At 40.3% G+C, this 104,642-nt stretch overlaps 1 protein-coding gene across 4 annotated transcripts; it reads right to left on the bottom strand.

The window, feature by feature from the left end:
• Positions 1-1,632: 1,632 nt before the first annotated feature.
• Positions 1,633-100,537, bottom strand: slc12a7b (solute carrier family 12 member 7b). Of its 4 annotated transcripts, XM_028569024.1 has the most exons (26): positions 100,165-100,537; positions 45,877-45,971; positions 44,378-44,509; positions 40,381-40,527; positions 34,410-34,464; positions 33,308-33,438; positions 32,492-32,733; positions 30,075-30,286; positions 28,163-28,330; positions 27,952-28,050; positions 26,751-26,808; positions 24,646-24,820; positions 24,428-24,546; positions 24,162-24,260; positions 23,343-23,462; positions 22,328-22,432; positions 20,930-21,098; positions 19,549-19,744; positions 19,140-19,309; positions 18,819-18,950; positions 17,235-17,342; positions 16,264-16,380; positions 10,921-11,096; positions 9,289-9,303; positions 7,047-7,180; positions 1,633-4,349 (listed from the first exon to the last, which is right to left on the bottom strand). In XM_028569024.1, exons 1-26 carry the CDS (start codon positions 100,400-100,402, stop codon positions 4,258-4,260), a joined length of 3,504 nt encoding a protein of 1,167 aa, XP_028424825.1. In that variant the 5' UTR covers positions 100,403-100,537; the 3' UTR covers positions 1,633-4,257. The 4 variants fall into 4 exon arrangements, with proteins under 4 accessions (XP_028424825.1, XP_028424822.1, XP_028424824.1 ...); XM_028569021.1 differs by lacking the exon at positions 16,264-16,380; XM_028569023.1 differs by lacking the exons at positions 16,264-16,380; positions 100,165-100,537 and adding an exon at positions 73,898-74,298.
• Positions 100,538-104,642: the final 4,105 nt, after the last annotated feature.

Here is a 104,642-nt window from a genome sequence, read left to right as displayed (position 1 = left end):
ACGCGTCCCTGCTAGAAATAGAACCGACGCCTATTTTTCACGCGAGACGCGAGCGTGTTGGAAGCGTTTCCAGGCAAAATAGAATAGGAAAGATGTTTATATGTCATTTAGACACAAATACATATTAACAAATGATATGTTGATGTTTGAAAGCCTCTAGGTTTTGATATAAATGCAGATAGGCCTATATGAATGCAATTTCTTTTTAATCGATTTTCTAATATTGCACCTGTCAATACAGAACGAAATATTCTGTAGCCTATTTTGCCGTCAATACTGCCGACGTTGTCTTTGCTGTAATCAGATCAGTATATATTTACGTTTAACATGTTATTTCATTTTATCAATGGGAAACATACATGTGTCCAGACAAGGCTAGCAGCAGCAGCGCCGAGTCAGACACGTTTCTGGTGTGTGAAGACAGAGAAAAATCCACGCAGCTGACAGAAACGCCAGGCTCACGCCACCCAGGCAGTGTGTAACCGGCCTAACTGACACACACACAGAGACACAGACAGGATGTAGCTCTGCATTCACACCAAATCCGGCAATGTGGCACCTTCCAAATGAGGTGTGTGTGTTAATTTGTGCTTTAGAACATAACGTCTGTGAAACAATCAGCAAATAACGTTCTATACCTTTAAATCACAGCTTTGTTCTCAATAACGCTGCTCGATCTCTTCATTCACTCGCTACCTCACTCGACCACTGCTGCTGCTCTCTCTCTCTCTCTCTGGCTGTTGAGCATAATATCAACTGAAATATTAAAGGTATTACACTTGGACTTTGACATAAACCAGGGCCTCAAGATCAGGTAAAAATGCGAGAGCCATCACTCATGGCCCTCGAAGGTCTGGAGTCCTGGGCAGATGCCCGGTTGCTAATCCAACCCTGGTCATAGTCTTTATGTACCTTCATGTGATAACCAGCATAAAAACAAGTGCTAGTGAGACACTTAATAAATGAATAAAGAAAACCTATCAAGAAAATACATTCACAAAAAAACATCCAATTTGTTAAGAAATTTTGTGAATACCAAAAACAGTTGGGCAACTTGGGGGCTTTTCCTATTTTATTAATAATAGAAGAAATATGTGTGGTGTCGTTCTATGGATTGCAATGTTGGTCGGTCCATCACTTTGGCTCGGACTGAAATAGTAGTAGTAGTAACAACGACTGGTTGGATAGCCATGAAATGATGCTGGTTATTAGAAGGAATCCTGATAACTTGGTAACTTTTCCTCTAGATTGAAATGTTTTCAGTAAGGTACTTATTTGCTTTATGACCTGCAAAACTAATAACATTCCCATCGGTCTCAGCTGTACTTTGTGTTAAGTGCTAAAAATTACGAAAAAGATGATTCTTTGAGTCATGATAAAATGATAAAACTAACATGCTCCTCAAAGAATGAGGTTTTCCCTCAACCAGTGTGACCAAAGTGTGAATCAGGACGCAGACACATTTTTGGTTGATTTCAGCACTTTTAATAATTACTCAGAGGCACAAATACAATTTACAGGGCTAACTTCCTCTATCTGTGTGCCCACAAGTGACTTCCTGTTCCAGCCTGAGGCCTGCCAGCTGAGGAAAAAACAGCAGAAACACAACAACAGCTTCACCTCACAACAGTGCTGCTGGTCCTCTCACATCACAGAGGCTTTTTCCCTTTTATGAATCCATATGTAACATTAGTTCTGAAAGGGAGATGTGATTGAACAAGTTTTTATTTCTTCAGCTGAGCCTCAGTGACACCTTGAGGTAGATAACATTCTCCAGTCACCTCCAACATTAGAGCTGAGAAGCACACACTGCTGACAATCCTATTTACCTCCAGAAACTTTATTTTCGGTTATTATTTAGCATCTTCTGTTTAGGGTTTCATGTATTTCATGTTCTCTTTAAGCACAGCTACTGCTATTCATCTCAGTCACCAAATTCAAGAACAAAGAAACTTTTTCAATAATTTATCTTTACATCTTTTAATGTTTCAAACTTATTAAAACTAGACAATGTCAAGTTTGTTTATACAGGACTATGTTTTATCTTTGGTGGCTACAAATTTAAAACTGAAATAGTTTGAACTTCCTATAGTGAGAGTTATTTAAACCATTCATTTGTACCCTTGTTTCTTAATACTTTGAGTCCAGGGTTCCAGTCCTGTGTGTTAGGTATGCTGTGTTGAACAAAACACAAAAACTTGACATTTCTTCACACATGCCGCCTCTCTCTGCCTCCTTCCATAAAAATCACACTGAAAATGAACAACACAAAATTACAGAGGATCAATTATAATGTAACAAACACTACATAGACCACAACTATATAGTTACACAGGCATACATGAAAAACTGAACAAAACAATAAAACACTGATGTTGCATAACTGACAATCAGAAGTCATCATTTCCCTGCAAAGAAGTGCAGGATAATACAACGTTCTGCTTTACAAAATACTGCACAGCTAATTTGAAGAAAAAAAAAGAAACTGTGGAGATACAAGAGGAAGAGTTGAATTTGCTTCTCCTCTTTACTCTTACACAACATCTTTCTGCAGCATTTAGCCCATGTTAGATGAGTTTAAATGCCCTGGGAATTGCACTTTGAGTTCCATTGACTCAATTATTACTTTGCTGAATTTTAAAAGAATGCAGGCAGGGATGAGCTCTATGAAAAGATTTAAAAAAAAAAAACTTGTGCTTTTCATTTTTTAAAGATTGTCAATGTAAAAAGCAGTGGCTACTGCATAATACTCACAGTTTCTTTTTTTGTCATTTTGGCACTTTTAATCCTACACATACTCATTACAATGAATCTACTCAGTCTGGGACTCAAAGCCTGAAGGGTGTTGTTCGGTAAAACATTCTAAAAACAACATTTAAACACAAGTATTAGATAGAATGGAATTACTTGCTGCCTGCGTCCTCTTTTCAGGAGCTCATTTATCGGTATCTCGCTCCACCTATGTAAGAAGAATGTAGCGGTGTTTGACCAGTGTCAAGTGTAGGTAATAGAACCAGGTGAGAGCACACAATGAATTAAATCCTAAACGATCGATAGTGCAAAGTCAACAGTGCTGTAACTACGCCGATAGGTGAAGAACTACACTAATTGACGTGTCAATTTGTGCTTTTACATTTAGCAATTTGTTAAATGCCAACAATAATTCTGAAGGCAAAATAAACATTTCATGTGCAAACCAATTAGCCAATTGACTATTTCATTAAGCTACTGCGTGCTGTCAAACAGCCCTTGGATTAAAAAAAAAATAAATCTATAGTTACTCCCAACTGAACACTACTTCACTCACCATAAATATGTATACATGTGCGTTTGATATGTCATTCTATAAAGCTTACAAAGTGTCCCAGAATATTAACTATGGCTGTTTTCCCTAATAAAACAATAGTGTCCTTTGAGGGTGGGAGATGTTCAAGATCACATATCGGTACCAGATATCTGAAAATGCTCCCATCCACTTAACAGAAGGTGATCCAACATGTGGTGCACGTTCAGCATCCTCCCGGACTCCCGGCCCTTCACTACATCATTTAAAAGGCGAACAACTACAGAACACTCCAACTACAAATGCTGCTTTAGGGAGGACAACGTTGGCGGCTCTGCAACCCCAACCAGGACGTTCTAGAAGCTTCTAAACAGACTGCCCGCCCTCTCTCTAGTTCAGACTGAAGCCAGTTTCCTAATTATTTAAAATGAAAACATTTAGCACAAATGGTGACGCAGAACATACAGACCACCAAACTGTAATATTTGAAAATCCAGTATGAGTTGTTATGTAACGTGTTCTCTCTGTGCATGTTTTTTTCTCAGGCCCAGTAAACATAAAGACTACGAGGTTCATATCATCAGCGCACACTTCTTTGCTTTAAACAGTGAGTGCCAGTAGCATGACAACATCGACACAAGAGGGAAAGAATATGAACATGTAACAGGACAAATAATGTTTTTCAGAGTTAAATGAACAATATAAAGTGTCTCTATGCTCTATCTTCCACATGCGGGGCTGCTGTGGCCCAGCGTGGACACACACTGGGGCCGCTCTCCCAGCCAGTCAACCGATTCATCCTTCATCGTGGGGTCCTTCAAACCATCTGTCAATCACAAGTGGTCCCGCCTTCCAACAACCCCGCCCTCCATAAAAACAAAACAAATTAGGCTTCTTCCCCGAAAATGCCTGGTGACCGCTATCCATGGCAGCAGCCCGTGTGCAGGGTGGGGCGTGAGAGGTTTGGTTTTTTGTTAAGAGTAGATGGTGATGACTTCACGGCCGCCGCCTCGCACCAGGAGGACCCGGTTCAGACCCTCGAGGAGAACCTCCAGGAACTCCATGTCTGAGAAGAGCAGTCAAGAAATAAAACGTACGGCCAAGTTACAGTGAGCAGCACTATTTCATCCTGTACCACATCGTATCCCTCCACTCCACCTTCATTCCTACTGTCCTGCCTGCCCATCACTGTGAGCATTCCCTACACCAGGGGGGTGTCAAACTCATTTTAGTTCATGGGCCGCATACAACCCAATCTGACCTCAAGTGGGCCAGACGAGTAAAACCAGTGCATAATAACCGATAAATAACAGCTCAAAATGTGTCCCTTTCTTTTGGGGAAAACAGGTACAAGTTCATAATTAACAATCTATTGACAGAACAGATGATGAACAGCCAAAAAGTGCAATTTCAAAAATATGTCTGTCAACTGTATTTTAATCAAGATGGAAAAGGAAGTCTGAACATGATATTCCTTGAGCACTGAAAGTGCTGGGAACACACCAAGAACACAGGCTTCCTATTTACCTCGGTAAAGAAATGGAACTGGCCCATTGTCTTTTTTGGAAACACAACACTGTGTCAACTCCTCTCCTTTTTGACAAAGACATTTTTTCACCAGCGGCTACTGTATGTAAGCACGTAGGATCAATGATAACGCATCCAGCATAGGGACTGCTACACTTATTAGGAAAGCGTGAGCCCCAATGGACAAACACATATTGGAAATCTAGAATGAATGACATCTCTGCAAACTTCACACTTTGAAAAGTCACCCAGTGGACCAGATTGGACTCTTTGGCGGGCCGGTTCTTTGACACCCCTGCACTACTAATCTGCAATAATTTATTTATTGGCCAATTAGGGGCAATGCAAATAACTTGAGAATAAAACAATGAATTATCATCACCTTCAAAGTGGATATATGTAACTTTCACTTTGTGTTGATTCTAGCGGCCACTTTGGACTAAAGTGATAGTGTTTCATAAAGCTCTTTTCTTTACGGTGCTGTATTACCCACTCTATGTTACTGAGTTAGTGTTACTGGGAGGTCATATAGTCGCAATGAATGTTTTGCTCAGACTGAAAATCATTCATTTACAATAAGAGAATATGTTACAGATGCATTGTTGCATTTCCAGTGTTGCATACAGTAACTTAGCCTATACTCTGGGTGGATCGTGAGCTAAACCAGGTATCACTGTCACTGGGTCACGAGCCAAAGCATTAAGAGATTGTTGCAACAACCGACCTAGTAATAACTTAAGATTAATATAGCGCATATCATGAAACCTAAAAGACACTGTACACAAGTACAGGGGGACAAGGGAAAAGAAAATAGTAGGGGAACACAAACACGGACTAAAAGGAATAAAACATCCGCGCTAAATATAAGGGGGAGGTCATTTAATGTCGGCTACTGATGTACAACCACATCATGCAGACTAAAGTTATTTTATGAATGAAATAGACATATTACATATCTGAGGGCCAGTTCCAGGTTGGTTTTGAATCATTTACAATCCCGTAATGTTCTCCATCTGTTGAAAGGCCGACTGAGATTGACTCAGTTTCACCCGTTGTCTTTCACTTTCCCTTTCAGCTTTTAGTTGTTCTTGGTTTCATTCCCTTCTTTCCTGTGATGGTCCTGCCCCAGTATCAGCCATAACTACAACAGATAACTTCTAAAATAACATTAGAATACAACTAGGCCTATATAAAGAACTCTCCTGCTACCTTTTACCTGGCTCCGCTAACCTGGCATACACTAACACAGGCTTTTCTGGTGTTCCAAAGAAATCTGTGACCCTTCAGAATGTGTTACTGTAGCTCTGTCTAGATGCCCTAAATCATTCTGTGACTTTGCTGGAAAAATCAGACCTGGGCAGAGACATTATTACAACTATATAAAACTAGTGTTCTTTTCACCGTTAGTCTCGTTTGTTGTTACAGGTCATTTGTGATCATTAGATGGAACTTTACACAGTTTCAGAAATACGTAAAAGTTACATATAGTCACTTTAAAGTTAATATAGCATACCTGATAGCAAACACTTATTTAAACATCAAGCAGTTGAGTTGTGTTTGTGTCCACCTGATGAACGTAATATTCACACTCACTTAGCTCGGTTTTTGGTCTCTACCAGCTTCTGGGGGAAATATCTGGTTCTTTAGCTGCTAAATGCTCCTCTATGCTCATTGGCTGGTCTCTAACTGTGTCCGTCTGCTGTTTAGTGCTGAGCTGGTAGTAGGCATGGGCCAGTTAGTGGTTTCAAGGTATACCGCCGTTTGAAAAAGTCAAGGTTTCAAAACCACTAAAATTAGTCATACCGTTCATAAGGTATGAGCTGTTTTTTTTGAGTGGTCAAGGACAGAAACTGCAGTTTAGTAATCCGTCTCTTGCCAGTGTGCAGTGTGTTTGAAAATAAAATACATTGTGTTGAATGAAAAAAAAAAAAAAAAAAAGAGTTCTTTTTTTACCCATACATTTAAAAAAAAACATGTTTTAAAGCTGTAATTGCAATACCGAAATAACGTCATGTGATATTTTTGCTGAAGGTTATCACACCGTCAGATATACCGGCCCACGCCTAGCTGGTAGTGTACAGTGGGCTTTAAGAACAGATTTTGGGCCCCGACAGAAACTATAAAGCTCTGTAAAGCCGAGGGGAGCTGCAGATTTAGTTGATAATTCACATTGCCACGTTGCCATTTGATACAGTTTTTATTATAAAAGCATGTATGTAGCTGCTCTAAAGGATACAGTTTTCGTCTCCTCCTCTGTTCCTTGGTGGTCCGGGCATGTTGAGCAGAACCAGGTGAGCCCCCTGCGACTTGTTGACCACCACCTCGTTCATCTTGACAGCTGTGTGCATCCGGCGAACATTGGACTGGTTCCTAGTTTTGACGAGAAGGTCACAGTCGGAAAGGAAAGCACTGAAGAACACTTCAATGACAAACTTAACCCTACACTTCCTTAGGGATACGTGTACTACTGTACTATAGCCTTCAGGGGTTCATCAAACTGTAAACTAGAGCTACATTGTGCTAGACATTTCTCTCTGTGCACTGAAGGTTTGTAAAGATTTTGATTCAGGTAATCACGGAAATCGTATAAAACTACAAAAGGCCTTTTTTATGGCATACCTAGTTGTCCCATAGCTTTCTCAGTTCCATACTACATACTGATTAGAAGGAGGGTTTGAGTATATAGTGTGTTCATAATAGAAAAGTAACAAAAGTCACTCTATCTGCAGTCTCTACTGGCTCCAAAAACATCTTGAAATACAAAACAAATGACTATTAAGACTTCATATGATGACATCCACTGTCACATACTGTATATTGTAACATTTACTGTTACAAAATATAAATAAAATGGTGTTATAAAGTTACGCTTATTAACTGCTTAAATAGAATACAAACAAAGCGAGTATATATGATGATTGGTATGTAATACACATCGTATAGAAGTAGTATGTAGTATGGATTTGGGACACAGCTTTTGACTTGTCATAGTAGGAAAAGCACAGGTGATACTAATAACATTAGCTATGGCTCGGTTTCATGTCCCAGTAAGTCATGAAAATGTGACAGTGCAGGAACCCAGGGCGTAACTTTGGGTTCAACATTGTGTGTCAAATGTCGAACAAAGTGACAAAAATGTAGAAAAATGCGCCAAAGACAAAAAGGCAACCAAAACGTCAAACAAAAGTGTCCAAAAAACTCTTGAAAAAAGCGAACTGTCAAAAACATTGAGCTTTATTTCCTAGCCCTCCTTCCCTTTCCCTAAGTGGCTTTGCCACTTGTCAGGCTGCCATTTTAAATAAGAACCTGTCCTTAATGACTTGCATGTAAAAAAAAGGTGAAATAAAAAAATAATAGGAACCTGAAACTGAAGCAGCTAAATGGAATTCAGCCATGATTCATGTTATCATTTACACTTGTGCCTTCCCTACCGCGGCATGTCAAAATGTCTTCTGTGACAATAGCCTATTGTGGCAATATGGCAGCTTTCCTTGGAAAAATAATATATAATATAATATAATATATATAATAATAATGAATAATACCTTTATTTACCAAGCAGCTGGAAAACTCAGCGAGTCTTTGTATAACGGAAAAACTAATCTAACAAAATGTTTTTCCGACTTGCTTATGAATTCAAACGTGTGTACACAGTGTGTACTTCTAGAGAAAACACCAGTATAACACATTACCACATTTTAGTTAAAGCATTCTGTATGTTAGCCAAAGACACAAATGAGAACACAAAGCATGGAGACTGAAGCGTATTGCATTCCAAATAAAGAGGCAGCAAGACAAAAGGGACACGCAGTATCACACCCTAAAGTCATTTGGTGTTTATTATTGCTGAGTGTGTCATAGTCAATTATACATGCTGTAGTCTTTCAAATGAATTCAATCCTGTTTATTAATAGTTACCACTGTCAAAAATAGCATCTCCCATCTCCTTTCTCTTTAAACGTTGCCTCTTTATCGTCACCTTCACATTGTTGGATCAAAAGCGATAAAAGCACAAGACGTTGACTGCCAGAAGCCAACTTACATTAAGCAGAAAAACTAATTCACAAAATTCTGCTTTCCATGCTACTGAATGAGAAAAAAACATTTTAGATTTTCATGTCAACACCAAATTAAAAATGTTTTTTTTTTTGTATTTGCTCATCACTTTTAAAAAAGGTAACTGGAAAGCACAAAGTTGCTCATGCATACAAGCAACAGTACATGCAAATTAAGTCAATGAAGGCTTTCCCGCCAACATACTGTTTGAACCGGAAGTCCATGCATATTAGGACACACAAACAAGGACGGGCGCACACACACACACACACACACACACACACACACACACACACACACACACAACAACAACAGAAGTGCGAGCACGAGCTGGAGGACACTGAACAAAGCTACAGTCACCACAGCAGCAGTACACACATACAGTACGGCCTAGAGCAAAAACAACAAAAACTGCGACTTACAGACTCTCCCACTCTCTAGAAGGAGGAAAATGGGACAGAACAACAGAAACAGGCTTAGATGCTTCCTAGATCAGCTCTCCAGCTCCTTCCACCACACCGCATGCTTCCACCTGTCCCAAGCGGCTCGTCATGACGCCAGAAGGTGAGCCATGAAACCCCCCAAAAGTGACATGGAACCATTTGATGTGTGTGGTGAGGCTTTATTAAAAAAAAAAAAAAAAGTAGCCTCCATTTCTTTCTGTCCTGTGTTAGGCCTGGAACAAGTATTACATAATTGTCCAATTGTCAATTTCTTTTTTACATAATCGCCATTTCTTTGTTTAGCTAAGGTCCTAAAGGGTAGGACTGTTGATGGTAATTGATTTTGTTTAGATGTGCCAAATTGTAATTCTATCAGTAATTATTGGTCAGAATTTTTTTTTTTTTATGATAATAAAGATTCTAAAGCTGGGTACTTGTGTTATTACATCATCTGGGTCACATAACAGTGATTTAACCAAAAGTATCTGGGATTCCTTCAAAACTTAATTACTTATTTAAGTAATAAATAAAAAAAGAGACAATTATATTGTTAATTGCAATAATTTCTGAGACAATTAATCATACAGCAACATATGGAATTGTTACAGCTCTAGTCTTGTGAGATTTTCTGATGTGTTTACGATGGCTAATTTAAATTACAAACTTTATGAGCCAATATAAGTGGACTGGGACACACCTGATGAAGTCCACAAATTGGTAGTATGGACAGTATGGGATGAGAAGGTGTTAGTCTAAACAGCAAAGAGGTGTGCATGTGGTCTGGCCATGCACTAAGACTGAAATGGCTGAACGTGTACACACAAGCACACCCACGCCAAATGCAGCCTGATTGCACATGGCATGCAGTGAGTCGTCCCATTTCAGCCAGTCAGGCTCAGAAGCTTTGGCACCATCCTGAAGCATTGTCAGTACTCGATGTGATGTGGTTTACTCTGCACATTAGGGCAGTACTCTGCACTGTGCATTTAATCGTATTTTATTCCCCGGGTACAATTTCCTAACGATCACAAAAAACACGAGTAGTCGAGAAAGACAATTATTTGCACATTTGCTCCATGGTTCAGTTTGATCTGGACCAAGACTACTTCTTTTGGTCGGACCAAATTTCGTCCGTTTGGTCGGGGGGAGGTTTCACACCTGGAATTTTGATTTGGATCAAACTGAAAAGTCCGAAAGTCTGGACCAAATGAAGTAGGTGTGAAAGCTCCCCAAGTTTAATAATTGCAACATCTTTCTAAAGGCAATTAGTAATCGTGTTAAATAATCGTGATTTCAATATTGACCAAAATGATTCGTGATTATGATTTGTTTTTTCCATAATCAAGCATCCCTACTTTAACATCCTTTTAATACTTAAACGAAACGGTATTCAAAATGGTGCAAATGTCTCTCACAAGGCACACGCAATAACACCAACTTTTCACCACCAGCTTTACATTAGTTTTCAAAAGCATATACAGTTGACTTGACACTCCTTAAAGTTACAGATCCTCAAGGCAAAACTTTCCCTTTTCCTTCTTTTTAGCCCCCTAAGCTATGAATGTACAGAGGGTGTCTTTTAAGTGGTGCTTAAACAAACAATATACTTACGGTTTCATGTTGAACATGTCGCGTACAGCCACATTGGCATTGTACTCGCGGTTACGATTACGCTCTGTGAAGAGCTTGTCTTTGGTCCAGGTCATGTGAACCCGATCGGGCCCAGCGCCGGCCTTGTCATTTATGGCAGCGTGAGACGCCGTGTTTCTGTCATGGATGAGCTGGGCCTAGAAGGATGAGGAAATCAAGTATTAACCCGGAGATATTTCAGGGGCGAGATGACAGAATGGAAGATATAAACAAGGAAAGGTGGATTAGGGCCACATGAAAACATTTATTGAGTTCTGAGTTTAAAGTCAGAAGAGACTTCTTTTTTTTTAAACTTAAAATATATATTTTTTAAGACTTTAAAAAAAGTCAGAATTCTGAGACTAAACTCAGAACTCAAATACATTTTTTCACATGTTGCCCTAACTGTCTTCCGTACAAAACAACAGCCAGGACTCTAAGGAATGAAATCATGAGGATAACAAGGAGGGAGTCCAAGATAATCTCAGAACCACAAAGGAAATGGTGCAAAAAAAGTTACAGATTGGCCAGTGAGAAAGAAAACCGGGACCTAGGAGGAAGGGAAACCAATAACATTTCTTCTACAAGTTGATGCACGTTGGGTGAAACATGCTAGAGAATAACGAGAATAATACAAACCTGTTCAGCTGTTACAACAATGACAACACACATGGACCATAAAAGAACAAATATACACTGGACATTACAAGATAAAGTTTCTCTGGGCAGACTGGAGGCCCCAGCTAAGGGTTGAAACACAGTACGTATGGGTGACTGACAGGAACAGAGCAGTGGAGGTGGGAATGATCCGGGCTGGGAAGGTACAGCAGTGGTGGGAAAAGAATTCAGATCCTTTACTTAAGAAGTAAAAGTACTAATACCACACTGAAAAAATACTCTGTTACAAGTAAAAGTCCTGCACTGAAAATGTTATTTAAGTAAAAGTATTTCATTTGCACTTGTAGGCCGTTATATTGTTTAATTTATAATATCGTATTTTATAAACTAAATGTGTTTTATGTGTAAAGTAACTAGTAACTAAAGCTGTAACAGATGAATGTAGTGGAGTAAAAATACAATATTTCTCTCTGAAATGTAGCGGAGTAGAAGTAGAAAGTGGCATGAAAAGACTCAAGTAAAGTACAAGTACCTCAACATTTGTACTTTTTGTACAGTACCAGAGTAAATGTACTTAGTTACATTCCACCACTAAGGTACAATATGATGTTATCCAAGTGTTTAAAATAGATACAGGGCTTCCAAAGATTACTACACATGCTTAAAATATGAAACTGAAACAAATATAAAGAAGCCTATAACGCAGGGATAGTGCAGCGGTAATACAGCACAGCAGTAGCATGGCAGATTAGGATTAACATACTGTACATCATTATTATATAACGTATAAATTAGTTTCATTACACTGGTTACAACGTTCTTCTCTTCTGTTACTGTGTCTGTGTTACAGAGTACAATGTCAACATGTATACAGCCACAGCCAATGACAAAGGATAACAATAAATGATGAGGTTATTATTATATCATAAAAGATAAGGATTATGGCCTCTGTGCCCCTTGGTACCAGTTCATATTTGATAAAGCCATAATAAATCTTCATAAAATGCAGACAGTGCTCAGAAAACAGCAGGCTGGCTATGTAAACATAGGGCTTACTGATTCAAATACTCAGTTTTCAATGTCTTCATTGTCCTTCAATACATGTAGAAGGGAGGCTATGTGGTAGTTTCTGGAACAGAAACCATTTCCTGTTATGCCAGCTGTGACTGTTACTGTACAGTACGGACATGGGTTACAGGTATGAGTGGCAGGAGGGTGGGAGATGACAGGGGGTTAAGCTAAAGTGCACAAAGAGAGTACAGTATTGTCAAGTCAGAATAGTGAGTATAAACAGCCTGGGTCGCAGCCCTGTCAGGCTGTTATGCTCAATCCACAGCAGTAACAATGCAAACATTTGACTAAATTTTCAGGTTTCTGAGGCTAGAGCTGTAACAATTCCAAAATTTGCTGTGAAATTAATTGTCTCAGAAATGGTTGTGATTACCAATATAATTGTCTCTTTCGGTCAAATTTAAAAATAGTTATTTATTTATTACAATTTAAAAAAGTTTTAAATGAATTCCAGGATCCATCGTTTGGTTATTTCACTGTTAGGCAACCCAGATAATGTCATAACACAAATACACAGCCTATGAAGTATACTACGGCTCTTTATACATAAAAAAAATTCTAACTGTACCCCCCTTGTCATTTATGTTGCTATGAATGTGCCAAAAATTAACAATTGAAGAAATAATAAAAATAGTCTGACTAATAATCACTTATATAATTACAATTTGGCATATCTAAAAAGAAATCCCCATTGACTGTAAATATAAATGGACAAAGCATCTGGTTCGGCAAAGTGCTGTAAATGCAATGTGGAAGTGCCTTAAACCTGCATTCTATCTGAATTCCAGTGGAGGAGACTCCTTAAACCTAGCCTGGATGCCAGCCGAACTTAGCCCCGCCCACAAAATTCGAGGTCGGGAAGTTCGGTCTGGAGTCGCTCCGTTGAGAAGCAATTATTGCCCGAACAGGATCTGTTCGGACCAATCAGATTGTCGGACAGATGATCAACAGTAACAGAATCAATCACGTCACCAAAGAACGCTTGGGTTGAATTTATTGAGATGTGTAGATTCCACCATCGCGTCTGTTACAGAAGATATCGACAGCGCATTCATTTTAAAATCCTCAGCGGAGGAGCCTCAACAACTGCCCGAAAGCACAGTAGCGTTATATGGTGGAGCGAGATAGAGAGAGACTGAAGAGAGAGAGCGTTATATGGTGGAGAGACATAGAGAGAGACTGAAGAGAGAGAGAGCGTTATATGGTGGAGAGACATAGAGAGAGACTGGAGAGAGAGAGCGTTATATGGTGGAGAGACATAGAGAGAGACTGGAGAGAGAGAGCGTTATATGGTGGAGAGACATAGAGAGAGACTGGAGAGAGAGCGTTATATGGTGGAGAGACATAGAGAGAGACTGGAGAGAGAGAGCGTTATATGGTGGAGAGACATAGAGAGAGACTGGAGAGAGAGAGCGTTATATGGTGGAGAGACATAGAGAGAGACTGAAGAGAGGGACCGCCAGCGCTAGAACAAAGCCGTGAATCAGAGATATAAAACGTGTTTTCGCTGATTCATCTCTAGAAATGCGACTGTAGCAAGCATGTCACTATCATTAACGTTATCCACATTTATATTTACACGCAACAAATGATATATCCAGCTTCAAAAAAGTCTAAAAGTCGGAAGTTAGAACCAATGGTTAGAACGAATGCATTGTGCAAAGAGTGGTTGCTATGGAGACGATACACAGTGTTGAGTTCCGTTGATCTGATTGGTTGGAGGTCTATCCAATGAATGCAGAGGCATTTTTTTTCCTGGTTCGGTTGGAACACGCCCCATAATCACAGCCCAATGGAGCGGTTTCAGACTCACATTCTGACTAGAATCTGAGTAGGACCACGTCAGGCTACCTTAAACCTGCATTCTATCTGAATTCCTGCAGCGGGAGACTCCTTAAACCTGCATTCTATCTGAATTCCAGTGGGGGGAGACTCCTTAAACCTGCATTCTATCTGAATTCCAGTGGGGGGAGACTCCTTAAACCTGCATTCTATCTGAATTCCAGTGGGGGGAGACTCCTTAAACCTGCATTCTATCTGAATTCCAGTGGGGGGAGACTCCTTAAACCTGCATTCTATCTGAATTCCAGGAAGTGGAGACTCTTTAAACCTGCATTCTATCTGAATTACAGCAGGGGGAGACTCCTTAAACCTGCATTCTATCTGAATTCCAGGAAGTGGAGACTCTTTAAACCTGCATTCTATCTGAATTACAGCAGGGGGAGACTCCTTAAACCTGCATTCTAACTGAATTCCAGTGGGGGGAGACTCCTTAAACCTGCATTCTATCTGAGATCAGCAGAAGGCAACACGTGCGGTTGCAAAAGGAGTTTGGTTTCTGTAGTCTATGAAGTCTATGAGAAAAGTGAGAAAGTGACCCACTTCTCACTTGATTTATTACCTCAGTAAACATTTTCATAATGAGTTTATGGTCTCAATCGCTAGTTTTAAGTCTTCTGCAACACAGAATGATGTTCATTTTTTTAATCATGGTCTCATTGATTTTAAAATCAACGATAAAACAGGGGGTGTTTTAGTGCGTAGCTATGATGTGATTGCCAGTTCGTGGCATGTCAATCATGACAGAGGTTTAGCAAAGCTTATCCATGGCACGTGAACTTTAAACCTAGCGAAGCTAATCTTACCTCAAATTATGTAGGCTAGCTTTCAGCAGCAGTTGCATCCAGATTGCCGGTGAAAGTGTGTAACGTAACGTAGAGTGTAAGAAGCGTTGCCAACCCTCAGCTAACGTCACAGTCAGATAGCACCCAACAGTCTATGGATCCTCCCTCACTCCTCCCTCTCGTCTAAAATCGTCACATCGGCAACCAGGATGGCTGCGCCCGTAACGGCAAACTCAATGACTCATAGCAGATCTCCACAAACCAATGGGTGCTATGTCCATTAATATCTATGGTCATACCTTAGCACTATCGCTAATGTTAGCAATTCATTGCTTTTAAACAAAGAAACAGTGATTATGTAAATAAAAACATGACAATTATGTAATCATTGTTACAGGCCTACTTGAGACAATTCTGTCCACTCCTTCCTCTCACGTGGGGATGAGGTGGGATTATGGAGGTGATGGGAGGTCAGGCTGCAGTTTCAAGGTGCAATGGGCTGGTATTCACAAAGCAGCTCTTAGTGACTACACAGTAGGTAGGACTGCTGTCGGGCCAGTCTGAACTTGTGGTTTTATAATTGTCAGATGTACAAGATGGATGCTATCTGTACTCATGGAATAGTTTGGAGGACGAAATCAAATTGAGTAAAAATGTCATACAGTGTAAAATAAAATACAAACACATTTTTAACTATAGCAGGACTCCTACTCCTCCATCCTTCCTTTATCCTCTGTGGGTTAATTATACTGTATACATCATAGTCTGATGCCCACACCAGAGTGTGTGATCTACTTTATGTATGACTGACCACTTGCACATCTATTTTTGACATGTGCTAAATATGGGCGTACAAGTTTATATGCTTAGTCCAGATTTTAAACCACGATGATGATAAAAGTCATTAAAACTGTCAAAGGCTAAGCAAAAACTGTAGCCAGAGATCCAGCTTTGTGAAGACAGCTTTGGGTGTCTAACAGGGAGGGACAGTGGGGTTGACAACATTGGCTACCTCGTCCTCGTGAATGTCCTCCACCGTTGAGGACTGCGTGCTGAGGTTTGTGCTCGGGACAGCGCCCTGGTTCTTCCTCCGGATTGAGCTACGCGATTCGTCAGTGATACTCTGAATCTGAGTGGTGTGGCGTGGCCCGGACAGGCAATGGCAGATGAACAAGGAGAGGAGCCAATTGTCATGTAACGTAGCGGTAGGCCAGATTTACTAAAATACTGTTTGGATTTAACTGTGTTATTTATAGAAAGAAAGAGCTTGTTTTACACACTGTATAATCGGACCTGTATGATATTAAAGCTACTTACAGTAGATGTTTATGCTGTTAACACTAACACACTGAAGCCTAATTTATGGTTCTGCGTTAAACCTACATCGGACGGCGTTGTAGCAGTTGTAGAAGAACGCAACAACTGTGATCGGATCCGCTCGGCCGTGGCTCGGTAGCGTTGCATTTCCTTTTACTCATATGCAGGTTGTCCTTCTCAGTAGACAACATAAAATCAAGGAGAGGGTTAACTTTTCCTGCTACAAATTTCCGACCGTGGTACCGACTTTGCCTCCAAAGTTGGTATGCGTTTCGAAGCTAATCCCTGTCACTCTTTCACTCGCTCTACCACACATTCCCCACGCATACACACATGCCAGCTCTGCTATTCCCTTAAAGATATACGCTATAACGACGCAGACACCAGCGCGTAAGTATAAACCTCAGGCCACTTATGTAGGCTACGGTGTAAACTCTGCATAGAGCGAACCCGCAGAACCATAAAAATCAAGCTTAACAGGGAGCAAATTGCAAACAGCATTCAGTAACAATCAATGCCATCTTCTTGAAGATGTTCATGAGCTAATTGTATTAGTATCTAAGACACACAATAAAAATCTTGCATTCGCTTGTGTTGAATTAGAATGAAACTATGGAGACAAAGTGACTGTGAGTGCCGGGTTGTGTTCAGGTAGAGCAACATTACCTCTCTCTCCCTCTCAGTCCTGGAAAGTTGCATTTGTTTCAGCATCTGAGACCTCTGCTCCATCACCAGTGTCTTCTCATAGGTGAAGGCTGAGATGTCGTTATCATGCTGCACAGGAGAGGACAGAAAGTTGTCAATACAATTTGGAGCAACAGGAAACTTCCTGGTGCAAAACCTCTGCTGATGCTGAACAGTTCTCCAATGTCAACGCCAACTCCTCACAACAGTTTGTTACTGTTGTTTCTCTTTCAGGTTTCTCTTACGGTTTGGTATCCAAACTAAAGAATAAAGTCACAGGTCTGGAATTAATACCATCTATTTACTGATCCTTGGTACAGGGTTGTCTTACAGTACTTCCATATTGTATCCAAATCATAGATTTCTTGCAAACAAAGAGATGACAACATAAATAATAACTGTAAAAGAAATATTGTTCATTTATACAACAATCATGGATGGAACTTCCCGGCCCTTTAAGAGTACAAAATAGGTGAGGTTTAACTGGTTCTGGCAGTGTTCAGCCACCCTCAGGTGCTCTCGTACTGAAACTGATAAATGACCTACTTCATGTAGTTCATGTAGTCTGGATCAACGAAAGTACATTTCCAGGATAACTGACTAAAATTGGGGCGTGTGAGCCACGCATCCGCAAATTTGGATGGTGCAACAAGGCAGGCCTGCTTGGTTCTTCTGGTGAATGATTTAACTATGTATCCAGCTAATGTAAATAGCTCACGGTAGGGGTGGGAATCATCAGAGGTCTCACGATACGATATCATCCCGATACATATGTCACGATACGATATTATTGCGATTTTAACATATTGCAATGTATTACCTTTTTTCCCCAATTTCAAATGATGTCCCCAAAAGGAAACTTTGTCAACATCTGTTTTATCTCAAAAGATACATTTCTCTGTTTGTTCATCTCACTTCAATTGTATTGCTGCAAAATGGGGATTGTCTTCAAGCAGACAAACTGACCAACGCATATATAATAATAGATTGATACTTGCCGTCTGTGTATCGATACAGTATTGCCACGGAAAATATCACGATACTATGCTGTAACATTTTTTCCCCCACCCCTAGCTCACGGTACTGTATTGTGTCAACAGTTAACTTCATTTAATATTGTATGTGGCAATTTTGCAGGGTGCAAATGTTCCACCAAAACAAGTTCCTTCCTGAGACTATTTTGCAGAGCCGCCGTCCCTGTGTCCGGAGCTTAGCGCCAACCAAGACCATTCTGAGTGATTTAAAGAAATGCAAACAACCCAGAGCTTTTTTTTCTCCTATCCCAGAAAGTATGTGTGGTGTAGCCAGACCTTACTCCACAGTGCTGTGTAGATAGGTCTGGCAATGCAAGATTACAGTTCACGCTACAGTTCTGTAGCATGAAGTCAGAGTAGCGTATTGGCAAACTGAATGCAGCTAATAGAGAAACACCTTCTTGATATAGATTTGTGTCATAACATATGAAGCCACTGAATTAGAGGACTGTGAGCCTGATTCCAATGTAGGGATGCATCATTACCATTACAGGATCTAATGCAGAGCTAATTTTATCAAACAAAGTCTCACCATCTCTACCACTTCCACTTCTGCATCCAGTCGCAGGTGGTAAAGGAACACCTGGAGATCTTTCTTCATTTGGATGCTGTTGTCATCCATCTGGGCCACGGTGAAGATACGCATCTTACACTTCCTCCACACCTGGAGGACGGAAAGACAGAAAACAAGACCGTCAGTCAGTCAGTTGTAGATGGAGAATTCTAGGATAGACAGATAGATAGGTGAGTATGAAAGGAGAATTCTGGGCATGGACATGAAAACAGGAATGAATGTAAAAAGTATTTGTAGGGGTTAAATCTCAGAGATAAACACAACCTAAGACACACCAACCTTGTGCTGTCGCAGCAGGAAGGGCAGCAGCATCAGCATGCCTCCATCGTGAACCACCCACCACACGTCGATGGTGCCCTCCGCTAAGCGCTCTTGGTTGGTGGGGAAACTGTCCACATTCTTGGCCACAAGCAAGGCATGATGGGTTGCTGTGGTCTCTCGCACCGTCTCTGGATGAATAGAAGGCGAGAGAGGGAGAGAGAGAGACAGAGAGAGAGAGATAGACAGAGAAAATTGAAAAGCTGTGAAAATATGCAATGTAAGCTGTATTATCATTACTTTCTATGCATATTTTAAAAAAAAAAACAATTCAGGTGTCATTTTCTGTAATTAAAATATTTGTCTGATTATGCATTTCTATACCTACATATGTACATCAATTTATTTTCAAGTGTCTACCGCTCTGTACCTATGAAGTTCTTCCATGACTGGTGGTCATTGGACTGCCTCCAGTTGCCAGGCCAGGCCATTAGGACTGTGTTGTGCTTCATGCCTCCCAGCCCTGCAGACTGGATGAGGTGGGAGACACCATCTCTGAGGTTCGAAGACACCACAACATGGCAGAAACCCTTTGTTCGCTCTGCTGACATGGCAGACTTGATGTTCTGGACAGAGAAAGACAAAATGACAAGCAAACATGAAGTATGAAGGACATAGAAATTGATAATTGATTGACGGATAGAATAAACTTTATTGTCCCTGAGGGGAAATTTATCTTGGGCACAGTGCTAAAATGTGTTGTGAAGCAACATATTTTAGCACTGTGCCCAAGATAAATTTCCCCTGGAAAAAACATTCTTAAGTCAACATAAAAACCTAAACATAAGATCAACAAAGCGTCTTAGGACATAAAGGAAGGATGCATATGACTGTACAAACAATACGACATCTTAATAAGTGACTGTAATAATTAAAGTACAAAGTGCAAAAAGTGCTGGTGTATTTATTGCACTTTGCTTCTGTTGTGCTAAGATTTATTGTTGGAGTTCAGCAGCTACAGCATACATTATTGATACAGCACTGACTATTGAGAAAAACATATATATATATATATATATATATATATATATATATATATATATATATATATATATGCCAAGGCATATATAAAAAAGATGCCAGGGCTACTCAATGCCAAAATATTCCCTGTTTAATTACGACCACTAACTCCAAATTAACCTTCCGCACTCTCATTTGTATGCTTCCATGACAATTCACAATGGTGGGTCTCAACAATGCCCATATTACAGCTGTTTGTGTAATGTGGAATTCAGTTTCTGCACGATTGCTTTTGCAGAAAGAGTAATACACTGATTAAAAATGCCTCTGAGGACACAGTCAAATCAGGTTGCAAAAAAAGAAAAGAATCACACAACCTACTATATTTGGCCAGTAGATGGCAGAGTTCATCTGCTGTTCGGGTGTAAAAATGTTTCCTAATTCTGTAAATCCTGACTGACACAACAGATTTGCTTGTGCGGCTCATTTGCAACAATGTCGAAAAAGAAATTTACCATTCTGTTGATTTGACTGTAATGCTTAGCAAAGGATGGACAGATAATAAATGAAGTAGGATAAAACACAATTAGTGTTTTATCAGCAACTGTGAAACCTGAAATCCCATTTTTGGTAGAACAGAGTTGAATGTGGAGTACACAGTTGTGGGCAAAGGCAACATCAACATAAATGATAATATCCTTGTGCCTGCATATGTGTTTCGCATGTGTGCTTGTGCACTAAAATATGTTGCACGCATACGCTGCATGCTGGTGTATGCTTTTCCAATATACCTGCTCAGCCCTCTTGGCCTCGGCATCTCTGGTGAGATAGGTTCCCTCTAAAACATTCCCCGCTATCGTGAGGCCTTTCCCCGCCTTCAGCTGAGTGGTGAGGGACAGCAGGCGGGGGTGTTTGACTCCTTGATCTGAGTCAACATTCAGGAGCACCAGCAACTGAGGCCTGGATAAAAGAAGAGAAAAAGGAGGGTGGGTCAGGTGGTGAGGGACAGGAGAGATTGCTCGATCTTTACAGGTTCATGAACAGCAACACATTTTTTTTTTTATGTTTGTCGTCACACATTTTCAATGCCTGTCATAATTTAATACAACTACCTTTTAAAGTAACACCACTGTAAAAAATAAAAGCCCATTATTTCTTTAGAGAAGGTGTGGCAACATTATTACAGTAGTAATGGTTCTCACCCAGCTATGCAGGGAGACCTTAATTGGAGTAGAATAGCAGTGGTGGCATAAAGTACATTTAACATTTAACTAAGTACATTTACTCCAGTACTGTACTTAAGTACAAATGTTGAGGTACTTGTACTTTTCTTGAGTATTTTCTTTTAATGCCACTTTCTACTTCTACTCCGCTACATTCCAGAGAGAAATATTGTACTTTTTACTCCACTACATTCATCTGTTACAGCTTTAGTTACTAGTTACTTTACACATTAAGATTTCTGCACACAAAACCCATGTAGTTTATAAAATCTGATGTTTGATTCTAAAGTAAACTAGCTAACAATATAATGGCTACAAGTCCAGCTGAGATGATGAGACCATTAAACACACAACTGGTTGGATCCTTTACACACACTACAATGGGAGGAGAGTTCTGCATTGAGTACTTTTACTTTTTTCTTGAGGATACTCACATACTTTTACTTAAGTAACATTTTCAATGCAGGACTTTTAATTGTAACACCATATTTTTTCAGTGTGGTATTAGTACTTTTACTTTAGTAAAAGGATCAGAATACTTCCACCGTTGTTGAACAGAAGCGGGGCAGAAAACAGTTGCCTTCAATGAGAACCATCTGTACAACATCCAGTATCCACACTGAACATGCCAAGAGAGTAAATTACAGTTTGGTTTTTGGACAGGCAGTCTACAAGGTCAGCCGGTGCAGGCCTCCGTACAGTATAAAGGTTCATCAACCTCTTATGTAAGATTAGGTAGAGGACCAAGAGATTAATCAAAGTCACCCTCCGGGTCTATTCCTGTCTCTCTTTTGTCCACCGCAACAGTGACAGGTGGCACTATGTCAACACACACACACACACACACACACACACACACACACACACACACACACACACACACACACACACACACACACACACACACACACACACACACACACACACACAGACAGACAGACAGACAGACAGACAGACAGACAGTACCTCCAGTTCTTAGTGTGTGGTGGAGCCTCCTCAAGGCGAATAAGGGCATAACGTGCAGCATTGAGAGACAGGCCCCGGATGCCATCTCCCCACTCCTTCTCTGCCCTAAAGCCAACAAATGATTGACCAGGAATTATCCACATCTCCAATAAGCAAAAAAGATGAGAACACACAGTATGATTAAAAAACTAAAGCCAGTGTGCGATGTCTTACACACCTGTTGGGTGCGGTTAAAATGTGTTTTTTGCTGGTTAAGTCTAGTTCCTTTAGATCTGTGAGAACAGTTTGTGTTTCAACATATATCAGGACAAAAAGCATCTTCCTACAAGTACCTTTCTAGCCGGCCTTAATCTCACTGCTACATTTTCAGATTTCAACGTCTTATTCTGAAGGAACACACTGTCCTCACTGGCTGAGAAAAACTGTACAACACATAGCTCATTTTAGAATCAGGTGAACGATCCTAAAATGTATGCTCGCTTATGAAGGGAATTTACCCGCGACAGTAGCCATAAATGTCAAGATGTCTGATCACATAGTACCTTAAAGCATTTTATATTCTATATATAATGTATCAGTTAGGTACATTTACCTTTATTCCACTTTGATTCTGTTTATTTTCTGTAAGCACAGTCTCACACTAACCTCTGGTGGATTTGTGAGGACTATGGTTAACTGCTCCTCAGATCTCTGCAGGGTAAATCCAGACAGCTAGCTAGACTATCTGTCCAATCGGAGTTTTCTGTTCCACGACTAAAACTGCTTTTGAATGTACACATGTTCCACCAAAACAAGTTCCTCCCTGAGGCTATTTTGCAAAGGCACCGTTATTGCGCTGCTTAGCGCCGCCCAAGACTCTCGTGATTGCCAATAAACCAGAGCATGTTTTTCTCCCATCCCGGAATGCTGTGTGGACTAGCCAGACCTTCCTCCACAGTGCTGTGGAGGAAGGTCTGGCAATGCGAGACTAGTGAACTGACTAGAAATAAATGACTGCAAACAAAGTAAATCTTACCCTCTGTATTCAATGTATTTGTAGATGCAGGTAGCAATCGCCATGGCCACAATAGCATAATACCAGGAACAGATGAACATGAGAGCAAGACACAAGCTCATTCCCAGGAAGGACAGAGCCCTGTAGGAGAAAACACACACTTTACAATTCCAGTCTATTAACTATATACCCAGCCATTTACAGAACTGTTTCAGTTTTTTTTGCATATTCACGGGAATTTCCTAATTATTGAAACCAGTTCAGATTGGACAGCTAGTGCTGGTCTGTATTGTGCTCAACCTTTGTCGTGGAACTGATCTCGGTAAAGGCTTTCATCACACAAACCACACTAAACATGTGGGTCAGTGGTTTTGTTTATGTGTGATTATTGGCATGTGTCTTAAAATCGTCATAAGGAAAGCCGCAGTCATCTCGACAGTAGGTCCCTGACAGGTTAAATAAGCCTGACAAATTGGTAAAACTGCAGTGTTTTAAGACCCTCAGATGAACGCTTAGAGACTTTCAATATCCCCTTCTTTCACTGTAAGTAAGTAAGGAGTGAACTGTAGATAATTCTTTTGATGAGATCTTAATGCCTGATTTGTTTGTTTGCTGCTGCACTAATACCTTAATCTGAGCAAATCTCTGGCACTGATACTCTGGCAGCCATCCACCTCTGTGTTGTTTATTTTCTTTTTTTTTCTTCTTTCTTTTCTTTTTTCAGTTTCTGATTTATCTGTCTAGGTAATTGTGTTACTGTTATGAGAAAATGTAACTAATAAAGTATATATATATATATATATATATATATATATATAGACTGAATAATTCATCACCCACCAGTGGTAGTATTTAAAGCGTGGTCTCCAGTTTGGTGTCCGTAGCAGGGTCTGAACTGCACAGGCCAGGTTGACAAACAAGTAGCACATGAGGAAAAACCTGTGGAAGAAAGAAAAATACTACTCACTTTTCATCTAAATCTCCACTTTATGACTGACCTTAAGTGGCTTTAAGGAGTCAAATACTTGAGGGATCATGGACTTTATCTGGTGATCCGATTTTATGGAAAGAGAGCACGTAATATTACTACGCAAACAGATACTGACATGGAGAGAATGGGAGCCACGGCGTCCAGGGAGGCGATGAGGATACCGATCTCACAGATCCCAGCAGTCAACAGCAGAGCCCAGGTAGGTTCTCCATTAGCTTTCCCATGACCAAACACCTAACACATACAGTCAAGTATGAAAGTTAGAAGCTAAGCAGGTGAGGATGAAGACTGCTTTGACTGTATTTGTGTTGACTGTGTGTGTGTGTATCTAACCTGCAGGAAAGGCACAATGCCATCTCGTGCGATGGCCTGCAGCAGGCGCGGGGCGCCAGTCAAACTCTGTAGCCCCGCCCCACAGCAGGAGAAGAACGAGCCAATCACAATAACCCAGGGTGAGGGCCATGATAGTGTGCCTATAACAAGGTTCCCTTTCACTGCGTCACCAAATCTGCAATGTAAAAACAATCATATACATTTATTTCACCATATGCTTTTAATAATATCGCATAGATAGAAGACAGACAGACAGACAGGCAGGCAGGCAGGCAGACAGACAGATTTTTTCACAGTCGGTTTCATGCACATGGCAATATACACGGGCATCATGTAGGTATGTTAACAGCATTTCAAATAGTTCATTTTAATTAACTTAAGAGTTCTAGAGATATTCTTCTTTTTTGTTGTTGTCAACAGATCCTATGAAAAGACCCAAACCAACAGTGTAGTATTGTGTCTGCATCCATGTTTTACATCACCTGTGTACCAACTAAAAAGTGTGCATATTTTCTGTCTTCAACGGGTGAAGCTGGTGTTATTCTTTATGTTTGTTATTGTCAACAAATGACCAGAACCAACCAGGCTTTAGTACATCTCTCAATACAATACGGTCTACCCAGGATATCTGGGGGTTCTCAGCCCTGAGCCTGTTCGCTCCTATTGACGTAAATCTTAGAAAACGGGTTCATGAAAATACACTTTCATTTTTTATAAGAGGCTGAATCATTTCGGCACGGTTGTCTTGAGCAAACAATCCTGCAAGAGTTTGTTGGGGACAAATTTTCAGCCACAGTTTTTTTGTTGAAATCGTGAGCAGCAGAACGGTGTATGTGGGATTAAGTTCAAATAAACCACAGTGTGTGTGTGTGTTCATGGTAATGAAGGAACCTGTCACCCAGTGCAACAGTGTGGCTCATTGATGATTTTATGGACAACAATGGCTCTTTTTCAAAATTTCATTTCATTAAATTACAAAGAATTATCTACTTTTCATGTCTCTGAATGTGTTTGGGAGGGTACAGTGGTCTATTCACATCACATGTGAATCATGTGTGTGTGTGTGTGTGTGTGTGTGTGTGTGTCATTGGGCATTTGGATTTATTTACTAACTTCAAAGATTTGCGGCGGGACAAAACCGATTTGGAACAATGCAGGGATAAGTTGCAGCGGCCAGAACCGGCTTGGAGGTATATAGGTATATGGTCCAGCGACATAGAGAATGACGGAAGAGAGCGAGCGTTGTTAAAACAAGGCAGTGAATCAGAGAAATAAAATTCCTCTACTAGTAATGCAACTGTAGCAAGCATCTCACTATCACTAACGCTATCAACATTCATATTTAGACGCAACAGATGGTATCCAGCTACAAAAAAGCCTGAAAGAAGATTTGACTGTGAAGCTGGCAGAATGAAGCATCGTATATTTGACTATTCGGGGTCACACCTAACAAACACCAAATCTGAGCCTCTTGTGATGAGCCTCAGAGGGTAATACTAAAAGAGAAGAGGGGGAACAAAACCTGGTTACACTTTACTTGGAGGTATCTACATAAGAGTGACATGACACTGTCATGAACATGTCATAAGCGTTATAAACAAGCCATAAACGTTGACGACATAACGCTTTTTTTAGTAAGTGTCATTCAGTTTTTGTCATGACAAGTTATGGTTAGGGATAGAGTTAGAGTTCATGTGTCATGACTGTGTCATGACAGTGTCATGTGTTTGTGACAGTGTCATGTCACTCTTATGTAGATACTTTCAAGTAAAGTGTTATCCAACACCCTTAATAATACAAAATGTGTACTCTCAAGGACTCTGATGAAGATGTAACCTTACATCGAAACGTTAGTCGCTGTTATGCACCTTAAGAAATAAAACTATTAAGTAAGAAGACATCTGGGTTGCACCGGCAATTTTTTGTTATTTTATACTGTTGTGTCCTGCCTTGGTTGCACCAGATTGTTGTGGTCTGCAGAACTCTCCTTTTTTTAACAAAATGTGTACTGTTTTTCCTTCAATTCCTTTTATAAAAACGTCTTTTATAAAAACATGTCCATGTGTACAGTATTTTACAATATGTGCTCTGTGTTGAAATCTTACTTGTCTCGTAGCAGAACTCCCTCAATGCAGCCACCGAATAGAATCACACAGGTGACGTCTGGACAGCACTGTTCAGGAGGGTAAAGTGAATCCTTGGACAAAGTCTTCTCCTTTCCATGTTGCTGTAAAGCACACACTACCCACAATCTAACTGGTGGTACCTGCCCTGTTGTATTGCGCCTTTGGCAGGCTTGGATTATTGCTCCATTCCTGTCAACAACATTGCTGTACAATACACTCTTGAAAAAGAGATTTTTAATCTCAACGAGTTTCTTCCTGGTTAAATAAAGGTTAAATAAAAAAACAACAAAAAAAAAACAACCTATACACCTAGCAACTGTGGCAACTGAAAGATCATCTTCCATTCATATTTGGCAACGTTAGTTGTGATTTAGAAGCTATATACTAGGCCAGAGATATTCAACAGGGGGTCCGGGACACCTAGTTGGTCCTCAGAGTTACTGCAGGGGGGCCACTAAATTATTATTTTTTTAAAGTCTTTTCTAAATTTAAAAGGTCTTAACATGTCTTAACATGATGATAAGTCTTATTGGCCCATAGGTAAGGTAGTCACTAAGGTAGAACCTACAGTTCTAGCCATGTGACAAGATGTTCTGGTATCAGTGGCACAAAAAGGTTTAACCCTTGTGTTGTCTTCCTCACCATGTCCTCACAGCTCAAAATAGACAAGTCAATACTTTGTTGACACTTTTTTCAATGTTTTTGTCGCTTTTTTCAACATTAGACACTTTTTTTCACTACCACCAGTATATAAGCCACTAACACCAACCTATTATCACTAGTTTTACACTTATTTTTTTGGAATTCATGGTCAATAAACCTCATTTAAATGAAATTATACCTGATTTTTGAGTTAAAAAAGCAGATATGAATTTTGACTCATATTAGAGTGTATGTTGATGGATAATCAGAGACTTGTGTATGTCAAAGTTTAGTTTCAGGATAATGTTTTGAAACCATTTCAATTTTTTTTGCTTTAAACATTAAACATGCTATGAAATTGAATAAAACTCTCAAAATTCAATGAAAATAGGATCATGAATTGTACTTGTACTGAAGGGGACGTTGTAGAGAACTATCCATGTTATTTTTTGGGTAATTTGGTTAAAAAGAAACCCATATTTCTGTTTCATATTTCTGAAATCTGAAACCCCGAGGACAACATGAGGGTTAAGGATACAGATGAAGGAGGTGGTAGCGATAGCCAGGATGGTCCCAATGGGGATAGACTTCTGGGCATCCCGCAAGTCACCTGACCGGTTTGAACCAGCCATGATACCTGGAAGGGGGGTGGGGTCACAACAGAAGATCAAACATGGAATCTTAACAAAACACAGCTCTATTCTGTGGTTTTCTACCATACGGTGTGTGTGTGTGTGTCATAGTCTCACCAGTGACCGACGGGAAGTAGATGCCGACTAGCAGTGTGAAGAAGGTGGTGATGTCATTGACCACATAGGGCATGTAGATGTCCTGGGCAGAGTCACCTTCCCCAAGAGATGGCAACTTCTTGTTTTCTACCAACATACCCAGAGGGCCATACTCTGACCACAAATTTTCTACAATAGAGACAGAAACAGAGTAATTAGTAGCTGTGGAACAGCCAGTGACTCAAACATGTTTTCAAGAGGTTCATTCAGTTTTGGCCCGACTAGTTGTGCACCACACCAAAAAAATCAGGAAACTGTTTTTCATACTGTAATTATGCGACACTGCTGTGCAGAATTTGACAAATTTGCCGACTTTGAGACTCAGACTTCCCCGCAGAAGCAGAGAGTTTTTTTCATATTCAGGCTGTGAAACAGGTTGTGGTGAGTTGGCTGGGTGGTCGCTGCTTTTAAACATTTTAAACGTTTTTCATGACTTGTTAAATTCTACGATGGCTAAGAAACTTTTTTGCTGACTTTTTTAGGGTTTTATGTCGACCAAACTGTATGGTAGAAAGCTATATGAGACATGCAATAATACAAAGGTAATTTACTTTTTTTCATGTCAATAAACTCAACATATCTGGCCCTTATTGTGATCGTCATTTCCAGTGTGGCCCTTAGTGAAATTGAGTTTGACATCCCTGCACTAAAATGCAGTGAAACAGTGTGGTAAAAAAAAGCCCAATTCCAATCTTTGGCTGGAATCCAACATGTCACTTATATTGCAGCAAAAGTTACACATAATGTAATACTTCTTAACAACTGTTGGACAGCTGATCCAGCATTAGTGTCCATAGAATTAGAAGTTCCTCTAGTCCAGTCTTCTAAAGAGTCAAAAAGTTAAACTATTTTAAATCAGAAGACGGGGGAATACTATTTCAGAGAAAGAAGATCATGACACAGTATGGTCAAGGAGATATTTGAGAGGGACTGTTGAGGAACAAAACTATAATTAATATAGTACAATGAAAGTGAATGGAGATGGGAGAAAGCAGAGAGAGCACAGTAATCGCATATGAAATCAGTCAGCACCTGCACACGCTTGCTGCAGATTCTTCACAAGAAATATGACAGGAATTTGCACTGAAGGTTTGGAGTAAACCTAGTTTGTCATGGCCAACAGTTACATAACATGAGGAATGTTCTGAGTTTGCACTGTACTTAATAAAAAAGCATTGCGGTCCATGACGGGTACATTCCTACTGAGATGTTAGTATTTATCAAACATTGTCTGAGCCTCTCCATTTATCGCTTTTGTAATAATTTCAAAAGTTCAATTTGGCTGTCAGTATGATAGGTGAAAAACAAATTCTGGATAATTTTGACAAAATATATACAAGTGAATTGGGTGTGATGCATTGGAAAAGGGGGGGGGGTGTGTGTGTTTTATGATAATAAAGAGGTGTGGTTTACTTCATAGGCTGTGTATTTGTGTTATTACTTTATCTATTCAATTCAATTTGAATTTGATACTGTAATTAAAATTTTATCTGGATCACATAATAGTGATATAACCAAAATATGTACTCTGGGGCACCAGCTCAGCTGGTAGAGCGCACACCCATTTCTAGAGGTTTATTCCTTTACATAAAGCCCCAGGGTTTGAATCTGACCCGCGGCAATTTCTGGCACGTCTTCCCCTCTCTCAAAAAAAAAAAAAAAAAAAAAAAAAGTATCCTGGAACTCATTCAAAACTTTCAATATGTTTAAAAAAAGTAATAAATAAATACATATTTTTAAATTTGACTGAAAGAGATAATTATATTGTTAATTTCATTTATTTCTGAGACAATTGCTTGTACAGCAACATTTGGAATTGTTACAGCTCTACCCACTGCTAGTCAAACCTCCAGAGGAAACACTGTGTTCCAACCTGAAATGACTCCGCTGGCCAGTCCTGGGATGCCCTGCACCTCGGTCACATTGTTTTGGACAAAATAGTCGTTGCAGGTGGCATTGAGCTCAGGTCCGTCACAGAACAGCTTCCACAGCTTGGTAGTGACGGTCACGTTGTCTATAACCACCGTCTTCAGACAACTGTCAAAGTTGTGGTTCTGCAGAGTGCGATTCCCCAACATGCAAACACTGTGTGGAGGAAGAGAAGATAAGAGAAATACACAGAATCTGAAGAAGACCGTTTGTGTCGCTATGCATGGGTTTCTGCCCAGTTCTATTTTGAATTTGCTAAGATTTCAATTTGAAATAGCCATTTAAATAAATTTTTTTTTTTTTTAAGAAGAGTGCCTTGGACCTTTTTTCAAACTTTTGTGTTTCCCTTCCAAAGAGCACCTTCATGATTTGCTTGAACTTCTGAGCACTCCTGAATTTTTCTTTTCTTCATAAAGCCGCATAACACATGATAGGCGGCAAAACAGCACACCAGTTGCTGCTGACCTCTCGAAAGTGCAACCAATGAGATAACAGCTGCTGTTACCTAGCAACAGGAAGCTTCCTTGCCACCCTTGATGAGGAATAACTGAGCTTTGCTCTGCGCCCTACCTAGCGGTGCACAGAGAGCAAATCGCTTATCATGTGTAGGCGGTTTAAGAGTGATACATTTTCCCATGGAGAGAAATAGAGCAAAACCTCACTGGAAGTCTAAGACTGCAAGACCTCGCCTTTGTAGGTGTGTTTCCAAAAAAGTGTATGGTAACCTATGGCCCTATTATCACCAACACATTGACCAACTTTAAACAGGTGGAGGAGCAACTTCGCTACACCAATAAGTGGCATTTGAGCACCCCAATTTGGCACAACATGCACTTAATGTCTGGTAACAAACCTTTTGTTTGTAACCAGTGGAGTGACAGAGGTATTTATACTCTAGACCAGTTATTCAGTGGGGAAGGTATGTTGAGCTTTGAGGACCTGAGAACTAGCTTTGAGATCCCTAGGACATCCTTTTTCCTTTATCTTCGCTTAAGGTCAGCCCTAAAATGTTAGGGAGTACCATGGGGAAACAGTCTCGAGACCCCCCCAATCATTGAATGGCTTGTTGATTCCCCGGTGAGAGGATTGGTGTCCAGGATTTATGCTAAAGTGATTCAAGTATCTGTAGGAGAACTCCCAATATAAAGAAATGGGAGCGAGAGCTGAGCCCGGAGGGGAACGTAATTAATTGGGAGACAGTTTGGGACAACATTTCCCACTGTTCCAAGAACCCAAATCACCAGCAGATCCACTTCAACATATGCCATAGGACATATTGGACACCTCAGAAGAGATACGTCTCTAAAGTCATTTCCACTCCCTATTGCATGTTCTGCCAACCTGAACAAACGGGAACTTTCCAACATATGGCCTGGGAGTGTGAACAGGTGCATGAGTTCTGGAATAAAACAACATCAATAATATCTGATGTGATAGGATATCGAATTCCTACTGACCCGATTGTTTTGTTACTTAATGACGACTCTAGATTACATCTACTTGGGAGACAGAAGAAGATATAGCTAGCTGGCTCAACCGCGACCAAGAAAATGATAGCTCAGCGCTGGCTCCCCCCCCCCTCACTTTGTATAAAACAGTGGTCAGCGTACTTCCTGGACATAGTCATGCTTGAGCTCTCTACAGCAAGGATTAACAAAGCCAAGTCATCCACTATAGACCTATGGAGAAATGCAGCAGCACATGTATCGGTCCTAATGACCTCAACACCACAAGTTCTGTTTTTGTTTTTTCTTTATTTGTTTGTTTTGTTTTTTCTTTCTTTTCCTCGGGACCGCAGAGGGTGGGGGTGGGAGAGGGGGGTTATTCTTGTTCAAGTGTGTTTGTCTGTTCGGTTTTTGTTGTTAAATATAAAAAACAACAACATTTTAACCCTCCTGTTGTCCTCGGGTCAAATTTGACCCATTTTCAGAAGGTTTCTATATCAGAAATTTGGTTTTTCTTTCAAACAAATTATCAAAAATAAATAACGTGGATGCTTCCATACAAAGCTCTTCACAAGTAAAATAAATGATCAGTTCACTACTTCCATTGATTTGGGGTGTTTTAGTCAATTTTATAGCATTTAAAGAACATTATTGATGAAATAACGTTAAAAAAGGCCTTCAAAAACGTTGAAAAAGCGACAAAAAATGGAAAATCTTCAAGAATGTTGGGTGTAGTGATAAAAGTGTCAAAAAGATGACCAAAACCCAGAAAACCCAGACCCAGAAAAACTGCATGGTCGATGGGAAGACAACACAAGTCTTCATTAGCCACTATGGCAGGCTGACAAATGTAGTCTGATGCTATTTTTGCATCGTATGGTTCAACACAACATTGGAGGTTATTGTATGGACTCACGGAAAGTCTGGCGGCTCAAAGATGCTCTTGATGACTCCAGCATAGATGGCGAAGATGGAGAGAATGACACAGGCCAGGAAGACAAGCGCCAGCTTGTTGACATATTTCACCCCTACGAAGACGACCACGGACATCAGTGCTAGACAGCAGGTGCCGTAAACACGCATGTTATTCAGCAGGGCATTCACCTCGTCCTCCTTTCTCTCGGCCACAAAGATGGCTGCTTTAGGCACAATGTAGGTCTGAATGGGAAAGGGCGAGGGGAAGGACAAGACCAAAAATAAATAAATAAAGAATTATTTTAGGTTTTTCTTCTTATAACTAGAGATGGTCCGATTAAATATTTTGCTTCTCGATACCGATCCCTGAACTTGTGTATCGAACAATACCAAGTACTGATCCTATACCAGTGTGTCATATATTTGATTATGTTTTAACAGTTGTATACTACTATCCCTGTATGGATGTGATATGATTTTTAACTTTGTTGTACGGTCTGGCTCACGTTTGACTTTTTGTGAATCATAAACAAACAGAAACGATGAACGCCGTAGAATTTTATTTTATTTTATTATCGACAGTCAGTCATAACAGAAAAAGAACATCAATAAACTCATGAAGTCGATTTTCTTTGGGTCCTAATTACGTGGTATCCGATCAGTGCATAAACTCTACCAGTATCGGAACATTTCTACGTAGAACGTGGCAAGTTTTACCCCTGAGCCTGAACATTCATAAGTGTTGGACACACAGTGAGTTGGAGCAAACGGTAGAGGATAGCCATGTTATAGAAGTCTGCTCACGATGTTTACTTACCAGCAGAATCTCTATAGTACCAAGAATATACATGGAGCCGGCGAAGGTTGTGCCCAGATAGAAACAGAGACCTACAGCTCCACCAAACTCTGGGCCCAGAGATCTGGAAATCATATAGTAGGAGCCTCCAGCTGGCAGAGAAAGGAGGGAGCATAGAGGAAAAGGGTTTTATGAGAAAAAGAAAACAATCTTCTCTTAAATCAGCTTCTCAGGAACTTGTGGTAAGAAATTGTGAATTTTATAAAACATCCGTAGATACATTAAACGCAGGGTTTCTGCAGGTTTCACTAAGCCAAATTTAAGACTTTTTTTAAAGACCTTTTTAAGACCATTATGAATGAAATTTAAGACCTTTATCACAACATCAACTAAGCCTTAAATTCAGTTTTTTCAAGCCAAACATTTTTTCTAAACTTGCACTTCCCCCTAGCTGATTGTTTTGTGGTACAATCTAAAAGAGACTCGCACCAATAACACGAAAGCTGATTGGCTGCACTATAAGTAGCATGTTGGTCTCATTTGTAGTCTTAATACAGCAAGATTATATTCAGACTAGTGAAAGAAAGAACCACAACACCACGAAATTTTAAAAAAATGAGCATAATGAGGTAGCGTTGCATGGGTGTAGGGAAATTAAGACTTTCTAATGATTTAAGACATAGAACACAATACTTCAGTGCATTTAAGACTTTTTAAGGCCTAACATTTTGATTTAGAATTTTTTAAGACTTCTTAAGACCCCGCGGAAACCCTGAAACAAGGTAAATTGTTGTCAAGGTTTTGGACAAGCTCGGGAACTTTAAACATTTCCATGTGCCTGAAATTCTCCGCGAGCAACACCTGTTATCAATCACCATAAAATAAAGGTGGGAGGAGAAGGTGGATTCTATTGGATACAAATATCTTATCTATAATTCTATTTAGAAACCAATCAAATAGCAACTTTCCAACTGCACCTTTTGCACATCAGCCTATTCCTTTTACTCCCTTTTATCCCCATAACAAACTACAATAAAAATTAAAAAAGGAAAGTGATAAGACATGTATATTCTTCTCTGGACATCTCTTGTTTAAGTTTTGTGAATATACCAAAGCGACTTACCTGGCACAACACCATTAGTAGCGATTGCACTCATGGATATGGCTGTCAGCATGGTCTGTGAAGAGAAGACCCGAATAAACGACATCAGACCAAAACTCCGATCTAAAGACCTAACACCTGATATTCCTTTGAAGAAATATACAATAACATAATAAAATGCAGAGGTGGGATAGAAAAAAACCCTGAGGGCTTGGAAAAGGAACCCGTCTAACATTGATGTTAAAGACAGCTGTACATGCTTGCCACAAACATACAAATAAAGAAATATTTTAAAAATATTTAAAGGAAAGAAAAGAATACAAATTCCAGACAAGGGGTACTGCAGATAAAAAAACAAGGAAGAAAAAGAAAAAATATTACAGTAACACATATCGGCACTGCGTTCATACACTGTATCATAACTCAATTTACACCATCAACAGAAGTTGTTTAAGATATATATATATATATATATATATATATTTTGTATAAATCACAAATGAGGGGTGACTGCGAAGGGAAGTGGAAAAACTGTTCCGTATAAGTGGACCTCTGTACCTGATCGAAAACTGGCCAAGGTTAGCTCTGTGGAACTGACTATATAGAAGATCAACACATCTGGTGTGATGACAATGGATCTGAGACCTAGTTACAAAGAAATTGTGAAAGGAAACGGAGAGTGAATTGTTACAAATTTGAAACACAAAGGTACCTATCTGAAGTTTGTTTAATAACTCCAGGGTTTGAAATAAAGGGGCAGGGTGAGCGTTCCAGCTAGAGTACATGACCGTTCTAACACATTTATTTTTGTAACAAAAAGATGGGGTCTAGGCTGGATACTTGGAAGGATTAATGTGGCATTTTAGCCTGTTCAAATACTTCTTAGGGGCTTATGCTTTAAATCGTTAAGATTGGTAATGGATAGCAGCTTTTCCATGAAATCAATTGGTGAAGTCCAGGATATTTACATCAGCCTATTACCTAATAGTGCTTAGTCTCTGGATGAGAGAAAAGGACAGGGCAGCGAGAAAGGCAGCGAGACAAGATAAGAGGTACAAAGAAAAGAAAAGAGAGAAAGACATGCTAAAAGAAGAAAGAGGGAGAGGAGAATGTGTGAAGGTGAGAGAATAGAAGACAAAGGCAAGAGGACGAAAGAGGAAGAGGAAGGACAAGACCAAGATAAACCTTGTGCTGGGCGCCCGGTTTAAAGTGGCAGACGAGCTGGAGTAAAGCCAATTAAGTGAAAAAGTGACCTCCCGGTTTCGCTGAAACCGGAAGCAGCCAAACACTAGCTTGTCTTGACCACAAATAACTTAAAGATGTTACAGCAAACAAAAGAACTGGGAGGCATGTCCTCACTATTGAAAAATGACCATACATTTTCTATAAGTCATGTGGACACAATTCTAACAGTACTGATTTTCTTTTCTTTTTATCTCAAGGTTAAAGCTTTAGTGCGTAGTTTCTGTCTCCCCCATGAGGAATTCTAAGTAATGACAACAACACTGTCGGCACATCCACATGATACAAGCCTTCCATGACCGCGCCCAGTACACCCCCCCCCTCCTCCACGCAGTTACTAGTAGCCAAGGAGGACAAGGTGGATTAAAAAACATGATGGACTCTTCAGAAGAGGTCATTATCTTCACTTGAGGTTCTGCATGCGAAAGTTGCCAGACGCCACAATCTTCTGAACATAGTCCTACAGAGAGATCCAGAGAGAGTTGTGTGGAGCTGATAGTCTTCATTAGCTTTGTAGCAACTCATTTGGCAATGGCTTGAATGTAACGGACGTTCATTAATATCAAAAAGTTACGCACTAAAGATTAAACAGTTATGTGTAAATATTTGTTTCTGTATTTACTTTTTGGGTATTTAATGTTTATTTATAGTGACTATATGTAACTTTTTCTGTTTCTAAAGCTCTGTCATTTTTCATACAATGATCATAAATGACCTGTAACAGCAAACGAGACTAACAGTGAAAAGAACACTAGTTTTATATAGTTTTTAGTAAGGCCTCTGACCTACCCTGTCTGATTTTTCCTTCAAAGTCACAGAATGATTTAGGGCATCTAGACGGAGCTACAGTAACACATTCTGAAGGCTCACAGATTTCTTTGGAACACCAGAAAAGCCTGTGTTAGTGTATGCCAGGTTAGCGGAGCCAGGTAAAAGGTAGCAGGAGAGTTCTTTATATAGGCCTAGTTGTATTCTAATGTTATTTTAGAAGTTATCTGTTGTAGTTATGGCTGATACTGGGGCAGGACCATCACAGGAAAGAAGTGAATTAAACAAAGAACAACTAAAAGCTGTTGAACGGGTGAAACCGAGGTAATCTCGGTCGGGCTTTCAACAGATGGAGAACATTACGGGATTGTAAATGATTCAAAACCGACCTGGAACTGGCCCTCAGATATGTAATATGTCTATTTCATTCATGAAATAACTTTAGATTGCGTGATGTGGTTGTACGTCAGTAGCCAACAATAAATGACCTCCCCCTTATATTTAGAGCAAACGTTTTCCTTTTAGTCCGTGTTTGTGTTCCCCTACTATTTTCTTTTCTCTTGTCCCCCTGTAACGTTACTTGTGTAAAGCGTCCGTGGGTTTCATGAAATGCGCTATATGAATCTAAGTTATTACTAGGTCGGTTGTTGCAACGATCTCTTAATGCTTTGGCTCGTGACCCAGTGACAGTGATACCTGGTTTAGCTCACGATCCATCCAGAGTATAGGCTAAGTTACTGTATGCAACACTGGAAATGCAACAATGCTTCTGTCACGTATTCTCTTATTGTAAATGAATGATTTTCTGTCTGAGCAAAACATTCATCGCGACTATGTGACCTCCCAGTAACACTAACTCAGTAACATGGTACAGCAGGCATGGTAAAAACACTATCACTTTAGTCCAAAGTGGCCGCTAGAATCAACACAAAGTGAAAGTTACATATATCCACTTTAATATGTTTGTTTAATATGTTTATGTATGCACCAACAACCAAGGGAAATTCCTTGTTGTAAGTGTTTCTTACGTGGCAATAAATCCCTTTTGGATTCAGATGTTCTGATATTACAGGACTTAGTGGAATGTAGAGGCCAGTCAGACCCAAACAAGGTCCAACAACAGCCAAAAATCTAACCAAAAATCATTGTGATCTATGGACGTCAAACACTCACAGTACAAGTCATCACCAAAAAAAAGCTAAATGAATTGGCTTTTGGTGTCTTTAATGGTCCAAATAAAGAAATGGGCACAACTGACAAAATCAAATTGCTTGAAATGTCTAACTAAATATCTCAATATCAACTATGTGAAGATCTAGGTATTGTCTTTGGTGCTTTCTTACAATAATTATTATTAATTAATCATGAGTAGTGTTGTTAAATTGAAGATGTTCTGACAACTGTATTGCTCAAAAATCATGCCGCCATTAAGAAAAAAAAATCCCACATAATATCTAGCAGTATTGTAGTACTCAAGACCGGGTTTGGTCTCAAGACCATTTTTGAAGGTTTCGGTTACGTCTCGGAATCAACCACATTTTACTCGGTCTTGTCTCGGTCTCTGATGAAGAGGACTCAGGATTTCATTTCAAGACCGTCAAGACCACAACTGCAGGGATATCACTAAATTGCCTGTGTATCGTCTGATTTATGTGTTAACATCATTACTGTGATTGGACGTAAAACTTCCTACGTCAAATGCAACCAATAACTTCACGCATTTCTTGATTGAAATCAACACACACTCCCAAAGTGAATGTAGGTGACAGGAGAAGAAGCTCTGGCTGTCTGGGAGATCAAAGACAGACAAATTGTCGGTAATAACATTTTATTTATTACATTTTAAGTATTATATTTTTTAAAGAGTTTATTTGCAAAACAACATATACAAGAAAACACACAGCAGTGTGTAAATTCTGCAATGTAGTGCCGCTGCCTCAAAAAGGCCAAAAACCATCCTACAGGACTCATCCCACCCCGGTCACACACAGTTCAAACTACTGGCATCAGGCAGGAGATACAGGTCCATGAAATCGAGAACAAACAGACTACAAAACAGCTTTTATCCAACAGCTGTAAGTGCATTGAATAATGCTGCTAAAGTATAGTTCCCACCACTGGTCTATGTGTTTTTAGCATTAATGTTTGAAGTAGTAGCATTTTTTATTTATGTATTTATTTAGGTATATATTATATCTATTCTATCCGACACAGCTGGGACCACCTCTATTTTGTATCTGCACTAAGTAAGGGCCTTTTTACAGTCGCCGCAGCTGACCTGGCGCGCGCCAATGTGACTTCAAAATGACATAGATCTCGCTGGCGCGCCAGAATTTTAAGTTGAATTAAATCATGACCTCATGAATCAAAAACAAAATCACACAGTTCCTACCCCTATTCATTTAAAGCGTTTCTTTTGTTTGTGTTTTGCACTGGATATCATGCTGATGTGGCTACACTTTAGAAAACCAGGTGCTGCCAGTGACCTTTAAAACACAAAGCACCGACTGTACACATGTTGTTGAGCAATACACAGCTCAAAGAATAGACTAATCATTACATGATGGAAAATATTTAGCATGCTGTGCTGGAGTAATGAAAACGGGTGTTTGTACTCTCAATATGTCAGCGTTATCCCTGGTCTCATCAGAGCCTTTCTGACTCACCCAGCCTCTTTGGTTTCATATTAAAAACCAAATTAATGTGTTGCTCCATTTGTAGTTCTTTAAGTTGCAATAAAACGGAAAACGGTTTGCAATGGCTTCCATGTCAATAGTAAAAGAAAGAAAAATAAGAAAGATGATTTAACCATGAGTGATGACTAATAACAGATTATGAGAAAATTTAAAATACCGTAAAGTGCACAGAGTAAATACTAACTGCTCATCTGGATTTTTCTTTTAAAGTTATTTTTAGACATTTCTAGTGTTGGGTCTAGAGCACACAAAACATGACCTATAAACAGGTAGTTGATGTGGAACCATCAGTGCAAAGTCAGATGTGGTCTAAGCAGAGAAAACATTAATCTGTTTGACTAAGCTTCTCTTATTATGTAACAGATGTGATGCAGTGGAGGGTAAACCCTCCAAACGCACTTTAGCTAGATTGTAATATATGAAATGGAGTCCGCATCTCTCTTGGCAACAGTTTGTACAGTTACAAAATCAAATTTTTTAATTCATAGCTTTACAGATGCAGTGTACTGGGTTACATTTTTTCATTCATTCGTTTCATTAACTAAACAGACAATGAACAGAGTTCTGGGTTTGATTGCTTCTTTCAGTTTACGGGAATGAACTTAAATTTCAGGTTTAATTCTTAACTGCATTTGTCTGGAATGTGGTCGCTTTGCTATCCTTGGCCATATTGAAAGGGAAATTGATCATGTTATACCATCAGAGCATTCCATTATAAAGCAAAAAGCATTCAACTGAGATAGTACTCAAGGTTTTTGTTTGTACTTTCCCTGATTAAGCCAAAGTAATCCATTGTCTGCCCTGGGATTGGCAAATATAGCCACTGTGTGGGTGTGCATGTCGCTATGTTTCTGACACTTTGGAAATGGAGGAATTACACGGCAAGCTGCCTGCCAGGTACCCATTAGAAGCTAGGAGTGTATGGGAAATGGAGAGTCACAGTGACTAAATATAGGAGGGATCAGTGACCACTAAGTCAACTTGCCTGTCAGTCATTACTGCTATCAATCCAACATTTGCACACAGGGGACAGTGTCACCTCAACACTCAAGCACAAGGCCACATATTCACTCTTGTGTTCTAATGTATTCCTAATGCATTAAAGCGCTGGATGTGTACATTAAGTACACTTACATAATCGTGAATGCTCTAATGGCTTACACTTTAAAACCTTGATATAGGACAAATCATCCTTTCAGTTTGTACAGTTCATTTTCATTTTAAAGCTAAGATGGATAAGAGTAAAAATGACATGTACATGTAGGTCATAAGGGTTGAGTACTCACACAAGAGCAGCACAAGCAGACAATAGCCAGGGACTCCAAGATGCCGGCAGTGCCGACAATCCAGGTAAGACGCAGAAACAGGATGACCCCCAGTATATTCTGGAGGCAGGGGAGGTAGACACCCATGAAGGTCCCCATCTGAGGGCTCTGTAGAGGGGTTGGGATGTACAGCAGGGCAGGGGGTGAGAGGGGAAAAGACAGTAGAGAAATGAGATTAATGAATGTGCACGAGTGTGTTTGGTGATTAGGGCTAGAAAGGGGAGAGGAACATGAGGCGAGAATGACAGCAACAATAGGCAGCAAAACATAAGACAGGAAAAATAAGACCAGAGAAGAAGACAGTCTAATGGGGAACTAAAGGCATATCTAAAGGAGAAGTGAAACGGGAAGAAAATATTATGCAGACATGGTAATACATAGTATCAGTCAACTCAGTTATTAGTAAAAAAATTAAATAAAATCATGAAATCAAAATGTCTTTTCAAAGTTGCAAAAAAATGGACAATTGTTAGTATTGTAATTAAAGATTAAATAAAATCACTAAATACAATGCAGTCCATAACTTGAATCAACACTGCATCTGTTCTACATACATACATAGTATTCTAATCTGAGATTAATAATTTATAAACTGTGGTTTTACTCAGGCAAAATCTTGTTTTAACATTTCTTTAATAGGGCAGTATCATCGTGTACAGGGAAATCCTCAGTTTGCAATGCATAAGCTCCTACTCTTAGCAATATGAAGATTGCGCGATGTTCAGCAAAACATGAATGTTCGATGAAAATCAGCTGACGTTTGATATGGATTTAAGACTTACATCTCAGTGACACAGGCATCATTTATATAAACCACTATACTATCCACTAACCAGTGACAGAACGTGTGGAAAATCCTTCAATGCTTCCACCCCAAAAGAAAGCATTCCTTTCCCAACAGCATGTAAAAAGGCGCAGGCAACAGGAATATATTAAAATGTTTCTGACAAAAACACATTTTCAATCAATCCCCTTGTATTGACAAGCAGCTACCTTTTGAGCCATCTATCTCCAAATGTACAGCACTAGTCCCACTGGTCCAGAGAAAGAGGGGCGACTATTCTTTACCAAGATGTTCCTGCAAGCCAATGGGAGGTGCCCCAGGCCTATTTCCATGTAGGGGACAAGATGGAGCAACTGGCATGGGACTCAAGCTGCGGTTACACAGGCATCTATGTGCCGCATGGCAGCACTGTGGCTACTTTTAATATTTATTTTCAAAGAAACCACAACTTGAGCATCGAAGGATCCTGTAGAGCAAGCGCAACACAAAGGCTGTGCTGACTGGACAGCCAGCGGTATATTTCTTCTTATTTACTTTTACCATTGTTCCATGAGTCAACCAACAGGGTAAAAAAGTAAAAAAATATATATATTGTGCTCTATTTGAAATATAGTCTTTAAGATAAAACTGATGCCTCGAAGGCAGCTTGTTATTTTATAACTACAGATTGTACCTGTCCACTGGTAATACAGTAAAAAAAAGCATTGTTTCTAAATAAAATTCTCTCTTAAGGGTCCAATTTCTCAGGTCTTACTTTCAAGCACAAAAAACTTACTGCCTGGATTTCGTAATAACTTCTTTGTAGTATTTAACTTGCAGATAGTAACTGGATAACTATTATACACTTATAATGGTAAAATTCTAATATTTCTATTTCTACAATGGTTTGACCTTTAGCTTTTTTGCCCAACACTGATAAAGTTTCACGGTAAGCGTAAAGGGTGGTTTGGGTTTGCATAACCTCAGAAAGATTTGAGCAGCAGGGCTTCATTGGTCAAAGACCTGGTTATGTAATAATAGTTCAGAGGATTTAAAAGAGCAATCGTTAATATTAAACTTTTCTTATGTTCTGGAGGCTTAGCTAACCGCCTGAGGTTCTCAAATTAAAGAGAAGTTGACAACTGTTGCAGATTTGGAAGTATTATTGTCCATCCCAAACCATGACTTCTGCAGTGCAAACAAAACATAATCCAACTTTAATTAAAGCTGCAAGCAGCGATGAACGGCGGTCGGCGTGGCTGTGCATTTCTGCGACCATTGGACACTGGGCAGAGTGCCAGGCGCTAAAGATGATGTATTGGTATGATCAACATTTTAATTATGTTGCTCCATATCAAGTGAAGACCACTCAATGCAAATTTTATGTAAATCGGATGTTTGTCACGTAAAGTAATTTACTTTGTCACATCATTTTACATGATTTACTATTGCCATTAAGTGGCGCTATGACTATGACTCAATGCCGGCATGTCTTCAGGCCGGGACTCTTATCAAGCATGAGACATTTGGAGACAATGTACATTCAAGTTACGACTTCCTGTTTCAATGGCCTCACCTGTTAAGTGGGCAAGGGGCAGGCAGCAGCAGCCGGTGGCAGAGACAAAAACCCGTGGTCAAGTCGGACAGTTTATACCCTTTTCCAGCAGCCTTCAGGCTGAACAGGAAGTCATAGAAACACTCACATCCTGTTAGGTCCAATCCAATCAATTAAAATGTTATCCGACCCATATATCAGCTTGTACACAGTCTCCAGTTGTTTTTATTATGACAGAGTAGCTGTTAAAATGCTCTACATGAGATCTGTTGCTGATGTTAATCAACAACAGACTGTAGATGATCTGTAATCTGAACAGATTTAGTCAGCCACACTACATGTGTTCTGTTAACAGAATAAACATTCAAATCAGACAAATATATATATATATAAAAAAAATGAAACGTTTATATGAAATGTCATCGTGTTGAGTCGATTCTGAACCAATCAGCTGTTAGATCAGCTGAGAACTGTGCTGACAGCGTCTCAAACCTGCGGCCGCCTTGATCTCGTGAGGTTATCGTTGCTCACGTGTGAATGACGCCAGAGCAACTCGGACACAGATCTATATAAGTATAGAGATGGTCAAAAACATCAAAAAATTGCACAGTAAATTCAAAATAGCTTACTGCCTGTTGGGTTTAAGATATAGCTCCAAGTGGCCTTTTTTATTATTATTCTGGACATGATACATATGCCTACAAATGTTTATACATCTAGGTAAAACATACTGTGAGTGCTACTTCTTTGAAATTTTGTAGGGGGCGCTATTGAGGCATTTTCTTACACCCAAGCACAAGACCCATAAAATATTTTTTAAAATGTATCGGTTCTGATGCAAGTTTTCAGGCATTATAATGCACCTTTAGCCTCTCAAAAATGTGATTAGTTTGTAGAATAAAAAGAATCCTATCAAATTCAATAGGGCCTTCTCCAACCAACGTTGTCGGTGCTCAGTACCTAATAAGAGAAACTTAATACTAATCAATCAAACAATCACCAGCTGGACTAAATTGCATCAATAATCATCTTAAAATATTACAACAGATTAAGAAAGGGAAATGTGAATAAATACAGATAAACTTAACATGCTTGCATTCTCATAACACATGGAATGGAGGTTTGTTGGAGAGCAGAGATATCTGCAGTTCTGAGAGAAGACCTTACAGAGTTACTTGAAATACACCTGTCTGCAATTGGCCATCAAGCAGAAGAATGACTGACTTCACTTGTAACGCTTGTTCTGTCCACGAGGTTTACCATTTAGACAGCATGAGATAATTCCTCCATATCTATACAGAGGAGGGTCTGGCTAGTCCACACAAAAATCTGGGATAGCAATAGCCTCGGGAAGGAACTTGTTTCAATGGAACATGTGCACGTAGGGAGTCGAGCCCTGGAATTAAAATGGCTGTCGAGTGTGGGAAGAGAATTTTACTCCAAAAAAAAAAGATAAATATAATTTAATTGTCGGTTCTACTTCAGAGGATTGTTTTCCGAACCAACCGGAGTTTAGCATGCCAATACAAAGAAAGTGGAATCTTTCACAACAGTTTATATGCAATTCTACAATACCTTATTGTACTCCACCCTAGATCTCTGGTACAAACATTGCATTTAACAAAGGCTCTCTGCTGTACCTTAACAGCTTTCTTCTTGGGCCCTTCATCATCATCAGCCTCCTCGTGCTCCTGGGCCCCCTGGGTGAGGTTGGTGTAGTTTGCCAGTTTATTGAGGAGAGATGACACCATGGGGTTGCTGTCCATCTCCTCCTGCAATAGAGAACATGTTTTGTTTTTTTATATGTACAACAAGAGCAGGATTACACACTTCATTTTTTCAACTTATCATTTTTTTTAAAACTTTATGTTCCTCACTCAAAAATCATATTTAAACTTTAAAGTGCTCATATTATGCTCATTTTCAGGTTCATAATTGTATTTAGAGGTTGTACCAGAATAGGTTTATTTGGCTTAATTTTCAGAAAACATATATTTGTTGTACTGCACACTGCTGCAGCTCCTCTTTTCACCCTGTGTGTTGAGCTCTCTGTTTTAGCTACAGATTGAGACATCTCACTTCTGTACTATCTTTGTTGGGAGTCACACATGCGCAGTAAGCACTGCTAGCCAGTCAGAAGCAGAGTATGAGGGCGTGCCATGACAGTACCTAGGTAAGGACTACTAGCCAGTCAGAAGCCGAGTATGAGGGCGTGCCCTGACAGTACCTAGGTAAGGATTACTAGCCAGTCAGAAGCAGAGTATGAGGGCGTGCTACGCTAACAGCTAGGTGAGCATTATAACGTGTGTTCCAAAGTGACCACGTTTGTCTCTGAAGTAAAGGCTGGACTACAATAGAGCTGTTTGGAGCAGTTGGTGAACAGTGTTTTCTGTTGGAGATGGTAAGTCCCTTTGGGGGGGACTTTGGGCTTTTTCACTTTGTAAACCTATAATGTGCACAAAAAAGATATATAACACAATAAAGGAAAAGGGAAAAGCCAAAAAGCACAATATGAGCACTTTAATTTGGCCTTTGAGTGGTCAGTTACCATATGCTTAAAAAGGTACAAACTCTTCCAGGACCAAATTGAACAGTGCAATATTTAATTAACTGTTCAAAGCATTCTTAGAATAACATGGCTGGGTCAGCTTTATGCAGAGTGGGGAACACAGAAGCCGCAGTGCCTAATTGATTCTTTACAAGGGCCAGTGACCACAGAGTGGCAAGGTCTGCCAAATGGCAGAGCAAAGCACCTGGAAAGAGTTCAGCTGAAGGAACGCACCAGCTTTTTATGGCAAATAAACTCTTTGACGCATTGTTGAGCTAAGAAAAGATTGTTAATTTTACCTCCTAGTGTATTTATTTAGTTCACCCACAGCTTACCCCGATGATTTAGCATATTGTGCATTCATGAATGCTTTGGGTCAGTTCTAATTTCAAATGCAGAAATAGTTCTGGCGCTGAATGTTTACTTGAAAAGGATATTGACGTATTTGCAGTTTCTACCCCACAGTTTAAGGGTTTCTCTTTCGATCATCTCGCCAAAACAAATCACACTGTCAGGTCCCCTTGTGCAATAAAACATCTCCCTGCCCTGTGTATAAGGGCTATATCAAGCTGATGATGATGAAATTGTTACCTCAAAAAGGGCCATGTTGGTGCCATCATAGCTGTTGCCTTTGTCATTGTCTGTGTTGTTGATAAAGGGACTGTTTTCCTTTGGGACGCCATCACCTGTGGAAACACAACACAGTTGAGACTACATATGTAGTGTAGGTTTAACATGTTGCAGGGCCAAAGCAAAATATGAGTGGTGGCTGGCAAAGAAATACACTCCCCTGTTTCCACTGTCAGACATATTTGCAATAACCTGCTTCCTCAAAGGAGAGGCCTTTTCATGGTCTCAAGTCTGCAGGTCCTTTCATTGTTTCACACTACTTATGAATCAAAGCCCTGTTCTGACCTGGGGGCGGGGGGGTGACCATGAAGCGTGATTAGTGGGTTAGCGAGGTATGTTGAGTCTAAAGCCAGGGTTATCCGTGTCTCAAAGGTGGCTCTCTTTTGACCTGGCTAGATGTAGTGCGCGGGCCTCCGTAGATGGCTTACAAGCATGCACGGAGACGTTAATGCTCAACGCATTGTTTGTTGCGGTATTCTCCGAAACACCAGAATAATCAAAATGAAAAATAAGTATTAGAGAAGAAGAGAGCGGAAGTAAAGGAAAGCAGGCTGCCTGGCAACAGTAAGCACATCCATGTTAAACACAGACGTACCGCCAAACATTTATCTTCTCTAATCATTAACGGGACTGTTGTTTATGTCCAAATTTAAATGACTGTCTGCCTGTAGCACTGTTAAAGACCACTCTTTCCATGAAGCCGTTTTTTTTTTAGCTTTGACAAAACAATCTCTCATGTTTTTCCGCACTCTCCGGCAAAATGTTTCTTCTTTTCCCAGTGTGTTGTCTCTCTCTGACCACATTTGTTTGACTCTCTGTGGTCTGTACATGAAGAATCACACAGAGGCGAGCCTGCTCTTCCCAGGGCAAATCAAATGCCGATACAGATCATCTGCAAACTGCCAAAAAACGGCCGATAATCGGTCTATCCCTACTGGTCAACCAATAGCAAGCGATGTGTACACAATCACACAGCACATTGACAAAAATAATGGAAATGAGGAGGCAACTTTTCAGCATGACAGAGCAACAATAGAACAAGGTGGATTTGACAAATTACAGATCATTTCCATAACCTGCGTGCCAACCACGCGCCGTCTAAAAGACGGTTAACAGAGCCATGCAAATAATCATCACTGTTGTGGTGCTGGGCTGTCATATTTCTGTGATGTGAAAGATGTGCTTTACTTTTTTAATTTATTTTCTCTTCCTAAAGAACTGAAAACTCCATATGACACGTAGAGCTGTAACAATTCCAAATTTTGTTGTACAATTAAATTCTGAGAAAAAAATGTGATTAACAATATAATTGTCTCTTTCGGTCAAATTTAACAATATGTATTCATGTATTTCTTTTTTAAACAAATTAAAGTTTTGAATGAATTGAATATTTTTTATTTCCTTGTCATGTGACCCAGATAATTGTCATAACACAAATACAATGAAGTAAACTATGCCTCTTTATTATTATAAAACATATTCTCTAACGGTATCCCCCCCCTTGTCATTTATGTTGCTATGAATGTGTTTAGGGTCAAGTGCCAACAACTAATAATTAAAATAATAATAAATTATAATAATACAGTCCGACTAATAATCACTTACATAATTACAATTTGGCATATCTAAACAAAATCAACAATTACCAGTCATGTGCCTTAAGACTTTAGCTAATGTTAGCAACTCATTGCAGTTGAACAAAGACACCGCAATAATAAATTAATAAATTGACAATTAGAAAAGTATGTAATAATTGTTATAGGCCTAATGACACAATAAAGATCATTTAATGTAATTACACGGATGTTGCAGCTTTGTCTTTAACCACTCAGCCGACCGTCACACACAGCAACCGAGCCATCTTCAGAGACAACATTCCAGCACCAAACTGTGAACCGCATTTTGTCTTTGCTGCTGGGGCCGGTAACCTACACAGCAACCGACTGAGCAAATGTTTTGAATGAACAGACAGCTTAGAGTGTAGGGGCTAAGTTACCCAACATGCTGCAGTCAAGTCTAAGTGTAAACAGGGAGGGATCTTCATTCCAGACGAACGTGTGAGCTAAACATTATCCGTGGGCTTCCTTTTCCTCCATCATATGAAAGATGGAAAAGCTTCTCTTGGTTTTTAATTCACATGTGATCACGTCATATTACTTAGATTGAAAGCACAACTACAATTGTTTAAAACATTTTTATTTAATTACAAAAAATATTAGAATCGTTTGTTGTCTGGTTTCGAATCTGATCATCGGTTCCAAATTTAACACGCACACGTTTTGGTTACCGTAACAGTCGCCGTACATGCACTTGCGGTGTTGCAGCCATGGAGCACAGTAACAAGCACTCTAAAGTTTTGCTTTATTTAACATTGAAAAAGCTGTAAATCACCACTGAATCAAAATAAGATTTTCCTCTTATCTGTGAAATAAGCATGGGACCCGTTTCAACTCCACCCCTCAAGAATCGATAAGAATTGGAATCAAAAGGAAGAATTGGAATTGGAATAAGAATTGTTAAAAATTCAAACGATGCCCGACCCTACATGTGAATAACCATAATGCAGTGTTTTCTATACAATAAAAAAAAGTAGTTTTTTTTAGAGAAGAAAAAACTATTCAAATTAAGCAGGAGGAAGATCCACTCAACTCCCATAATCATCTTCACCAGATTTTGCCAGTTCCATCTGAGGGTTCAAAATTCTGAGTAAGAAGGAGTGAGAAAAAGTGTCAGCAGTTGAAGAAGATCCCATTTCTTTAATAATAAAACTCTGTTGGAGCGAACCTTAGCAAAACAGACAGACAACAGCAGGGTGGTCGGAGAGCACAGACCTTCGCCAAATGTTGCATTCTTATTTGCATTGTTGATTCGGATCCACTCCAAAAGGTTATGGGTTCTTCCTTGGCCCATGCTACAACCGTTTGACCGAGTTTCATGACATGTTTTCTGTAATCTTGCTGACAGGCAAACAGAAAAACAAAACCAAACAAAGACCTAATCTCTTTTATGCGGAGCAAAACTTGTCCATTGTGCTTCATAGACAAGACAACACTACAAATTAAAGCCAATAAGACAAACAATAAAATAATGAAAATTATGTTCAAAAGGAATAAAAGAGTAAAACTACAACAGGAAACAAAACAGAGATAAACTATAAATCTCTTAAACTGAATAGCAAAGCAGTCCATTGCCGGAGCACCAACAAAGAACTAACACCATTTAACTATTGTTGCGTTCCATTTGCACTCGGAAGTCGGATTTTCCAAGCTCAAAGTCGGAAACGCGCCCAGACCTCGGATTTCCGAGCTCGGGAGTCTGACAGCCAAAGATAAAAATCCAACATGGCTGCCTCGTACATAAAGAGTAGTAAAAACTTTAGTAACATTCAGTTATTAGCATGTCTGTCTTATTTGTGTGTCACTAAATCATAAGTCGTACAGACAGTCCTGTCTAACTTCAGTCTGCGGACATGTGTTAACATACGTTTGTATGCACAAAAAAACTACGTAATGCGTTGTTATCAACTGGTATTGCTAACAATCTGGGCCAATCTCGATCTGGGTTCCAATCCCTCTGCGATACATCAACCAATGTGTCCCTGAGCAAGACACTTAACCCCTAGTTGCTCCAGAGGCGTGCAACCTCTGACATATGTAGCAATTGTAAGTCGCTTTGGACAAAAGTGTCAGCTAAATGTAATGTAATGTAACAATGGCTAACCTGGCTAGAGCTAACCCCACAATGAAAAATTGGACTTGTTAATTCTGACTTGTAAATTCAATTTGGGTGTGATGTCATTCCCAGCTCCGGCTTCCGAGTTCTGAGGTACAGGCTCCAGACACAACCGATTCCTGCAGACGTTTCTTGTAGAAATAGTCAGTCATCATTAAATTTGGCAACAACATCCACCACTTTAAATGACTGAAAGCCATACAAACATTCAGGTGGAAAGCCACTTTGCAAGCCCGAACTGGATACTAGCAGCACAATACAGTAGTTGACTACCCTCTTCTGTATGGCAGCAGGCTACTTTTGTATCTGAATGTAACTATGGCTCAGTATGTAGAGGCAACAAAGATAATGACTCAAGTGAATGTAATGAATCGTGTGTTTATCGATGGGAGCCGCCCTGCTCTTTGATTTTGACGTTAACCACTCAAAGAGCATGTCTTCTTACTCTTGACACAAATCTCGCTCTATGCACTAAGGCTGCTAACAATTTGTTCCATTACTGCTTAATCTGTTGATTATTTTAAAGAATAATCCATCTGTAAAATAAAAGAAAGTCAGATCAGACAAGAAAATCATCTTGTTCCCTACAACTAAACACTGCAGTGCCTCAAGTAAGAAACATTGATAACCATATACCAATATTTTTCTTAGCTTCCCACTATCTCACATTCTTGAGAGTCCATTGATGACCATGGCTCTCTGCCGGGTCTTCTTCATTCATCAGTGGAGCTGCCTACTGTGAACTCTGTCCGTAGTGGAGATTTCATGGGTAACTTTTACTGCTTGATCCAGCTGCAGAGGGAATAAGAGGCTTGCAGCGTGGCTTAGCCCGGTGGTAATCACAGGGAAAGTCGCCATGTCCTTGTAATCACAGGGAAAGTCGCCATGTCCTTGTACTGTGTAGCTATTTAAAACACAGTCTGATAGCAGAACACATTAGGTGATGGCACAATGTTTCAATAAGCTGGGAGAACGGGGAATGAATTAAAGATAATGGCCATTGTGCTGCGAGGATGCAGCCAAGGGTAAAATCATCCCATCAGTCATTGCTTAGCTTGGTAGGATGCACCACACCACAGGTAATCATTGTCTTAAATGATACTAGCTAAATCCTCTTTGAGGTCCGGTGGCAGGATAAAACTGGCAGTACTTTTTCCAAATCAGGTGAGGTTTCTGCTTTTAGAATGTGCTGACGTGTAAGGTGGTTTAGACGTCAATCAGGGAGTGAACAGAATCACTGAAATGTAACAGACTTGGTCGGCATTACTGGGAACGCCCACTACGTTTCCGTTTATGCCATTGGGGAAAACAAACCATTAGAATTATTGAGTTTAGACTTTGTTAGCGGTTCATCTTTACTCTTTGTCATATTTACGATTGTTTTTTTTGCTTCGTACAATGCCAAAAAGTTGCTGTGTGGCCTTCGGGGCCTCTAATAAATAAAAAAAAATCCTGATCTTAAGTTTTATATACTGTCGAATAGACAGAGGAAGCCGGTGTTAATTCTACTAACGTTGCTGAACAGTCGAAACTGTAATAGTTAGATGGAATTTATTCATTTAACATGCCGAGACACACTAGATAGTTTTAATATAGCTTTAATGAATGTGGGATAGCAATAGACTTGAGAGAATGTTTGATGACCCTGGGATAACATTACTGATAATACAATCAGATTGACTAATTGACAGATTAGCTAATGGTTAACGTTAGCGGTATCAAATCAATTCAATTTTTTTATAGTATCAAATCCTAACTAGAGTTATCTCGAGACACTTTACAGATAGAGTAGGTCTAGACCACACTCTATAATTTACAAAGTCCCAAAAATTCCAGTAATTCCCCCAAGAGCAAGCATTAGCAGTGGCTATTGCGACAGTGGCGAGGAAAAACTTCCTTTTAGGAAGAAACCTCGGACAGACCCAGACTCTCGGTAGGAGGTGTCTGACGGTGCCGGTTGGGGGTGTGATGAACAGTGGCAATAATAGTCATAATAAAGATAATGGAACAGTGACTATAAATGGTAGTTGTAGTATTTCATGTCATAGCAGGGCACTGCAGGGCGTTACAGGATGTAGCGTGGCCCAGCAGTCTCCTACCTGCCTTGAGTCTCCTACTTGGAGACTCAATCAGGTAGCTAACGTTTAACAAAAAATGTGGGGAAACGACAACTCTGGCCATTATGTTAGGTTGTTTGTCCAGTCACTTATAATGTATGGACAATCCAACCCCATATGGCTCAGTATCTTGCTCTGGCAAAAGTGCTTTTGAGTAGTTTATACTGGGTTAACGCTATGTTATCCTGTCAAGGGGAAAGGGTTGTTTCCCCCAACGGCGACTCTGCCACAGCCCCAGCTATGACGAATCACCGACCAAGTGTATGGGTTAGATTACAATACTTACTGTACTCTTGAACACACAACGCCACAGTAGTACAAGTTGTACTAGAGGTCTGCCTCTGGAACTCAAAGGCTCCCATTGTTTGACAAAAAAAGTGATAAAAAAAGACAATTCTGCATTGCCAAACATGATCTATAGCAAATAGGAAACTTCAACTGGGAAAATCAACTTCTACCTAGGGACCCACAGTTATTACTTAACAACAATTATTTACTACAAGGCATAGGAAATTTAGAAAAGATAACAGTTTCTGACTGTTGCAAATACATTAGCAAACTGAAACGCTTCATGGTCATTTATGACAACTAAAAAAACATCAAATGGGTATTATGCTTTTATGTTTTTCTCTGCTTCATTTTATGCATCACTGTGTCTTGTTTTTGTTTGCCTAATTTGGAATTAAAATGTCATGGGATCTCATGCCCCTTTAAGCTAGAAAAGCCTAAAATCAAATGGTGATGTGTGGCAACAGATTGTGTCCCACCTCCATGTCATTAAATCCTCCAGTGACCTCAAGTTGCACATCACCATTCTTAACAAAGGTGCCAGCTGCTACAAATCCTCCCAATTGATGCCAAATACTGCAATTCCTGCAGTAATTTTTGTAGATTGTGTACAAAACTAAAAGCAAAAATGGAAAAAGAACATAGGGGGATGCTACGGAAGATTAAGAAGGTGTCTGTACATGTCTGTCAGTCTGTCTACATATTATCCAAACTGTTGGTGTGTAAATGTCAACGTGTGTGTGTGTGTGTGTGTGTGTGTGTGTGTGTGTGTTTGTAAGTGTGACGTCAAACAGTCCTGGGGGACATGGTCCAGATACATATACAGTAGCAATGACAAGACTCTGGCCTAGTTAACAGATGTTAGCCTCTGTGCATATAACACATTTATCTTGGACTAATTCACTCTGCTACCTGGAAATTCATGTTTTTTTCCTCTTACCAAAAATGACACACACATATCTGGGCATTATCTTATGGGACAACACAAAGGTACAGGAGGACTGACCTTTAATTGGACAACCTGGAATAATTGCTACAGCATCACAAAATAATAACGTAGTATGCTTTAGGTTGCAATTTGGGAGAAAAAAAGAGGGTACTCCAAAGATGTCAGCCTGCTGTTTGACATTATTAGCCATCCTGCATTGCATAAAAAAGTCCTAACATCAGCTGTTCTCATGTCAGTTCAGGAATGCTGAAAGTGCACTGCACAAGCAAAGTCGTTCATATAAGTAGCGAATGATGTAAATGTTGGCAAATATGAACCTGGTCTAGGAAAGAAAGAGCACCACTGAAGATGAAAGCTGCAAGGAGTGTGTGTATGTGTGTGTTCAAGTGAAACCGAATGAATGCAAAGGATGTCCTATCTCTAAAGTCCAGCAATGACTCCAGCTAAAGGGATCTTAGGGCAAACCTGTCTGGTTTAGTTTGGTTGAATCGAACCCTGGAGCATTTACCTCCATTGGTGCGGTTCATTTGGGCAGGTGTGAACACAGCAATCACGCGCGGGTGCGGACCAAAACAACCAGTTACAAACAAACTCTGATATGCTTCGGTACGGGTCCTTTGTGATGAGAACATAATCTGACCTCGTTCCAACCCAACCACCAGGTGTACTCAGGTGTGCTTTGCAATCTGTCCTGCATCACAACATGCAAACTGTAGCAGCTTGTAATGTTTCTGTCACAGAAATACACTGCTGAGCCAAGTCCTGGCGAGCAGAGCAGACGTAGTGACGTCCCTCGCGAGGCATGTAGACGCTTATATATCAATAAGTGGAACTGCATCAAAGAGAATATTCAATTACAACTCAAACAACTGCAAAGGTTGAATCACATCACACCTTAAACTACCCATACCCATTATTCACCAGTCTGTATTTGCCTAAAGTTGACTAGACCTGAACTTTATGCAAACTTATGAGTCTGTCCAGCAGCTGGCTCACGAAACTTGGATTAAGCTGTCAAACTAGGCGATGCAGTTCTACAATAAAACTGTAGGTGCATATACGTCAATTCAAAGACAAGTTTTCAAAAAGTAGACTAGTCTACAACAACAGAACAAGACTACAGAAGAGAGGAGGCCCTGTCTTGGAGCAGCTTTGACCGCAATCAGCGTGAATGGCCAGATGTTCCTGGGGAACGTGCACTTCAGATTTAAACCCAATGCTAATAGGGAACCTGATAACGTTAATGAGGCAAACTGTAAACTGTAAACTCCGGCGGCCACCTTACAGCCGAAATGCTGGGCAGCTGCGGGTTTAATAAAGGACAAATCCGGCGCAAAATGAACCTAGGGGTTTTAATGCTAATCGAATCTGACCAGTTTTAGCACAAACCGCTAATTAGCTTATAACGCTAGTCGTCAGGGCATGGGTAAAGTAAAAATAAATCGCTATTTCTATACTACTAACAAGGCTCAAATTGGACACCATCTAGGGAAAACAGTCATGACCAGTTGAACAACAAACGCCGTGTAACCTGTAACCAGTAACATAGCTCAAGCACGGCGTTCGTCGTTTGACTGGTCGTGATTGTTTTCTCAAGATGGGTATGCGAACGGTACAGTCTTTATAATCTATCTTTTTAATAAACTGTCGGTACACTTACAAAGTTCTCAATGCTTGAGTTTACATGTAGGGGCCCTCATTATGCTACCGTGGAAGTGTGGTGCTATTTTGAGCCTTGTTAGTGGTATAGAAATAGCGATTTCTTTTTACTTTACCCGTGCCCCGACGACTAGCTTTATAAGCTAATTAGAAAAACCGGTCACATTCGATGAGCATGCAAACAGATCCCAGAGAATGGTCGACTCGGTACACATGTGTTATTAACCCCTTGGTTCATTTTGCGCCGGATTTGTCCTTTAACCGGTGGGGAAATGTCCTCACTGTGGCATCTCTAATGTAAGGTTACACTGCATCTCTTTTATTGTGTTTGCCCTCTTCTTCACACTTCCCCTTCTTATTCTGCATGTATATAAACATATTGGTGTCTCAACACAAAACTCCTCTACCCACCTTGTCATCACTGTGGTCAGTAAAGCCAACAATCCAGGCCTGCTCCAAACATGGCCAACATTTGTGTTTTGCATCTAATTTACTGTCAGACAGGTTACTCTCATCTCTTAACAACCTCTGACAAACCAAATGTACACTACCTACACCTATGTAAGAGGTGATTCACTAACTCTATAACAGTCAGCTTTGCATGATCTTGATTAGTGTCTCATTATATTGACTATGTTACCTTGCTGTAATGATTTGTGCAATTTAGCAATTAATTCATGGCAACAGTAAACTTAAACGGTTCAAGCCAGAATGAATACAGAACCCAAGAAACCCACTGGTGTGTCATTAATAAAGAGGGAGAAAGGGACAAGGGTGAAATCTCTTGTGTAACTGTTGATGAATGAAAGCAGGTGTATTTTACGGTCAGAGCTCTGTGTGTGTGTGTGTGTGTGTGTGTTTGTACACATGTACCACTTCTGCAGCTGGCGGGCAGAGTCTCCTGCTGTGCTATAGCGCATTAAGTGACCCCTTAAAAATGTGACATTGGTAGAGGAGATACAGTATGTACGTGGCAATGACAGACCATGCCAGACCTTCCTCCACACGCTGTGGAGGAGGATCTGGCTACACCATACAGCATTTCAGGATGGGAGAAAAACGTGGTATGGTTTATTGGCATTTCTTTAAACCAATCACAATCGTCATGGGCGGCGCTAAGCTCTGCACGGTGCCTCTGCAAAATAGCCTCTGGAAGGAACTTGTTTTGGTGGAACGCATGTACGTTCAAAAGTAGTTTTAGTCGTGCAACAGAAAACTCAGATTGGACAGATAGTCTAGCTAGCTGTCTGGATTTACCCTGCAGAGATCTGAGGAGCAGTTAACCATAGTCCTCACAAATCCACCAGAGTTTAAAATGCCAACACAAAGAAAGAGGAAGGTGACGGACATCGGCAAAAAGACATGCATCTGGTTGAATTTCCTGCGGCACCGGAGCAATCCCGGAAGTGGAACGTTGTGGATATAAACATAAACATCCTCTTCTCCCATAAAACCAAAGGCTAGTGTGATAGAATACCTTGATACGACAAAAAATATGTCAACTATACAAACTGTCAAACAAAGTTTGTGTCAGTTCACTTGGAGACAATTCAGTTCAATCTTTTGTAGATTACGTTATTTGAATTACTTTTGTAAGTTTTATATTAAAAAATAAGATCCATTTAGGGCAGACATTTCAAAGGAGTTATTCACAAACACCAAAGCATAATTCTGCAGAGAAACAACAATGGACGAGCCATTTGACAATAACTAATTATGATGAGACTCATGTATTCTATTTGAGCTAATTGATTGCACACTTAATAAATTATAGTTAATGAAAGAGCTTGCTGCCAAAGACAGCACAAGCTTTTGGCCAAGACTGTGTTATGCTCTGAGCATAGTCAGGAAATGAGTAAGGATCATACTGTTGTTTTAGTCAAATTACTACAAATTGCCTATATTTTACAATACTGTTAGTCATTTTACAAAACATTTTTAGACTGATTTCCAGCCTTTCAGGGGAACAACTGTTTTCAATTCATTCCAGCACAAATCAACTTGCCTCAACTACTTTAAATAGGTACACACAAGTAAATATATAAGTACCAGAGTGAACCATTACAATGTGTTTGGTCAAAGTCATGGTTTCATTGCAAGAGAAAGCAATTATGGGTGCAGAGGGTTTTAAAACTCCTCACTTCTGATGCATGCTAGACTGCCCCAACATCTGATATTTAAAGTGCTGTCAGTGATGTTGCATAATGGAGTGGGATTTCCTGACCTTGCAGAGTTGAAAGAAGTCATTAGTCAGGACAGTTGTCAAGCTGTCATTTGTTGTTAATGAAAGACTTAACGTTGCATGTCATGTCTGCCATGTCCGTTTTTCTCGGAGCTTTTTGTTTGTGATCACATCCCTGGCTAAAGAAGCTGTGCAGATGCGTGGGCTGAATCACACTTCATCAGCGCTCTGCTTGCTGATTGGTAAACAATTCACCAGCGGGTACAGAGGATGTGCTAACGGTTAGGCTCAGCCTCTCTGGTCACTGTGGTAATAAATGACCATGCATCCTATTTATAACCACTAAGCTGCACACTGTGACGACACTGTAATCTGCCTAACACAGCCGGAGTTAGCCCATGGCTCATTGTACCAAAAAAAAAAAAAAAAGGGTGGGAGGAAAAAAAAGAGGGTTAGCTTTAGGAGACACTGGGAGTCTAGACAGTGCAAGTCAAAAAGTTTCTTTAGCTCACGGTTAACATAAAAAGGATACACTTTTCAGCTTCACGATAAAGAAGCAGCACAGAGCGGCAAACTAAATTCATTCAGATGCACTTTAGTGACAGCACAGCGCATACATGTTTAGGATGAATTTCTCAACTCTTATTGGCAGAGTTAGTGCAATGCCTTGCCCGGTGATCCATACAGCACTACAGTTCATTCAAATATGATGGCTTTTGACTTAGTGTGCCCCTAACAACAGAAGCACTGCAAACCTACGGGCTGATCATACTTTTTATCAATTGAACAATTCACACCTAATCTAGTATGGGGACACAAAACTCACACACCAACAACTCATTTAAACCCATATTTGTCTTTGGGGGAACAATTGATCTTGAGGAGAATCATAACACAAGACAAAAAAAATATGTGCGCTATGAGAGCCCAATAATAAAACAACAGTCCTTCCAAATCAATCCTATAAAAAGAGTGAGAAAAAACCTGACAGAGAACAAAATCATTACACCAGTAAGCAAATATCCCCAACAAAGTCTAAATATAGTGGTGCTAGTAAAGGGCAACTGAAGGAGTAACTTAAAAACTTACCCTTCCGTCGAGAGCCTCGCCTCTGCTCCATTCTGAGGAGCGGGGCTGAAAAGGGGGGCAGAAGGAAGGGGGGTTCTAGTAGTGGTCCTTGGGGAACTCTAGTTAAGGGGGTCCAAAGTATCCAAAGATACTGCTAGTAAGGGGCAGAAGTCAGGAATACTGCCTGTGCTGTGTGGATAATGTGAGGATCAGCTATTTCTGTGACAGCGTGTGTATGTGTGTGTGTGTGTGTGTGTGTGTGTGTGTGTGTGTGTGTGTGTGAGTGTGTGTGTGTGTGAAAAGTGGCCTGTGACGACAATGTCAGCGACATCAGCCATGCATCACAAAGTACCCTCACACGCACGCACGCACGCACGCACGCACGCACGCACGCACACACACACACACACACACACACACACACACACACACACACACACACACACACACACACACACACACACACACACACACACACACACACACACACACCTCCCTTTCCTCAATCTCCCTGAGCTTCTGATTCCTGCTGCACATACAAGCACACATGCACGTGCATGTTGGGACACACACACACACAAAGAGGGAGGAGCAAAGTAAACGAGGGAAGCAGAAAGCAGTAGTATTACAGACAGACATCCTTAAGGGAGTGTGGCAGGAGAGAGAAGGATGGATGGATGTGCACACACAATGCAATAATGTATTTTCTTTTCTACGGAAATCATTTGTGAGATTGTGGCGCTGAGAAAGCAGAGAAGACGCTTGTCATCCAAAGTAAAAGCTGTGCAGTATATCTTTTGAATCAATAATCCTTTGCTGCCTCAGCGAGCGGTGTAATTTACAATCAGACCTCCTGACTGACCTCCAGGGTGCCATGTGTGGAGATGGCCAATCGATCAGCAAAGCACAGGGAGCGCACAGGACAATACAGCTGGAGGCTACGACTACATACTGTACTACTGGCAGGGCAGTCACAGGAGTTTCTCTCTCTCTCTCTCTCTCTCTCTCTCTCTCTCTCTCTCTCTAGGAAAGGAATTAGAAACATAATTAATTAAATAAAGAGAAAAGGGGCTCTGTTTGGACTTTTTCTAAAAAAAGACACTTTTTATTTATTTATTCAGAAAATTCTGTCTTCCTTTCTTTTACTTGAAATGTAGGGCTTACGTTAATTGTGCTCGGAATATGATTTGGGTTCTTGGAACAGTGGGAAATGTTGTCCCAAACTGTCTCCCAATTAATTACGTTAACCTCAGGCTTCAGCTACAAATAGCTATTTTGAACATAAATACAACATATATTTATATTCAAAATAGCTATTTGTAGCTGAAGCCTGAGGTTAACGTAATTAATTGGGAGACAGTTTGGGACAACATTTCCCACTGTTCCAAGAACCCAAACCAGCAGATCCACTTCAACATATGCCATAGGACATATTGGACTCCTCAGAAGAGATACGTCTCTAAAGTCCTTCCCACTCCCTATTGCATGTTCTGCCAACCTGAACAAACTGGAACTTTCCAACATATGGCCTGGGAGTGTGAACAGGTGCATGAGTTCTGGAATAAAACAACATCAATAATATCTGATGTGATAGGATATCGAATTCCTACTGACCCGATTGTTTTGTTACTTAATGACGACTCTAAATTACACCTGCTTGGGAGACAGAAGAAAATTTGGCTAGCCGGCTCAACCGCGACCAAGAAAATGATAGCTCAGCTGGCCCCCCCTTATTATTATTACTTTGTAAGTACGCCAACAGTGGTTGGCGTACTTCCTAGACATAGTTATGCTCAAGCTCTCTACAGCAAGGATTAACAAAGCGGAGTCATCCACTATAGACCTATGGAGAAACGCAGCAGCACAGGTATCAGTCCTGGTGAGCTCAACACCACAAGAATTAGAGAGGGACTAGATAAGGTGGGAGTTCTGTTTCGTTATCTTGTATTTTGGTTTGTTTTGTTTTCCTCGAGACCGCAGAGGGTGGGGGGTGGGCGAGGGTTTTTAGTTCCTGTTCCATTGTATTTGTTTGTTCTGTATGTTGTTTGTTCAAAAAATATAAAACAAATAAAAAATGTATCATAAAAGAAATAGCTATTTGTTTGCCATACAAATCCCATACGAGTTCAATGTGCCTGTCTGACACACATTTGATAATTGACAACAAATATTGTTGAAATAATATAGAAATGTACATTGTTGATTTTGTTTAATAGACGTAGGAGTAGGCTTTAGAACGGAATTTAGACATTACAAGGTACGGACCTTTGCTGGGAAGACATTTTAATTGAATACCCCTGTTGTATACTGGATTTTATAGGATACTGGTATGGAGCCATGCAATCACAGGCATCTTCACAACCGTTTTAATGTCAACAGACGATAATTATATAGGCTATAATATAATTATAGTAAACTTAACTAGGTTAAGACTGGGTAACCCCATAAACATAGGTAGGGTTGGAACTAAGGATTGTTTTCATTATCCATAAGTCTGTGGACTATTTTTCAGATTAATCCTTTGGTCCATCCTTTGGTCTAGGGCTGCAACTAACACTTATTTTCACCGTCAATATATCTGTCCATTATTTTCTCGATTAATCAATTAGTTGTTTGGTCTATAAAATATCAGAAAATGGGGAAAACTGTCGTCAGTTTTTGTAAAGCCCATGATGATGCCCTCAAATATCTTGTTTTGTCTACAACTCAAATATATTCGAAGTGAATATAAATGAATTTCTACTTTTTTCATACAAAAATGAGTCAAACCGATTTCTCCATTAACAAAATAGTTGGTGATTGATTTAATAGTTGACAACTAATAGATTAATCTTTGCAGCTCTGCTTTGGTCTGTATCATGTATCCCTAATTTGAACGTATGTGAGACAGACAGAGCTAGAGGTTAGCTAAAAGGAGCCAAGGATGTGCCACAGCCCCACAAACTAGGCTAGACGATGGCTGATTAACCTCTGCCCATAGACAGTAGAATGAATGGACAAAGCGACGCCGTAGATTTCCACGGAGACCAGTGAAGTCTATTAGAAGCACTGTTCCAGTGATGGCTGAGCGTTACTGAGCAGCCTCAAACTGAGAGAGACGACGTACTGTAGATGTGACGTGAGCAACCTGTCTGAAAGTTGGAAGTCTTCTGGTAGCTGTGACAAGAGAAATCTCAATCATTCCCAATCTTACAGAGATGGAGAGCGTAGGTATATGTAAGGAGATAACATAGGCACAGGCTAATTATTGATCACTAACATGCTAGTTAACATTAGTAATTAAACTTAAACAGCTAATGTAAGTCCAAACTGCCTGTGAGCTTCTCCTGTACTATACGGTAATTCTTCTACTATGCGACAGTAAGTCTCGTGGTTATGACACAACCATTAGCCTATTTTTATAAAAACGTCTGCTACGGAGCCATAACGTGAGGTACAAGGTAATGGAGCCTTTTATACATTGTCGTGTTTCTTTAGAAATAAACAATGGACAAACAGAGTCTTTAAACGCTTCAGATGTAAAGTTATTTGCTGTCAAAGTGACGCCAAAATGAATGGGAGTCAATGGAATGCGCCATGGGAGCTACGCTTTGTGGAGGCTCGCTTACCCCCTTGAACCTAGCACTCTGATCTCTACCTTTGTCTTGGCTACCCATTGATCTTCCGGTCTAAAAGCGTGTGAAGGGGGCAGTAATCACTTAACCAGATTAGGCTAATCCTGAACTTTTTATAAAACTCAGAAGCCATGCCGAGGCTCCAGGGTTAAGGAAGTCACGGCTTTAAAGCCACGGAGAGTTTCTGCTGCCGTCCTCTGGCCGACCGACAGTCAGGTGCAGGGGCATAGACTGTAAAAGTGAAACCAAAACATCCCCATCGTCCCCTGGTGGCTGGCTCCAGTATAGGTTATAAGATCTTTACTTTTTTTTTTTTTTTGGTAGTTTCTTATCATGCTGATGTATGTTCAAGTGTTAATTTTTGTGATAGGTTTGGTTTCAATTTGTTATTTGATGCTATATAAAACGGAGTGAAAGGTTATGATTGACAGCTGTGATTGACTCACGATTGGTCAGGCAGGGGTGTATGGGCGGGACATTGATACCGCAGCTCCACCGCCTGATCACTATACTGTGCAGGCTCTGGCTCCAAAATTACAAGATGGCAGCGCCCGTATCCGGTATATTTTGACCTCACTTTTGGTACAGTGGGAGAAACTGGAGACGCGTTGTCCATTTTTATATACAGTCTATGGTCAGGTGTCCTTCACCAGGCTGAGACATAATAGCTGTTGGTCATTCAGCAGAGACAGGCAAATAATAGCCCTGGAGCAGCCTAGGTGGGGAGTAGGGAGCTGAAAAATAGAAAAGGGTGGCTTAAATTTGTAATTTATAAAATTGGTATTGAAAAAAGTATCGGTGTCAGAGTCCCAGTATTGGTATCGGTATCAAATATTTTTGAACAATACCCAGCCCTACTGGGGATTAAAACAGTTTTGACAAAAGGTATGACTCAGGAGAACACTGTATACATAATTATTCAATAAATTGATATTTACTAAAGAAAATATTTGCTGACAAGTTGAATTCAAAAAATGTCCACCCAGCTTCCACTCGTCTGAACATCCGCAGTCTGCATCATTAATTTGACAAATGTGTAGAAAGCAGAGCTTAAAGAGGGACTATCAAATCACACAGTAAGAAGGATTTAGCAGTATCAAGTTCCACTTGGTCTGATGTCAGGCTGCTGTCTGTTACTTTGTGTGTGTGTGTGTGTGTGTGTGTGTGTGTGTGTGTGTGTGTGTGTGTGTGTGTGTGTGTGGGTGTGTGGGTGTGTGGGTGTGTGTGTGGGTGTGTGTGTGGGGGCGGGGGGTGCGCGCACATGCGCACAAGTGTCTGTGTTGCACTTAATGACGTTCTAAGCCTTTAAACCCTTCAGGTAAACAACACTGTCTGTTATCTGTTATGCAATACACAGTATGGACAGGAGTGAAGGGACAGAGAGACAAGGGTTACTGCCAGTGTGTACTAGTGTCTAGGGTTATGGGTTTATTGCATACTTTAAAATATCAATACTGGGGAAATCATTGAAAATTGATCTGTTCTACCCACTCAACTGTTGAGTAAGAGAATCAGAATGGGCTTTATTATTAACTTTTCACATACAAGGAATTTGCTTTGCTGTTTGGTGCATACAATACACATATTAAAATAAATAATAAAGCAAATACTATTACAGATACTATAACCTAAGCCATTATACGGAAGCTGTACAGTTTTTGTGCAGGATGGGCAAAAATATAGCAGGGGATGTGCAAAACTTTACAGAATCAGGACTATGTTCAAGTCAACTTTTCATCCTGGAGAGACATTAAATTTAACTTATTGAACTTGTGTGGGTATATAAGAAGAGGAAACATATGTGGACGCGGCTGAGGCAGTGTGGGAGCATGTCAGAAAGAAAAAAAGAGAGAAAGAGGGAGAGAATAAGGGTCTGCCAGGGCTTGTAAGATCAATGTTACTTAGCGCTGCTTACACCTGAATCCTCGCTCCCTTGTGTAAACACTGCAGGAGATAGGTAGGACAAGGTTTTCGAGTGATTGCTGGCATAGATAAGGTGCTTTTAAAAATGTCTCTCTACTGTCACTGTTAAATACTTACAAACACAATAGTAATGTAATTCTAGACAGTTGACATTCATCTGTACTTCTAAATTGCAAAGTCATCAAGTGAGTGAAACAGCATCTGGTTGTATCACCGAGAGAGAAGAGGTTAGCATTTGGCTCCAACATGGCTTTTTTGGCCTCTTAACTATGATGCAAATCATGGGGAGACATCTAACCTGTATCTCTGCTCTTCTAAAAGTCTTGGCTCCTCGCCAGCTTTGTGGCTGGTAAACCATTAGTACAAAAACAATCATGTCCTAGTAATATGCTGAAGATTTACTCTGCACTGATTTAAAACTGCACCATAAAAGCAAAGAACACTCAGCGTCACATTAAACAACTGTCCAAAATCACCACAATAAATGTATTGTTGTGTTGTAATGTAATGCCTTAACTAGTTTCCCCTCACATTTGATAATGGAAATGTAGGCACATCAATAGCATTGACCCAGCACTTAGCTGTGGAGAGTAAGACTGCTAATAGCAGTTAGTGACCACATTCAAGGGTGGGGACATTTAGTTCTAACCAGACTTTAACCAAAGAGCTACTTTAAAGGGTAACTACTGTTTTTTCATCCTGGACCCGATTTTCCTATGTTTTTGTGTGTAAGTGACTGAAAGGAAGAACAATCAGACAGACTCAGATTAATATTCTAAGTGTCTGACAACATTATGGAAAGGATCCCTACAGAGATAGACCTTTAAAACCTCTTAAAGACCTTTGTGTTTAACCAGAAACAGCTCTGAAGTCGCTAGCGCTAAACCCACCAGACTCCATTTAAAAAAACAATACTTTTAGCGTGTATAGAGCCAACATATTTTCACATGTAAATCAGTAAGCTGTGTTTATTTCAACCAAAACCAGAGTTGGGATGGTTTGAAAAGTGGAAAGACAACCCAGAATGGCTTTTCATAGTTTTATTTTGTTTCTGTGAACTTTAAATGAAGTGTATTTTACAATGTTGAAATACTGTTTTTTTACATAGCGTTTGGTGGGTTTAGAGAACACAGTTTTGTGGATGTTTTTATGTTTAAAAAAAGGATCTTACTCTTTAACAGAAAGGTCGACCTCCTTAGAAATCCTTTCCATAATGTTGTCAGACACTTAAAATATTAATCTGAGTCTGTCAGTGGCAAAACGAGCACTTTTGTGAAGGTAAATACAAGCTGGACAGTTGTCCTTTTAACCTACAATGGAGCTTGTTTCACTGCTGCCGACTGCAGCGATCTCTCTTAATATTGGACCAATGTCAAGGATTGTTGTTCCCATCAGTCACTTAGACACAAAACAATTGGGAAATATGGTCCAGGTTGAAAAAAACGGTAGTTACCCTTTAATCCTGTTTATTGGTTTGCTTCTGACACCAGGTATAAATGTAACAGACATGTGAATTGTTTGGCTTGTTAACATAGCCTAGTCAAGAGAAAGGAACTGGAGTTTACCATGTTTGTACAGCCAATATGTGAACAAAAGCCATATCAGCCCTGAGGGCCTCACACAAACTACAGCCAGTAGTGAAAGAGTACATCTAGAGAAAAGATACAGCCACAAAAATGTGTGTGCTTATTGGTTGAGGGCTTATCAGAGACACCATATTGAGAGCAGGGAACTGGTGGGGAGGAGATCACTGAAGAGGAAGCAGGAAGCAGCTGTCAGGTAGGACTGTCATTCAATTCAATTAGTTATTTATAGTGTCAAATCTGAACTTATTTCAAGACACTTTTCATATAGAGCACACTATATCTTACAGAAACCCAACATTCCCCAATGAGCAAACACTTGGTGTGACGGTGGAGAGGAAAACATACTTTTAAAGGCAGAAACCTCGAAATGAACCTGGCTCTAAACCATCCAATTAGCAGGAATTAAAATGTTCTTTTAGCTGAAGGGTTCAAGATTGTGAACTACTTTTTAGCATTAGCTTGAATGTATCCAGGTGAGGGCCTGAAAGAGATAATGGCTTTATAATGGCTTTATAATGGGTTTCTCCAATACAAATTTTGACATCTGGACACAATTTGATGCATGTACAGTACAGGCCAAAAGTTTGGACACACCTTCTCATTCAATGCGTTTCCTTTTTATTTTCATGACTATTTACATTGTAGATTCTCACTAAAGGCATCAAAACTATGAATGAACACATATGGAATTATGTACTTAACAAAAAAGTGTGAAATAACTGAAAACATGTCTTATATTTTAGATTATTCAAAGTAGCCACCCTTTGCTTTTTTATTAATAAGGGAAAGAATTCCACTAATTAACCCTGACAAAGCACACCTGTGAAGGTAAAACCATTTCAGGTGACTACCTCATGAAGCTCATTGAGAGAACACCAAGGGTTTGCAGAGTTATCAAAAAAAGCAAAGGGTGGCTACTTTGAAGAATCTAAAATATAAGATGTTTTCAGTTATTTCACACTTTTTGTGAAGTACATAATTCCATATGTGTTCATTCATAGTTTTGATGCCTTCAGTGAGAATCTACAATGTAAATAGTCATGAAAATAAAGAAACATATTGAATGAGAAGGTGTGTCCAAACTTTTGGCCTGTACTGTACATTGTTTCCTAGGTACAGGCCAAGTGATGAGTCTCAACCTGAATATTTTGCCCTGTCCTTATCTTTGCAAGCCTTAAAACCAAACCTCAAACCACATGTTCATACTGGTTATGTAGCTTTGAGAACCTCCCATGGTTGACCAAATCTCAGTGAAGCTTACATTTTAGTTTGATATAGTGTTAAGCAAATGCTTGAAGTTTAACAGAGGTGGCGGTTAACTGCTGTATTTCTATTTAAATTTCTAACACACACACACACACACACACACACACACACACACACACACACACACTAAGTTTCAAGGCTGGCCTTGCTAAATCAAATATTCTGTGGGCTTATATGTCACGGCACATTGTGTCATGTCCCAGTCCTTGTCTCACACCCTACATTCCTAACGTAACTATATTTCTCTCTCTCTCTCTCTCTCTCTCTCTCTCTCTCTCTCTCTCTCTCTCTCTCTCCCCTGCATTCATTCTTCACTCACATACAACACACACCAATCAGCATACTACACCACAAAGACAAGGGGCAGCCTTGACTAATATTCTTATTCAACTATTTACAGTACATAGCAACGAAATGTAGTTAGCGTCTAAACAGAAGTGCTTAAGCAGTGAATAAATAACAAATACAGATTATTAATTAGCTATACATTATAGCTAATAAGCCACTCCTCACCCATCATCACCCTTACCTGTCATCATCAACCTCAACTTAATCTCAAAGCTTCTTTCCCAACTTTACAGTTCAAACAGTCATACCAATCATAGTATAGTATAGAGTATAGTATATCTACAACATTCCACTTCCGGGACTGCCCCGGTGCCGACGGAAATTCCGCCGGATTTCCCTCTTTTTAGGCCGGATGTCCGTCCCCTTCCTCTTCCTTTGTGTTGGCGTTCTAAACTCTGGTGGTTTTGTGAGGACTATGGTTAACTGCTCCTCAGATCTCTGCAGGGTAAATCCAAACAGTCCAATCTGATTTTTCTGTTTTGCACAACTAAAACTACTTTTGAACGTACACACGTTCCACCAAAACAAGTTCCTTCCAGAGGCTATTTTGCAGAGGCACCGTGCCTCTGTCTGCCACTAAGCGGCGCCGCAGACAATTGTGATTGGTTTAAAGAAATGCCAATAAACCAGGCATTCCCATCCCGGAATGCCTCGTGGACTAGCCAGTCCCCCCTCCGCAGCACTGTGGAGGAAGGTCTGGCAATGCAAGACTATACCAGTTGTAATCCAAAACAGAATGTAGAGGCATGAACACAGGTCATTATGTTCCCACACTGTAGGAGCCTTCCCTGAATCGTTGGGGATTTTGAGAAGCTCCCCTTTGGCAACCTGTTGCTTTATTTCAACCACACTGATGGTAGCTTGGCAGGCTAATGCAACGCAAAGGAAAATTTTTTTAAGGAGTTTTGATACAAAAAGGGACAACAACTGTCTAGGAGGAAAAATATACACAGGGAAAATGATTAGGTTAGAGATTAAAGTATTAGTTATGGATAATCCAACGTGTGAGGTTTGATACAATGGTACAAGGATGAGAAAGTTAATGCTAATGAGTGAAATATTATTGGGTAAACTATTTGACTGAAAAAGGATAAGTCACCCAAACAAATTATCTAGGTTCTCACAACACAGTTGAACATGTATTACTCACATAGATTGAAAGAAACTAGTTTAAGACATGTAATTCAAACCCCAACATCAGACTGCCATCACGATTGCATGGTAGCTTGCTGAAAACATAATACAGTTAGTGATATGGGCAGTATGCAAAAGCATAGAGACTAAATAACATAATAGGGAGAGAAGGAGAAACAGAAAATACAAACAGCCACATACAGATGGCAGCTTTGAACACAACCAGACCTGCCTGGGAAAAAAAACAGGAAACACACATCTGGGACAGATGGGCAGACGGACCAACGGACAGAGGCAGCACCACCGCAGGCACTTGGTCCAATCACCTGCTTATTTTCAGCTTAAACACTAAAATAAGGTTGCATTTTACTAAAGCAGTTTTGCATTTAGCTTTGTAAACAAGGGATTTACTGGGTCACAACCAACCACTATAAACACACATACTGCTACTGAAGCCATAAGCTCCACATGTGTCATTTATTCAAAAGGCGTGGCTTTGTGCAGTGGTGTGCATATATACCCTTTGTAACACAATGAACAGACTAAAGCTTGACTCATGGTTCTGCGTTAAATCTACGTATGTAGGCACACGTAGATACGGACCCTCCGCCTACGCTGTAGCCTGACGTGCACCTCCCCAGAAATGTAACTACACATTGCGGTGACGCAGACAACGTGACAACTGTCAGGGTTTTCCTGCATAGAGAAAGTTTTGGCAAGCCAAAGGAAAATCCAGAGCACCAAAACGTCAATTTTTTTAGCAGACATAGCCACTATATACTCTTGCAGCTGGCGCTGATTTGACTGGATCTGAACGTTCTGCTGTGAAGCTAGCGCTAATGGGACCTCCGTTTGCAGAGTCAGGCTGTCCCGGACTCTCCCAGTGACCATGCTGGACGGGCGCGGCGCTCTCAGCCTTCCGCTGAAGCTCTGACGGCGGGCAGCCCTGCTATCTATAAGTATTTAATTTAAGACCATTTCATAACCGGTTATAAACATCTCGTAGGCGCATTAAATTGTAGTCCAATTACTTGTTTAGGTACAGTTAGTTTTAACAACTAATGCGAGCCGTACCATAGCATGCACGAAAACCACAGGTTCAAGCCTGTATCGGCATTAACATTAACGTCCTGCTCCCTCTCTCTGCTGAGCCCTGTTCACATTAACAACAGCAGTTAAACTGTATTTGACACCATGAAGGTTAAACTGTGCAATTAATCAACAGTTCATATGCATGCCAAACAGTAGGGGCGGTCCTTTACATTACTACTGTATATAAAACATCACTAATAATTTATTGATAAATAGAATGTATTTCAAAACAGAAAACATAACATTTCATCACATTTTGTATAACACGGTTGTATTATGGTAAACATTAGCTACAACAGTAATGGCTGTCACCTTATGAAAGTCCCTCTCAACTTTTTTTTAACTTAAAAGCAAAATGTTCTCCTTGGGGAAAAAAAGCCTGTTCATATTAATCAAATGAACTGGACTTTGTGGTCAAGTGTAGTCGGATGTGAAAGCTTCTTTACTGCATTATATTCTATTTGTTCCCTGCCACCATAAGTTTGTGTTTTCTCTTGACATAAATAAATAAGTTATAAAATTTGTACCTAAAAATTTATCAGAATACAGAAAAATACTCTTTTGAAAGTCAACAATTCTTGGGGAAGGACCCCCCACTTTAATATCTGTCCCCTCCCAAAGGCCCATTTTGAGCCAGGAAAAACCCTGGCTGCAATTGGTCAGCTTTGTTAAGCTTGGTAGCATCGCATTCCCCCCATGCTCATTTCCTGGTTCTCCTTCTCCATAAACAACATGAAATCAAGGAGAGGGTTAACTTCTCCTGCTCCAGATTTCCCACCAAGTATTTCCCACAAGTATAAATCCTACAGCGAAGGCTCTGCGTAGATACTAGAGGTTTACACAGGGCTGTTTTTTTAATCCCACGCCAGCCACCTCCCACAGAATTTCTGACGATTATGTACGCTCCTGCTCACACACAGTCCCACTGCCATGGAGATTCTGATCATGCACCTATGCAACAATGTGTTCTGTCGAAAATCTGTCTGCCCTATGCGCCAGAGAAAATAAGACACATGAAGACACATGGATTTTATTAATCCAAACAATTTCAAATACAGTTGCCTAATATGTCAGCTTTAGATAACTGAAGATAAACTGAAGATAAGCCTTTATAAAAGCAAAAAGAAACAACTTCAGCAAAAGGCAGTGTGAACTCATAGATTCAGACCCTCAAATTAACAATAAGCTTGAGTCCGGTGGAATGCCCAACGAGAAGAGGGGTAACAATAAGGTGATGAAGGGATTTTTGTAAGACAAAGAATTCTCAGGATAATAGAACCATCAACTCAGCAGTACACAGTCAAGCAGAGACTTTCAGTTCAGTTACACACAGTGAAACCTACAGTGCACAGGCACTGTTAGGCCTCACCAACAACAATGAACTGGTTTTTTATATGTTTTAAAAAGCGCAGTCAATAACACTGTTTATGTGTGCTGCATTGGCAAAACACAAGCCAAGCTTTTCTGTTGTGTTTCAAAGTGTTTTAGTATGGATACACATAGAAGAGAGGACCAAATAGCACTGAATTGGCCAAGATATCAAGTTTGCATATAGTCTTGTCCTTCCACCACAGCTACACACAGAACGTATCTTTTTAATTAACTTGTGTTGTGGACATTTCTTGTTAGAAGAATGGCTAACTGTGAGATAAGGTATTAGAGGGTGACACAAAAACACTCAAAAGGGATTGAAGTCTGACATTATTTGATCTATGCTTTCACTTTACCAGGATATTAAACAAATGTCTCAGAAGTCAAAACTGGACCTCCTAAATAGAGGGTTTCTGCAGGTTTTACCAAGTGTTATGTAACACTTTGAGACTCTTTTAAGACCTTTATGAATTAAATTTAAACCCTGTATCACAACATTAAAGTACAAAGAAATGCAGAGTCACAAAAGTACTTGCAAAGTAAATAAATGTATTCAAACTGAACTAACATTTAGATTTTGAAATTTTTTACTTTTCTAGACTTTTTAAGACACCGCAAAAACCCTGTAAATACTGGGTTCATGAGGTGCGGAGTTAGCTAGGACACAGACCTCATTTTCAGAAGGCAAAAGGCAACGGGAATAGAGACAGAACCGAAAGGGAGGGTAAGACAAACAATGAATTCAGAGTGAATGAAGAGAACTGGACATTACATTACAGCCCGGGGTGGGGTCTCACCTCCTCCCACTCAGCCAACAGGAAACAAGCCAGCGGGATAATCAATAACAGTGACTGCTATTTGACCCAGCCCTCCCTACACAACATGATCATGAGCAGCATTTACCCTATCAGGGACCCTCCCTAGTAACCCTTCAACCATTCTGAACCCTTCTCTTGAACTGCTGCTACTTACACTCACACTGTACTTTATGTTCGTACTGTATTTATGTTGAGACTGTACTGTATTTATGTTCACATTGCAATACAATAGCATTTGTACAATCCATTGTTTTAGCAATATAATTGTTTTAACCTACTCTTACTTTTTAACCTAATCTCATTTTACTTACCATCATAATAAAATGCCATTCTCTCTCCAACAGTCTGTAAAATCTTACCCAGCATGCAGCCATAATTGCAGCTCCACGGCAGAAATTAAATACTGGGAACTGATTCGCTCTAGTGTGTAAGTGCTGTAAAAGCAGAGACTTCACTAACAACAGTCTGGCAAAACATGGGAGTGTTAGAGAGGAGTTTGTTAAATATGCACTCCATGACCTCTCCCTGCTGAATATTCTGGGAAAAAAGAGAGGGCTTTAAAATGATGCCCTGGCTTTATGCCTTCAAACAGGTAAATATCAGGCTGATACTCTTGGCAGAAGCCAAAAGTATCAGCCAATTTTGTTCAAACACCAAATCTATAATGTTAAATTGATGTCCATGTAGAATGAATTACATGTCAAGAAAAAGGTATTCAGATTAGTGGGGCAAAGTTAAGCCAAGTGTTACCAAGTCCAGAAAGCTGGCCTTCTACCAACTGTTATTAAAAACTGGTAATATATCAGACTTCGCAAAGTTTTGAAAGGTTTTCAAATTGGGAACGGGGGCAGATTGTGCTATTCAAGTTAATGGATGTATTTTGTCTTGTCCAGCAGGGTTCACATGGGAATATGTATCATGCTTGAGACAATAGCACTTTGTTAAGGTTATCCTAGTCTTGCACTGCCAGACCTTCCTCCACAGCGCTGCAAAGGAGGGTCTGGCTAGTCCACACAGCATTCCGGGATGGGAGAAAAACGTGCCCTGGTTCATTGGCATTTCTTTAAAGTGGCCATATTATGCTCATTTTCAGGTTTATAATTGTATTTTGAGGTTGTACCAGAATAGGTTTACATGTTTTAATTTTCAAAAAACACCATATTTGTGTTGTACTGCACATTGCTGCAGCTCCTCTTTTCACCCTGTGTGTTCAGGTCTCTGTTTTAGCTACAGAGTGAGGCATCACACTTCTATCCCATCTTTGTTGGGAGTCGCACATGATCAGTAGCTAGGTAAGGATCACATCAGCTAGCTGTTTGTTTCTCCAACTTCAGTCAGTACAAGGCAGGATTAGCCGGGAGACTTCTTCTAAACGAGGGCACACTTCACACTTTGCGTGGAATCCCTGCAGAACAGGGACATGGAAGTAGTTCTTTTGGAGATTATGGTGAAATAGTGTGTGTTAAACTAGTGTGTGTTTTGCCATTCAGAACGAGCTAGCATGCTACGGTTAGCCACCTCATTTCGGCTAGTGACGTAGAAAGCCGTGCAGATCTTGACCAGCTCACCAGGAGACTGAAGGCAGGAAACATTCAGAAACCATATCTCACTCAAAACAGCATGGATGTTTTCTTTTTCAAAGTTTGTATGCGTGTGGAAACACCAGAGGCACATAACAAAATAACACCCCAAATCCCAGAAAAAAAGTGATATTTTTTCATAATATGGGCACTTTAAATAAATCACAATCCTCATGGGCGGTGGTAAGCGCCAGACTCAGCAACGGTGCCGCTGCAAAATAGCCTCGGGAAGGAACTTGTTTTGGTGGAACGTGTACCTTTTAAAGATAAAACTCAGATTGGACAGATAGTCTAGCTAGCTGTCTGGATTTACCCTGCAGAGATCTGAGGAGCAGTTAACCATAGTCCTCACAAATCCACCAGAGTTTAAAATGCCAACACAAAGAAAGCAGAAAGTGACGGACATCCAGCCAAAAAAGAGGGACATCCGGCGGAATTTCCGGCGGCACCTGAACAATCCTGGAATTGGAATGTCGTCAATATAGACTAAGGTTATCATGTTGTTTGTTGCGCTCTAAAGTTCAGAGAAAGGTCTTCAGAGGGTGAGTCATGTCAGAGGTTGCATGTCAATGGTAATCAACACAGAGAGATGTTAGTATATGCAAAAGTCATGGGTGTCCCAATTAGAGCATCTGTGCTGGTCCTGTGTTTGTAACTACAACACTTGGAAACCTGGCAGTTTGTTGAAACCATAAGAAATAAAAAAAATGTAATCAAAATAAATGGTTTGTTGAGAAACACACTGTATACAAAAGAAAGGCAAGCTACGGTATGGAATGGGGTAAATAAAAGGGAATTAGGAAAGAGATTCAGGCCAAAGGGGAAACACTGGCATGGAACAAAAATTCACGTGCAACTCCTTCGAGCAGCAGTGGCGTGTGAGGGAAACCGTCATCTCACGCAGTTGCTGGAAAGTGAACAAGCCTTCCCTGAAATCCACTGTCTTCCCTACACATTATCCACCCACACACAGCCCATAAACATAGGAAACAGTAACCCTTGCAATAAAGCCAAATTATCAGCGTGCACTGGATACTGTCGGCAAAGTCTGGAACTTGCTGGGACTACTTCTCTATCTACTGTCACACAAAAGTAAAGATGTGTTTCCAGTTTTAAAAAGGTGCCATGGCTAGTAAAGTAAGATCTGTGAATTAGTTGAGCTTACAAAGTTGTGAACTTTGAATTAGCGTTACATATCTCATTTGCGTTAATCACCCACCTGACGGAGCTAAAAAGAAACAACATCTGATCTCACCTGTGGCGTCCTCCTCTTCCTCTTTCAGCACATTGTTGTCATCCACATCATCCTCCTCGTTCCCCTTTTTTGCCTTTTTAGTGTTGTCCTTCACTGGGACAACAGTGAAGTTGGTAGGCATTTTTACACCATGTGCTTCCTCTCAATGTCTCCGGTTTGCCGCACTCTTATCTCTCTCTCCTCTCTCCTCCCTCTCCCTCCCTCTCGGTTCTGCTGCACCTCTCTCTCTCTTCCTCTGTCCAACAGCTGTCACTCCTCTCCTTTCTTGCTCTCCTCTCAGTTGTTTGCTTTATCATCGAGACTTACTGCCCTGGTTTACTTTACTCTCGTGCACAGACGTCAGGGCGTACTTCTGAGTTTTTGTCCCTATCGCTAGGATTCTGCTGTTCACCCATGTGACCCCGAGCCCCCGACGCACCAACTATCCAAATAAGGAAGAGCACGACTGTCCCGCCCAATGGGGGCAGTACTCACAAACACACAGACTAGAAAAAAAAACTTGACATGCATTTGTGCTTGTGAGTGTGTGAGAGCATACATATGGCTCTTTCTGTGGCTGAGAGCAGAGCCTCTGCCTTTGTTCAAAGAGTTGGAGGAACTCCAGAGTTGTTCACCGACAAACACATTTATATTTCCTCACTTCCTATGCAGTGTTATTTGAGCCCATGTGCATAGTCAGAAGTGGGCAGGGCTGATTTAAAGACGCATACCATTTAAACACACTCCTGAAGAGGGTTCGCAAACACTTGCATGCACATGCTAACACACACATTCAACCTCTGTATTGCATGTACATGTCATTAAAAGTGTAATGTATGTTACTGTGAAAACACACTTAAATACTCAGGGAGAGGGAGGGGGAACTGAGGGAGTCAAAGAATTCATGCTCTTATCTCTTCAGAGCAACCTCTGAAATATGAGGTGCAGTGTTGACAACACAGACAGACACAAGCCTGACAATTATGGGTCTGCTGTTTTTTTGGGACAGTGTCATGTCACTATTTCTTCAGTGTCAGATCTTTTTGACACTGTTTTGGTGTGGAGTTGAGGGGGCAAGGAGAGCGTGATTTACACGTTAATCTGGAGAAAAGGTCAGCCTTCTGGCCCACAGCCCGCTGCTTTGAAGCCCAGCATCACCACACAGCTAGCAAACGGTAATGTCCTCCATGAGTTCACCTGGAACTCCCAGCTCCAGGTGAAGTTGGGGAAGTCGTTGCTGTAGAGATGTACGGTAAAGCCAGAGGCTGACAGAGATGAGGCGCTATTCTCGGTTTTTCTGTGCTGGTCGGCATTCTTCAGCAATTAGCGTCAGACTAGAACACTTGTAATGTTACTGCCCCCGTCAAGTCCGGAAAAATCAATACTGTCACGTTTTCACAGTTTTGGTATCGACTTGGTACCAAAGTATCGGTTCTCGTGACATCCCTACAGTAGTGTGATGAGAAATGCTGAAAGGAACCCTGCTTAAGGAAAAAGCCGCAGCAGCAAATGCTGTTTCATTCTTTCATAATGCTACAGCCCTTGAGCCTCATTTGGCTATTTAATGTCTGGAGCTCCACCCAGAACACCCCTCTCCCCCTTTAGTTCCCCAACATGGGAAGGGTGGGGGCGGCAGGATATACAGTACCAGTCAAAGGTTTGGACACGCCTCCTCATTCATTTGAACTGGAAAGTGTGTCCAAACTTTGGACTGGTAGTAGGTACTGTAGGAAAGGGAGGAGGTAGAGCGGAAGAACACAAGAAAAGAGACCGAGATGGGCAGGCAAAGTGACCAAACCTAAAAGTCTATCACGGAGTGAGTGTGTAAATATGGTCGTGCTAATAAAGCCTCTTTGAATTTGAGTGAGGGAGTGATGAATTTGCACTATTGGTCAGTGTAAGTGGTGACATGATGTGGTGTTTCCCAATTGGCCGCTGCTCTTTTGAAATGAATAGGCCGTGAGTCCCAATATGTCCTCAGGGGGCGTTTACAGCCATTCTGTTGACTGCAGTTCATTCCCAACTCGCCATACACGGACAGACGGAATAATGTGCAAGTCTTAGATGAATCATCTCTAAGGGATGTCGGAAGTGTGAATTAGTGTAACGTCTTCTCGCACACACACAGTGTATACAACACAAATAAATGTAGCCTAGTGACAGGTATCTCAGTGTTTTTTACAAGCTATTCAACTAAGACTGAGTGGAGGTTAATTAGCATAGCTCCAGGCAGGGACACAAGGAGGTTAGCTGGACTGGACCATAGTTACTACAGACCCGGCCGCCAAAACCAACATGGCTACGCTGAGCTACCAGGCGGTACTACCTGCCTGCCACAGCTACGGCCGTGTTATGACCGTTGCCCCGTTAAGATGCGTTTCCCCTATGTCACGGCAGAATCTTTCCTATTGGCTTGCCAGGCTGAGGTGGGTGTGGCTTACCTGCGTCACAGCCGCTAGGAGTTTACAAAGAGGAAGTTATGGACAGACTAAAGTGCAGTCAGAGAGGAAGGACGTGTTTCTGAATGTCACAGGGACGGAATTCTCTTTTTCCCCATCAAATTGTGTTAATGGTATTTGTCCGCGTCTTAAATGTCTAAAAATAAACTCACCGCAGCATCGAGGCTGATCACCACCGGACCAAAACACAGGTAGGCCCATCCACTTAACCTGTAGCCTGACAGACCAGGTGTAGAGTCAAATGTACAAGCAGCCAAACTTTGGAAGCCCCCAAACACGCAACAATACTATCAAGTTGTGGTTATGCCGTGACACCTATCTTAACCTGAACTAAATCGTATGCCCTTACCTTAACAACGGAGGGGCGTTGGGGGCAGCTGTGGCTCAGGAGGTAGAGCGAAGGTTTGATGCCCAGCTCCTCCTGTCCGCATGTCGAACTGTCCTTAAGCAAGACACCTCACCCCAAGTTTCTCCCGATGGCAGGCCAGCGCCTTGCATGGCAGCTTCGCCACTATTGGTGTATGAATGTGTATTTGAATGGTTGAATTATAGGCAAATTGTAAAGTGCTTTCTCCAATAAGGAAGAGAGGCACTATATAAACACAGACCATTTTAATAGTAAGTTCTCTCCAACTTCACCCCAGCTACCGAAAATACCATCACTGAACTCATCCTCAATAGCCAAACCCACTACCTGTCTGCTGAATCCCCTCCCTACTACCTTCGTCAAAGCCTGTCTACCATCTAGTTCCCCCTTGATCACAAAAATAATGAACTCCTCCCTCACATCTGGAACTGTACCCCCCCCCACTCTAAAAATGTCTGCATTACACACCCACCCACCCCCCTAAAAACCTCTGTCGACCCAGCTGACCTGAACAATTACAGGCCCATCTCCAACCTTCCCTTCATCTCTAAAACCCTTGCGAGGGTAGTTGCCAGTCAGCTTCAGTCCCACCTTGACTCAAACAACCTCCATGAACCCTTCCAATCTGGTTTCCGCCCTAAACTCAGTACTGAAACTGCTCTGGTTAAAATCACTGACTCCTCCGCTCAGCTGAAATCATAACCGAGGTTATCTCAAGACACTTTACAGAGTAGGTCTAAACTATAATTTACACAGACCCAACAATTCCCACAAGAGCATGCATTTGGTGCGACAGACCGGCCGCGTAAGCAGAGTAGCTAAGCTCTTTTTATTTCGGCACCCATGTTATCCAATCTGTCCGTTCATACCGGGCGCGTAGCATGCGCGTCGGCCCACGCGCTGTAGCGATAGCTTCAGCGTCTCCTCTATTTCTTGTGCGCGATGCGAGAGTATCAGGTAATCACATACAGGAAGACCACAATAAAGCCGGAAACTTTACAAAAATAAAATGTTTAAAAATAAAACATCTAGGTTCATGGTGATTTTGGCTGTCTTGACTTCTCACAGCGAGACACAAGATCAGGCACAAGGAGGGAGAGACAGACGGATGGACAGAAAGAGTGACACACACACACAGCCACATATAGGCTACAATTACCACCACAGTTTCCCCACTCAACCTGTCTCTTTCTATCAAAGAGAGAGAGAGAGAGCCGAGAGGAGAAGGATCGCTTTGTGACCGGCGCGTAGAAATACGTGCCCGGTATGAATGGCCAGGTGCACAATCAGGTACCTATCTACGCAACGCGACACTTGTGCGCCCGGAGCGTTCCAGATGTAAGAAGCAGAAACCTCGGACAAAACTTGGCTCTTGATGGGCGGCCATCTGACGCGACCGGTTGGTGAGAGAGAGGGAGAGTAATAGAGAGACACTAAACTTCTTTCCTCTGTCTACAAACATTTGTCATTTCAAACTAAGAACAAAAAGGGAACATTTTAGGGGGGTTGAGGGATTCATCTGAAATCTGTACTTCACTATAGGAGGAAAAACGTGGAGGATTCAATTTACCAGAACACTTGTCACATATCAGTAAAGCACCAACCATCCAATCAGGTATTTCAGAAATACATTGTCCAAAGCTTCTGCTATGGAGACGGCAGGTCAGGTTTCAATGAAACATTTCCAGTAAGTTGGTGTGGTTGCAAATATGGGACTGGCTCCATGCTACAGGCAAATCAAGTGTTTAGTGTATAAGCCTGAGAGCTAATATACTGTCCAAAGCAGCTCCTAGAATCATAGGGAATGTTTCTGTGCATAGTGAAAGTAAGGCATTAATCAATACTGTGATCTGACAACTCAATGTTCACAAAGTATTACAGTGCTACTAAGGTAACAAAGAGAGCACTTATCTACTTCCTGCTCAGTGGATGAGCAGTGATGGAAATGGCATTCGTTGATTAAGTGGCCAGACAGTCAGACGGCTTCTCAGTCTCAGTCAGTGCATCCAGGCCAGGAGGACAATGTCCCTTTTATGAGAGAGTTTACAATGATCCACAGTGGAGACTGAAAACTAGGCTAAAATGTTGTGATATAAGCAGTTATATTGGTTTTTCACCATTCCATGCTTGATGCAATGTCTCCCAGCCAAAGCACAACATAAAAACACAGGAACACAGGAACACAAGGGTATTTATTACATAACTTTATTAAAGACTCGTCTGTTGCTCCAAAATATTCATAGGCGGAGGAAATAATCAATTTATAAAATCAAAACAAAAAGCAGCTGATTACTATGGCATGGAAAAACACAGGTTCATGGAAATTCTGCACAGGAAGGTAGGAGACATACATATTATGTGTGTCTATGGTTTGAACTAGTTCCAAAGTAGGGTTGGGCAAACATTTCTATTTTCATATTGTCCAATGGTGATTACTCGAGATTGACGATCAGATCGCCAGTGGGTGGCAGGAGTGTGAGGGGAGTTACATAGCACACCAGTGAAATACCAGCATGGACGACTTAGTCTTAGTGTCAAAGAAAAATGTAAGATCTTTTATCCATTCATTTTGATGTATGATTTGGATTTCTAAGAGTAAGTAATAAACGTTCTTTTTAGTAGTAGTAGTAGTAGTAGTAGTAGTTGTTGTAGTATGCTTATTTGTTTTTATTAAATCATTTGTTCTCTATTTAGAATTTTTTAATTATTGACGTTTTGAATATCATCTTGAGTGTTGCTCAGAGCTTTGAAATACTCAAAACTTTATACTATACACACATACTGTATATATACTGTATATATATATATATATATTTTTTGTATGCCCTTATAAACAATGACATTTGAGATGGGTGTAATACGATAACTACTGTTTAAGTTACAAAATATACTTTGTACAATCTCTTCTTAAAGTAAAAGTAGATACAAAATAAAACTTCTGATACTCACCATGACCATACACGACACACACGCTACTGCCTAAACAGAGACTCATTGGTCACATCTTTTGTGGACGAGGGTAGTGTACGTGAGAGCGAGAATGGCAGGTGCGTTGAGTGAGTACTGCAGGTAAAGCGAAGGGCGTTGCCCCCAAAAGAGCATTGGCCCTGGAGGGAATGTCTCCCCTGTGCTACCGACCACAATCAGGGAGCCTAATACCGGACTGCAGTCAAGGCAGCTGTTGCTTGGATCTCCGTGGACAAATCAGCCAACACTGTGCAGCCATGTACTGATACTTAATGCATAATGATAGGTAAATGCATTCAAACAGCATCTGAGCGACGGCTGCTTGACCACAGTGAAACAGGAAAGGTGTAACAATGTGGAGACTGCAGTGCAACCAGAGACTAGAGTGCACAGCACACCCTTTTGTTTTATATAATCACATTTTTTTTGCGGTTATGTAATCGCACAGAGCAACATCGGGATTGCAACTGTGATTACAGTAATGGGGCAGCCCTAGAAAAAACAATCAAGCCTTAAATCATCGCCAATCAGCCCATCCTACTTCACAGACAGTGACGGATTTATGTGCTCAGAAAATAACAGTTCAACTGAGCTGAACCTTTTCTCAGTAGGCTCAGATTTCTAATCCCAAAATACAGTATGTATTGATTGATTCTACAAGGGAAGATGGGAGGAGACTGGATTTGCAACCGATACACCAAGTACAGCTCAAGGACACAGCTCTTTCCTTTCTTTCTAACCAAAAGATAATTCCACTGTTTTTTTCTCAACTCCCTGATTTCTATCCACTTTAATGACCTTTCATCTAGAGCTACATTTCTTTCCATTGCTCCTTTTTTCTGAAGAGAATGTAAAGAGATGTTTGGGGCCCAAAATGGAAAAAAGGGGGTTTTGTTGCTGTTATTTGCACAGGACTAGTATTACCTGGGGACCTAGAGGTTTGTAATAATTGCGGAGGTTAACTTAATCCCGTGTGAATCTGCCAGGTCTGTAATTTGTCAAGTAAATATTCCACCGTAAATTACCTACCATATTTCACCAAACACAGAGGTTGTGTGATAATATCTGTCCCGTGCGAATCAACATCTCTGTGATTTAGAGTTGTATTGGCTGTGTTGGCAATTATACTGTATATGAAAGCTTTAACAGAGCCCTGACGTCATATGGGTGGGATAATGTCAGTAAATTCAGGTAAAATACAGACTATCCTTTAGTGATAGTGTACAGACGTGACAGGATCCTTGCTAATACTGTGCAAATAGCACTAAAGATTTGTTTGCTTTAGTAAATACAGGAGTAAAATGACCCATACTATCAGTTTCAAAAATGTGGTACACGTTGTTCTGTGAGACTAGGACAAAGCAAAAGTTAAAACTAACTGTTTGACAGCAGCAAGGTAACACAGTCAGAAAACACCACTCCATATGTCTGTGACATTACCATCTGCCCTACTCAAGAGCTGTTAAGTGATACACTAAATCCCCACCAGTAGGAGATAGAGCCCTCTGGAGTTGGCATGAGGAAGGTCAACCTTCCTTTGAGATCATTATACTGAATGACTCACTGTAAAACTGGAAATCATGGTGTTAAGCAAGCTAGAATATCATCTCTTTATCATGTCATGTGAGTTTGGGTCATGGCCTTCATCACATGACATCTACTCGTCTCTCTATTACTTCCTCCTGCTCTTAAAAAAAGTTTTCTAAGAGAGGAAAAAGAAAACCCTCAATATACTATACTGAATTACATTATAAGCCGTTATGGCTCAATTGTTAACAGAAAATGACCATCATTTATACATCCAACAGAACAACACTGTAGTAGTTTTTCTTGCCACTTGATGGATGCAAAACTAATATTCTGCAGTATTTTAGCTCAGGATTGGTCCACTAACTCCAACAACTTCTGAGAACATGTTCTGGGTCGTCTGACTCTCTGGTCACCAGAGGCCTGTTTCCTTCAGCTCTAAACTTTTTGGAGCAGGGCCGATGGTGTAAAACTGGTCTGTGTGAGATTGTGTGCTTATACGAGCCATTTGAATAGAACTTACAGCACGTGTAAATTAGATAATACAGGAGTTTGAAAGCTGGAACAGTCCCACACATGTCTGTTGCAGTAACTGTAGTAGAGTAAAACTAAAAACTCACACTTTTGCAAAGGCTCATCTTTGAATTTGACTAGACTCCCCTCATTATGCAACACATAGCTGAAGACTAATAATGACACTCTGTTGCCCCCATTTGATCACATCCGGAAATACACCCACCAGTTAGCACCATCATGACATAATATGGAAGGACAAACTATTTGTTCTATAATTTGTACACCTAGATCAACATTTCACAGCAGAGTTAACAGTAACCTGTGTAATCAGGTAAACTGGCAAATGGAAAGGTTATTTTCTTTTACAAGCACTGACTCAAGTGAAACTGAGGGGAAACAATGGCAGCCATCATATTCAGTCAGATTTTCCTAATGTTTGACTGTAAAATGGTGACTGAACCTTTTAGTTTCTTTTCTGAAACATTTCCATGACTTTTCTTTATTGGTCTGTAAAGGAGACCTCAGCTGAACTGCAGTCTCCAGTGAGACATACGTACATTCTACGATGATCCAATGATGGAAAAATCCCACTACTCACAATCAGCTATTCAAAGTCAAGGTAAACTACAGTAAATTAGCTGAGGAAAGGTAAACGCCACTCACTGCATATCAGGCAACATGAAGTCTGTAACGACTTTACTACACACATGGGCAGCCCCACCTCAACCATCTCAGGTAACAACACAATGTTAAACTGTATTAGACACAACAGGATCAGGTGACACTCCTTTGTAGACAAAGGCATGCACCCTGTATAATTTTTTTTAAACCTTTTTCCATGGATGCTGGGTCTTCTGTGATCATTGCTAATTCCAAACTATGATGATAGATAATACGCTTAGTGCTTACATTATGGATGAAACTTGAGTTTCATGTTTTGGCTCCAGGAATTGTCTTAAGGGCAAGTAAGGTGATCTTCTTCTGTAATTGTTCGCCATAAGCGGATGTAGAAAGGCCCCTAATCACCCTTTTGCATGTCGATGCTTCCGCCTGTCAATGGAAAGAGGACTAAAGAAGTGCATTTTACAGATTGTTTCGCATCAGTGCGGTTCCTACAGTAGGCATATTATGGCAATCTATCGCAAGTTCAGCTTAGTCTTTTATCTCTCTTGATATGGCAGGTAGCTGAACAGTAATGTCAGCCCGTGGGTACGTTTAGCAAAAGCAGAAGTTGGCACAGGTGTTTTGTGAGCTCAGTTCCCATTTTGGCGGACAGCTCTGAAGTCATGAGAGATGCTGGAAATGACTGAAGCTTCCACTCTATCGGTTTCATCTCTGGCTTTTAACTGAGTCATTTAGGCTGCTTGTAGTTATGTGCGTATAATCCGGCCATTGGCTGCCTATTTCAGATGGAATTCTCCTCTCCTTCCACTATCTGCACGTTACCGTTTTCAAAATCCATGTCGCTACGTGAAAAACCCCCAAGCTAGCAACCTACACATTAAGTCCGTAATTTATTACATTACTTTAGGTGCTACAGTTTTTTTTCCAGCAATATATTCTCAATTTTCAAAGCGTGGAAGTATACATTGTGTAAAATAAAAAAATAAAAAAGAAAAGGTAAGTGGTGCTTAACATACGCTGTACTCTGGTCCCAACCTGTATGTATTTTTGGTGTCTTGTAAGCCCATGCAGGCTGGGCTTACTTAAAAAAAAAAAAAAAAGTATACGCAGGCTTCACCTCTCTAGGGCACCAATGATCAAATTATGTTTATCTTTTTTATCAGTAAACGTTTAAACGTTTATAGTCAACATCGTCTTTTATGACTATGGTTTTATGTGGCTTTTTCTTCTGCAGGAATTGAGCCATTTTAATGCCAGGGCTCGCCTCCCCACGTGCAAATTTTCCACCAAAACAAGATATTTCTCGACACAATTTTACAAGGGTGCTGTCGCTGCACCCTGGGCTTAGTGCCCAGCCGCCAAAAACGACTGTCTTTACCTCTTGCATATACCTAGAGTGGACACAAAAACATGAACACCTACACAATCTAAGGCAGATATTAAACATTCAAACATTCAAAATGAATGCCTAATTTCTGTTGAGACAGTAACAGAGACATTGATTCAACTCTATTTAATAAAAGAATTCTTAGAGGTAGCGTTTATTGCAGGGCTATTGTACTGGAAGGCATAATATAATCTGTTCATGTTCATGTTCATTTGTCCAATCCCTGCATGTGCTTGTTGATTTGAACAATTCCTTGCCAGCTCCTGATGTAATTTCAAAGGCAGATTTTGCACTCCACATGCCTCATTTGGCATTATTTTTGTCCTACCGGAGTATTTATTGCAGTAGCAAAGGTAATAAGGCCAAAATGACTCACTGTAAATGCCTTACTTAGCCATACACATTCTGCTGACCAAGAGCTGGAAAACCCCAAGACTACCAACAGCAAATATAGAGAACATCCAGGGGAAAAACATGTTAAGTAGTTCCCACAACGTCTGTTCAATGTCTATTCAGTAGCAGTGGCTTTCAGCTGCTGGAAAATGTTTACTGTTATCAGTCTGACCACATGCATTGTGTGTCTGAAATAAACACCAGCTTCACTTTTATGTAAAGAGCACGAGAAGAGATAGCAACAGGATTTCAGGTTGACGACAGTAGTGTTTCCATATCCAGTAAGTCTGGCTCATTGATTAGCAGATATTGTGCATAATAATATTATTTAGGGATGGCCCAATCAAGTTAGTTTGGCCCTAATCTCCATTCGAGCCATTTAATATTAGGTATCGGCCGATACTGAGTCCAACAATCCGATACTTATATTCCTTACCTTTAAATTAAGTATCTGACACAGCTGTAGCTTCTAAATGTCACACACCTTATTTTTCACAAGCTATCTGATCCAAATACTGAGGGTCATTGTTCAAAACGATTCAATAAGCTATTCATAAAATTAAAAAACTGATGGGAATAAAAGATTTACTGGGGAATGTGACTGAAACGTGACACAATCAGCTAGAAAGAAGACAAATCACGTTGTTGGAACTACAGAAACACTGATCTTTAAAAATGAGAAGCTGCTTCCTGAATGCTTAAAAAAAGAAATGTAGTCAATAAATATTCAAGCTAGAGCTAGACCAAACAATTTGCCAGCCAATATTAGCTTATTATCATATATTTTATATTGTATTAGTGTATGTCAGCCAATAAGTAACAAGAAATTGCACTACAGAAATGCAATAGGTCATTTGTGTCACATTTATCAAAGAGCACTGAGAAGTTGATTTTTACACTGCCAAATGTCTCGCTATGTATGTAAAAAAATCTAAAAAATCCATTTCAAAACTGTTGTTTGTTCAAATATATATATTGGTCATTATATTAGAGCTGCAAAGATGAATCAATTAGTTGTCAACTCTTTAAAAATTAAAAAATTCTTTGATGTCAGCTTGTTAAATGGGAATATGTTCTAGTTCCTTCTCTCCTCTGGGACAGGAAACTGAATGTCTTTGAGTTGTGGACAAAACAAGACATTCTCTGAAGAGCCATGGCGGCAGTTGGCAATACAGATACTGTGCAGTTCTCTACTAGTTTAGCAATTGTAATTTATATGTGGTACTTGAATGTAATGTTTATCTGCTTAACGCAATAAATGTGGCAAACAAAATTAAATAAAGTTAATAATGGAGCCAGTAAGGGTTTATGACTTGCTGGCAAAATAAAGGTCTGCCAAAGGCTAGATGGGATGATGCAGGATAGTGTAGTGATTCAAGAACCGTAAGATAAGAAAGATGTGTCCCTGCATGCCTTCAGGTCAGGAATGAGTGAACGTGCATTTGCAGCTGTAACTGACACTGACAGACTCCCCTGCTCATGTGTTTCACATTTGAGAGGTTAAACTTGCATTATTAAGTAGAAGAAAAAAAAAAAAAAAATTGGCTTTCCAAATTAAATCGATTTTCATTTGAATAATCCGATCCAGAATCGATCTCTGTCTGTATCATAAGCGTATGGAAGACCAAAGGAATCCATTTGCACCAACTATGTCATGCTAGCTTGTCAGGAAGGGTGTTAAATAACCCTCCAAATATAGGCTACATTTTGGCGGGGGAAAAACTGGCATGGCCGTTTTAAAAGGGGTCCCTTGACCTCTCACCTCAAGATATCTGAATGAAATGTCACTCATTACTTACTGACTGGACTGTCTGTAGAGTTGCACTTTATTGTGTGTTTATGTTAAACTAGTACAGAGCCCGTTCAAAATGTGCCTGTTTGGAACGGGCCGATTGCTTGGCCTGTGGTATTGCTGCTTGTAGCTTTCTCCAGAACCAAATTGTACCCCAAAATTACTTACAGAAGGACCCCGAACCACTTCATATGCATATGTGTTCATGAAATGTTTCCAAACAGGCTAGTGGCTTGACGGTTAACGTTGAAATATGGATTTAATTGCGGGGGTATTTTGGCTACGGTAATGTTGCTACTGTAGTGTTATAAGTTAGAAGTAGACTTAATTAACCTGACCCAGGGTGAGTCTGATGAAAACTGCGGTCTTTGCCCAAGATAGTCTTGCATATTCAGACCTATCTGCACAGCGCTGCAGAGGAAACTCCCAGATAAAGTTATGTTCTGCCATCTGTTTAGAAGTGGTGAATTTACAGCTCACAGCAACTTAATACGATATAGTGTCTGGCTTTTGTTTGATATTAAGTGGCGGCAAAATGGCTTTTTATCGAGTTTCCTGTTAGCGAAATGTGTGTCAAACCCCTCGCTCATTCTGATCGGGCCCCCATATCAATCTAGGTTCACAATATATTTTGGCCCACCGAAATTCCCAAATTCCCACAGAACCAGAGAGTTTGCATATTCCGGCTACAGAGTTGCCAACTTTTCCCCAAACCTTGGAGTGAGATTTGATAGGGCGAACCCAAATTTTGCTGTGTACAAAGCAAATTTCTTTGGCTCATTCAGCATCATTACTGTCAGGGTTTAAATTGTGATTTGTTATGTGCGGGTGCTCTCCCTAGGGGGGGGCCTGGGGTATGCACCCCCAGGATTTTTTTTTTTAAATAAACCATTAAATGGCACTTTCTGGAGAGTTTTGTGCAAAGAAATGGAAAAATTGAGTCTTACGTGATATGTGCAAAACTGCAAACATTGTATTGTTGTAGTATCAACAGGTATTAGGGCATTTAGCTTTTACAAATACTGTTAATCAGTCATCACGTGATTACACATTGTATTACCTTGTTATGATATAAGAAGTGACCCATACAATGTGCCAAACATAATGAGCCACATGAAGAGACAGTGCAGCATATGACAATAGCAACAGCTGAGAAGATTTGGGTCTGTGGTGACCAGGTCCACCTCACACAAACTTCCTTCTCCTATTCTCTCTCTTTACTACTACTACTAAAACAACACACACACACACACACACACACACACACACACACACACACACACACACACACACACACACACACACACACACACACACACACACACACACACACACACACACACACACACACACACACACACACACACACACACACACACACCCCAGTGGTTCTCAGTGTAGGGACCAGGGACCCAAAGTTAAATTAACATTGGTCTACCAAAGAGATCTACTAGGACCACTGAAATTCTAAAGAATGAGAACCACTGATTTACATACATTCTAATCCTTTAAAACTAAATAAATAGAAATAACCATTTTTTTGGACACCAGGGGGACTGGTGGCCAAAGACTAAACCTCATTAGATTAGGCAAGGCAAGGCAAGGCAGCTTTATTTATATAGCACATTTCAGCAACAGGGCAATTCAAAGTGCTTTACATAAAACATTAAAGAGCAGTTAGAAAACAATTAAAAAACAATAATAAACAAATTAAAAACATTAAAAGACAAGAATAAAATTGATAGTGCAGTATAAGAATAAAAGTTACAGTGCAGTAATTAAAGTTAATAAAATAGATTATTTAAAGAAAAGCAACATCAAAAAGATAGGTCTTTAGCTTAGATTTAAAAGAACTGAGAGTTGCAGCGGACCTACAGGTTTCTGGGAGTTTGTTCCATATATGTGGAGCATAAAAACTGAACGCTGCTTCCCCGTTTAGTTCTGACTCTGGGGACAACAAGTAGACCTGTCCCAGACCACCTGAGAGGTCTGGGTGGGTCATAATGTAGTAACAGATCAGAAATGTATTTTGGCCCTAAACCGTTTAGTGATTTATAAACCAGTAGAAGTATTTTGAAATCAATTCTTTGAGCCACTGGAAGCCAGTGTAGAGACTTCAGTACTGGAGTGATGTGATCCACTTTCTTGGTTTTAGTGAGGACTCGAGCAGCAGCGTTCTGAATCAGCTGCAGCTGTCTGATTGATTTTTTAGGGAGACCTGTAAAGACACCGTTACAGTAGTCAAGTCTACTGAAGATAAAAGCATGGACAAGTTTTTCCAGATCCTGCTGAGACATAAGGCCTTTAACCCTTGATATATTTTTAAGGTGATAATAGGCTGATTTTTTAATTATGTTAATGTGGCTTTTAAAATTTAGGTCTGAGTCCATGACTACACCAAGATTTCTTGCTTTGTCTGTTGTTTTTAACATTGTCGTTTGAAGCTGAGCGCTGACTTTCAATCGTTCCTCTTTTGCTCCAAAAACAACCACCTCCGTTTTTTCTTCATTTAATTTAAGAAAGTTCTGGCACATCCAATCATTAATCTGTTCAATGCACATATTTAATTGTTGTATTGGGCAGTGAGGGAAATTCATTCCAATCAAGGCCTTTCCCCACCACAAGGTGCAGCACAAAATAGACTAAAAAATACCAACAGCAAGAGAAAAGACACAGCATGGCTCATTTTGTGCATGTGTTATAGCACAGCCTTTCTAAAACTTTTTTTGTGCCAAGACCCATGACGATGATGTTTGGCCCTCGTCCTCTGTGCCCCACTTACTGTATGTAATTTTTTTGGGAAAAGAAAGACTATTTGTTCATTTTATGAAACATTTAATGAATTATTTACAGTTACATTTAGAGCTGCACAGAGGTTAGAGAAGCACAATAGTGACCCAAAGTTTCCCAGTATCTTTAACGTTATCTCTGCTGAGTCAACACACAGGCCTAATTTACTCTTCCCTCCTCTTTAGCTTCTTTTGTTGGGGAAGTAACCTCTTTAAATGTGCATGTGACACTTATTCATCTGAATCATACATAATTTTAATTCATTTATAAACCCCTGGACTTCAATAGCTCAGATGTGTTTCATCAGATTTCTGCTCATGTTTACAACTTTGTGCACATTCAAAATATAACTCCTCCCATCTGTGTTCTCCGAAATTTGGAGAGTTGTAATAAGGGTTGGGCATCGAGAACCTTGGAGGATTTGGTTTCAAATCTGTTCACAGGTTCCAGATTTAACATGCGCAAGTTTTGGTTTCCGTAGCAACCAGGCGCTTGTTGTGTTGCAGCCTTGGAGCACAGTAAGCAGTGCTCTAGCGTGGCTTTATTTTACATTGAAAAAGCCCTGTCAAACTGCAACCCACCTTTGAATCAAAATAAAACTTTCCTCTTATTTGTGAAATAATGGTGCGTTCTATTATTTATCCGTGTCGGAGTTCCGACTAGGAAAACAGACGTTGCCTAGCAACAAGCACCAACACGCCACCTTTCCTCGGATTTCCGAGCTCGGAACTCTGACAACCGTGAGGACACCGAGCAAGAATTCCAATATGGATTCCAAGATGGCAGCGCCCTGTGTGACTTGTAGTATGAATTGTTGTCATTATTTTTGGACCGCTTTGGCTGTTTAAATGAAGATTTTAATCACTCGTATTACTGCAATACCTTACTGCGTCCGTTTCTCTCCCTGTTGGTATGGGACTCGGTCTTGTTGTGAGTGCAATATTGAATGAAGCCTTGTTTGTTAACGTGGCTAGCGTTACTACTCGGCCAGTGCTACCATAGCAACATCTTTCCGGGTGGTGTCCGTGTTTTTTCTCCGACTCGGACGCGCAAAACATACCAGAACGCTTGAAGTGTGGAAATTACGTCATATCCGAGGTCCGAGTCGGTTCATTGAGAATAATAGAACGCACCATAAGCATGTGACCCGTTTCAACTCCACCCCTCAAAGAATCGGAATCGAGAATCGATAAGAACCGGAATCAAAAGGAAGAATTGGAATTGGAATCAGAATCGTTAAAATCTAAACGATGCCCAACCCCTAGTTGTAATATAGTCTGCTGTGCATGTTATTGCTCCGCTGATATGGTAGTATCTCATTCAGACCGTCTGACAGACACAGAAGACCATTTGGGTCTCTGGTCTCTGACAAAGTTTAGAGAAGTGGCTGTACACCGCTCTTCATCGGAGGTAGAGCACGGATGCAACGCGTCACTGCCCACACCAGAGCAAGTCCATTAAAATTAACTGAAGTTGCTACACTTACCAGCCATGCTGCTCACCTCTATTTTTACAGAGAGAGTGGACACAAAGTGACGGACGGGTCTGTAGCCTAATACTCAAAGCATACCTGAAGCCGGGGAAATGCGCCTGGGAAATGTTCTCACATTTTTGACATTTTCGCTAATTCCTCCTGAACCCCCTCACCGTCTCTGAAGGCATAACTAGTCGATCACGAGTGGCTCAACTCGTAGATCAAGATAAACTCATCTTTCAGGTATTTGACCGACCGGGTTGACACTTCAGCGTGAGAAATCGGGGGTGTGGCGTGTGAAACCAATCAAATGCGTGTGTCTCACGGCCAATGCGTGAGAGTTGGCAGCCCTGCGGCTGTGAAAGAGCTTGTTGTGAGTCAGCTGTGTGGTAGCCTACTTAGAAAATTTATTATTTTTTGGTATTATTTTGACTTTGGAACTTTTTTGCTAATTTTTTCAGGGCTTTATGAGGCCCAAACTGTAAGTGAGAAGACTATATGAGACATGCAATGATTAAGTCAAAGATATTTGACTTTTTTGATGAAATAAAGGCATCTCAATAAACTCTACATGTCTGGCCCTTGATGTGATTCTCTTTTTCCAGTGTGGCCCTTAGTGAAATTGAGTTTGTCACCCCTGCTCTAAATGAAGTAAGAACCAGCGTTATGGTTGCGATGTTCCGTTCAGCTATCCGCTCGTGCTCCAGGAAAGTGAAGAAAAGTTAATTTGGTATATCCAGCAATCATGTAACGTTGGGAACAGGAAAAAGTGTACCGCAGTCAAAGCCGGTTGGTTGGTTGGTTGGTTTGGTTTTGCAACTGAAATCGACGATAGACTAATTGACATTGAATCGGAAATGTAGTCAATACAGTAATTGAATCAGGACCTTGTGAATCATAATCGAATCAGGAAATCTGTGGCGATACCCAGCACTTATTTATAAGTATACTGTAACTGGTATAATGCCCTTGATATAAAAAAAAAATATTCGAGGATTGGGCTAAACTGTGCCTGTTTGCATTTCTCAAAAGAAGAAAGAAAGTTCTCTGAAAACCCTTCTGTTTGACTGGAGAGGGACACACCCCTTCTCCTGAGTGTTGCGTGTAAATGAGGAGCAACTGGAACAAACATCCCATGCAGGATTGGCAGGGAAGCCAGCGCAGTGGACTGGGAGGCCAGGCCACACAGCAGCAGGAACACATATAGGAGAAGCCGGGGCCCAGTTGGTGTCCATGTGCTGACTGCCGGGCTCCAAATAAAGCAGAGGGCAGCACATGATAGCCCAAGGTGCATGCCTCTTTAAACATGAATGCATGCACACACACACACACACACACACACACACACACACACACACACACACACACACAAACATATTACTGTGTAGTTAGGGCATTCTGAAGACTCGCATTCATTTACCAAACCTAACCCATTTATGCTGCACCCTCCTCAAATCATTAACAATATCTATGCTTTAGGTTACCTGAGGCTCCACCTGAAAAATAGTCCCATTTTCTTTTCGCAATCCATCTGGACCCAAACGGTAGTAAAACAATCACAGACCTTCACTAACCCAAATCTGTATGTCTTAACCTCAAGGAGACCTTAAGACCTTAACATATCTGTCACTCTCACAGACAAAAATAAAATATTATATTTAGTAGTATTAGTCACACATGTGTGACTGCTAAATAATATTTGTGGTACAGCTTGTAAGTATTTCATCAGTGATCCCCAATGTTATAGGGATACTCTGGCAATTACACTTCGATAAAGGTGGGGGACTTGCAAGAGACACATTTTTAAAAGTTAAAATTAAAGCAGACATTCTTACTTGCACTCCCTAATATGATTAAAGCTCCAGAAACTCTGGCTCCTACATTTCCTATTATGCAGTTAATAACACCTATTCATAAGACCTTTCTTGCCTGTCAAACGGCAACATCTTTCAAATTCCACACCCCCAGTTTGTAACGCAGGCTTTCTATTTAAAATGTGCAGTCTCCAAGCCCAAGCCATAATAACCCTTATGACATTGTCAGGGTCATTTCCATATGACAAAGCTTCTCCATAGCAACAGAAGACAAAATTCAACTGTTGAGTTGTACTGCACATGAGAAGTAAACTAATTGCGATGAGTAAAATCTGTGATAGTCAGTTCAAGTCTTTCTGGGTCTGACATTGTAATTTAAAGGTCCCCCATGGCATGAAAATTTCACTTTATGAGGTTTTTTAACATTAACTGGCTAGAAATGGTGATAGGTGTGAACCGAGCCCTGGGTATCCTGCTCTGCCTTGGAGAAAATGAAAGCTCAGATGGGCCGATCTGGAATCTTCCCTTTATGAGGTCATAAGGGGAAAGGTTACCTCAACTTTCTCTGCTTTGCCCACCCAGAGAATTTGGCCCACCCATGAGAAAGAGAGAGACATCATGGCTTGAAAACAAGCAAAGCATGGCAGTTGGTCAAGGCCACATGCCCAACCTCCACCTTGACCCCATCTTTCCTCCTCAGTAGCATTTAAAGCTACAGATACAGAAATGGCCCATCCTAAGGAAAGCTCATTGTGGGACTGGCTCTAGTGGCTGTAATTCTGCACCAAGGCTGAATTTCGGGAAAGAGACTTCAGATACAGTATTAGGGGACCACTAAGGTCTATATAAAAGAGACTTCAGATACAGTATTAGGGGACCACTAAGGTCTATATAAAAGAGACTTCAGATACAGTATTAGGGGACCACTAAGGCCTATATAAAAGAGACTTCAGATACAGTATTAGGGGACCACTAAGGCCTATATAAAGAGACTTCAGATACAGTATTAGGGGACCACTAAGGCCTATATAAAAGAGACTTTAGATACAGTATTAGGGGACCACTAAGGCCTATATAAAAGAGACTTCAGATACAGTATTAGGTGACCACTAAGGCCTATATAAAAGAGACTTCAGATACAGTATTAGGGGACCACTAAGGCCTATATAAAAGAGACTTCAGATACAGTATTAGGGGACCACTAAGGCCTATATAAAAGAGACTTCAGATACAGTATTAGGGGACCACTAAGGCCTATATAAAAGAGACTTCAGATACAGTATTAGGGGACCACTAAGGTCTATATAAAAGAGACTTCAGATACAGTATTAGGGGACCACTAAGGTCTATATAAAAGCATAAAAAAGCAGCATGTCATAGGACCTTTAATGGTATCCAATAAACAAAATTGACAAAAAACAAAAAAATGTGCATCACTGTGTTCATTCACACAAATAATTCATATAAGCTTCTCTTTCCCTGAATTTCCCAGTCCAAGATAAGGAAAATCTGATGACAACGGCACTGAGCAGGGGAGGCGTGCATTAGTATGAAGCCTACTGTGCTACTGTTCTGCAACAAGCCTCAATAGTGTTTCCCAACCCCAAACATTTGTTGTGAACTGCCAGAGCGATAGATTGACAGTCTGTCTCTGTCCAAGCTTAAATCCAACACCTTTTGGAGACTCTTATCCCTGTAGAACCTCATTTATCTTTCACTGCCTGCTTAATCTCTCATAAATCCAAATGTAATCTTAGTCATCCTACGTATCTGAGGCAAGCAACACAGTGCATCATCTGTTGTACCCTGAAACCTCTTCATGTGAGTTCAACTATTAATATATATAAGCATTACGTTGTTTGTTAAGACTCTGTGTTTACAGAGTACACTTGTTTAAACATATAGAACACATTCTTAGAATATGTATAATAAACTTCATACATTTAGGCATGTTTGTATATTCACATCACTTACTTCACTCACAGCTTCGCCTCTGCTTCACACAGACTGAACAAGGAACAAGAATAAAGTACATTTATAGATGGCTTGCAAGGCTTTAATAGGATAAGCCAGTGAAACAAACAGCCACTATGATTCACACAGCCGTCCTCTTTTCTGTAATTGACACTTCTTCATTAACCACTACTTCCTCTTTACAATATGTTACTTTATCTTCCCTGTTGTGTAACCTCAACGGCAAGTATGACACAGTTTCCCGGTCCAGTTAGAAAAAAAGAACATACAAACAACACACAAGAAAACCTTAAACTGTTCATCAGTGACCTACGAATGTCAACAAAGCCATCTTTCTGTATGTTTTAGATAACTGGCATCACTCAGTCTGCTTTATCAAGAGCCTTTAGGTGCTTCATTCAACACAATCTACCATTTGATAATAATCTGTCATGAGCCAGAGAGTAAACAATCAAAGGACAATGTTTTCGAACAGCCTACTTGGACGCAGAAGTGGCTCTGTGTTGCTAAAAACAGGTAGTGCCTCTGTAAAGGAAAATGCCTGACCATCCAGTATCTAATCTTAACATTATCTAGACTCATTTTCTGCTATGGTTATCAACTTCATCATCCATGAATTCAATTTAGTCAGTAACTAGATTACAGCAAAACAATAGGCATTCCCTGCTGTAAGTCATGTGCTGATTGCAGTACAATGACTACAGTAGAGGGAGGAACTGAGGAAATTGAAATAACTCATAATATAAAATAAAACAAAGGGTCAATCAATAGTCAATAAGATTCTTAAGTGATACATGACTCCTGATGTCCAGTTTTCATTATCCAGTGATCATACGGTCCAGGTTTCTTTTAATGCCAGCATTTCCCATGACAGTCAAGAGTTGCTGACAGGCTTGAAACGATCTTCCACCCAAAATCTATCTTTTGAGTATCAAATTTACTGTCCAACATCCAAATCTTTATAACATCATCAGTTTAACCAGGACTAAAATGTGTTAAAATAATAAGTTCAAGTGCAAGTAGAGGGTGGTTTCATTTTCACATTTTCTTGTTCAGTCCATTAAATGTCAATAAGTAGTCAAATACCCAATGCAAATTCCAAGTGACAGATTCAACAGTCCACAAGCCATAGATAAAAATAGCAAAAAGGGCAAATTATCATCCTTTGAAAAGGACATGATGTCTTCTGCTCCTGTATAGTTGGGCTAGGTTGGGTCCAAGGAAGAGGCCAAATTTCCCAGCAGGGTTGAATTAGCTTAACTTAGCCTAATTAACTTTGTCTAACCTAACTATTAACAAACACAAAGATACCGTGACACCATAATTCTAATCATATGACAAAGCCACATCCTTTCATTGTGCCTCCACCTACTTCAGTTTGTGTCCACAGAGGGGATACAATATTCTTCAGAGTCATGTAACAAGTACTCCAAAGATTATTGTTGCTATGTTTCCATCCACTTGTCAATCAAATTATCTGAAGTTTGCTAAAAATATTCATGCGTATAAAGCCGGTGAAAGTGTGTTTCCATCCAGCGGCATTAAAGCTAATAAAAACCTGTGCGTGATGACGTCACATGCTGCTTTCCTGTCAAATTGGTATATCGAACAGAATTTTTTCCATTCATTTTCGCACTGAATCGCACAACACTCAAGCTATAATAAGACAAGGCCATTTTATCCGTGAGTTCTTAGTAAATTATGGCATTTCTTAGACTTTTGCAATCTAAAATAGCCGTTATATTTCACTCGTAAATTAAATTTAAAGGTCCCATGACATGGTGCTCTTTGGATGCTTTTATATAGACCTTAATGGTCTCCTAATACTTTATCTGAAGTCTCTTTCCTGAAATTCAGCTTTGGTGCAGAACTAGGCTACAGCCACTAGAGCCAGTCCCACAATGAGCTTTCCTTAGTATGTGCCATTTCTGTGTCTGAAGCTATTGAGGAGGAGAGAGGGAGGGGCAAGGTGGAGGGTGGGGTTGTGGCCTTGACCAACTGCCACTTTGCTCGTTTGAAAGCCATGATGTCTCTCTCTCATGGGTTGGCCAAATTCTCTGGGCGGGCAAAGCAGAGAAAGGGGAGGTAACCTTGCTTGTTATGACCTCATAACAAGCAGATTCCAAAACGGCTCATCTGAGTTTTCATTTTCTCAAAGGCAGAGCAGGATACCCAGGGCTCGGTTTACACCTATCACCATTTCTAGCCACTGGGGGACCATAGACAGGCTGTGGGAACGCATATTAATGTTAAAAAACCTCATGAAGTGAAATTTTCATGCCATGGGACCTTTAAAAAGTCTCTTGTCTCCTCGTTCGTCCACTTATATCTGTCTTTGTTGACACCCGCCATGTCTGCAAAGACAGTGTAAATTATGTAAAACTTTGTGTTAAGTTTCCTCTATGTTGAAAATTTCTGCCGCCACGGTATCAGAAATAGGGCAGACACATAACAGGGTTTCCGCTAAGTACACCGCGCACCGCCACTTCTTTAGCTGTTTATGAAAAGTTATGAAGTTGTAATTACACAACTGTCAGCGACCTGTCATCCACTCTCTCTCCCCTTTAGGGTGCTTTAGGGTGAGCAACTGGAACAGTGACAGGACGTCATCACTCGTGAAGTCATGGCAACCAAATAAACAACAGGGCGAGTACTACTTTTCCCCTCAATCTTAGGCAAAGTGACAAACCGCGACGAAAGCCGCGACATGAAATCCGCAATCACGTGGGTCCCGTGAAATATGACAGCTACATGGTTGGAAAATACCATTGTGGGCACTGAATTTGATGAATTTACTGTTGATAAGACCCCAAATGAGACAAGAAGCTAACATTAGCTAACGTTAGCCAACGCTGCGGTCCCTCTCCCTCCCCACTGCAGGAGACGCTGTATTCCTCCGACACGCTGTATTAACGTTAGCTACGGTTTTAAAACCGTTTTCCAGGTTAGTGGGGGTGCATACCGATCAAAACCAACATGATAAACGTAGCTAGTAATGTTCACTCAGAGTTTGGTTTTGTTGTTAAACTGTGTGTAAAATGAGCAGTGACGATAAATTACCCTACGGACTACGGTACCGTCTATTTGCTGGATGGTTTCAAGGTAACGATCGGTAGCTAGCATTATCAGATAAGCCCGTTGACAGAGACGTTATTGTTCATATTTTGGCCTAATGTTTCTGACCGTAGTAGTGGTCATAGTGACTGAAAGTGTGACGTGAGATGCTAAAAAGAAACTACACGCTGTTTCCAGGTAACGTTACTTTTTGACGTTCGCTAACGTTTGCTGATGAAAGCTCACAAACAGTATACTCAATAGTCATTGTGTAGCTGAAAGAAATGCAAAGCAAAGGCCATAACAAGCACTGCAGACACAAGCTGCTCACAGTGTATGGTGCACGTGCACACCCACCTTCTTCTTAGTAACTTAATCTGATTTAGAATTAAATTCAATCCATGCATTAAAGCTGAATAGACAGCCAACCTGTCCTTGTATCTCAGAACAGGAAATCATGTGGAAATTATTCTTCTACTCTGAGGTGGAGGTATTGATTTGATTTAAGACATTTCTAGAATACACTCGTGTTAATACCCATGCTGGATAATATACTGTACAAGCAGTGTCTGAATTATTTCCTTAATCCTGAAATCCACAATCACAAGCCATGGAGGTCTGAATTCAAAGTGGCTTTTTGCCCAATCAATAGTACTTTATAAGGCTGCACGATATGACCTAAAATAACAATTAATTGCACATTTTACCTCGATAACGATAAATGAATGATAATTAATCACGTTGTTCTAAATCTTCTTTTCTGAAGCCAAAATGTTCCCAGACAACGGACACTGTGGTTTTTTTGGGCACAAGTTGCTCAGTTGACTCAGTGTTTGAGTTATCCTCCATGATGCTTTCCATGCGGCTGACTGGTCTGGGAAAGTCACGTGACTACACACGCGGTTGAATGTTTTTAAGGAAAACGTAGGCCTATCAACAGGAATAAATTATCGAAATTACTGTCATGGGAAAAACACGTCGATAACAGCTTCAGAATTTTCATGTCGAATTGTCCAGCCCTAGTCCTTAACGTGTCAAATAAACAGAAGCATTAAAATATAATCTGTATTTTGTGTAGCGTAATGTTGTCAAATATTGTTCTGAGTCTTCACAAAAGGAGTGGAAAACATTAGTACTCTTATAGGACTCTAAATCAACATCACTGTAGTCGGGCCAGAAACGGACTTGTTAGCAACCCAGCATCTTGTACTGGCCGGTGATAGGGCTGGGCGATATGGGCTGGGCGATATGGACCAAAAGTCATATCCCGATATATTTTGGCTGAATATCGATATACGATATATATCCCAATATTTTTTCCGCAAAGTGAGAGCAAATGTTCAGTCAAAGTCAAAGCCAAATATGACATGACACATGTAGTTTCATAGAAACCGGCTATTTCAGTGAACAGTTGCAAAATCAAATGAATAAATAATAAACAGGTTTCTTCACCTGGTTCAATGCTCAGCTGTTCAAATAACAATAAAATGTAAACATAAATACTGTATAATAACAGGAGTACATTTTTTTAAATCAAAGCTCCATAAGGTTTGTTTTAGTTTTTTCCAACAGTTGGGGCTCTTGCAAAATATCTTCACACTTAGATTTTAGATAAATAATCATTAATAATAGAACAGCTAGAACAGTCTGGTAAGTTCAGAAAAGTACATCACTTCACTGTAATGCAGCCTTTAAAACCAGGAAGACACTTATGTCATATCACGATATTACGATATCCAAAATCTAAGACGATATCTAGTCTCATATCACGATATTGATATAATATCGATATATCGCCCAGCCCTAGCCAGTGAGACATTTTTTATTGAGCCTCAAATCCAACACCCTGATACAACATGTCAATAGCAACAATCTGTTCTGTTGCCATGATCAAGCAGCAGTACAACATAATCACAAGCGTGATCTTTCTCACTTTCCCATGCTCAAAACCTCCATTTGTTTCATGATAAGTGTCTTCCTTTTTTATTATTATTATTTTGTATTATTAATATTATTGTGACATTTAAATGCCTGTGTGAATCTAAATATAAGTGGAAGGAAGGGACCCATGTTCATCAAAAGCAAACAATATAATACACGTCTAAAAAGAGACCCATTTCAGCAGCTCAGTACAGCTTAACTAAACAGTTGACGATCAACAATCAATCATTACACACAACAGATGTGCACGTACACTTAGCCACCGTGCACACTGTGCTGTGACTGTAAGTCAGCATGCTTGCTTGGCTTGTGTGCCAGGCAACTATTCCAGCACCTTCTAGCCCTCAACCTGTTGCTATAGAAGCACCTTGTTTGTGAGCAACTGGTCGAACAAGCCTGAGAATAAAGACTGCAACCAAATTATGGTTCAGAGCAAAAGAAATATTCAGAATGATAATAATATCCAACGGTATAATAAATACAGTGGATTTAAAATATATATATATATATATATACATATATAAAAATGGAAATATGTTGTCATATATCAAGTTAAAATTTACTTTAGAAATAAAAACCCATGGTGAGCTAATAATACCATTTTGAATGACAAGGTACCACAGGCACACCTAACTTGTCTGGAGGATCATTATTTGAGCACTATAGTGAGCTTAAATAACAGCTTACTGGACAAAAGATTAGTTAAGCCTACGTCAAGTTTCTTTTGTGTTCAAATTTTGTAAGACTCAAATTGGTTATCTACATTTAAAAAAGGTACAACAAGAGCCAAACCCCTACTCACTCTTATGATAAGAAGAATAAACAGGCGTTCGTTGCATTAAGTTAATGTACAGGGAGTTCAACGCAGACTGCTCATTAAGGTGAAGCAACATTTGAGCTGGCAAAATCTTCAAATGCAATGTCTGTTATGTTCTCAGCGGACCGTTCGGTGACTAATGACTAATGACACAATAACCTAACAAAATAACGTTTTACAGCAGTGTTCAAAACTTGTTGTGGCTCTATTAAAACTAGGTGTAACGTTACCACAGCTTCGGTTTTGGGGGTACTGACGCCACCGGGTTCATTACATAAACGGGAGGACAAACAGCCAGACAACAAGTGAAATGTGACGGCTAAAGTTAATCCTCTGTTAGATAGATGAGATAAGAAGTGGAACACGGAGTTTGTAGCGGCCAGCTGTCTTACCGTACTTGTTGGGCTCCCTGTTGTACTCTAAGATAGGTACCACAGCGTTGGGGTCCTGCGGCTCGAACACGCTGTCCTCCCCCGCCTCTTTTTCCTCCACTGTTACACCCTCGCTGCTGCTGCTGCTGCTGCCGCCGCCGCCGCCGCCGCCGCCGGTGTCTGGTGCCGGGTCGTGCTCCCCGTCCCTGGCGACCCCAACTCCTCCGTCAACGGGGACTACCAAGAACCTTTCGCCCATGTCCGTCTTCTCCCCTCTTGTCGCACTTTTAATGGAGGAAAAGCACAGCCTGCGGCTTACCTCTGCGGTTTACACTCCGTGAGAGGGAACACACAGGACAGCTCCAACGGAACACAAACACACGCAGACGCTCACGAGCTGATCAGCGGATTGATTATTACAGTACAGACGTTCCCGCCCTTGACCGTCCCTCGTTGGTTGAAAGAGCCATGGAGCGCTGTCAATCACCCCCAGAAGCAAATCAGAGTGCTTGTGAATGTGTGACTGCGGGGAGTTCTAAAATTTGCTACAACTTCATGATTTATGAAAATGTCATACCGGTACAAATTATTTTTATTTAGTATGTTTTGGAGTATATCTCTAAACACAAAACATAAAAAATTATATATCAAATATATTCATTTTTGCTTCATGCCTTTGAAATTAAGGTAGGACAACTAGCAACTCCTTAAAATACATTTAGTGTGACAAGACATAAGTCACACTAAACCTATTACAAGCTTCTTTAATGGCGTCAAAATGATGGGGTAATTAACACTCACTCTGCACATCCTCCACTATCAATAGCCTGCCACGGAAACTCAATAAAGCATTCTAATTTAAAAATCAATGATGGTTTAGTCATTTACAACACCTCACCATAACAACTTTGGTATGTTACAGCTTGGAATAAATTGTTTGCCAATACTCTTGGTATAGGATGACCTCTCATGTTTCCAGGCTGATTTTACTGTAGTCTACAGCTCTCAAAACTAACCCAAAGAACAACATTTTTTTTTCAGTTTTTTTACCAGTTGACACATTTAAAAGCATAGGGTACTTCCTCAGACATTCTTAAAATTAGGCCTACTGAGATACACAACAGCAACATATTTAAGCTTTTTTCTTTCACATCTGCCTCAAATTGGGATGTTTTGAGTCAAATTTCTATCCCTATTGGTTTCATTAAAAAAAACACATTATCATCTAGTGCTGGAAATCCCAGATCAAGATCACCACCCCAATTTAATTTATTGTTCCTTGGGCAAAGACCCATCTGTTCATCAAATTCAAGGCAAAGGGGAATTATTGAATTCCTGAATTATTATTTTTTTTAAGTCTTTTCTAAATTTAAAAGGTCTTAGCATGTCTTAACGTGATGATAGACTTACTGGCCCATAGGTAAGGTAGTCACTAAGGTCGCCATCCACAGATACAGTTCATCCTAATGATTTATGTTTAATATTAAAACATTATTTATAAAATCATGCCAACAATTATTATTTTCATAGCTTAGTATTCTATGCACCATAAAAATGTATGTATTAGTGCTGTCAAAAGATTAAAATATTTAATCACCATTAATCGCAGATTTTTATCTATTCTAAATGTCCCTTGATTTCTTTTTGTCTCATTATTTTTTTCTCATTTTAATGCTCTCATCAATATGGAAAAGTGGATCGGCTTGCTTTGTGCTTTTGTTGCCTGGCTTTGACGACGGGGCGGAGAATTCGCATCAGCTGCGTGCTCGGCCATCAGCTGCAGGCTCGGCCATCAGCTGCAGGCTCGGCCATCAGCTGCAGGCTCGGCCATCAGCTGCAGGCTCGGCCATCAGCTGCGTGCTCGGCCATCAGCTGCGTGCTCGGCCATCAAGTGGTATTTCAGACTGGACGTGCTGCGATGATAGCTCAGTTCACAACGACAGAACACACAGATAACTTTGCTCTTGTCAATGGAACCATTTGGCAACTTTTTAAAAGTAAACTTTCCATTCAGAATCTTATTGGCATCTCGCACTCGCCATCCACTAAAAACGTAACGTTAGCCTACTACTCTTTGGCCGGCTCGCGAGCCCAAACAAGTGTGTGTGGCGTGCCTGTTGTTTAGATTCAGGTCTAGCTAGATCTGGTGTGGTGTTGTAGTTTTCTAACGTTACTAGTTGTTGCAACAGCATGTGAAAAAAACTACAAAGTTTGCTAGGCCAAAAAGAACGTTAATCTTGCGATAAAAAATTGACGCCGTTAATAACGCGTTTAACTGACAGCACTAGTATGTATAAAGGTGAATATGCAACTTAATTTTATACAACATACTCTATGTAGTAGGGGGTCCCTGCTCCGTCTCTCTCTCAGTTAAGGGGTCCTTGGCTTAAAAAAATGTTGAAGAACCCTGCTCTACTGTATATGCCCTGCCAATTAGCATCTCAGGTTGCACATTACTTTTCAGCTATCCAAAACTCCATGGGAGAGAATATTAGGGTTAATCTCCAGGAGACCACTCAGGGCAGTAATTGCTTGAAGGGTATTACGTGGACATCTAAAATAGACAGCTGGCAAGGGCAGTTGGATGGCCGAGGGGCGGGAGGGTAAGTGTGGGCAACGTGATATTATGACTTCGCCTAAACATACACGCCACTTTCTAAAGCTAAGTGGCGCTTGTTATCTGTATGCATTATGAGCTAACTGTGTGTATGTCTACGCCAGAACAGGACGTTGCATTTGGAGCTCGGGTTGGGTTTAGGAAAAGAAGAACGGGACGGTTGGATTTAGGAAAAGAATAACGGGACACCGGACAACAACGGCACAGTTGGGTTTAGGAAAAGAAGAACGGGGTTGGCTTTAGTAAAAGAAGAAAGCAACGGTTGGGTTTAGAAAACGTGACACGCGGGACACAAAGGAAACGTGATACGCGGGACATGATCCCCGGTCTCCTGTGTGAAAGTCCTGTGTTTGACCCATCTACCCCCCCCAAACCGTCCTCCCTATGCGGATTTTCTGGTTTTCATACTACTCGCTATGGCGTAAATTCACACGCAATCGCAAGGTAATGTAAGTCAACGGAGGCCAAACGGCGTTGATAAACACGCTAAAAAGCGATCATGTGTCTTGATAACACGCCAAAATGGCATACGAATTGGCGTGTCATACATACGGCACTTCATGAGATCAGCATGGTGTGGGTGGAGTGGTTGGGGTGGCTGTGTTCAGTCAATTCAATTCAGCCCCTGATAGAAATGACAGGAGAGTCAACATAAAGTGCTTTACTACACAAAAGTTTATCTACAAATGTCATAACAAATAAGGGACTTTTCTTTTTTATGTGTATAATGTATTTTTCTCTGTAGATATTCTTGCCTTTTTTCGTCTGACTGGATAAAGGGTGGACGCGTAACACTCAGGGTGTGAGACTAAAATGCAGGGCTGACAATAACTTGTAATCCTCCATGTCCATGTTGTTTTACTTATCCGCAGCTAAACTCATCACCCCAGGTCAGGGTGACTTGCAGACAAAATTAAATGCAGATTACTTCTTCTTTTTTTTAAGCTGGGTGAAAACAGATTGCCTTTACAGCACAACCACAGCTGCAAGTGTTCAGGATGACAAATGTCAGCCTTCATCTTTGTGCCCTTTGTCTTCAATAAAAGAGATAACTGAGATCCAATTCTGTAAAAAAAAATGTAATGCGTTTTTTCAGTCATTGTACATTTATGTGTTGTGTATCTTAGTGTGTAGTGCTCTTGAAAAGCACTGTGACATTAAACTGTTTTCTTACAGCAAATTAAAGACTTGGCCTGATGTCATCAATGCATTGCAGACTATTCTAATAAAGTTAGGAAGAGAAAAATTATGAAAATTGTATGCATGATAAAATAACAATAATAAAAATTAGTAAGTCAAATTTCTATAATTTTTATCATCTCAAAAATGTTTTTATACTATAATTTGGATTTAGTTAATCCAACTTTTTTATATATAATCTCCATTGATGCAAACTGGTCAGCAGTGAAAAATGTGACAAAGATGTGATATAATCAGACAGTAAACATGAATGTGGTTTTTGCTCTTTGCAGCTATTGCAACTGCTGTTTGGTCAATTAAAAGAAAGGGCTTAGATATAACATTTATACATTGATTTCAAAACCACTTAAACTAAAAGAAAAATTCACATGGTAATTTCAATTTACCTTCTGTCGTTTTCAGTGAGCTTGGCATTTGCCCCCTTCTCCAGCAACATATTAAGGGTACTGCGACAAGCTTTCAGTTTAACTATCATAAGTTACATAGGTCCATTTTAGCTAAATGTCTATACCGTTGTCTCATAATTTAATCTCATGTTCCAAAGCCAATTTCAAAGGCACATTTTTTAATAACATAATGGTTTTTAAAGCATTGCAAATATTATGTTAGCATAAAGAAAATGGAAACATCAGGGTTAAAAATGTTAGTTGGCATTTTGGCTGCAAAACGTTAAACGAGTAGT

The sequence above is a fragment of the Perca flavescens genome, chromosome 22, assembly GCF_004354835.1.
Source record: "Perca flavescens isolate YP-PL-M2 chromosome 22, PFLA_1.0, whole genome shotgun sequence".
NCBI lineage: Eukaryota > Metazoa > Chordata > Actinopteri > Perciformes > Percidae > Perca > Perca flavescens.
This window is presented reverse-complemented; position numbering and strand designations above follow the sequence as displayed.

What these genes read in the sequence shown, in the direction of transcription:
- slc12a7b (XM_028569024.1), bottom strand. Translation starts at nt 100,402, where the DNA reads ATGGGCGAAAGGTTCTTGGTAGTCCCCGTTGACGGAGGAGTTGGGGTC. An exon ending in CGCTACCACCTCCTTCATCT is followed by an intron (nt 26,809 to 27,951) that starts GTATCCTTAACC and finishes AGTGCTGTCCAG; the next exon opens with ACGTCACCTGTGTGATTCTA. An exon ending in GCATTGTGCCTTTCCTGCAG is followed by an intron (nt 24,547 to 24,645) that starts GTTAGATACACA and finishes TGTATGTGTTAG; the next exon opens with GTGTTTGGTCATGGGAAAGC.